A 144,179-nucleotide genomic window follows, 5' to 3' on the forward strand; every position below is an offset into this window, starting at 1 on the left:
TCCAATCCTGGGTAATTGGTATGAATGGGGGGCACAGACGCTTCCTCAACAAATCTGTCTAGTCTTTCCAGCCTAAAGGACTAGGACTAGTTAGGTACTTGGCTATTCATTGAGCCCAGGTGACTGGATTGTTATCAAAAGACATGTTTGTAAGTGTTGCAGTCAGAAAGGTGGTGTTGCCCTTAGCAAGTTATATTGGTGACTAACACTGCTGTGAAGTATGCAGACATTCTGAAGTGGAGCCAAGCTGCTCAGACAAAAAGAATAAAGGTGGTGGGTGAAGAAGTGGTGAAGATTTCTTATTCACGGCATCCAGCTCACACTTGCAGCATGGATCTAGAGGGTATGAAAACAAATTGAAAGTTAAACCAGTGATGACAATGATATAGAAGTCCTTGTTGACAAGAGTGAAGTTACTAGTGAAGGCACCAGCAGTGGTGTCCAGTTTCAAAGTAAGGACCAGAGAGAATAGCTGTTACAATGCCAAAGTCAAAGGCATGAGTTCAGCAAGAAGTAATCTCCGATTCAATCAGTGATAGCATCCAGTTGCAAAAAGAGTCACAAGTACCCCTAGAGGAAGAAAGCAGTTCACAATGAATAGTGCTATGGTGTTGATCAAAGTTCAAGTCCATTTGTGAGTAGAGAAGATTCAGCAGTTTCCACAAGTAAAGACAAAAGGGCTGATGTAAAGAAGTCACTGATAAGAACCTGCAGCAGAACTCACTGGCAGAATGAGAGACTAAAGCCATGCAATGAAGAAACTGAAGTAATTGAAGTTGATTAAGAGAACAGTGAAAGTATATCACCAACTGCTCCAAGACCAGCAAGAAAGAGAACTCCAAATGGAAAGTGTGCTTCATCACAGTGGCTGTATCTAGCATCAATATCTGAAGACGAGGAAGAAGAAACAGAAACAGATCTATAGTGCAATAAATCTTTGCCAATAAATTTTTGATATTGAACCTGAAAGTGATCCCAAAGAAGAAGAACCACCTTAATAAATCTTGAGAGACTGTCAAAAACTGAACAAAAAGTGAGAATTTCAAAACAAAATCTAGAAGGAGAAAAAGTTTTATTTAAGAGCATAAACTGGATGAACAGAAACATGAAAAAAGAGAAAATACCCCTTAGAAGTTTATTTTTGATTATTGTTTTCATGGAAATAAGAAGAAAGGAAGATAGGTTTATTATTGTTTTAAAGAAATGTTTTGAAAACTCTTGAAATCTTATGATACATTTCTGTTCTTAGCTTTAATGGAAACTGGTAAATAGCAAAATTATTTGTTTGATTACCTTTTTTAACGATACTTATGTTTTAGTTGGTTTGTTGTTGCACCTCCTTTCTCCGATGGGATACGGCTTCACAAAGTTGAATTAATGAAAGTACATTATGAACATAAACATAGCACACTTACATGTAGGGAACGTTTTGTTACTGGAATTCATGATATTGTTTCTACTGCAATGTTGAATGAGTATACTTTGATATTATGGATGTTAAACACTGGTATGTGTGTACTTTTCTTCACTCTCCTGCAGGTAAAGGTGCTACATACTTACAACTGCCAACGGTTTACAGTTTATCATGCAATATGTTTGCTAGCATTTTTAAAAACATGAATTTTTGTCTCCTTATCTGTCAGATCTCAATATCTCACTTGAAGATCTACCTATTTTTATTTATATGAAAATACTAATACGGGTCTTAAAGAACAAGTGACTTACCTTCAGTAAAGCCTGATCTGTTAGAGACTCAGATTCCTTAACTTAAATTTAACCTATGGAGCTCTCAATATGCAGTCTATAGTCTCGGATTTGTAAGTGCCATGGTGATAAGCGCCAATGGAACGCAGGGGTCCGCCAGCCCACACTGAGTGGGACTGCCACTGGGGAATGATCGAAGATCCCCACGTGCCAGGACAGAGACATCTGAGACTCTATGTAAATATGAATGCCGAAGAAGACCATAATAAAGGCGGGAGAAAAAGGTGTAGCCTCCCTGAAGTGGATGGTGTGCCCTCCAAACATCAACCAAACCTAAGGCAGTCACGAAAGAAGGGAGATGTGTTCTGCCAGGTCCAGGGAGTGGTACACATGGATGCCACAGATCAATCAACTGGTCCATGACACCATTCCAGTCGCCCCCTAACACCGTGAGCTTCTAGGGAAGTTCACCCCAAACTCTAGTTATCAGGTCTACAAATGACTGACAGAGAGAAAAAGGGGCATATACACAGAAAAACAAGATGGATTTCCCATATAACATTCCGATCACAGCCGTATACAGACCCTGGTGGCCTACCCTCGTTTTAACATACTAAAATGGAACATTATTCCTGATCAAAATACTGGTGCCTCTGGACCCTGTCGTGATCCCCTCGTGATAAACTTGTGTGTAACCGAAACAGGCCAGAAAAGGGACTTTGTTGCGTAATAATTGGGTCGCTTGGGGTAATAGGACATCTGCCCCACCCTCTTAGCGTGCTTCAAAACTGCTCGATCAGGTCAAGCGGGGGGAGAGGGATGTGGAGGCGGCAAACCATTCACATTCGATGATACCACATGAAGCTGATACATGGAGTCATCTACTGTAGGGCCACTCATAACACACTAGGGTGGAATTTTCGGCTGGCAAGGGATTGGCGTATAACAGGTGTGCAACAGTAAAATACAAATAATATGAACAGTGAGAATAACGTAAACGAGTTCCAAACTCCCACCACCCCAATACTTCGAAAGCAGGAAGTATCTGTCACGGGTCAGACCAGAACCAGGCCCCAACAGGGGACCCTACCAGGCCAGTTCCAAAGGATCCCCAAACCCAACTGAGTCAATTAGCTGGGGAAATTAATATACCCTCTCCCAGTCTGATGGTTGCAGCGAATCCTGAAGCCACCCTGAAGATTGGCAGACACCTCAAGGATCTATGGCATACACCAATGTCATGTAGAAGGCGATGAGGTTGCCCTCTGTGTCTCTGAGAGCTCCCCACCATCTGCTGAGACTCCAGCATCCTGCTGGGAGTTTCTCCATGAGGAGCAGGATCTGCTACTCTTCTTTGTCAGGGTTTTGGCATGTCGATTTTGTCCGTCTCCTTGAGACGAGTCAGAATCCATACCCAGGGGAGTGTGCGGCTTCTAAGGAGTTTGCTCATCGATCCGTTGAAAGACCTTCTTAGGTGTCTCAAAGAAGAGTGTCTGCAAACGGTATGACCTTTAACTTAGCTGGATATAATAACATATTGAATGTTGAGACCACAAAGTAATTGTTTCGCTGACAAGGAGAAGTGCCTTTGCTGCTGTACCATCCTGGTGTAATTGGAGAAGATCATGATGATGTGCGATTGGATGGTGAGCTTGTCCTATAGCTGGGCATGTTTGAGAATAGTCTCTGTCCAGGTAATTTAGGAGCTTAGCAATGACCTGGCCCGAGCCCTGGGCAGAGGGCGTTGCACCAAAGTCCTGTGGGCCCACTGTGAGAAGCTGGCCTGGTATATGATGCACACTTTTGTAAGTGGACACCTTGCACCAGTCCAGACAACCCTTATGGTGATTTAGGAGGTCTTAGACAACCTAAGAAAGCTCTCAGTTGTAGCTGTGGAGAGTACCATTCAGGCTTAGTCCAGAAGGCGTGTAAAGCAGCTTGTATTACTAGAAAGCAATCTTCTAGTATAGATTAAATGAAAAAGAACCACACAAGGTATTTATATAAATATGTATTTATTTTATAATACTCTCCAACACATACAAATATCTCCTACCCAGAGATATGCACAATGTACACAATACTTTGCAAAGAAACAGTAAATAACACGTAATACACAGTGGACCGAACCATATACTAAGGAAGTGATATAAGAACCACTACTGTGGTCAAGACTATGTTGAGAGGACGTAGAAGTGTTGGGGACCCATGGAATCGCCCACTGGTTTGGACTGGACTGGTCTGGACTGGACTGGTCTGGACTGAACTTGACTGGTTTGGACTGGTTTGGACTGGACTGGTTTGTACTGGACTGGACTGGTTTGGAATGGACTGGTTTGGACTGGTTTGGACTGGACTGGTTTGGACTGATTTGGTCTGGTTTGAACTGGTTTGGACTGGACTGGTTTGGACTGGACTGGTTTGGACTGGAGTAGACAGGTTTGGACTGGACTGGTTTGGACTGGTTTGGACTAGACTGGTTTGGACTGGTTTGGACTGGTTTGGACTGGACTGGTTTGAACTGGACTGTTTTGGACTAGTTTGGACTGGACTGATTGGGACTGGTTAGAACTGGACTGGTTTTCACTGGACTGGTTTGGACTGGACTAGTTTGGACTGGACTGTTTTGGACTGGTTTGGACTGGACTGGTTTGAACTGGACTGGTTTGAACTGGACTGGTTTGGACTGGACTGGTTTGGAATGGTTTGGACTGGACTGGGCTGGTTTGGACTGGTTTGGACTGGACTGGTCTGGTTTGGACTGGACTGGTTTGGACTGGACTGATTTGGACTGGACTGGACTGGTTTGGACACTGGTTTGGACTGGTTTGGACTGGTTTGGACTGGACTGTTTGAACTGGTTTGAACAGGGCTGATTTGAACTGGACTGGTTTGGACTGGACTGGTTTGAACTTGACTGGTTTGGACTGGACTGGTTTGGACTGGTTTGGACTGGACTGAACTGGTTTGGATTGGTTTGGACTGGTTTGGACTGGACTGGTTGGGACTGGTTTGGACTGGACTGGTTTGGTTTGGACTGGTTTGGACTAGACTGGTTTGGACTGGTTTGAACTGGACTTGTTTGAACTGGACTGGTTTGGACTGGACTGGTTTGGACTGGTTTGGACTGGACTGGTTTGGACTGGACTGGTTTGGACTGGTTTGGACTGGACTGGTGTAGACTGGTTTGGACTGGACTGGACTGGACTGGTTTGGAACGGTTTTGGACTGGACTGGACTGGTTTGGACTGGACTGGTTTGAACTGGACTGGTTTGGACTGGTTTGGACTGGTTTGGACTTGACTAGACTGGTTTGGACTGGACTGGACTGGTTTGGACTGGAATGGTTTGTACTGGTTTGAACTGGACAGGACTGGTTTGGACTTGGCTGGTTTGGACTTGACTAGACTGGTTTGGACTGGACTGGACTGGTTTGGACTGGACTGGGTTGTACTGGTTTGGACTGGACTGGTTTGGACTGGTTTGAACTGGACTGGACTGGTTTGGACTGGACTGGTTTGAACAGGACTGGCTTGGACTGGACTGGTTTGGACTGGACTGGTTTGGACTGGTTTGGACTGGACTGGTTTGGACTGGACTGGTTTGGACTGGTTTGGACTGGACTGGATTGGTATGGACTGGTTTGGACTGGACTGGTTTGGACTGGACTGGTTTGAACTGGACTGGTTTGGACTGGACTGGACTGGTTTGGACTGGACTGGTTTGAACTGGACAGGACTGGTTTGGATTGGTTTGGACTGGACTGGTTTGGACTGGACTGGTTTGGACTGGTTTGGACTGGTCTGGACTGGTTTGGACTGGACTGGTTTGGACTAGTTTGGACTGGTTTGGACTGGTGTGGACTGGACTGGACTGGTTTGGACTGGACTGGTTTGGACTGGTTTGGACTGGTCTGGACTGGACTGGTTTGGACTGGACTGGTTTGGACTGGTCTGCGTTGGACTGGTTTGGACTGGACTGGTTGGACTGGTTTGGACTGGTTTGGACTGGACTGGTTTGAACTGGACTGGTTTGAACTGGACTGGACTGGTTTGGACTGGACTGGTTTGAACAGGACTGGTGAGAACAGGACTGGTTTGAACTGGACTGGACTGGTTTGGACTGGGATGGACTGGTTTGAACTGGACTAGACTGGACTATGCATGGGGACACCAAATGTGCCCCTCATGCACTAGCAAGCACGCACACGCACCCTGCCCCAATACACTAAATCCTGTCTGGGACGTGGTTCTGTGACAGGATGCCTATTCTGCCTTCCCCTGCTTGAGCTTGGCTCAGCAGCAAGAGGGTAGAATCGTGTCTGGTCGGCAGCAACCATTTTTTGCTGTCCGGTCTGGAAGAATGGTATCAGGGACATAGAGAGCCTAACAGAGGGCTCTTTCAGTGCTTGGAATCATACTTCTCACACCGTTTACGGTGTGGGAGGTCTAATTCCAACATGTTTGATACCAAAATGATAGGATTCGTTGCAGCCAGTTTTGAGATGGTCATCGTGTAATTACGTTGTACCCCTCTACATGGTATATAGCTGCTTCACTGACAACCTGGGAGAATGGACTCCCTGACAATGTGGTGCAAAAAATTTACATTTGCAAGTTTTGCTTTACTAAAAATGAAAGCACCTAACAATCTATGTGGTGCATGCTCCAAGAGAGAGCATTTCAATACTATATTTCACAACCAAACGTTAGGTTGGAATTTGACCTCAAACAGCTCACCTTGGGAGAAGAGGGAGCAATATTAAGATACTATTTTGAGCAATGCTAAGGGAAACGCTCCCTATTGGGCTTCTTGATTCGGGAAATGATATCACCAACCCCCAATGTTTGGAAAACAACAATTAGCCATTTTTCTGAAGAAATAGGATTAACCGAAGATAGGCCCTTTTCGATCTCAAACTGTGATGCTTACTAAGGGGTTGCCCCAGGGGACTTGTCTGAGCCCTACTTTGTTTAACATCTATGTGGCCCCCCTTGCTAATGTCATCCGAGAGTACGGCTTTACGCCGTTCTCCTATGCTGACGATACACAATTACTCCTGTCCGATGATAAGGACACGGAGTTAGTCGATCAGCGTTTTGCTAAGGACATGTCAGCCATAGCAGAATGGATGACGGAACACTTTTTGCAGTTAAATGCAGCTAAAACAGAAATTTTGCTGTTTAGTGCTGCACTAACTTCCTGGTCCCCCGAGTGGTGGCCGACAGCGTTAGGCCCTGCCCCCTCTCCAACCTCTGTGGCTAAAAATCTACGGGTCCGGCTGGATGTACGGTTATCCATGAAGGATCAAGTCATGACCACTGCAGGGACCTGCTATCATACTTTGAGCCTTTTGCGCAGAGTGTTCATGTAGCTGCCCCTCACTGTGCGTAGAACGTTAATTCAGGCTTTGATCATTGGTCGCCTGGATTATTGTAATGCTTTATTGGCATCTACGAACGAGTCACTTCTCAGCAGATTGCAGATCGTCCAGAATGTGGCCACACGTCTAGCTCTTAATAAACCACCCTGCACCTTTCCTGGGCCATTACTGAAATTTCTCCATTGGCTCCCAATCCGACAGAGAATTAAGTTCAAGCTCTGTTGTTTCGCTCATAGAGCTCTTTATGGTACAAGCCCGAGCTATATGGCGGATAAGTTCAAAGTGTACTGCCCAAACCGGTGTCTTAGATTGGAAGGCAAAGGGTTGCTGGTGGTCCGTCGCTATGAGAAAATACGATCTGGAGGCAAAACTGTTGTCTACTTGGCTCCGAAATACTGGAATTCTTTGCCAGAGGATTTCCGTAAATGTCCCAGTCTTGCTCGTTTCAGGAAACTCCTGAAGACTGAATTATTCTGGGCTTGAGTTATGGGAGTCCGTGCCTGTCTGACTTGTTTTCTATGTTAGCGCGGGGATACCCCTTTGGGGGGTGATTCCTGCACTTTATAAATTCTCTACATACATAAGTACCAAATGTGTGACTTTCACACACGTTAACCAAATAATGGCAAAATAATGGTACATGCTGTAATTAAAACTCATTTACTGAGGATTGTTAACAATGCAACACCAAAAGAGTTATTCTAGTTATGATAAGCAAGTTGGTGATGGGGCAAGTGCTTACTACTGACAATGATGACGATGTTGTTGATGAGGTAAGGGTTTACTGCTAACAATGATGAGAAAGTAGGTTATGCAGCGAGTGTTTGCTGTTGACAATGATGGGGAGGTTGTTGATGGGGAAAGTTTTTACTGTTGACAATGATGGGGATGTCGGTGATGGGAAAAGGGTTTACTGATAATGATGGGGATTTTGTTGATGGGGCAAGTTTTTACTGCTGACAATGATGGGGATGTTGGTGATGGGAAAAGGGTTTACTGATAATGATGGGGCAAGTGTTTACTAATGATGGGGGGCTGGTGGCCAGGCAAGTGTTTCCTACTGACAATGATCGGAAGGTTGGTGATGGGGTAAGTGTTTGTTGCTGACAATAATGAGGAAGATAGTGATGGTGCACTTCTTACTGCTGACAATAATGAGGAGGTTGGGGATGAAGCAGTAGTTTACTACTTACAATGATGGGACGAATGTGATAGGGAAATATTTCTTTATTGACAATTGCGGGTAGTTAGGCAATGGGACAGCGTTGACAATGATGGGAAGGATGGTAAAGAACGATAATTGTACACATTATAAAAGAGAATTTGACTGTGACAGTTTACAACCAGCGATGATGGAACGGTTGGCAATGGGGCAATCTATTACTAATAACAATGATAGGAAGTTTGGCAAAGATAAAATAGTTTACTACTGACAACGATGGGGCAATTATTTACTGCTGACAATGATGAGGAGGGTGGCCATGGGGCAATTGTTTACTACTGACAATGATGGGGAGATTGGTCATGGGGCAATTGTTGCTGCTGACAATGATGGGGAGGGTGGCCATGGGGCAATTGTTTACTGCTGACAATGATGGGGAGGTTGGTCATGGGGCAATTGTTGCTGCTGACAATGATGGGGAGGGTGGCCATGGGGAAATTGTTTACTACTGACAATGATGGGGAGGTTGGTCATGGGGCAATTGTTGCTGCTGACAATGATGGGGAGGTTGGTCATGGGGCAATTGTTGCTGCTGACAATGATGGGGAGGGTGGCCATGGGGCAATTGTTGCTACTGTCAATGATGGGGAGGTTGGCGATAAGGCAAGTGTTTACTGCTGACAATGATGGTGAGACTGGACATGGGGCAATTGTTGCTGCTGATAATGATGGGGATCTCGCTTCTGAAGTAGTTATTTACTATTGATGAAGATGGGAATGATGTAGATGGGGCAATATTTTAGTATTAACAACGATGGGACGGTTTATATTATAGTTTACACAAATGGCAATGAGAAGGGGTTTGGTGATGTGCTGATTGTTTACCACTGATGATGGGGAGGTTGGCTCACAACTGGTGGTAACAGGGAAGCTGAAGAAGCAGCAATTGTGTATTACTGACAGTGATGGCGAGGTTGACAATAGCACAATATGTAGCTGCTGATAATGATGGAGGGGTTGGTTATGAGGCAATAGTTTGCTACTAATACTGATGGGGAGGGTGACTATCGAGAGATAGTGTACTACTACTAATAATGGGGAGGCTGACAACAGGTGACTACAGATAGTGATGGGAGGCTGGAGATGGAGCAATAGTTTAGCCGGGTCTGGTGGCTCAGTGGAATAATGCATCCACTGCAGGGGCCTGTGTTCTACCTCATTGTCACAGGTTAAAATTCTGGGAGGTTTACTCAGCCTTTCATCCATCTGAGGTCGATAAAAGGAGTACCATTGAGTTGGGTAACAACAAACATCTGTTATTCAGCGCCAAGATGCCTCCAGGCGAACGTGCGCTTTACAAATACACGTTATGTTATTGATAATCACCGGAGGTTGGCGATGGGGCAATGGCTTACTGTTGATAATCACCGGAGGTTGGCGATGGGGCAATGGTTTACTATTGATAATCACCGGAGGTTGGCGATGGGGCATTGGTTTACTATTTATAGTAATGGAAGGTTAATTTGGGCTATAGTTGACTATTGATAAAGGCTATTGTTAGTGATGGGATTTTGGCGATGGGGTGATAGTTAACTATTGATAATCGGAGGCTGAAGATGGGGCGATAGTTAACCATTGATGGGGATGAAAGGTTGGCGATGGGGCGATAGTTAACTATTGATAATCGGAGGCTGACAATGGGGCGATAGTTAACCATTGATGGTGATGGGAGGTTGGTGATGGTGACAATAGTTTTCTGTTAATAATGAAAGGGCCATAGGTGATACAACATATGATGGGGGTACTGCCTGGTAATTTTCTGCTAACCGAGGGGAAGGCTGGTTAATCAGGGTTTACTGTTGAAAATACAGAGACTGGTGATGTCGGCCTCAGTTTCTTCCCACAATAACACCAGGTGCATGCTGGGGCAGAATGCTCAATGGACTCGGAGGGGTGAGTCATGGCAGTGAACTGTTGGCAACTGTAAGCCAGCGTCACGCACGGTACCAGCTGCTACGCCTGGCACGTCATTGTGAAGGTAGCAGTGCTGCTAACATTAGAGGAATGCGTGGTGACGGCGCAGGAAGTTGTGCTGATTTATCGATTGTTGTGAGGTCATGACCCTTCTCACCTAAATAGTCCATGCCATAAACTCTTAATTAGGTGCCAGTCACTCAGAGAAGTCTCAGCGTGGCTGACCACTTGAAAGGCTCACCACACTGCTTTGCGCACGGTTGGGGGGGGGGGTATTTGTATGTTTGATCCCCGTGCTCAGTCCTTCATAAGAGGAGGGGTGGGTTGCCTGTTCTCTGGTACAACACGTTTAACGAGAGTTGGAAAGACGTCTATTATGACAGGCAGTTTCCTGACAGCTCCCGGCACAGTAGGAGATAATTTCGCACCTTTCCTCCCTTGAGCACTGGGCTGCCACTCGCCAGCTCAGTCATCACGGAAATCCCAGGCCCGGATACGAAACCGAAAGCAACGGAGCCGCTGTACGGGGAGCGCGAGGCAGCGGCAGCCATTCCGAGGCAGCGTCGGGGAACGAAGGAGCTGGTCACCTGAGGACGTCTCGCCCCTCAATCCCAGAAGGAAATCATTTATCACACACGGGGCACCCCACACCGTTCTGGATTAAGAGTTTGGAGGTATCCTGGGCTAAGGCTCGCTCCCACCTTTTTGTGATGAAATGTGGAGCCACGAAGCTTCTTTCGGCGTGAAGTCGTAAACCCAGCCCCAGACCGCACCTCCAACCTACGGCATGGATTCTCTCCCCTCAGCCGGTAGCCAGGGGGCTATCCTCGCCTTCCTCTTGTTTCAGCTCATGAACCCCGGTAAGTACTGCATGTGTGTGTAGGGGGCGTGGGGCCAGGGGTTCATTCTTCATAACTTTAACAGCGCCATAGCAATACATGCAGCACAAAACTGTGATTTCACTAAAAAAAAAAAACTACCAGGGTCTTTGTTTCTTTTTAAACAAGGAGCGTAGAACATACTAGTTGGACTTCGCTGTTTGCGACGAGTGTTCGTTTCTGAATTGATTGCTTCTTGTCTGTTCTCTACGGCCATCGCTTGAGTACAGCCTCACACTCAAGTCCGTTGCGGACCTGGGAGACGGGAGTCCTCAGTGCATGAGTCCGGTCTCCCTATTTCATTTTTTTGTCCGGTTTCTGCTCGTCCTGAGGTCGGGGAAAACTTTTCACTGCCAAAATGTAAGCACTGATTACGATTTTGCGTCTAAGCTCAGTCAGACCCGCTCGTAAACAACCCCTGTTTACCAAGGGTCGGCATCTAGTTTGACTTTATTTCAGGCACGGGTACTCGCAAACATTTCCCGGGTGGCGCAACGTCCTATCTGTGGCATGCCCCAGTGCCGCACTGGTGCTTCGAATGCGAGTGTCGGGTGATGAAAGACGGGCGTAGGGGGACGCGAAGCAGATGCATGGCGCGCACAACAAACCGAGCCTTCGGGTGACTCCTGTCTGCCACAGACGCTGTATTCTCATGCACCAAGAATAAAGTCGAAGCATTAACATGCAATATAAAACATGAGAGGGAAAGCGATACTCATCTGGCGGCTGAATTACGAAATGTCAAACCTGAAAACCTGGTCTCAGTCCTGGCGTCCCCACTTGACAAAACTGTGTGATCCTAGGCAACTGGTTAATTTCACTTTTCCTCCTGTTTCTTCATTACCGCATATAAGAGCCCCTTATAACCTACCGAGTTTAGGAGGTGCGCTGTACAAAACCTTTTCTTGTGTTTTATTTAATAACTCATAATGTTCCAATTATATAAAATCCAAGGCTGCACACACGGTGCACCTAACAAGTGACTTGCCGCTTGCTTGGTTCACTGACGACATCGTTTTCAGAATGGGGGCAGCAGGAGTGTTTCCATGATTATGTTTGAACCATCACTGCTAATAAATGCCTCTTAATGCGGCGATAGGATCTGATCTAAGATGAAATGCTCATGCATGTTAATAAAATACACTTTTTTGTAGTTTACATAGAGTTTATCATGTTTTTACATGTCTAGCGCAAGAAGTCTTTAAAACTAAGGGTGTTCCTAAAGATAAGTTGTCTAGGTCACCTTTTCTTAACAAGTAAATAAAGTATACCCATTTGTTACACAGCTCTCTGAACGTACTTGCTCTGTCAAAACAGCAGCCCAGAGCTGCTACTCACCAGCGGCCACAATTAAAGGTCAGAGTTAACGCATCTGATAATTATCGGATGTGTTAAATACCTTCGCTGCTGTTTGATTTCGGTTACATTTCGGCAGGTTAAACCTGCCAAACTTTAACAGGACTTGCAGGGTATTTGTCATACCACACCATACGGATTTTTCTGCATGTTATTCTCCACAATCTCGTGCTAGGTGTTAAACTAGTGCTAGGTGTCAAACTCGTGCTAGGTGTTAAACTCGTGCTAGGTGTTAAACTAGTGCTAGGTGTCAAACTCGTGCTAGGTGTTAAACTCGTGCTAGGTGTTAAACTAGTGCTAGGTGTCAATCTCGTGCTAGGTGTCAAACTCGTGCTAGGTGTTAGGTGTTAAACTCGTGCTAGGTGTCAAACTCGAGCTAGGTGTCAAACTCGTGCTAGGTGTTAAACTCGTGCTAGGTGTTAGGTGTTAGGTGTCAAACTCGTGTTAGGTGTTAAACTCGTGCCAGGTGTTAGGTGTTAAACTCGTGCTAGGTGTTAGGTGTTAAACTCGTGCTAGGTGTTAAACTCGTGCTAGGTGTTAGGTGTTAGGTGTCAAACTCGTGCTAGGTGTTAGGTGTTAAACTCGTGCTAGGTGTTAGGTGTTAAACTCGTGCTAGGTGTTAGGTGTTAAACTCGTGTTAGGTGTTAAACTCGTGCTAGGTGTTAAACTCGTGCTAGGTGTTAGGTGTTAGGTGTCAAACTCGTGCTAGGTGTTAGGTGTTAAACTCGTGCTAGGTGTTAGGTGTTAAACTCGTGCTAGGTGTTAGGTGTTAAACTCGTGCTAGGTGTTAAACTCGTGCTAGGTGTTAGGTGTTAGGTGTCAAACTCGTGCTAGGTGTTAGGTGTTAAACTCGTGCTAGGTGTTAGGTGTTAAACTCGTGCTAGGTGTTAGGTGTTAAACTCGTGCTAGGTGTTAAACTCGTGCTAGGTGTTAGGTGTTAGGTGTCAAACTCGTGCTAGGTGTTAGGTGTTAAACTCGTGCTAGGTGTTAGGTGTTAAACTCGTGCTAGGTGTTAAACTCGTGCTTGGTGTCAAACTCGTGCTAGGTGTTATTTATTGCACATGATAAATATCGTACCCCGTGGTATAGTTATTTATCATTTGCAATAGATAACGCCGAAACTCGTCATTAGGCTCTTATTGGGCCTGATTATGGGTTGTTTGTTATATTCCGATCCCTGGGCAAACCACTGTTTACACACTGCTCTGATTACGAGTTCAAAGATATTTGGTTAGCTAAATACCGCCCAACTCAAACCCCTCCCAGGTAGGCAAGCCCCTTGAGCTCCCCGGTCTACACATGCACCCACTTTCCCTTAATGTCACAGTTAACGCAATTCGGTGATGGTGCAAAAAAGGCTGCAGCTTTTATTTACATATTGCCGTACAGAACATGTAGTCTACTTCCAAACCAGTCATGTCGTTCACGCCTCCTCGCTTGGAGTTCCAGTCCAGTCCTTAAACCTTAACAGCACAGCCCTTGTGACAGCGCCCTGAGCGAATGCCCCTTCTCAGCAGGTCTAGCACTTCTCTTGCGGCCTCTAGGTTTTGCTGCCAAGTGTTGGGGCGGCCCTCATGCCTGGCCCAGGCTGCAAGTGCCGTGCCTGCCCTCTGCGGACCCCATGCTTACCCATAGCCTGCTGCCTGTGCCCCTTCCTTACGGCATCCCAAGGGCACAGGTTTCAGCAGCTCCCCTTTGGCTATTCTGCTGCTCCTGCTGTCCCTCTATGCTTTCCTCGTCTTGCCTGAGCCTGTCCACTGCCTACAGCTGTGACGCCCGCATTAAAAGTGTGGGTGGGTCAACGGCAAAGGCACATGTTCTGGGTGGGGGTCCCCCCACCCCCTTAAATCCTGGTGCGCACCCATGGGGGTCCTGTCTATTGGGCAATTTAAACCATGCTGCCCAATCAGCGCTCAGCAATTTGCCAGCCTAGCTATGCCCGCTCATCATCCTGCCCTCCGGTAGGGGTTTGTGGCGGCCACTCACCAGTCTGGCTTCGCCTCCCTGGCCTACGTGCTTGCATACCCTTGAGCAAACAGGGGTTTACGCAGGAGTCGGAAATTAACAACCCACTCGCAATCAGGCCCTAAGAGACTGTGGCCCTATTTATGAGTTAGGCTTAGTCGCATTTACCAAATGCAGGGGTAAATAGCGCATGACTTTATCGAATCATCTGATCATGAGCAGAAGACAGTGGACCAGATGTACGACCAGCAAAATGGCCCCTCCCAAATTGCGACTCATTTGCGAGTCACAATTTGCGAGGTGCAATTTGCCATGTACAACAGTGTGTTTAACACTGTTTGCGATTCCCAATCGGGTCGCAAATTGCGAGGCTCATTAATATTAATGAGCCTCTCGCAATATGCCAACACATTGGGAATGATAGGCCCTCACAGGTATGGTGGCCTGCTGGGCTCAGCAGACCACCATGTCTGGGACTGCTTTTAAATAAAGCAGTTTTTAGGTCTTGCGACCTGCATTGCACTGCGTAGCAGTGCTCGCACAGGTGAGAGTCCTTTTGTCCTGGGTTCAGAAATGGACCCTGGAATCGCACACGCTCGTGCGTGTGCGTTTCATTTTCAGCTCCCCCATTGGCCTTTGCGTGCGTCTTATTCTAAAAGACTGCACGCAATTGGCCCGAGGCGCGCGCATAGCTCCTCCTATGCCCTATTGGTGTCTATTACGCGCACCAAGCGCATAATAGACACCAATAGGCCGTGGGAGGAGCTCTGATCGTGCCCAGACACAGGCGTGACACGCGCGCCACTTGTTTTTCTTTACTTTTGGTATAAGCGCGGCACCCGTGCTTTACTTTTGATGTTATAAGTAAAGCGCGGGTGCTTCGATTATACCATAGGTAAAGAAATAGAAAAAAGCATCTATTTCTTTACTTTTGGTATAATCGCGGCACCTGCGCTTTACTTATAACATTAAAAGTAAAGCGCGGGTGCCACGATTATACCAAAGGTTAAGAAATAGATTTTTTTTTCTATTTCTTTACTTTTGGTATAATCGCGGCACCCGCGCTTTACTTTTAACATTAAAAGTAAAGCGCGGGTGCCGCGATTATACCAAAGGTAAAGCATTTGGGTTTTTTTTTAGTCGGAAATTAAGTGATCTTTTCTGTATGAAGAAACTCAGGAACCAGCCCTATAGACAGTGATGTTTTGATGAGTCTTGTCTAAGAAGGGATAATAGATGTGATATTTCCTTCATAATGTTGGCACACGATGATGATCACCGTGGCATGAAGCGGTAACATTGTGTCACGTTAGACTGAGATGGCGTGGGTGTATGAGGTATACTTCACTGTGCCTCTAGAATGAGGAATGTGATATTCGGTTTGAGGGGTCATTTAGGAGTTGTCTTGTTATGGCTGTGCTGCGTCTCTGCAACCCCGGATAATTGGATGTAATTTCAAGCTAGTAATCGTATATGTCTAGTAAACCTACACATTTATCAGTCATTCTTGTGACCTCCACAACAATATGAAGAGCTACATAAGCTTCGAGGGCCTGCTGGAGCATTCTTCCTTGAACAAGTACGTATGGTGTCTGCCAGAGCTGGATTTTCCCAGATCTTGCATTCAGTAAATAGATACATTTTTACCTAGAATCTTCTTTTTAGGTCTCGCCTGACCCAGCGCATGCGCTGGTCTGGCAAGACTTATTGAGAGGGCTCCAAAAAGTGCTACCAGGCCAGCCTAGAGCCACGTGCATGAGCGCGGGCGCGCGCAGCGCTTTACCGCGATTACTTTCACTTTCGCGGCCGCACTGCCGCTTTGATGTTTGATCGTGATAGGGATAACTTTAGCGGCCGCATGGCCGCTTTGCATAGCCAATATTTCTCGCTTTTGGGACCTTATAAGTATTTAGTTATGCAACTGTTGCATGGCTAAACACGTATAAGGTCCCAAAGGCGAGACCTATTGGCTATGCCAATGCTTGTTTAACTTCACATCGCTGCAATTCGAATAATGGAGACTATTTTCTAAGATTTGGTACTCTTGTCATTCGTTTTACCTGGTCGACAAAAGTTCTCTGGTCAGCAGCATGCTGATGGGCCCAGTTTTGTAACCACTGTGAAGGAAAGGGTGCTGAAACACGTTGCCTCAATGTTTTGATGAGAGATCGTGTCTTAGCAGTCCAATAGGAATGTGTATTGTGTACCTTCCTGGGGTACAGCATCGGAAGCGTGAGAAACCTTAAGAGACTTTTGCTAGCCTTTCTAGTGTGTAGTTGGCAGAGTCTGTTAAGAGGCTCTTAAGACGTCTTTGGATTCACCAGAGAAACCAAACATTGTGTAGGTGTTAATAGTCTTAAAAAACAGAAAACTGTCTGGCTAGTTTGGCTGAAGTTCAGTACTATGACTGATTTCTCTCAAATTAGGTGATATACTACAGAAATGTAAAATGTTCGAAGGTTTAAAAGCTTTGGACTGTGTTTAGTATGGAAAGAATCTAATTTTGAAGTCGTTTTGTGATGAGTGAACAATTTTGGCTTAATGAGTAAATTTGCCATACCTGATCACACCTACCGTAACACAAGGGCTGTGCTCTGTAAAATCAGCTGGCACGTTACTTAGCACAGGTGTAGCTGGAATGAGCAATGGATTGCTTTTTAGGATATATTCTCACTGTAGTGGAGCATCTCAACTTGAGGTTCTGTCGATAGGATAGTATGGTGTGTGGGTATCCGATGGCTTCTAGTTGGAGAAACCGGATTTCTGGTAGAGATTTCAGGGGCTTAACTTTCTATTTATAGACACCATAACTACTAGCCCTGGGCATTCGCCCCTCATAAAGCGTTCAAGACACAGCATTTTCAGCACACCCGACCTTACTTTCAGGAAACCGACCTCGGAAGACAGTACCAGTCTAGTGCACCTGGTACTTGTGACTCTGAACCTAATTAAGGTTCTTTGTTCTTCTTCTTAGGGTCACTCGTGGCTTGATGCACAGCGACTGGAGCACAAGCCTTGTTCTTATTCAAAACCTCTTCATATGCACACTTCAGCTGTCCGTCGTCGCTTTCACTGCACTCGTTGCAACCTGCCGCTGCGCCACTGCCTGTGAGCGCCTTTACATCGTGGTCTAACAAGGTCCCAGCACTACATGCTGCACATGCGCTAGCTTTGATGCACTGCTAAAGGTCCAGCATGGCCTCCCAGCTGTTACCGAGGTAGCGTATTCTAATCCTATATGGTAAACACCAGCCTCACCCTTCCCTTCCATATATCCAGGCGCATGCATGCCTTGCAAGGTATCTGCTTCATGGAAACACGAGTGGGTGACGAAACCGTCTCATTGGAATTAGAAGGCATGCCATATATCTACACGTTTACATTACTTGTACTTTATATTGCACGTATTTACAAGTACAGGTACAAACAAATTATGTCATTTGCCCAGACTTCTACGACTTTTTATCTCAAGTACTGACTTTGGGACTGGAAATTCGATCTCCAGGTTCCAAGGACAATAATTTAGCCACACACCAACATCTGCCCATTTTGCTTACCACATCCTACTTTTTTTTTCTAGGCTTTGAAAGGGACTCTGCACTCGTAGACTGTTTCAAAGCAACTAAAATACCTTGACAGATTCTAATTCAAAGTAATCTATTGATCAGGTGTCCAATTCCAAATCAGTAAGGTTACGCAGTGTGGTCAAGTCACCGATGCCTTGCTAGGATCTTATAGCGCACAGAAATAGTATTGGTATACCTTAAATTGAGGTAACTTTTGTGGATGTTTCAATTACAATTTCAACAAGCATTTGCAATGCAATAGGTCTCACAGTTACGCGAGTTTAAGCTATTGGCATTGTAAATTACAATGCCTTTTGTTTATGTTTTGAAAAAGAAAACAAAAATAAAATGCATTGCTATTTTCAATGACAATAGCTCCAACTCACTTCAATGCGAGACCTATTGCATTGTAAATGCTTCTGTTTTTATGCAGCCCGTTTTCCTTAAAGGAAAATGGAATGCATTTAAAAAGAAAAAATGAAACGTTTTTGTTTCATTTTATAAGGGCAGGCAGTGGTCCCCTTAAAACATATTTTTAGAGACAGTCACAAAGTGGAAGGGGTCCCCTGGGGACCCCTTCCAAATTGTGACTGCATTACCACCCTCTTGAACAGGGTGGTAATTTGCGAGTGCTTTGCGACCACAATTGCGGTCACAAAACATTTTTACACTGATTTGCGGACGCAATTAGGAAGGGAATGCCCTTTTTTAATTGCGACTCGCAATTCCTAAATAGCGAGTCGTAAATAAATTGCGACTCGCTATTTAGGAATTGTACATGGCCCTGGGCTATTTTGCATGCGCAAACGGGTCGCAAGCAATTTAGGGTCGTAAATCTGGCCCTGTATGTGTTAATTAGCACATGTTCTTAATATTGCATGTCTGTAGTCCTCGTGCTATTTAACACATAAGCTATTTACCACATGTGTAAAGTAACGCGTATGGTAACTAACACCCAGCTACAATAATGCGAGGGAGAAGCAGCTGGTAAAAGTTCATGAAAGTGTAGGAAACAAAAGTTGTAAATCTATAGAAAAATGTATTTAAAGACAAACACAATAATGCAAAAAACACAGTACATGCACTGTTTGAGCTGCAAATAATAGACTTTCACACACACCTGCACACAGGGCCAGACCTACATCAACAGTCCGGGACTGGTGAAGCTCTCACAGGTTGATTGCAGCAGCTCACACTTTCGTTCTGCAGTCACCAAAATGGATGCAGTGCTCTTAGGACACTATATGTGGACGAGGCACCAATCAGTGACGTTGAATGGCGCAGCAACACAGGGTAAAGCCTGGATTGACAGGATGAGGCTGGAACCCATGAGCATGAGTCAGCTTGAGATTTGGGCACTGAACAAAAATATTTTCATCATTACGGCTTCCCTGGAGCTCAGCATAGGATTTCACTGCCATCCCCCCTTCCTGAAAATGTTAGAATCACTGGAAGTCTTTGCAACAGGCACACACAGCAGACAGTAAGGTTGGTGCATGACATTGCTCAGTCAACCTTAGCAAATGACTCTGCTAAGCGATTTCTGCCTATCAGAAAATGAGTGAGCAGCATGTAGAGCTCCTCTTGGACACCCACACACCTAATTCCAGCAAAGCAAACTCCTGAGCGACAGCAGGATTCCCTGTTATCATAGGGTCAATTGGCTGCACTCATGTACAAGTGGTGACCTCCAGTACAGAAGAACAAGTTAGAGGGGGTGTGGCCTAATGGCTAAAGCGGTCGGCCTAGAAGCTAGGGAACTGAGTTCAAGTCCGGACAGGGATGCTCAACATCCTGTGGTTGTGGGCAAATCACTTAATCTCCCCATGCTTAACAAAAAAAATGCATGTTTTTGTCTGAAACGTAACTGGTGCTCATGTAAAATGCTCTGATACCTTCGCGTCAAGTTTGCGCTATATAAAACTACAAACAAAGGAAATGTGCAAATGCAGTGGTATGTGGATCTCTGTATACCGTACAAGTGTGTTAAGTGCTCTGTACAAAACCACAATGTTATGATGCTGACAAGAAGCCACGTTGGTCACACTGTGGTAGCACAACATCCTTAAATTACTGGGCAGACAACTCAACCCTTCATTATCAGGATTACAATGCATTATGATTGTTGGATCCCAATCTCTATACATGTCAGCAGTACCATTATAGAGTTGTTAACACTCATGACATATACATGGATCATTTTGAATATGTGTAACAATTTATATCAGCCACTTTTCACAACAATGATGATTCTCAGCCAAGTCAACTTTTAAACAACCACAAGTACTTCCGTTATGACTTTCATGACTGTTAACCAGGACTCTTCCGATATCAAGACCTTCTTTCATATCTTCCACTCTAGACATGTTGAGGATGGTCATAATTGATTCTTTTCACAGTTTGAGATAGAGCTGATGTGAAGAACTACCACCAGTTGCCATGTTTTGGTGCTTGCGCTTGGTAACTCGCTTACGTACCTAGAACTTCAAGGTTTAGAACCTTTTATTAATGTTCTCAACATCATGCGGATGTGTTGATTTAATTTGGATTTTGGCAATTATCTCCTTCATCAATCATGTTTTTCTTTGTTTTTGGTGGTATCTTCATCATGAGAAGGCACATTACACTGCCATGATGTCTTACCACCTGTGTGGGCAAGACCTCCCTCTCAGGATACGTAAATGTGTACTTTTTTAGGTCTCGGGACCATCCGGTCTGCCGAAGGCAGAACCGGAAGTCCGGAGAATTAATGTTTTGGAGAAGAGGGGCTTGAACCCGCCCCTCTTCTCTCCTCTTCTCCATTGGCTGGCCTCTTAAATGCTGGCCAGCCATTGGAGAAGAGGCTTTGTCTCTCCGAACAGGCCCCGTCCTTTTCGGATTCGGGGGCGTGTTTTTTGCTACCTTTCTCATTTTCTCCTCCAGCCAATGGCAAGAGGAGAGAAAAGAAAAACACGCCCCCGAATCCGAAAACGCCGCTGCCTTTCTCCGAGGCATTTCTGCTTCACCTCGGAGAAAGGCGGTGGTGTCCCGGCGTCTGATTTGAAAAGTGGAACCTGTCCTTATAAAACAGCTTGCTGTGGCTGAGGAAGCCAGATGGAAAATATTACACCCAGGCCTCCTCGAGAGCAGGCAGTATGGCAGCAGCCATTTTGTACAACGCAAACAGTTTCCAGATTTCCAAGTGCTTCATCCTGCGAGGAAGGCTGCCATGCCTCGCTAATTCACGACAGATGTGGGAGCAAGGGCTGGGCTCTGCGTTCCTAAACGCAAGGAAACGGAAGGGTTCTGTAATCTTAATAAAAAGACGAGTTCTCTGCAAGGCGAGCACATTCTGGCTATTGTTATGAAGACTAGTTATGGTAGTCTATTTTGTGAAACCTTTTTCTGGCAAGCCGGGAAGCGAAGCATGATTCCGTTACTTTTAAAATGCAACTAAGCGTAATTTGCACCAATGGGCGGTCCGATACGGAGAGAGGCACAGAGGTTCGTTGGGAGGCACTCTCTTAGGCGCGTGCATTGGTGACCGTGGAACCAAGATCGATGCTTTCTAATCCCAGCTCCCTCAGTTAGCTGTATTGAGTGCTTTTAGTCAAATAATGTCCTCGGCTCTGTGCCTCACCTGCCGCAACTGGTAGCGCATAGTAACAGAAACAATGCTGTCACGTAAAACACTTGCATAAAATAAAATATGTTCTAGTTGATCTCAGCTACCGGTAAGGGGCACATTCCAAACCATAACTTTTTTTTAATCCACTACCCAGATCCAGACAGAACGGCCATATGCAAATTAAACTTGACCATGAGCCAAAAGACGTCCATCCCGAGCCAAAAGGCCAGGTGGACCGTATAGGACCACAAGCAACCACAGACCGGTTTCAGGCCTGTCTGGGCCTCTTGTCACATGCACCATGCATCCAATTATACTGCGAGCACGGGGCCCACGTCGTGGCATACCCTACACCACAGTCCTCTCTCTGGCTGAGATTAACTGAAGCATCACATTGTTGAATTTCTTGTCAACGCCTAGACATGCCCATGTACATAACCAGAGGCGCAACTAGAGCCAAATTTCGGGGGGGGCTAAGCAAAAATTTCGGGGGGGCTGAATCTTTAAACAGTAGGCAGAGTGGCGCTGATTTCGGGGGTGGGGGGGCTGAATCTAGGAAGAGTGGAGCTGCAGGGGCTCTTAGAAGGAGTGAAACAACAGCGAGGCCTCATTAACATGCAAATGGTCTTTTTAAAGACCTGTGAAGTGCTCGGGCGCGGCTTTGTGTCTGCCCGGGAAGCGGTCTCATCCCGGGCTGCCACAACGGGGGGGGGCTGAAGCCCTTTGAGTCCAATGGGTGTTGCGCGCCTGTATATAACTCACTCGAAACGGAGGGACCTTTTACAGCTTACTAACTGTGATTGAACCACAGCACTCAATTTGTGTATCTCCTAGTTAGTCGTGTTCTTGGGCTGAAAACACCGAGCACGCTTACCAAGCTAGGCTCTCGCCCAAGAAACCAAGTACGAGAGCGGACCAGTCTGTGCAATATGTGTGATTACCAGGTGACATCATGTCAGCGAGAAACTATTTTGTAATCCTGAGCATTTTTTTTTTAAGAATCTACTGCATTGTGGGAGTTGCAGTCTTGTCTATGTCATATTAACCAACTAGATTAACACATGCAAATATTGATTTGTAAAACGAAACCACAGGACGGGAAACCTGGTAGTGTTCCCCATCACACAAAGCCATCTGGTCATTTTTCAGTTGATTCCGAAACGCTGATTCTCACCGCCAACAGGGCATAATTTTCACGTCGCGTGTTTTTTTTCGGGCTTTCGCTTCAAGCCTTGTAGTTGGAGATCGATGTTGACGAGTTACGACCTGAACGCCAACTAACCTTTCCCTTCCTGAGCACACTGTTGCATAGCAAACCTGAAGCAATCTGGATTGCTAAATAAATCTGCAGTGAATGTTATATTAAAATATACATTTTAATTGGCTACGAAAGACGAGCATTTCCAGACTCTTTCGACACCTGCCCCGGGCATACGGCGAGTCGGACGCGCTGGGGAGGGAGGATGCGCCGCACCTTTGGAGGAGGAACTCCCAGGCTTGGAGCTTCTGTCGCGTTCACAGCCAGAAGAATGCTTTTTGTTTGTTTTGTATCTACAGGTGCATGGCGGGTGATCATATAGAGAAAAGTACTGATGAGAAAAGTGTCAATAACAATGCCGTTTCTTTAAATGTTTTAAAAACAAAAACATAAACAAAAATAATATCATGAGCAATGCCAATAGCTCTAACTTTAACAATGCCGAGACCGTTGCATTGTAAATGCTTGTTTACCTACCTGGGTTCATGGTGGGAAAGTTTGGCATGTTTCTACTTGCAACGAATGAGTGATATCAGAGGATGGAAGTGGATTCAGTCTTGTTTCAAAGTGCTTTGTCTACACAAAATGATTGTCTGCACATCCCCACACAGGAAGTAGTTGCTGGTGTACTTTTAGGGTGTCCTGAGATCCTTTTGAATGTTGCTCTGGCTGTTTCTGTTCTCTAGGGATTCATTTCCACACTCTAGGAAATTCCAGTGCCTGGAAATGTCCACTTCCTGCTGTTTTGTGGTTGTACAATTCATTTGGTGAGGTTTTTAGCTCATGCGCTAAATAACACATTTGGTATTTACTTCATGCGCTAAATAGCACAAAAACTCAGGTGCTAAATAGCGATTCTACAGCGCACACAGTGGCGGTTGGCAGGGAACGGGGGAACAACAAATAAATAAATACTTATCTTCTTATGGCAGCCTCCGTCTCTCCTCCTTCATGGACGGGTCCCAGAAGCACGCAGTCTCCCCATAGCTAATCACAACGCTGCAAGGCAGCGTTGTGATTGGTCTGAGCGCTGTGGTTCGGTCCTCAGACGGTGACATGCAGCCTGTGCATGTTCTCCACCCAGGCTGTGTATTGCCAGTGGAGAAAATGAAAAGTGTGCATGACTGTTTGGCTGCACGTAAGTGCATAAATTGTTTGGCTGCACGTAAGTGCATAAACTGTTTGGCTGCACGTGAGTGCATAAACTGTTTGGCTGCACGTAAGTGCATGAACCACTCCTCCCCCTGTGGCACCAGCCCCGCCCTAACCCAGCCCCGTAGCTCAGAAAAATAATATGATAACGATGTTTGTTATCGTTTGTGGGGTGACGCTCCCGCCCCACTCATAATCCGTGTTCTTTGACACGTGTTATTTACCAAACCCAATAGTATTGTTAGTCACCCTGTGTGCAAGTTTGGTGGTATTTACCATCAGACTTGTAATCAGGGCCTGTGAATACTGGAACAAAAGACAGGGGGACTGCAGCCCTCTCATTCTCGAAGGGTATTAAAATGAAAGAATTTTTTCATGAGTAGGGTCATGAAATAGTGTCAGATGTTTTGTATAAGAGGGTAATAAATGCGCCTTCTCGCCACATAACATGCCATTGGAAATGGGTTTATTTTTTTGAACCACTCAAAAAACATATGGAGGATATATATATTTTTTTAAGGAAAAAAGTGAAGACGTACCTTGTATTTTTCTCGAAAATCTTGATACATCCACTTGAGCTTAAAAGACGTGAATAAAGCCTAAGAGCAGGGAGAGAGACCTGCAATTGATTGCTGCAAGATTTGTAGAAACATATTTTTTGTATATGCAAGAAAAATATGTTATCAATGCACATGAGGTGTACTGTGACATGGGTAGATAGGTGTGTATAATTATACAAGTAATTGCCATTAATATTGTAAAAATATAAACTGGATTATTGTTGGCACTTAAAAGAAGGTGAACATTATTTCCCAATTGAATGGTACTCGTGGTATGGAATGAAAGTTTGAGTTTGCTCTTTATAGATTCACACTTTCTCCTTAGTGATTACACCCACGGCTCCATCAACCAGGATAGGAACTTGTCACCTGCATGGGACGCAAAAATGTCCTGCAAAATAAACTGCAACTCTCAGCGCCAGGGTAGGACCGATATAAGCTATAGGTGCAGCACTTTTCAGAAAGCATAAACACATCTCGACATCTTATGATAAACCTATGACCAAGGCCACTGTAATTGTGTGGCAATGGAGTGCCACATGATGTGACGAGGAAATAGAAATGACGCTGCTGTTTAAAGTGCTGCTTTTTGAAGCAGAATGTTTTTACTGTTCCAGCACAACGCATAACGTGAAAGTTTCTTAAGGAAGAAAGGTGTGCACCTCGACCATAGCTTCTTGATAACGTCACTCACCAACCAGCAATTGTTGTCATGCATGAGAGCTCAGGAACGTTGATTTGCAGCTCTGTGTGAGGCCATCTCTCCCTACCCCCAGAGTTAAATAGCTTCTTTAAAACATGCAATGTTGCACTTGCCAAAAAACTAGTCTTAACATGCTCACCTCTTCTAATAAAAGGGGTGGGGACTCGTTTATCAAGTTTCTCATTTATGTTGAGAAGTGGCCTTCAGTTTTGTTTTTAATCTGTGTTCACACCACAGGTATCTGCAACATATCTTCTCGCAGACTAAAGCCTGGCTCTGTGTATAAACTCAGATCATTAATGCTATTTTAACTAACTTTTCAACTCATTAGAACGATTTTAATTCCTGAATACAGCAAGCAACAACTGAAGTTTACCTATGAACTTTTGAAAAATACCTGCACCGTGTAGTGTAGTTATTTCAGGAACTTGATCCATTAACATATTGTTTTGCTGAAATCTGCAAATTAACCAGCAGGTGGTAGAACATAAGGCCAACACAGCAAACCCTCTGTGACTGCAGGATGGCATATTTGCAGTAACCCCAATGCTGACCCATTATCATAATAGTTGCTGGATATACCTACATCTCTAATGCCCTAAGAAATTTCACCAGTAGAATCATGTAGTAAGCCCAAATAGCTAAGATATCTCTGTGAGGAATGTCCCTACTGTTGTAGTTTAGTCAGCTGGAAGGTCAGAGTTTGTAATATTGTTTCCTCCCCCTTGTTCCTTGATTCATCTGGGGGGAATCAAATGAGCATAGCTAACGTGGGTAGCAATAGCTATGGTTAACAGTGCCGCTAAAGTGCAACGCTGCATTAAAAAATGACATTGACTAAAATCAGAATAAAAAGTGAGAGAAGACTTATACACAACCCTAGTTCTGCATCAACTGCTGAATTGTTACAATGATCCTCTGCTTGTAAACGTCCATGAACGTAGAAGATGTGTGCATATCTTTGACTTCCTGTGAGTGTTAGACAGGGGGTTGGGTGCAGATTGAAAGGAGTACCCTATGCTGTGGCTCATCCTGTGGGGAGGGGCGTTTATCAGCTGGCCGACCTTCCATGAAAGGGGACTAAGGACGGTGGACCATCCGTGGTAGAAGGCAATGGGCTGACCATCCAAGATGATATTAACAGACAATATTGACACCACACACCATCCATGGGGTGTTCAGGGTAAATGGGTGTGTCCATCCATAGGTGCTATTTTCTGTTTATACCTCATGCCTCCTTAGCCGTCATGCTATCTATACGTCCTTGAGGTTTAGACAGCCAGATATCTACGGGATGCTATAGACTGCCCATCCAGGTGGGTACTGGAAGCTGCCCATCCATGGTGGGACAGGAAACCTTCCAATCCATAGTGAGGAACACTTGCAGTTACTATATTCTTCCAAGGCAGATATGAGATACCCTCTATCATTCACTAATGTGCGTTAAATTGGGTTTAAAAGTCATGCAGAGCAATTTCCGATTGCACCAGTCTTTACCATCCAGTTGAGCACTAGTTTTTAACCATCCAGTTTAGCACCACGTTTTACCATCTAGTTTAGCGCCAGTCTTTATCATCCAGTTTAGTACCAGTCTTTACCATCCAGTTGAGCACTAGTTTTTAACCATCCAGTTTAGCACCACTTTTTACCTTCTAGTTTGGCGCCAGTCTTTACCATCCAGTTGAGCACCAGTCTTTACCATCCAGTTTAGCAGCACTTTTTACCTTCTAGTTTGGAACCCAGTCTTTATCATCCAGTTGAGCACCAGTCTTTACTATCCAGTTTAGCACTAGCTTTTACTATCCAGTTGAGCAACAGTCTTTAGCATCCAGTTTAGCACCAGTCTTTACCATCCATTTTAGAACCAGTCTTTACCATCCAGTTTAGCACCAGTCTTTACCATCCAATTGAGCACCAGTCTTTACCATCCAGTTTAGCACTAGCTTTTACTATCCAGTTTAGTACCAGTCTTTATCATCCAGTTTAGCACCAGTCTTTACCATCCAGTTTAGCACCAGTCTTTACCATCCATTTTAGCACCAGTCTTTAGCATCCAGTTTAGCACCAGTCTTTACCATCCATTTTAGCACCAGTCTTTACCATCCAGTTTAGCACCTATCTTTACCATCCAGTTTAGCACCAGTCTTTACCATCCAGTTTAGCACCAGTCTTTACCATCCAGTTTAGCACCAGTCTTTACCATCCAGTTTAGCACCTGTCTTTACCATCCAGTTTAGCACCAGTCTTTACCATCCAGTTTAGCACCTGTCTTTACCATCCAGTTTAGCACCAGTCTTTACCATCCAATTGAGCACCAGTCTTTACCATCCAGTTTAGCACCAGTCTTTACCATCCAGTTTAGCACCAGTCTTTACCATCCAGTTTAGCACCTGTCTTTACCATCCAGTTTAGCACCAGTCTTTACCATCCAGTTTAGCACCAGTCTTTACCATCCAATTGAGCACCAGTCTTTACCATCCAGTTTAGCACCTGTCTTTACCATCCAGTTTAGCACCAGTCTTTACCATCCAGTTTAGCACCTGTCTTTACCATCCAGTTTAGCACCTGTCTTTACCATCCAGTTTAGCACCAGTCTTTACCATCCAGTTTAGCACCAGTCTTTACCATCCAATTGAGCACCAGTCTTTACCATCCAGTTTAGCACCAGTCTTTACCATCCAGTTTAGCACCAGTCTTTACCATCCAGTTTAGCACCTGTCTTTACCATCCAGTTTAGCACCAGTCTTTACCATCCAATTGAGCACCAGTCTTTACCATCCAGTTTAGCACCAGTCTTTACCATCCAGTTTAGCACCAGTCTTTACCATCCAGTTTAGCACCTGTCTTTACTATCCAGTTTAGCACCAGTCTTTACCATCCAGTTTAGCACCTGTCTTTACCATCCAGTTTAGCACCAGTCTTTACCATCCAGTTTAGCACCTGTCTTTACCATCCAGTTTAGCACCACTCTTTACCATCCAGTTTAGCACCTGTCTTTACCATCCAGTTTAGCACCAGTCTTTACCATCCAGTTTAGCACCAGTCTTTACCATCCAGTTTAGCACCTGTCTTTACCATCCAGTTTAGCACCAGTCTTTACCATCCAATTGAGCACCAGTCTTTACCATCCAGTTTAGCACCTGTCTTTACCATCCAGTTTAGCACCAGTCTTTACCATCCAGTTTAGCACCTGTCTTTACCATCCAGTTTAGCACCTGTCTTTACCATTCAGTTTAGCACCAGTCTTTACCATCCAGTTTAGCACCAGTCTTTACCATCCAGTTTAGCACCAGTCTTTACCATCCAGTTTAGCACCAGTCTTTACCATCCAGTTTAGCACCAGTCTTTACCATCCAGTTTAGCACCAGTCTTTACCATCCAGTTTAGCACCTGTCTTTACCATCCAGTTTAGCACCAGTCTTTACCATCCAATTGAGCACCAGTCTTTACCATCCAGTTTAGCACCAGTCTTTACCATCCAGTTTAGCACCAGTCTTTACCATCCAATTGAGCACCAGTCTTTACCATCCAGTTTAGCACCTGTCTTTACCATCCAGTTTAGCACCAGTCTTTACCATCCAGTTTAGCACCTGTCTTTACCATCCAGTTTAGCACCTGTCTTTACCATCCAGTTTAGCACCTGTCTTTACCATTCAGTTTAGCACCAGTCTTTACCATCCAATTGAGCACCAGTCTTTACCATCCAGTTTAGCACCAGTCTTTACCATCCAGTTTAGCACCTGTCTTTACCATCCAGTTTAGCACCAGTCTTTACCATCCAGTTTAGCACCTGTCTTTACCATCCAGTTTAGCACCAGTCTTTACCATCCAGTTTAGCACCTGTCTTTACCATCCAGTTTAGCACCTGTCTTTACCATCCAGTTTAGCACCAGTCTTTACCATCCAGTTTAGCACCAGTCTTTACCATCCAGTTTAGCACCTGTCTTTACCATCCAGTTTAGCACCAGTCTTTACCATCCAATTGAGCACCAGTCTTTACCATCCAGTTTAGCACCTGTCTTTACCATCCAGTTTAGCACCAGTCTTTACCATCCAGTTTAGCACCTGTCTTTACCATCCAGTTTAGCACCAGTCTTTACCATCCAGTTTAGCACCTGTCTTTACCATCCAGTTTAGCATTGTGCTGAATAACTGGAGCAGTTTTTGTGCTTTATACTGTGCTACTTTATTGTGCTCTGTTTTTAAACCAGATTGTTGCTGGGGAGAATTAAAATTACTATTTTCCCACCTTTGATAAATTAAATGAGTGGTTTTATAAAATTTTGAATTTTAAGGATCAGGACTGCTTTTAAATATCACAATATTTCTAATGGCGCACGAGGGTTTCTTTTCACGCTCAAGTACAGTAACAAAATCCAACAGGATAGATTTTCCTTTTCAAAACAGTTACAATCAAGTATTGTGGTTGGAGACCGCACGTTTAATGCCCATAGACTCGGCCACTTCCACTCTAACATACACACACACACACAAACAATTTGTTCATCCTTTTGACTTCACCTGATAAAGAAATTTAAGGGCAACGTTGCCATGGGGTTATGTCGACCTTCCACCAGTTAAGATGAAAACTTCTGCATCTAAATCCCCGCTTTCCCATTTGACCAAATTGTATTGCTACGGGCACATCAGTTTGTTTCCCTTATTGAGACTAAGGATATGTGATTCATTTGCAGTGTTATGAGAAAGTTTATTAGGAATTTGTTAGTGAAGCAACAGGCAGAAAAACAAAAGAGTCTGCACAAGGAGGAAACACTTAGATAGGTTTGCAGTTGTTCTTATGTACTTCATAGCTAGTCTTGTTTTGATAGTGTTTGTGTTTGACTTTGTTTCTTTAACTTAATAAAATATCTTTATTTTTCTCATCACATTGATCGTAAAGCTACATTGGAGGAGTTATTTTATCTTGTGTATATAAGAGGTATGGTAGTTTTATTTTTTTTAATGAACAACGTTTGCAGTGAGGCACTTTCTGTAATATTGTGACATTGTATTGTTGCTGAAAATCAGTTTGTTATAAGATGAACTGGAGAAGGGGAGTTAGTTTCAAGATGTAACACAGCCTCTGGTTGCAGTTTTTTCCAATCTTTGGTTGAAAAGGGACTTCTCAGAGGCAGTTCTGACAGTTTTAACACACTCCCATGAATTAAGCCATCCTCCCATCGACTTTAGCCAACAATGTCTGGTTCTCTTGGCAGAGGAATGGAAGTTCATGTGCCGGATGGTGGCTAGTTCCACACTGGCACATGGATCCAGACTCAGGCTTACAGTTCTCTCAGGGATATGGCACTGATTAATGAGAATGTCCAAAAAATCAGGGATGATTGGTAATCCCGGTGTAGTACACACTACAAGCCATCTTTGCAGTGAGACAGTACTTGACGGACGTTTGAGGTACTGGGGTTGAGTACCCAGACACTGACAGTGAACTCATTATTTATGGGTAATAGAGGGTGATGTAAAAGGTACTGAGCTTCTCTGGGCACATTTGGGTAAACTCCATTGGGAAGTACCTGGAGTTAACCTTCCAAAGGGGGGGGGGCACTTGGATTTCAATATCTATTAGTAGCGTGCCACACGTGCACCACCTGTGGTGGCAGAGGGGCTGATTCCATGCGGGCTGGTGGCAGCTGACAATCTATTTGAAATACAGAGAGCTGCCTATCCCTTCGGGGAACATAGGTTAACACCCTTAGGATTCAGAGACTGACCATGAATGAGGGGTAGGGTAGAGGGAATGAGAATTAAGGGAGTTCAGGTGTTCACCATGTTTTGAGGTATAGAGCGGTCTGGCTATAGCTCACAAATGCTTCTCTTTAGTCACTTTCTAGAAGCAGCAAACAGGCAATAGTAGATTTTTCGTAATGTTCAGAACCTTACCAACCCTCTGCTGGTCCCTACAATGTCCCCTCCTACCAGGAGTTGCACAATCCTCTAGCTTCCTTCTTTACCAGAAGGTAGTGGACATTAAAGCATTTATTCGAGTGGAAGGCTGAAGTGGTCTTTCCACTGATTCCTTTTCGCTGCTTTCGGGGTGCTCGGTAAATGTCACATTTTGCCCAATTTGACCTTCGAAGTTGAGGTGCTAATTCCACTTGAACCATGTTTTTGTTTCTCATACAAATCTCTCTAAATATTGGGGTTATCTGTGAAAAAAACGTAAAAAGGGTGTGAAATTGTTTACTTGCTGCATGAGTCCCCATACCATAAATCCCCAAGGAGTATAACTGCAATATGTGATCACTGTATTTACACCAAGATGTAGTATCTGTTGATTTCTATGAATAAGGTTTTAGTGTTCCTCAGATCGAACATGGTGTGATCTGTCTTAATCACTATACCCGCTTAATTCCTGCCACGTCAACCTGGCCACATTTTATGGTCTTGCCATTGCTGTTCCAGTCTGCAATATTTGTCGACCCTCATTACAGGCGGCGCAATAATTGTTGATTTGTGATACGAGTTCTGCAGTTTTATAAGAATATAAATGGAGACTATAAGCGGGGAAAAAAGCTAGAAATGTTCCAGGGCATCCAGATGTTGATGCAGAAAGCACCAAAACATGCATGTTTTGCCACATTTTCAAAGAAAACGCTCATAATTGATGCCAATAAATATTATACCTCACTGTATCGTTATATATCAGGTGTGATCTCACCTAAGTCCAGGCCACTCGTACTGAGGACCATCATTCTCTCAGACTTATGGCCGGGTGCTTGCTCAGATCAAAGAAGCAATACCACTGCTGAAAAAGGTCTCCCTTTGGCCCTCACCTGCTAACTATGATTTCACTTCTCATAGCAGTGAACATTCCGTGAAGTCATCTGGTTGTTCAACTGAGCAGCTTCTTGGAATCTAATAATATCTTGGGTGAGGCACAAGGGGGTTTCCATCTCCACACCATGCTTGCAGCTGATGTTGTGGGTTCCCTGATTCTTCATGACTTATCAAGGGCATTTGACAGTCGCCGGCCTCATCATCTTGGGCAGGCTCCAAGAGATTGGCATTAGTAGCTGTGCCAACAATTTATTTAACTCTTGTCTGGTAATACTGAAAAAATCTGGCTTTTGCCTATCCTTTTTGGGTCCCAGGCATTGTCCTGCACGGACCCACAGGGATTTGCTTTGGTGCCCTAGCTTTTCAATGTCATTGGCTAGGCTCATCCGTGATGACGGCCGTCTTTTCTTCAGCTATGTAGATGACACCCAGAAACTCCTCCGTCTTTATGGACAGGATCTGGGCACCTCTTTCTAGGAATGCATCAGAGAGGTCAGAGAGTGCATGGTCTCCAACTGCCTAAGACTCAAACTCTGGAAACACACAACTAATGATTGTTGATGGTCATTTTAACTTATAGTGCACTGACCTTTGGCCAGCCAAGATGGGTACCTTTCCTATACCAGTCTCTATGTCAACAACTTGGGCTTTAAATTTGAATCGGACCCAATGATATTTGCTCAGATCTACTCTCTTTTTGACTTGCTTTTTCATCATAAACAATTCTACTTCACCTTATTATGGAAGGAAGGAAAGTAGCTATTTTTGGGCCAAAACTTAATTACAGGCATGTTCAATAAATTATTTTCACCCAAATTTCTGCAGAAACACCTTTAATCTATATTGAATTAGGTGGCCAGGGTTAGTTTGAAAGCCACCAGCATCTGCTGTGTAAAACCTCTTCCTTGCACTCTTTAATAGCTCCCTGTTGATGGCAAGATTTCCTTCTAGGTGATGTGTATGATTCCGACGTACTGTTCTTGAAAAAATCATTTTGTTAAAAATTCTCTTGTCCACGTCTTGTGCTCTAGTGGGCTGCGGTGAATCAAGGTACCAGGTTCTGCCGGCAGAGACTGGGATTTCATCCATTTCCATTTTTGCCCCAGTACTTTTAACAACCTTCGACCCTCCTTATGGAAAGTACATGCTATGCTTCAATTTCATAAATTGATTAATACTTTGCTCATCTTACAATACTGAGCTGTGAAATCTGCTATCTGTCTGAGAATTCCTCTATTTCTCCTAGAAAAACCCTATGGGTGTGAGCATCATTCACATGTTGCTGGTAACACACAATAACTATCCACGGTGCTGGTGAGTGTTGACTACCCTTGTAAGGGAGAGTAGGCTCACCAGTCATGAGGTACATGGAACTCGGTATCTGTGGAACTGATGGGGTCTGCCCGTTCTTGTAAAGCCTGGGGATGCCCTTAGTTGGGCACAAAGGACTAATACTGATGGGATGTTTGCTTGTAATTGGGACGATGCAAAGATCGATAGCCACGGTGGCCAGGGTGGTACACTCAAATAAGTCGCAAATTCTTTGAGAATGCCCTTAGTTGGGCACAAAGGACTAATACTGATGGGATGTTTGCTTGTAATTGGGACGATGCAAAGATCGAAAGCCATGGTGGCAAACTCAAATAAGTCGCAAATTCTTTGAGAGGAGAATACTCATCATAAGACAAAAAATCAATTAGTTATTACCAACTATGATGAAATAAACTGTTTATATATGCAGTCTCTCCCAAGCATACGCGAAACAAGTTAACAGTTATACTAAAAATAGTAGTGGACAGAAAAGAACAGCAGAACCATTAGATCAAACCTTAATCCCTGCTAAATGATCTAAGATATCTGGGAGTAAGTTAAAAATAATGCTATTAAGCTTCTGTGCTATTTTTGAGAAATAAAAAAACTAAGAAAGAAATGGCATAAAATATAAAAAGTAAGTTCCGGATAAGACATATTGAAATATCAAACATTAAAGGAAAGGGCATACAGCCCTTCAAAACTGATATTTGACAACCGGAACAAACATGACACCCAATGTGATGTGATATCAATTTCTGTATTAGATTGAAAACACACATTTGGAGAATAATTTGTTCCTTAAGCCATCTATATCAGAATATATTTTTGGCAATCAAAAAAACAATGTCATTTATTAAAAAAAATTGAATGAAAAAGCAAAAGAAAATATTTGTATAAGTCTATACCGGCAAATCCAATCATTACAGCAAAAGAATATGTTACAATTGTCATCATCCTATATTGCTCTCTGGCTTGTAACTACCACAACACCACTCACTGTGTGTACACAAATTGACAGTTATTATATGTTGTGCTCAAGTGTATTCAAGTTAAGCAAAGTATCATAATGTGAATAACTTTTCCAATAGCTTACTTTATGATGGTTGGATTGCGAAGGACTATGATCAATCTAGGCTCCAAAAACTGTCCGAAACATGCACTAGTGGAAACAAGCAGCTAACTACTTACCAAATACTATAAGGGAATATGACTAGTCTGGTTCCCCTAAATAAACACATGTATTTTCCCTTATTCCTCTCTAACTGCATGTACCTCATTAAAACTTGGTGCCCCAGTTTCCACAGCCTCAGAGGGGTGCCCTGTAAATTAACTATTCTCTCCACTTTTAAAGTGCAACAATCTTCACTAATCTTGACATTACCACACAGAGTCGCCCAGCAGCAAGATTCCTGATTTTTAGAGTCTTGAACGTGTTTGTGTTAAGAATTGACACAGTGGAGGCATGTCATAAGACCACGTATGGAACAGAATAATTGTAGTGGGCTTGTTATGTTTTAAGTGAAAAAATATAAACATTAGGGATCTCAGTATGCCGCACGGCAAGTCCAACGACGCCAGCCAGAGAATGAGCTTCTCAACCTAGTCTCTGCAGAGAAGATTCAGAAAACCAGTCGGAAGGACCAGTTTCTGCCCTCTGCCAACTTATTTATCTCCAGACATTTTGCACTGGTTGTAGCCCCTCAGTCTGTTTTAAGATTAGTGTACTAGTGTACAAGGAGGACGGAGAGCAATGAAGAGGAAAACAGAAAGGGAAAAAGAGGAGTAAGAAGGTTCAAGTGTTTTCTCTACTCTTCATGTGTGTCTCCCAAGCGCTCTTCTCAGGGAACCCCTATATTATAAAGGGTACACATGACCCCTGACCTGCCTCTTAATTGACTAATAGCATTGCCATCAGGGCAGGGGCAAGAATCTTTCTTGGATCATCTTTAAAAAACGTACTTTTAATAAATATATTACTAAAGCATGAGTTGGTGGTAGTGCATGTCTCACAGGCTAAACCAGATTGGTCGCACACTGCTACACCTACCCGGCGTGTTCCCCCAATGAAAATGGTCCCTGAAGGTCAGCGTCGGCGGATACACCTATGCTCGAGTGTGAATGCAAGTATGCGTGGCGTGTGCCATCCCTGGACACGTGTTTCGAGGTAGTTGCCTCTCGTCAGCAGGGAGTAGGAAAATGTGTGGGGTTGCTGTGTAAGCTGCTAAAATCGTTATCAGGTCTAGTACCTCTCGTAGCGCGCAGGTGCGTAACCATGAGTCCGTCGACTCCACCGGCTCAAGGGAGCCTGAATATAAAGTTAAACCAGATTGGTCGCACACTGCTACACCTACCCGGCGTGTTCCCCCAATGAAAATGGTCCCTGAAGGTCAGCGTCGGCGGATACACCTATGCTCGAGTGTGAATGCAAGTATGCGTGGCGTGTGCCATCCCTGGACACGTGTTTCGAGGTAGTTGCCTCTCGTCAGCAGGGAGTAGGAAAATGTGTGGGGTTGCTGTGTAAGCTGCTAAAATCGTTATCAGGTCTAGTACCTCTCGTAGCGCGCAGGTGCGTAACCATGAGTCCGTCGACTCCACCGGCTCAAGGGAGCCTGAATATAAAGTTAAACCAGATTGGTCGCACACTGCTACACCTACCCGGCGTGTTCCCCCAATGAAAATGGTCCCTGAAGGTCAGCGTCGGCGGATACACCTATGCTCGAGTGTGAATGCAAGTATGCGTGGCGTGTGCCATCCCTGGACACGTGTTTCGAGGTAGTTGCCTCTCGTCAGCAGGGAGTAGGAAAATGTGTGGGGTTGCTGTGTAAGCTGCTAAAATCGTTATCAGGTCTAGTACCTCTCGTAGCGCGCAGGTGCGTAACCATGAGTCCGTCGACTCCACCGGCTCAAGGGAGCCTGAATATAAAGTTAAACCAGATTGGTCACACACTGCTACACCTACCCGGCGTGTTCCCCCAATGAAAATGGTCCCTGAAGGTCAGCGTCGGCGGATACACCTATGCTCGAGTGTGAATGCAAGTATGCGTGGCGTGTGCCATCCCTGGACACGTGTTTCGAGGTAGTTGCCTCTCGTCAGCAGGGAGTAGGAAAATGTGTGGGGTTGCTGTGTAAGCTGCTAAAATCGTTATCAGGTCTAGTACCTCTCGTAGCGCGCAGGTGCGTAACCATGAGTCCGTCGACTCCACCGGCTCAAGGGAGCCTGAATATAAAGTTAAACCAGATTGGTCGCACACTGCTACACCTACCCGGCGTGTTCCCCCAATGAAAATGGTCCCTGAAGGTCAGCGTCGGCGGATACACCTATGCTCGAGTGTGAATGCAAGTATGCGTGGCGTGTGCCATCCCTGGACACGTGTTTCGAGGTAGTTGCCTCTCGTCAGCAGGGAGTAGGAAAATGTGTGGGGTTGCTGTGTAAGCTGCTAAAATCGTTATCAGGTCTAGTACCTCTCGTAGCGCGCAGGTGCGTAACCATGAGTCCGTCGACTCCACCGGCTCAAGGGAGCCTGAATATAAAGTTAAACCAGATTGGTCGCACACTGCTACACCTACCCGGCGTGTTCCCCCAATGAAAATGGTCCCTGAAGGTCAGCGTCGGCGGATACACCTATGCTCGAGTGTGAATGCAAGTATGCGTGGCGTGTGCCATCCCTGGACACGTGTTTCGAGGTAGTTGCCTCTCGTCAGCAGGGAGTAGGAAAATGTGTGGGGTTGCTGTGTAAGCTGCTAAAATCGTTATCAGGTCTAGTACCTCTCGTAGCGCGCAGGTGCGTAACCATGAGTCCGTCGACTCCACCGGCTCAAGGGAGCCTGAATATAAAGTTAAACCAGATTGGTCGCACACTGCTACACCTACCCGGCGTGTTCCCCCAATGAAAATGGTCCCTGAAGGTCAGCGTCGGCGGATACACCTATGCTCGAGTGTGAATGCAAGTATGCGTGGCGTGTGCCATCCCTGGACACGTGTTTCGAGGTAGTTGCCTCTCGTCAGCAGGGAGTAGGAAAATGTGTGGGGTTGCTGTGTAAGCTGCTAAAATCGTTATCAGGTCTAGTACCTCTCGTAGCGCGCAGGTGCGTAACCATGAGTCCGTCGACTCCACCGGCTCAAGGGAGCCTGAATATAAAGTTAAACCAGATTGGTCGCACACTGCTACACCTACCCGGCGTGTTCCCCCAATGAAAATGGTCCCTGAAGGTCAGCGTCGGCGGATACACCTATGCTCGAGTGTGAATGCAAGTATGCGTGGCGTGTGCCATCCCTGGACACGTGTTTCGAGGTAGTTGCCTCTCGTCAGCAGGGAGTAGGAAAATGTGTGGGGTTGCTGTGTAAGCTGCTAAAATCGTTATCAGGTCTAGTACCTCTCGTAGCGCGCAGGTGCGTAACCATGAGTCCGTCGACTCCACCGGCTCAAGGGAGCCTGAATATAAAGTTAAACCAGATTGGTCGCACACTGCTACACCTACCCGGCGTGTTCCCCCAATGAAAATGGTCCCTGAAGGTCAGCGTCGGCGGATACACCTATGCTCGAGTGTGAATGCAAGTATGCGTGGCGTGTGCCATCCCTGGACACGTGTTTCGAGGTAGTTGCCTCTCGTCAGCAGGGAGTAGGAAAATGTGTGGGGTTGCTGTGTAAGCTGCTAAAATCGTTATCAGGTCTAGTACCTCTCGTAGCGCGCAGGTGCGTAACCATGAGTCCGTCGACTCCACCGGCTCAAGGGAGCCTGAATATAAAGTTAAACCAGATTGGTCGCACACTGCTACACCTACCCGGCGTGTTCCCCCAATGAAAATGGTCCCTGAAGGTCAGCGTCGGCGGATACACCTATGCTCGAGTGTGAATGCAAGTATGCGTGGCGTGTGCCATCCCTGGACACGTGTTTCGAGGTAGTTGCCTCTCGTCAGCAGGGAGTAGGAAAATGTGTGGGGTTGCTGTGTAAGCTGCTAAAATCGTTATCAGGTCTAGTACCTCTCGTAGCGCGCAGGTGCGTAACCATGAGTCCGTCGACTCCACCGGCTCAAGGGAGCCTGAATATAAAGTTAAACCAGATTGGTCGCACACTGCTACACCTACCCGGCGTGTTCCCCCAATGAAAATGGTCCCTGAAGGTCAGCGTCGGCGGATACACCTATGCTCGAGTGTGAATGCAAGTATGTGTGGCGTGTGCCATCCCTGGACACGTGTTTCGAGGTAGTTGCCTCTCGTCAGCAGGGAGTAGGAAAATGTGTGGGGTTGCTGTGTAAGCTGCTAAAATCGTTATCAGGTCTAGTACCTCTCGTAGCGCGCAGGTGCGTAACCATGAGTCCGTCGACTCCACCGGCTCAAGGGAGCCTGAATATAAAGTTAAACCAGATTGGTCGCACACTGCTACACCTACCCGGCGTGTTCCCCCAATGAAAATGGTCCCTGAAGGTCAGCGTCGGCGGATACACCTATGCTCGAGTGTGAATGCAAGTATGCGTGGCGTGTGCCATCCCTGGACACGTGTTTCGAGGTAGTTGCCTCTCGTCAGCAGGGAGTAGGAAAATGTGTGGGGTTGCTGTGTAAGCTGCTAAAATCGTTATCAGGTCTAGTACCTCTCGTAGCGCGCAGGTGCGTAACCATGAGTCCGTCGACTCCACCGGCTCAAGGGAGCCTGAATATAAAGTTAAACCAGATTGGTCGCACACTGCTACACCTACCCGGCGTGTTCCCCCAATGAAAATGGTCCCTGAAGGTCAGCGTCGGCGGATACACCTATGCTCGAGTGTGAATGCAAGTATGCGTGGCGTGTGCCATCCCTGGACACGTGTTTCGAGGTAGTTGCCTCTCGTCAGCAGGGAGTAGGAAAATGTGTGGGGTTGCTGTGTAAGCTGTCTCACAGGCTCTCTTCTCAGGGAACCCCTGTATATCACCTTCGTTACCTCTCCATGGATGGTTAGTCCTGAGGGCCTCTCTTCGATAGTTGACCTACTGCAGGCCTCAAAAAATCATACAATTGGTACTAGAGCTGCGGGTATAGTAACTTGAATAATCTATTCGACCGAACTGTAATGAAATTGACCCATAAACTGGTCTCATTATGTCATCCTAAGCATATATTCTATTTTGCAGAGCCACCTTTTTCTTCATAATCACATACGAGAGCACCTTCCAATATGTGGGTTCAGCATTCCTGTTGTAAAAAAAAATATTTTTGGTTTGTTTAATAGGCGAAATGTTTGTTCATTATAAGAATTTAGCCCAAATATAGGGTATCCATGACCCACGACCTGCCTCTTAGTTGACTAATAGCGTTGCCATCAGGGCAGGGGCAGGAATGTTTCTTCGATCATCTTTAAAAATGTACTTTTAATAAATATATTACTAAAGCATGAGGTGGTAGTGCACTGTCATTTACAAACAGCACATTTTCCATTGAAATGCTCAAAAAGTATCCCACTAAAGTGCAGTTTTATCTATAAAACTATATCCTGCAAAAGTGCGCCAGTCAATTAGAACACCAAAAACACAAACCCGTGTGGGTGTTGCAGGTGATTTACTTAGCTGCAGCCCGGATCGGCATCTTGACTGCAGCTAAATAAATCTCCTGCAACACCCACACCGGTTGGTGTTTTTGGTGTTCAAAGTGACTGGAACACATTGTTTGCTGGATATGGTTTACAGGCTTTTCCATGCCCGTAACACAAGCTGCCACACCAGTGGCCAGAAGTATCAGTGAAAACGTGGTTCTTGCTCTATAAAACTATATAGTGTATAAACAATAACCTGTGGAAATTGGGTTTCAGCAAACATATTTATCATTTTCACATCACCAAATAAAGTGTTCTGATTTATTTTCATCCTATTAAAATTGTGTTTTTCATCACACAGTATTGCAAAACAAGGGCTTTCATAACTATTGACATATATTTTGAAATGTTGGTACAGTTCAGTTTTTAGCTATTTAAATGTGTGTGAGAATAAAACATGGCATCCTACAGCCTTTCATTTCACTCTTTTTGTATAGCACGTTTGTCAGACAGTTCACTTTACAAAATTCTCGAATTTTGCAGTCCAAAAGAAAATATGTAAACTAGCTTTTAACCTCTGTATCTATACACAGACAAAATGTGACAAGATAAAAGCAAGATTTAAAGGCATCTTTAATGCTCCTTCACTTTGTGAGTGAACAGAACACCTGTTGTTTGTCACACACTAAATATAGCTCGCCCTGATAAAATCTGACTCGCCATACCGAGTGGGCGAGTAGATTTGCCGAGGCCTGTCCTGTACGCCATTCAACCAGCCCCCTCCTATGGCGGTTTCACTGTTTACTTCTTCTTCGTTATGGATGGCCAAGGTCCAGTCCCTTTCTCCTCATATGAAAAGGCGACCGCCAGTGTCCTTAACCCTGCACCTTATGGATACTCAGACCTTGTACACCCCAAGAAAAGTCAGCCCACTGAGTGTTGCCTATGAATGGTCTACTTGCTCTCCCTCAAAACAATGCACAGCCTCCTTTACTACTATAACCACAAGATGACCGACCCTCTTACTCTATGGATTGCTTCCCCGTTGTGAACTATGGGGTCAGCACAAGATGGTCAATGCTTTCCACACCATGAATGGCCCCCCTTTTCGATTAAAGTTCCTTTATTGTTAAAATAAACAGTGCTAATTTGTATACACTCAATGTGAGTGTATACAAATTAAAATTCTAGATTCTAGATTTTAGAAGTCATTTTTGGGACTTTGCTAAATGTACATATCGTTCTCCCAGAAATTATGTAGATGCTTTCAGCCCTCAAGTACATGAGAAATCACACCCCTACTACTTTCCCAGCATCAAGCTTTCGGTCTCTTACCATCAATAGCATAGAGGCAAGTTTGTGCGAGATGCCACTTAGCAGAATCTTTAGACTTGTTTTCACCCTTGGTCATGGGTGGTCCTCGTAAAAGAATCTGCCTCCATTGCTCCCTTTCAAATGCTCTTTTCAGTTCCTGCTCACAGGCCCCCTAAAAGCACCGACTCTGCACCATCTTCACTTATTTCCAAGGATCTTGATGTTCAATCTGCCACTCACTGTAGCAGTTTTTCAAATTAAGTTTTCACTCCTATATCCCTTCCTCCTTTTAATTGACAGGTGGAGGATCCAATGGGAAAACTCTTTTCCTCCTCCAGGCCATGATCTTTCTAATCTTCAGAACTAGTTTGATTGTCCTCTTTGAAAACATATCTCCAACCTTTAGACAACTGCCCTCGCTCCAGCAACAAGCCTCTTTATCTAGATCTTCTCAGAATTCCTTCTTTCCAAACAATGGATTGAACAGAGATGGAAAGCAAGCACCCCCTTTCATTGGCCCGATGGCATAACAGATACTCCTGCTGGTATAATTTTCAAACTTTATATTTATACAAGGCCACCCACCAAACTCTAAATAGTGCCTAAATACCATCCACCCCCCCACACACACATAATCTCAAGGTTCGTGGTAAATAAAATGATTTTTTGAAGAGTCATCCTTAGGGACGCTTCTGGCCCTTACTTTGGAGTCTGGGCCGGCTTCAGCGCAGTGCAACTGGTGCGGCCGCACTGGGCACTGACCTGTGTAGGGGGGGCTAACCTCAGGGGCTGGGGGCACTGTGTTGAGTACTAACTTATGATTGGTGAGATGAGGAACACTTTTGCCCGGTGGTAGTGAGAGAATCAAAGGATGGGGTCAGAGGGTGTGGGGGCGCCAAAAAGTATTGTCACACTGGGCACCACCCGCACTAAAGCCAGCCCTGTTTGGATTAGAGACTGGTGCCACCTCGAAGCTTCCAGTTAAAGATCAGCCATGTTCCTTCTTTATCTTACTCAGACTCCTGGAAGGAAAATTCAGCATGAGTAGCAAAGATATTTTGCAATTTCTGCCTTCTTTCATTTGAAGGATATAAAAGTGTTGTGTGAGGATCGAAGTGGTCTGCATCCGGCAAGTACCTTGTTGGGTTGTCATTTGTAGGAAACATCTCCTTACATCTGTTTAAATAACTGAAGCACACCACATCCTGTTGGAGGGGCCACCAAGGTGTATTAATTTTAAAAGAGCAGAATTTACGGCAGTTACCCATTTGGGCCCAGAATTTGTTGCATTAGGACCACTGCACATCCATAAATGGTCTCTTCCACAACCCACGGTCCAAATGGGCATCGCATCCATAGCCCCCACCAAATTGTCACAACAAAAACTAGTGACTATCTCTACCAATGACCAATAAAACCCTTGTTGACTCTCTTCTCGGTTTATCCTCTCCTGGCATCCCCATGAGAAGCCAATTGAAAGAAGCAATAAACCATTCGGGTTCTGAGCAAGAGCGCCCTAACCTGCCAGATACGCTCATCTGTGGTAGAGCTGGTAACATGGCGGACCGTTCATATGGCAAGAGTGTTGACCTTTCATAACTGTTGTATTACTTCATTGTGGTCGTTATCCTTAATTTTTGCAGTTGACTTGTTAGCTGTCTTCCCTTTCTTCACCTTTTCCCATTTGCTACCAAAAGCAGTTATGGGACTCTTTCTTTGACATTTTAGTGTGGCATTCTTTCTCAGCCCCTTCGTCATTTAAATACAATATCTTTTTAGCTTTTCCAACGTGCGTCACCATAAACAACCGGTCCTCCCAGCAAAATATCGACTAGAACGAGTCACTCAGATAGTAAAACACATTGTTGGCTCCCAGAAATTCAATGATCGACCAGAAAGCTTTTATTTTCTGTAACTGTAAAGTCACTACAGAGAGATCCTGATGCAGGTTGATTTCCATCCCCCCAAATTAATTTCCCCTCTTTTCCTTGCATGAGTCATGATCTTCTCTTTCAGTGAACATGTTATACCCTGGTTAGGATGTCAAATAGCAGGTTCTTAGTTGTGTGTTGTTATTACATGCTACCTAGTTCAACCATTATATGTCCTCTAACACTAGAAAGAAGTGGTGAAGTATTGGGATGACGTCCTCAGTGTGGTGGTCCTCTGCTCCCAGTGGGACCTCCTTAATCCTTACATTGTTTCGGCTGGATTGTTTTGTTAAGTCTTCAAATTATTTTTGCAGTATGACATGTACCTCTAAGTTGACCACACTTTGTCTAGGGATCTCTTATTTCATTGATATGCTATCTATTGATTCTTTCTATGAAAAGGCTCACTGCCTAAGGTCATCTGCATCTTTTTTTAGCTCTTGAAGATCCTTTTGAGATCTGACCTCAGTGAAGAGCAGTCTTCTTTTAAGCGTTTGAAGAAAGACTGTGAATTCCTTCATGAGTTTACTACCACCTTACATACTCAGTTGCTGTGGAGGATTCGCCTTCTCTCCAATGTCACCCTTAGGCTGTCAGACAGCATGGACTCAGCATAGTATCCTATGCCGACGATACCCAGCTCATCCTCTCCCTCACGAAGGACCCCGAAACCACCAGACTCGGCTTCCAAGAAGGAAGGAAGGAAAGACGTTGCAGCTTGGATGAACAGCAGCTGTCTGAAACTCAGCACAGAGGAGACCTTGTTCTTAGACCCACCCCCTCAGCTTGGGGCAACTCCTGGTGGCTCACCACCCTCAGCAACCCCCCACCCCCATAGACCACACCCGGAACCTCCGCATAATACTCGACTCCTCCCTCACCATGACCCGACAGATCAATGCCATCGCCTCCACATGCTTCAACACCCTCCGCAACCTCTGCAAGATCTTCAAGTGGATCCCCCCAGAAGCCAGTAAAACCATCACCCACGCACTCATAACAAGCAGGCTGGACTACGGAAATGCACTCTACACTAGAATCAACAAATCCCTGCTACACAAACTCCACACTATCCAGAACACTGAGGCCAGACTCGTCCTCGGCATCCCACAACATGAGCACATCACACAACACCTGCGAGACCTCCACTAGCTCCCAATTGAGAAGAGAGTAAACTTCAAGCTACTCACCCATGCCTACAACTCCCTCCACAACACCGGACCCAAATACCTCAACAAAGTGTCTCCTTCCACTTACCCAAAAGGAACCTCCACTCCACCAACCTTGCCCTAGCAGAAACCCCGCGCATCCGCAGAACCAGAGTGGGTGGAAGAGCCTTCTCGTACATCACAGCCAAAGCGTGGAACAAACTCCCAGTCAACATCAGACACTCCCCTACTCTGCACACCTTTAGGAAGAGCCTCAAGACCTGGCTTTTCAGTTGAATCGGAGCTGCGTCGCCACGCGCCTTTGGACCCTCACGGGTGAGTAGCGCACTTTAAACTCCCTGATTGCTTGAGGTTTCTTGCTTAAGGGAAATTGAGGGGATTGTCCAAAAAGGACCAGCTCTTATCCCTACGTTTGCCATACTGTAGGAATTGGTCTGTGGGAAGCTTATCCCACCTGTGTAGTCAGTTACGGGAATCACACCTTTTGTAATACCTGTTTTCCCATAGATTGTCGCTCACTGTCCCAGCAGTGAGCACAGGGTTTTTTTTCCATGTGAACCTATACTTTAAACTCCAAGAACGTCTAGGTTTGCTGCCCCTGCTTATTGATTCTCAGTCAGCCCCACTCTTATTAGCTTTGCACGTGCTTTTTTTGTTTACTAAAAGGAGACCCAGCTTCCAGGGGTGTTTTGCGAGCCGCTTCACTCCCAGGACTCAGCCTACTGTCCATCAAGCTACTACCATGCACACCTCCGATTTTCTTTTTTGGGGCTCTTGGTAGTACTGTGGTTCACGCTCTCTCTTGAACCTCAACGATCCCAGCACCAAATTGCTGTAGGGATTCTATTTCAGCTCCAGTGCTTTTTTACCCTATAATTAGGGATACTTTCTTTTGGTTTGTGGTGTAATCCCTGGTGCCAGGCCTCTTTTGCCAGCCTCCACCTTCTTAGGGCTTGCCAACTGTGTCCTTCATCCATTGTGAGAGTGACCTCTCTCATAGTGCTGCTCCCCACTTACTGCAGAGCCTCCAAAAGTTTGATCCTCAGGAGACCCAGTCTGCTTTTGCCGATATTCTCCTCTATGGGTCACTAGTCTGCTCGGGAAACATCCATTACAATGCAGTCATTACATCACACTGCTTTTACAACGCAACTGTTACAACACAACTGCCTTTACATCGCATGCCATTACAACGCATGCCATTACAACGCATACCATTACAACGCATGCCATTACAATGTATTATAAGGTAAGTAATGGAGATTTTTTACTTTTAGGGTGGGTATGGGTTTTGGGGTAGATTGAAATAGTAGTTTTTACCTCTACGCTATCCAACACTTTCCCTACTGTTGCACTCACTGGAGTTGGAATAGTAATTTTTACCTCTACACTAACCAACACTTACCCTACTGTTGCCCTAAAAGTATTATGCGTTGTAATGATATGCGTTGTAATGGTATGCGTTGTAATGGTGCTTTTTAGGTCTCGCCTACGCAGCGCGTATGCACTGCAAAGGAAAAAATACCTTTTCTGATCGCTTTGGCTTTTCAGCCAAACACGTGCACGCGTTCCATTGCCTTCAATGGCCACGCGGGCACGTGTGGCGATTCACTTGCGGGAGCGAGCGCCGCCATATGGTAGCAATTATCGCTCCCGCAAGTGAATCGCGCTCGCCCCCCCGCGCGAGGCGCGCGCACTTTTGCTTCTTTTTGCGCGCTCGCGCGCACACAACTCCCGGTCACGGCCGAACTTCTCGCGCGCACCATTTGCTTGTTATGTTCTATCACCAGCATTTGTATATTGCACTTCTTCCGTTTCTGCAGCCTCAAAGCACTCTCGGGATTATATGTGTCCCGTCTGCATGTCGGTGGCTTTTCCCTCTAACTCAGGCTTTCATTCTTCCAAAGTCAGTAAAAAAACGAACCATTGAGTTGGGTAACAGTAAACACGCATTATATATTGTTAGTGCCCGTAGACTCATGGGGGGTGAATGCCCGCTCTACAAATACATCCCTGTTCAAGTCTAGTTCTCACTCCTTTCTCTTCATCTAGCCATGCTGAAGGAAACCGGAAGCCATTGTGGTACAGTAACTGAAAGCTGTGCTATCAGTGCGGTGGTGAGGATGGTGCAGTGTCCGAGGGTGCATGGCCGCACTTCACCTACCCCGGGCGCTCTGGTGGCCCAACACCATTACATAGAGTTAAGCATGCAGTAGCAGATAGTTGTGGTCATGTCTGGAATGGGCGATACACTTTCTGTTCGGTAAAGACAAAGTGCAGGCAGGGACGCGCCCCAGGAGCTGGTAGGGCACGTGGATGAGTGCGCCCGTCAACTTCACTCTGGAATCCTTTCGGTTGCTCAGTGCTGATGCTTTCTTTTGGTCACTATTAAATCCTCGCCTTACCTTTGCGCACCCTTATGCCGGCCCCATATAATCCAATTTTGGCCCAGTTTATTTAGTGACATTTTAAACAAATAAATAGAACTGGGAACAAGGCGCTATACTGCGTAGAAAAGCTTCTCGGTAAGTGGAGCCTGCCAGAAGCCGACGGCCTAAACAAGCAGCAACTGTCCCTGGATAAACACTGGGGGACCTGAGGCCCATCTCTGCCTGTGCGCAGGACTCGGTTCTTAAAATAGTAAATATAATCCTAGTTTTGCGCCTAACACCTTCTCCACTTGTATCCTTGTTTTCTGTGCTTGTATGAAACTCTTACTCTGTAGCGTCGAGATGCTTGTGAGCTGAAAAATAGTTTGCAATTTAAATGTAATGTTATTTTTGTGGATGTCCTCGTTGCCGGAAGTGATTAAACAGTTAATTCATAAGATTCTTGTGGCTGGAAAAGTGACTGCTGCATTTAGGGATCTGCAAAGGTCATATAATGTCGGGACATACCATTCACTTTGTAGAGCATCTTGGCGCTGAATAACAGATGTTTGTTACCCAACAGTACTCGTTTTATCAGCCTCGGCAGAATGAAAGGCTGAGTAGACCTATCGTGATTCAGACCTACGACCATGAGGTCGAACACCGATTCCTCAACAGGATGCATCATTCCATTGAGCCACCACACTCTGCTAGTAGCAAACTGAGCCCAGAGCCAAATTAAACTGCACAAGTTCACAGATCTGATGTATCCATTCACTATGGTTTACGATTTCACGCCTTTGTGGCATTTAGATGTGCACATAGCAGCATGTATGAGTGCAAGTCAGATTTGCACTCCTACATGAGTTTACTCATGTAAAGTAACATCAGGACGATGTTATGATGTGTGTCAGTAAATGTACTCATGGTTGTGGGCACAGCAAAGGTCGGGGCACCTGCAAATGTACTTGGACGTTTGTGGGAGTGCGCAAACCTTTTTGCAGCAGAAAACAATTTTGGCATTTATTTCATCATATGCATCCGTTTTCAGAGTGGAAAAGGGTTGAAACACTTCCAAATTACGGATAAATGGTAAATGTTTACATTTATATGACCCTCGAAAAACGATCCCCACCAGAGAAGAGGACTATAACCTTCAACTCAGTGCATAATTTGCAGAAGCATAAATGCCAGAGCCCAAAGTTTTTCCAGAAGTCTGCCGCTGCCAAATGTTGGGGTTGCTGAATTCCAAGGCTGTCTAGTCCTGTCTCCCCTTTTATCCATCGCCACACACTCTCGGCCCCCACATCTCAATCTTGCATGTTTTATACCCCCCTGCTCTCTGCCTTTGTGACTGTTTTCCTTTCACTTTCTTCTACTTCTTTTCCACTTCTCTGCGTTTCTCTCTTGTTGTGAGTCAGTCCGATGATGAAAAGTAAGCCCGTGTCCCGAAAAATGAGCGCCGGTGGGTCCCTCCTGCAGCCAGCGGAGCACATTAAGCGCTACAGTAACATCCATCAAAACATGCATGGAACTTCAAGAACTATAATGCACAAAATTGTCAGCAAATCTTCAGAACCAAAAATAAGCACGTAGAACGAATTCCTGGTCTCTCGGTTCATCTCACAGGTGTTCCACCGCTTCCCCTATGATTGGACTTTCTTTTCACATTTCTCCAGTATTTGGAACAACATGCGACATAGTTCAAGCGTTACAACAAACAATTGATGGACGGAATGCTGACAATGCAGACATTCTCCCCCAGTCAAGAGATCTGGGTTAAATCCATCGTTCTTTTGCCCACTACACCACCCCAGTTTAGACATGGCCATATGCAAATCAGTCTTGACCCTGTGCCTCATGGGAACAGTCCAGCCCGAACTGCCAAGCCATGTCTTCCCTGGACCGGAATCAAGCATCCTAGGACCGGTTTCTGGCTATCGGCCATCATCAGCCAGGATAGCTTGACTCCAGTGGCGTAGTGAGCACGGGTCCCACGTCTGGGAATACCCATCCCACTTAGGGCGTAAAGCGTTACAACAAACAATTGATGGACGGAATGCTGACAATGCAGACATTCTCCCCCAGTCAAGAGATCTGGGTTAAATCCATCGTTCTTTTGCCCACTACACCACCCCAGTTTAGACATGGCCATATGCAAATCAGTCTTGACCCTGTGCCTCATGGGAACAGTCCAGCCCGAACTGCCAAGCCATGTCTTCCCTGGACCGGAATCAAGCATCCTAGGACCGGTTTCTGGCATTTCAGACGTCTTCAGCCAGGCTTGCTTGAATCCAGTGGCAAAGTGAGCAAGGGACTCACGTCTGAGCATACCCTGCCAACTTATGGCGAACAAAGCGGTACAAAAGGGGGTGGTGATGGACGGAGCATCAGAACCAATCAAACACTCACACCCAGTCAACAGATCTGGGTTTGATCCATCACCGTTCTTTAGCCCACTCTGCCACCCCAGTTCAGACATGGCCAGATCTCTGTACTGGGGTGAATGTATGACATTGTTCTGCATTCTGTCCGTCAATTGTTATTTTTGCGTTAATTATCGAGCAACAGCTGTTCTTGACTGGTGCTAAGTGGCGCATTTTCAGAGAATATAATATATTTTCAAACTATTCTAGACTTGTGAGCACACTCTAAACGATGGCATCTCTGATCCTATTGGGGTACTGCGGCCAGGCAGACATTTTGAAAGTTGGGATAAGATAATCCTTTCAGCGTGTTTCTTGAGACACCACCTATGTTATTAAAGGACCCGTACTCCAGTACAGGAGCCGCTGTCTGGGTGGCGAAAGGCCGCATCAGTACCAGTGTTCATGCAGACACATCTTCCACAAAACTGCAGGAGTGTGGAGTAGATGCTGGTGTCGGAGCACACACGTCTGTTCAAATGTGTGCAGAATTGCACAAACCGTTGATATTGCAGAAATGTTCCATTTCTCATCACCATTTGTACACTTGATTCGGTAGGGAGCTGTGTAGTTCATCCTCAACAGTGCCGACCCCTAAATGAATCGGTCAGCAGTCGCGCAGCCGGCTCTATGATCGGCCATTTAAATGCCAGACTGAATATCTTTAGGTTCTTTTTAGGTCAGGCTTGACAACACAGCTGTCGATTGTGATCAAAACTACCAGGAGAGGGAGTTTGGCTCCTCCCACATGTTGGCAGCAGTGTTTACACGATTTGATCGGGCAGAAATTGTTTGCTCATCAAAGAGTGATTGTATTGTATTAATGATTTGACAAAAGTGCTTTGAAACAGCCACTAGGAATGTGAAGCACATTAAACTAAACTAAGTAGAAGGTTAGGCTATAAGCAGCATTTTGTTGTTAAAGGACCGTCATTGTATCTTTGAAACGATATTTAAAAGGAGCACAATGTGAACAAAGCGACCTCCGTTAATAACAAACCCACTGCGAGTCCTTGACTCAGTGATGAGTGTGTTAGTGATTGTATTATGACAAGTCGTTTTGGCTTCAGCTTGTGATGCTCTCCAGTAGCAATGAGATTAGCGAAGAAGACGCGGAGGAGACCGCGGTGACTGCCAATCCCTCTGTTTAATAATACCCGGCAGGGCGGCTAAGGTTGGATTACCCTTCAATGAATGCGTTAATGATGAACGTGTTCTGAGGCTCCTCTCTAAATAAAATGTCCTCCAGCGTGCAGAAACTCATTGCTCATGTGGCCTTCGATTGGAGGCGCACACCAACAAAGAGAGCTAAAAGGCAGGGAAGTGGTTAGGCTGGTGGACTTCCAGCGATAAGCACGGCCTGTCGTATGAGTATTCAGCAGGTCAGTTTCCTCAATTTGGGAATGACCGCTTGGCAGAAGACTCCAGGAATTCTTTGGGAGCCTTCCCGTCCGTCTGAAATTCAAGTTGACAAAGATTTCTATTGGAAAGACTTCCTGGCAGAAAGGTTTTTGGAATTAAGGGCCAATTCACTAGTCTGAGGTTTGTCCCTGGTAAAACCCACCCACCAATTCCAACCCCTTGTTCTCTCCTACATACTCACTTCCTCTGCCACCTCGCCCCAAGGTAAATCTTAAAAGCTTCCTAATTTCTAATTATTCCAATGAATTCCAGGAATACTCAGAGGAACAATTTCTAACAGCCACAGAAAAGGACAATACTGCACTGCGCTGCTAGTTAATTGGCCTCCTCGCTGTCATGGGATTGGAAAAAGGCCACAACATGAGTAGAAAGGATTATTAATAGTCGTCATTTTCAAGCAGCATATGAACACAAGGCCTTAGTGTCCTCAGTAACATGGCCATCATTGCTGCCAGAAGGTACGCTTGCCCAATACTGTACCTCCTTCATGTTGCTGTGCCTAATCTTTAAGACAAATCAGAAAGGCTACAATGTGGACAAGCATTGGCATAGCCAATAGGTCTCACCTTGGGGTCCTTGTAAGTGTTTAGCCATGCAACGGTTGATGTTGTTGCACCAAGGATATTGTGCCGCATAACTAAATACTTGTAAGGTCCCAAAAGCGAGGCCTATTGGCTATGCCAATGCTTGCTATAAATGCGCTGTAATGGCATTAGTTGTAAAATCGTACGAGGTAATGGTAGTTGCGATGTAAAAACCGCATTGTGAAACATGCGTTGTAAATGTTTGCATTGTAACGTCATATATTCGTCTGCTCTATAGTGTCCCCCTTCTTTATCTCTCTAACTTTGAATGTAGAGATCCGCTCTCTGTGCTCTTTTCGTTTACAGCCTTGGCCCCTCTGTCAGCTCTTCAGTACATTCCTCACAGCCAGCTTCCCCACTAGGCCTTTCCCTTAAGTACCACCACAGTGCAATTAAACTGCCATCCTTTTGTCACTGCTTCCAGCACTTCCAGGGCACAAGGGGGCTGTAAAGAGCTTTAAAACGCATTAGAAATGGTTGGCCAGGATGGTGGGACAGGTAGGTGAACCCTATCTACCTGATTCACATACCTTACAAGGGAGGACTCCTAGTTAGGCAAGGGGCCGAGAGGAACTCAATAAGGGAGTACACCCTCCCGTGGGTAAACACTAAGTCACTATAAGTACTCCCGTGGTTGACCAGTCAGCAGACAATATCTGTAGCTAACTAAAACGAAACAGAGTGTTGGTATGCCCTTTCTGAAGTGTCTAACACCACCTAAGTGTGGGGAAGGAGGCAAGTCCTTTTTGTTATTATATTCCCTCACACACCCTAGTAGTGTCATGCTTCATCATCGGGACACCCCTAAGCCTAAATGTCAGGGTGGGCTCAACCAATATTTCAGTGGACACTTATTGAAATGATATTTGGCCAGGGGGTTAAAGATTAAGAATCGGTGTCAGACCCCAGTTTCCTTTTATTCTTGGGTCTGGCACTGATAGTAAAAACAACAATTAGAGGGTTTCCAGGGATATTATGGTCCTAGGACCCTGTTGCCAAACCCTATCTACCTCCACTGCCCTGGCCATGCCCCTCTGCCACTTTTGAGTTGATGTGCATAGTCCTCTCTTGAGGAGGGTATGCTGTTTATGTTATGAGCTTTGCCAGGATACTCCAGAAGCTTATAAACATTGGCTCTGCTTTATGAGTAGTCAGAGCCAATAAATTCCTACCCACTCAGTCATTTATGGCTTTCATCTGAGCCTTTGATTTGCCTGTATGTTTGTCCTATATTCTGGGAAGTGATCATAAATAACTGTGCCATCCATATGTAGAACCCTGCGTTTGGTTTCACCATGGCCTCATGTCATCATAGCGTCATGTAAATATAAAAAGCAATTGGTGACGGTGAGGCACCCTAAAATGAGATGTTAAGCGGGGTGCTGCATATTCAGCTTTCTTGATGTGTGATATCCTGCTCTTTAGAAAGAATGAATCTATCCAGCTGTGCTGACCATTATACCATCAACTTAGCCTTTGTATCAGTTGGAGTGGCCTAATTTTCACTTTGTAGAAAAATGGATAGGAAACCTCACATACATTTCAGTTAATCATTCAACTTTCGAAAAAAATATGAAAACTTTGAAATTTATTGTATTTAAAACATAATTTATGAGTAACCATCTCTAGCAGTGATCCCAATGAATATTTGCTGGACTGTTGAAGATATTATAAGTGCTTTGTTAGAGAAGTAGCAAATCTTTTTTCGTTTTTGAACTTCATCGCTTATAGTCTGTTAATGTCCTGGCTTCTGTTAAGTTTTTGGGCCAGACAGATTAATACACAGCTCAGCACTGTTTTCTGTTCGGTTATGCTGCATGTCTTAAAGGTGATGCTTACTGGATGAGAGAGTAAACAATTTGCAACTGTCAGGATGGGAGAGGTGATATGAATTCCCTCTTTCCTCTGAGTCATGTTGAGTTATGGACAGTCAGTCGCGGCCGGCAAGACTCGCGGGTGGGGGCGGGGGGTCGCGCAGGGAGGGGATTGCGCGGGAAAGAGGGGTGATAATAAAAAAAACAATTACCTTCACCTCCAGTCCTGCGTCGTGTCTCGTTCTCTCTCTGCTCCGAGTCCAAGGAAGCAGGCAGCCTTCCTCTACTTCCCAAAGCCAATCACAACGCTGCAATGGCAGCATTGTGATTGGCTGGGACGCCGACCGCACATGGGGAGGCCGTTTTCTTCATGCAGGCTGCATGCAGCCTACTTGGTGAAAACAGGCGAGTGCTATGACTGGTTTGGGGCCGATCAAACAGTCAGCGCCCACAACAGTGGGCAAACCACTCCTCCCCGGCCCTGCAGCAGGACCGCACACGCCCACCCCTAACCAAACCCTTCTTTCTGCTTTCTGTGGTGCGAGAAGCAGAAAAATAAAATGGTATTCATAATACCATTTTATTTTTCGGCTTCTCACACTGCGAGGAAGCAGTGGGGTGATGTTCTTCCACCCACATAGAGGAGCCGCCCCTCTGGGCAATGCTCTTTAGTATGGTTAAAGTGGAATCAGCAAAGTAACGTATAGTTCCCAACGAAGCGTGAGGGGATCAAGGTATGATCGGTGATTTTGAAGTCTTCTTTGGGAAAGTAAGGTACAACATCCTGTAGGACTGAGGACAGAATTGACATTTGTGTGAATTCTTCCAAGCTTCTATTGGAGAGCCACTAGTCAAGTTAATCTTTCTTAATGTCATTAGTGACAAGGGTGTACTCTGTTCTGTCATGGTTTGCTGTGAGGTTGGCGCTTCGATCGAGTTTTCCATATATTAAAACATTCCCGGAGGAATTAATTGATGGACGTGAAGTTGCTCTCTGGGTATCTAATCATAGTAAGAAGAAATACACAGGACAGCCAAGATAAAGTGAGTTGTCGTAGTCTAAGCATGTCAAAATTAACCCTTGTATTACTATTCTACGAGTTTAAATAGGAAGTCATTTGAATGTCTATGCGAGAGCTCTTAAAACACTTAAATATTTCCCGCCTATTTCCTGGCCTGTTATGCCATGGTATAGTCCTTATCAAGGAATACTCCCAGCGTCTTGATTTCCTCTTTTGGAGCGGGACACTCACCAAGGCATGGGGGCCAGGAGAAATTATCTTAAAGGGAGGGATTATTCCAAACCAACATGACCTCTGTCTTGTCGCCCTTCAGTATAAGGTGACTATTGTACATCCAAGTATTTACCTGTTCCATACAGTCTGCTAAATTGGCCTCAGTTTGACAGATGTTAGAGGCAAGAGAGACGACAATCTGTGTCCTCAGAGTATGATACCATCGTAAAACCTGCTGAGCAAATGTCAGCTAAGGTGTCCATATATACATTGAAAAAGAGTAGGCCCTGGGGTACTCCACATTTGAGCTGATGGACCTCCAACAGGCAGAGTCCCTTTCTAACCTGGAAGCTTCCATTTTCCAGAAAGGAGGTCAGCCAATTTAGTACTTTGTCCCTAATTCCTAGCGCGTCCAGCCTACTTCACAGAATAAGGTGGGAGACGGTGTCGAAGGCTACACTCAGATCCAAAAGGATGAGCGCAGCTGAACCAACTTGATCTGGTACTCTTCTAAGATCTTCTGTAACTACTAGAAGAGCCACCTCAATGGCATACCCTGGTCTAAATCCAGTTTGAGTTGGATGTAAGAGATTATGTGATTCCAGGAAACTGGTCAGATTGCCATTGATCACCTTCTTTAGGATCTTGCTTGCACCAGGGAGCAGAGATTTGGCCTGTAATTCACTGTCTTGTCGGGATACAAGGAGGATTTCTTCAGCAATGGGCTAACAACCGTGTGTTTCCAGCGGTCAGGGACTTGTCCTTTTTCCAAAGAGAAATTATGTAGGTTGTTCAAGGATGATAAAATGGGATCGCCCCCGTCCAGCTAAATATCGATGGGGGCAGGGTGTAAGGGGAATCCAGATTTAACTGTCTTTGCTACTTCCCCAATAGCTCTTTATAATTCTTCATCGTGAGACTTACTCTTAAATTGGCCTTAATGTTGATATTTACATGGCCACACATCAACTTGTGTTAATGAGTAGTGCTATTTTTAAGAGGCCACTAAATCAGGACAAACTTTTTTGGAGAGGTCTGGAATTTCCATTACACCAGAGGATTCCTACTCGAGTGCACACCTTCACATTGTTTTTTTTAAATTTTTTTTTTTTATTAGAAACCGTTGGTACACAGTAAAATACAGACAAGGGCCTACAACCACCAGGGCCGGCCGCTATAGAGCCCGAGGGCCCGCAGTGCAACGCCACACATTCCAATGAACCAGAGGCAAAGCGCCCGGCAGTTCGTGGGCACATGTAACAGGCCGTGGCCATAGGCCAGTAGCAATCGGAATAAACAGTTTCATTTTTTAATAAAAATAAAACACACTCAAGGCAATGAGAGTCCGAAATAGCAACGTGCTCTTCCCAGGACGGGGAACAACGTACAGTGTCCAAAGCAGTTCTTGTCTGGAAGCGGTAGAGGGGGGCAACGGGAGAACAAAGCATGGAACACACCTCACACCATCCCGCAGAATGCGTGGCTAGGGGGACAAAGCAATATCGACCTCTAATGGCAGAGGCGGGGTGCAGATACGTCCTCGATATAAATTCCATGGGCCCCATACCTTAGACCATTTCCCTGGCTTGCCTCTCGCCACATACACCGTCTTTTCCCTAAACATACACCAGTCCATATTCTCCTTCCATACCTCGATCGTGGGCGGCCTCGGGGAGCCCCACAGCTGTGCAATGTTACGCTTAGCCACCATGTACCCCAAGGTCACCCACTGCGTATGTGCCGCATTACAATCATTCGGTTCCCAGACATTCAACAAACACCTCCTAGCCTCTGGCAACAGAGCAACGTGCGTGACCTCCTCCATTACGGTGTGGATACCGTTCCAAAATCGCACAACCTCCGAACATTCCCATAAGATATGGAGAAAGGAACCCGACAGGCCACATCCACGCTTACACAGTCCATCCATCGAGTAACCCATACGCAGCAAACCGGGCCCCGTGACATACACTCTATGAAGGATCTTCAGCTGTACGAATCGTAAGCGGGCCGGGATCGCCACCTCTTTCGGGGAGGCCACCGCCGATACCCAGTCCTCATCGTCCAGTTCCAAGCCATCGCCCGTCCATGCCTCCCGCAGACGGAGCAGCAAGTCCGCGCGATCATTAATGAGTTTCTTGTAAATCAGAGAAATAGTGCTGTCGGGCACGTAGCCATCCAACACTCTATCCTCCAGTGGGGAATACTCGGGGATAGCAGCAACGTCTGGAAAAACCGAACACAGCGCATGGTAAACTTGAGCATACCGGAAGTACTCTCTATCGTTTAAGTTATATTCAGTTTTAAGCATTTCAAACGTTTTGAAAGACCCCTTCGCCCAAAGATCACCCACCTTACATATACCAATCATATCCCATTTCTCAAAGCCTTTCGATCTCCACAAACAGCCCAACCGCCCAGAGGCATACAACGGCGTCGCCCGAGTCAAGCGATCCCTCCACCCCATCGCAGCATTCGCCGCGTGCCACACACGTACCGCAACCTGCGTGGGTCCTGTCAACCGCGTGTCCGGGGTCACCGAGTACAGCGCCCTATTATAGTCCCCACCCGGGAGCAGAAATTTATCCATCTCGAAGGCCGGATTCAAGGCAGGACCGTATATCCCGTGGTTCACCGCCGCCAACTGAGACGCCCAATAGTATCGTTTAATATCGGGGAGGGCGACCCCCCCCATCGTACCAAGGGAGCGTCAACTTGGCGAGAGCGATCCGCGGCCGCCCGTCCCAAAACAGTTGGCGCTGAAGACCCTCCACCTCCCGGAAATAACGAGCCGGCACGACATCTAGAGTATTTTGCAAAGCGTACAAGAAGCGAGGTAGCGACATCATTTTAAACAATGCCGCCCGTCCGAGTGGCGAGAGCGGAAGTCGTCGCCACCTCGCGACGTCGGCCTTCAATCGCTGGAGGGGAGGGAGAAGGTTTCGCTCATAGCGGACCGCGGGATCCAGTGAGATAAAGATTCCCAAATATTTGAACCCCGGGGTAGCAATCTGGATAGGGCAATCCCGTGGCAGGAGGGGGGCCTCACCCGAGAGGACGTAAACACACGATTTGGCCCAGTTGATGACCAGGCCGGAATTGCGACCAAAGGAATTCAGGACGTCCACCAATACAATTAGCGACTGTCGGGGAGAGGTGAGATACAGAAGGATGTCATCCGCGTAAAGGGAGACACGGTCCTCAAACTCCGGCGTCCATCTAATGCCTCGCAACGACGGCTCCCAACGCAACCAGGCGGCGAGAGGCTCCAGAGAAAGTGCAAAGAGAAGGGGTGATAACGGACATCCCTGCCGCGTACCTCTCCCCAGTGCGAAGGGAGCCGATACCCCACCATTCACCACCACCTGAGCCAGAGGGTCAGCATATAGTAATTTTACCCAACCGATAAACTCAGGGCCGAACCCAAATTTCGCCAACACGGCCCAAATATATGGCCACTCCAAAGTGTCGAACGCCATCGTAGCATCTAAAGACGCCAGGATGGCCGGCTCACGTATAAATTCCGCTCTAGCAAGCACGCCGTGCAACCGCCTCAAATTTAGAGCGGTATTCCGATGAGGTATGAAACCGGACTGATCCTGATGAATCAAGTCGCTCACGACCCGAACCAGTCGATTAGCCAAAACCTTGGCCAGAATTTTGGGTTCTGCATTCAACAGCGAAATGGGCCTATAGGAGGCACAGCGATCTCGCGGCTTCCCCTCTTTGTGTATCACAACTATGTTGGCGAGGCGTTGGTCAGGGGGGAGGAAGCCCGCCGCACGTTCCGCGAAAAACATGTCCCGAAGATGCGGCGCTATCTTATCGGGACGCAACTTATATAGTTCGATAGGAAGACCATTAGGACCCACAGCTTTACCCGATGCGATCGAGCGAGTGGTCAGAGCGATCTCATCTGACGACAACTTCGCCTCCATCAATACTGCATCAGCCTCCGATAGAGTTGGCAATGCAATGTCTCTAAGCAACAGATGAGAATCCTCCTCCGAGCACACAGAAACCGGAGAGTAGACCCCGCGGAAATGAGCCGCGAAGCAGTCAATGATCTCCACCGGGTCAGTCACACGCACTCCATCCATTCTCTCCACAACGGGCACCACCCTGCTCGCTCTCTCCTTCTTATCCAACCAAGCAATCAACTTTCCGGCCTTATCCCCCACATCATACAGTCGTCCTTGCTGCTCTCTACTCATCCCTTTAGCGGCTTCCCTGACTAGCGCTCTATAATCTGATTGTTTGAGGCTGAGAACATGCACTTTCTCATCAGTAACTCCCCGCTCCAAGTCCTCCTCCATTTCAGCTATTTCAGTTTCCAGGCGAACCACCTCTGCTCTCTCGTACCTCTTAGCATGGGAGATAAGGGACAAGGCCTGCCCCCTGATCACCACCTTATAAGCCTCCCATAGGGAGACGGCCGACGGCACCGACCCCACATTATCATTAAAGTAGTGATCAGTGGATTTGAGCAGTTCCGCGCGGATCTTAGGGTTACGTAGATACCAGGGGCTAATGGGTGCCACTCTCCCCTCTGCCCCAGGGACAACATTCAGTTGCAACCATATAGGGGAATGATCAGAAATACCTCGGGCTAAATGATGCACCTCCCCAATCATCCCAACTTGGGTCGCCGGCATAAGCATGTAATCAAGTCTCGAGAGACTCCCATGGGCCCCCGAGTGAAAGGTATATTGCGTCTGACCCAGGTGCATCAATCTCCAGCAATCTACAAGTCCCAAGGTGTCCAAAAAGCCACCCAACCAGGCCTGAGCCCTAGGGAGATCCCTGGGGGGGTGACGGTCCTCCAACCCGGAGACAACGGCATTAAAGTCACCCCCCAACACCAGAACCCCCCCCGGGAGTCCCAGGACCAAACGCCCCAAATCAGCAAATGTAGCCGTCTGTAACCCCGGAGGCACATACACAGCGACGAGCGAGATAGTCCTACCCTCCCATCTCCCCACCAGTGCCACATAGCGCCCCCTATCATCATGAAGCACCTCATCAACTTCCAGTGGGAGAGAGGCCCTAACCAAAATGCCCACTCCCCTAGAGCCAGAAGTGAAACCAGAGTGAGCGGCAAGGCGGTAGCCCCTCCTATTTAGGGCATGGAAGGAGTTCCCAATCACGTGAGTCTCCTGCAGGAAAACAATGTCGGGCGAAATCCGCTTCAAAAATTGCAGCACCACCCCGCGCTTGATCCTGTCCCCAAGTCCATTCACATTCCACGAAAGGATTCTCAATCCCCTACCCCCCATCCCACTCCCGTGCATGACACCCACATCCCGGAAAGCACAACCCGGATAAGTCAGCAGAGAACTTCACATTGCCTTGCGAAACAAACAAACAATCCCCAACAACCCCCCTCCCCCACAATCCCCAAACCACAACTCCCCCCTCCCTGCACCCCTGCCTGAGCCCGAACAGCCCCCCCAACTCGCAGTGTGCCTGTCGCCCTAACATATACCACAAAAAGAACCCCAGAAGGAGGAAAGGACCCCAATAAGCTCCCACAACCCCCGGGCATTTGAAGGACATATTGTGCCAATCTAGGGTCCAGTTGAGCCAAGGTACAAAACGTCACCAGTTCAGTCCATCACCAGGAACCAAGTTCTAGTCCTGCTTCACCAAATCCCGTCCGCTCTCCGCCATCCGACTGTCTCGATCTTGTCCCCGAGGCAGGGCATCCAACCAGTCTCCAGCCGCCTCCGGCAGGTCGAAAAAGTGGGAACGACCCTGGAACTCAACCCGCAGCCTCGCCGGGAATAACATCGCATATTTCAGCTCCATGTCCCTCAAGCACCGTTTGATACCCAAAAATCCCAGCCGTTGTTTCTGGACCGCTTGCGTAAAGTCCGGGTAAAAGCTGACATTGGAGTTCTCAAACTTCAGCGGTCCGGCAACCCTCGACGCCTGAAGGATAGCATCCCTATCCCGAAAGTTAAAGAGTCGGGCGATTATAGGCCGCGGGGGAGCACCCACCTTGGGCGCACCACCCGGAATCCTGTGGGCCCGCTCCACCGCAAAGAACTTGCTCAGTCCCTTGGGCGCGAGATGATTGGTCGCCAGATCCTCAACAAAAAGATCCGCAGCAGATTCCTCCGATCTTTCCGGAACTCCAATGATACGGACATTGTTCCGTCTAGCCCTGCTTTCAGAGTCCTCAAGTCGACGGTCCGTCAGATCACTGGCTAGCCGCAACCTACGGACCTCCGTCTGCAGGGCGGCCACGTCCACAGTTAGACTCGACGCCGCTTGACTCAAGGAGTCGACCCGCTCGTTAGTTTTGGACAGGTCTGCCCTGACCAAATTCACATTGATCAGGACCGCGTCCAGTTTATGAGCCAGGGTATCAAACTGCTGACCCACAGCGGTCTTCATCTCCTCAATGGCGCCCATGACGTCCAGCAGGGTCAATTCCGACGATGGGCCGGAGACCTCCTTAGACCTCTCAGGCGATTTATGCGAGCCACCAGGGGATCCCTTTGCCTGCGCATATCGATCCATGTTATTGACCTGGGTATAGGCACCACTCCGGGTTGACTTGGGTTTCGACTTGTCTCCGTCTAGTCTCGCCGCCATCATCCGGAGGCCACCAAGGCCGGTACTCGTCCGCACCAGAAGGGACCAAGTAGCTAATTCAATTGAGCACAGCCGTCGCCGACAGTCAGCCCATGTATAATCCGAGAGTCAGGCCAGACACTTCGCCCCTCTGAAACACCAGAGTCTCTCGGCCGATAGTAGAGAGCAGCTTGAAAACGAAAGTGAAAGTGCGGGGTCCGTGGCAGGGTAAGCCCAGCCAGCCGCTGTTGTTCACTTCGTACCCGGGCACTTCACCAGCTCGAGATCGGGACCAAGGCAAGAGCAGGCCGCAAACTTCGGAGTGCAACCATTCCGGGTCCCGGCGTCCGATCTGAAATTGGAAAACGGGTGGCACCTCAGCGCAAGTTCATCTGCAAAAGCCCGTCAAGTAAACCAGGATTAAGTCAGGATAGACGTGGGAGGTTGCGGAGGCCCTCGAGAGCCGTAAGCCTACGCGGCCATCTTGGTTGCGTGCTAGGCTCCTCCCCCCTCCACCTTCACATTGTTGAAAGAAAAAATGTATACCATTTTTTTTCTACTGAATCTATTACAACTGTTAAAAATTTACATTCCATAAATCAAAAGTATTTTGACATGTTCCTTAAAAATATAGGTCCACAATGCTTCATTTTACCTCTGTAACCCATTCAAACTTCAGCAATTAAAAGTCAGACTTCTAACCAGGGTTTGCTTCCCAACCCCCTCAATGATGGTCTCCTCAAATACCCTGACCAGGAACTATAGTGCTGTTCAGCTGTGCCTCCCAGTAGCGTGGGCTGATGGGCACGCGGGTGAAAGAGAAGAAAGCTATATGTCAAATAGTGAGCCTGTCCTCATTGACCCCTACTTCTCTTCTGTTGTAACCCAAAAAGTCCTTGCCCAACTAAATTCACTTTAAGATCATTTGTCCCCAGAGTTTAGGTTTTCCATGTGCTGTTTTCACCCTTCACCAGTGGTCCATCATTCTACATATCATCTTCCCCAGAGATGGTACTTACATCTAGAACCGCTTCCAATAGAATGTACTATGAGTTGCTTAATTCGCCACATCTTACTTTGAATGCTTAAAACCTCCTTCGCTTCCATCGTTCGCCTTTCCCCATTATGTAAATTTTCCCACCAAGCCAACCTATAAGTTGCTCAGCAGATGGTGAAAACAACTGTAACCATATCAACACCCTCTTTCAAGTAGCATTCACAGGTCCTTGGGCATTTTTTGTTGGCCCTGTGCTTCTGGAGAAAACCCACGTAATCCCTTATCCCTCCATATATGAGACCAAGCAGCTGTAGTTTATTGTCCACCCTGGGACATACCTCCCATGTAATGACAATGAGCATCATACACCCAATCAAAAGGATATTCATGAAATTAACAGCATTAACAGTTTGTCATTTGCTGCACCTCTGTCAAACACAAACATTGTTCAAAAGCACTTTCGAATTTCCAACCAATTCTCCCCACACATTTTCTGTGACAATAGAATTTAGAACCTCTTAACATTAGTGTAGGAGAATAAATTTACCCATCCCATTATTATCGGACCCATGAACTCATATTAACCATGGAGTTTTCTTTTTTCCCCTTTCAGTCAATATCTTATTTTGGGTGTGGGTGGTCACATAGGCTCTGCACAGTGCCATCTACACCCTTCTGCATAAACCCTTCCTTTCGCTGACCACTTAGCTGCTCAATGCTTTATCCAGTGGTTGTGGCAGTGGTACTACCATCTCTTTAGGTAACCTAAGCTCATTTGTTGTGGAATGCAACTCTTGTATATGATTTGATATCCTCAGCCTTCTGCATTCTCTTTTGCAAAGGCACTCCATATTCCAAATATCATGCCTACCTTCTACTTCCTTCCTGCCCACAAACAAAAAGGCATCTGGGTAATGCATAACCTTTTGTGATCCTCCTGACATATGGAGCACCTTTATATCAGACAACCGATGCATGATAAGCCGTACAAAACTGAACATACCACACACCTGTTTTTGTATGATTCCTTTTTTATTTGGGAAATCATAACAGGCATATAATTCGAATATGTTGATTAAGTGAACCTAAAACCAAAATTGTTGATTTTTAGTACACAGATACAGTTGCTGAAGAAGAAATGCTTGTCAACATATATTAGTAATTAAACATTGAATAACCATGTTTGGAACTTCAAGTCCCAAAAGTCCCATATGTGATTAAATTTCTTCCTATCGTGTAAGCTTTCATTACAAATTCTTTAACGTTCTTGAACTTTAGTCATTGTGGTTACCCATTATTCAAATGTAGGTGGTTTTCTGATTTTCCAATTTTCTATTATTATTGACCTTGCTACCAGCATTGCAATAAAGCCTTGTCATATCTGGTTCTTAAATAAATTAATTGCCTCAGTAGCACAGCCTAATAATGCAAATCCTGAATCAAAGGGAAGACTGTTTTTGATTAAGTGACTCAGGGCCATATTATCAAGCGGCAGGAAACTGCTGCTAAAGCGGCGATAAGGGGCTTGATAATATGCCCTAGAGAACTCCAATAGAAGCCCAGGTTTGTGGTCCTTCACACCAGAACCTGGGCTTCTATTGGGATTCTCTAGGGCATATTATCAAGCCCCTTATCGCCGCTTTAGCGGCAGTTTCCTGCCGCTAAAGCAGCGATAATTGTATCGCCGTTCTTGATAATATGGCCCTCAATGTGCAGAATATCTTTCCTCAGTACACATAGAAAAAGAAAGCCAGTTTCCTTAAACCTGTTCTTCACCTTGGACAGCCAAAACTCTTGCTATTTTGGATAAGATGCTTTGGGTTATATATATTAGCAATTTGCTACAAATTTCCTCTAAGCGAAAATTATCTCCTTTAATTGTAAAACTTTGTATATTGGTGATTTCCCATAGTTTTCTCGTTAAGGCAATGCCTGTCTTTTTTCCCCATTTACTGGCAATTTTCCATATTCTTTGCTATGTTGAGTAGACAGTAATAATATTCAGCGGATATTGGATCTCATCGAGGAATTTACAGAGATAGTGAGCTATAGAATAAATCCTCAGAAAACTAAAAATATTTTTTTTATTGAATTTTTCAAGTAGGAAGTACTCCTGAATATATTGAAGTTTAGACACTCTTTGCACCCTAAAAGAGATCTTGATATTTACAGGACTGAGGATCTTCAAGATCGTTATTCCCTGAATTACCAAGCTTGATAAGCAAATTCACTCATAAAGATGAAGCATGCTTCCATTAACGATCACGGGACAAACATCTCTGTTTAAGATGGCTATTCTACCCCTGTTTATCTTTTTCTTCATGAGCCTACCCGTAACTCTCCATGCCAAATTTTTCATCATGATAAACTCACATAATGCCACTTTAATATGGGTATAAAAAGCATATAAGACATCTAGAACTATTTTGTACCTACTGGCGGAGTCACCTTAGCTGATTTACGGCTCTTACTTTGTTTCATTTGCTAGTTACTGCTCCAGATGGCTCATTTATGAGGTCCCCCCTATGTATGATAACACCATCATTAAAATAATGTACAACAGCTCGGTTCCAAATATACCCTGTCCGCTGAGGTGTCCCAATGTTCTAACGAAAGTCAGACATAGAACTCTTTCAGTGTTATTCAAAAGAAAATCGAGGGTTTATTCCCCATAATAATTTCCATTCGAGACTTAAAGATTGTGCTCAGATCTTGTGATTTCTGTGCCAGGGGTCATTGAAACTTGCTAAACAAACAGCTTTTACCTAATGAGTTACTTTCCATTGAACAAAAATTGAAAACCCTCACGGTGATTTTAACACCAAACCATCGCTCAAATAGGATGTTTTTGGATTATCTTACCACACTTGAAGAATGCTATGGATAATTCAATACTGTCCAAAATAGATGATACTGCAGATATTTAGGTCTCGCCTATGCAGCGCGCATGCATTGCATAGGAGACCTATAGCCGTCGTCAGCTCTTTTCAAAGCACATACTCGTGCTTGTGGCGGCATACGCCTTGAGGGAGTACGCAGCGGCGCGCCACAAGCAAGAGTATGTGCTTTGAAAAAGAGCAGACTGCTCTCCCCAGCATGCGCGCACCACTCGGGGGTGCACCCCTCCGCCTCTCTCTCCCGATTCAGCCTGCAAGTACAAGCAACTTGCTCATAGTGTCAATCAAGTTACCTGTCTTTCCCACGCCACATCACGGCACCCAATGAAACAACCGTTAATTCCCTTAGCCCGCCTACCCATCGGCCAACAGCCTCTGCTGAAAGACTACGCGCAGTGCCCTTCAACAGAAAGAAAAGTCATGGGGTCACTCGTTTTCAGGATGGGACTTGCAAGCCGCAGGAGCTTCTCGTGAGTTTTCATATTTGACTGACAATTGTGGGCGGAAGTGGTGCTTTACTTTGCCCCTGGTATTGGCCTCGCCTCTTATACTGTTAAATCCGTGAAATACTTTTGAAGTGCGCAGGGTCGCAGTGTAAAACGCAGTTTACGACAATCTGTTTACACTATACAGTGTTTCAAGGGGCATGGTTCTAGTTCGCACTGCTCTACCCTAAAGGCGGGGCTACAGCTCACGCAGGCTTCGTCAAAAGGCCAACAGAATAGCTTTAAATGTAGATGACATGAAGTTGGTGTAATTTGCAGCAGCATCACTCAGCACCACCACAGCATCACTCGGGGCCACCACAACATCACGCAGCACCACCACAGCATCACGCAGCACCACCACAGCATCACGCAGCACCACCACAGCATCACGCAGCACCACAACAGCATCACTAAGCACTGCCACAGCATCACTCAGCGCCACCACAGCATCACTCAGCACCACCACAGCATCACTCAGCACCACCACAGCATCACTCAGCACCACCACAGCATCACTCAGGGCCACCACAGCATCACTTAGCACTACCACAGCATCACTTAGGGCCACCACAGCATTACTCAGGGCCACCACATCATCACTCAGCCCCACCACACCATAACTCAGCACCACCACAGCATCTCTCAGCGCCACCAATGCATCACTCAGCAGCACCACAGCATCACTCAGCAGCACCACAGCATCACTCAGAATTACCACAGCATCACTCAGCAGTACCACAGCATCATTCAGGGCCACCACAGCATATCTCAGCACTATCACAGCATCACTCAGCAACACTACAGCATCACTCAATGCCACCACAGCATCACTCAGCAGCACCACTGCATCACTCAGCTGCAACACTGCATCACTCAGCTGCAACACTGCATCACTCAACTGCAACACAGCATCACTCAGCAGCACCATAGCATCACTCAGCAGCACCACAGCATCACCCAGGGCCACCACAGCATCACTCAGCAGCACCACAGCATCACTCAGCGCCACCACAGCATCACTCGATGCCACAACAATATCACTCAATGCCACAACAATATCACTATCACTCAGCACCGGCCAAGCATCACTCAGCACCACCACAGCATAACTCAGCACCACCACAGCATCACTCAGCACCACCACAGCATCACTCAGCACCACCACAGCATCACTCAGCGCCACCACAGCATCACTCAGCGCCACCACAGCATCACTCAGTGCCACAACAATATCACTCAGCACCACAACAGCATTACTCAGCGCCACAACAGCATCACTCAGCGCCACTACAGCATCACTCAGAACCACCACAGCATCACTCAGCACCACCACAGCATCACTCAGCACCACCACAGCATCACTCAACACCACCACAGCATCACTCAGCACCACCACATCATCACTCAGGGTTACCACAGCATCACTCAGCGCCACCACAGCATCACTCAGTGCCACCACAGCATCACTCAGTGCCACAAAATATCACTCAGCACCACCACAGCATCACTCAGCACCACATCAGTATCGCTCAGCATCGCCTTTGCACTAGTACACCACCACATCATCATCCCTCAGCAAGACCTGAGTATCATTCAGCATCACCTCAGCATCGTCTCCGCACCAGTCACTACCACCACTACCACCTCAGCATCACTCAGCACCACCTCAGCCTGCTCTCGGAATCTGGCATCTGTTAATTCTCCCCTAGCGTCTGGCCGCTGCTAGTGTTATAATACAGGTACTAGTTCCCAAGCTTCACCCTCCGATTGTTTATGCCCCCCTCATAAAAAAGCTTTAACAAACAACCATTGGAATAGGCAGAAACAAGTTGCCAGCATTGCAAGAACAAAAGAAAACTGAGGATATTTTTTATTGTAAATACTTTTTTTAATATGGTCGTTCAGTTGTACATAATGCCTTCTTGGTCATATATAAGGTAACAAAAATGCTCCTGACACTTTTGTATTAGAACTTTTCAGCATGCTGCACAGCAGCCACACTTCTCTACAGCACAGCTTGAAGACATTGGCAAAGTCAATAGCTCTGGCTAAACACTTATAAGGTCCCAAAGGCGAGACCTATTGGCTATGCCAGTGCTTGTTTTGATAATGTATTCATCACATGGAGAAAACATTTCAGCTTCTGGTACCAACATGGCTTTGTCTAAGTAAATTCTTTTGTTGAACAGCTTAGAAAACTTAAGATTCTCCACATGAACTATGAGCAACTGGATAGCACGCTGCAATTCACATTTTGCAGGGTTTGTCCCTTTCAGTACTTCCAAGAAGACCTGCTCGACACATATATATGAAATAGTATTAATCAGCGCACTTGCATCTGCTACTGTACAGTCACCATGGCCGAAATATAAATTCACTGACTGTCCTTTGTACTAGGATGAATGATCATTTTGAAATTGTTGTCCACTTTCATCTGGACTCCTCAATGTTGGTAGTCAGTCCATTGCCCCTGCCGCCCCACAAATAGCCTAGCTTATGTCCCCAAGGCCCCATTCTATGCCATATGACTGGACTACATGCTTCTTCAGGCATTTCATCTGTTGACCTCACATTCTTTGCCCAGTGGTGCTTCTTGGCTCTTTGTAACTTAGTCGAACACCCTATTTGAAGTCCATCTAAAACTGTCTCCAGCACTGCACTGAATATCGTGTATGTGTAGGAGAACATATGAAAGAGGGATCTCCACATTGGATAGGGCTGCTTCCATCAGCTGAGGCCTTCCACAAAGTGCTTGCTTTGTCGATTGAGATTCCACTCACCAGAAATGCACGTTCTATAGCTTGAATACCCAGAATAGTGCTGCATAACCCACATCGTGGACTGCGGACCAGCAAGGGCAATGCAACAAACAAACTGTCACAGCATCCCGCGCAGGCCAGCATTCAACCTTGCCCCCCTCATTCAAATTGACTATTCAGCACACACACCATCCCATGACATACCAATTGCAAAGCTCCCCTGCGATGCAGAGAGGACATCATTCTATGGCGACCAGCCAGGTAAACAAAGACAGCTAACAAACCAAACTCAGAGCTACCATCTGCTTGCAACCAGGACTGTTTGACTTTTAGAAGGTGCCCTTTTCACCCACAGCTTGGTCAACTTTCCCTCCCCATGAAAGATAGCATGTGAAGAGGCATACTTAAGGGATTGAAAAGCTTCCAAGGCTGAAGCTTCCACCTTGTGCCCCAGACACGCAGAAAGTCTTCTGAAGACCACATGCCAGAAGAAGAGGGAGGAATCTCCTTCTCCCACGCTATTGGAGCGTTGAAGAACCGACTCCACTTGTACTGAGCATAGTAAAGCCCATATAGAGACCAGAGGCCATTTACTACCTCATCAGCTAATAGGGAGGCCAAGAACACTTGTAGAGGGCATCCTTCCCTAGAGGGTGAGTGATAGTCTGCCCTAAAGATGAGGATGTGAGACGATCAAAAGCCAACTATACAATGATCATGATGGTATGTCGAGGAGGGGGTTATATTGTCTGCGCCCATAACACTTTCTTTTTTACAGGTTGGTGCCAATCATCAGGTGGGGCAGGACTATGCCTTGATTGTAGATTTCCGACAACTGACAGTATCCCGCAGAACATGTCGTCTTTTGCTAAAGACAACACACAAGTCACATCGTGCAATACAATTATCAGGTAAAGACCCTCCACAGTAATGCTGCCCCTTAACTGTTCCTCTAGCCCTCTTTAGTTAACCTGTGATATACATATGAGTGAAGTACAGAGAAAACTAAAACTACAGATAGAACTAGTTTGGATGCATTTGTTTTTCATTTAGTTTTTTGAGCAGTGCTTTAATTGGTGCACGCTTTTATTTTTTAACCAGTGCGAGTGGAGATTCCATCTGTACTCCGCTTTCTTTAACTTTTTTCTACGACATTATTTATAGTTTTGCCTGAGTTCTGTCTATGCTTCCTATCTGTAACTTGCTACTTTTCTTTTCTTTTGAATTCAGGGCTTGTGTTCTGTATCTGCCTGTGTCTACAAACCAGGCCAGGTTGTTAAAAGCGTCTTGTGGGAGAGTTCTGCCACTCTTTTGGTTTATACAACTAAATTTGTTTTTTGATTTTTAAAAAAAACTTTTCTTTGTTTTTTCAGTTTGTTTCCAATGTTTCAGTATGATCCTTTAACAGTATCCTTAGCACAGCACCCTACACCTGAATGTCATTCCTAAATCTCACCATATCTCGGCCACCGTCCTTCTTTAACTTAATCAACTGCCCTTAATCTCCACCCTTACACCTAGTCCTATGAAAAGGCCTTGCTCTACCCCTACACTCATGCCCCAGCCTCTGGATCTTAACACTTGGTTGAAGCATTGTGCTGATAAACACCTTTTACCTAAGTATGCCTCCTGTTGTATCTCTATTACAGGTTTAATATGGGAAATCAAGTAATCTGTGGAAAATACGAGGAAGAATGGGTGAAAAAACTCAGGGATTGTATAAAAAAAAAAGGTATGTACTCTGTTAGCCCACATATAGCAAATAATTGATATCAGAGACACTATGCCCCACTGAACCAATGTCAAACCTCAGTGAACAGCAACTAATAAAACCCAACGGATGTCAGACATTTAGTGAAAAGCTCTAGTACAGCTATGATCCTGTCATGGGTGATGTCACTAAAAACTTCATGTCCAAAACACATTTGTTTGCAAGCTGCATGTCAGAACAAATAATTCTGAATCTAAATAATTAAGAGGCGAGATCCGCACCTTGAGTCCTCCCAGGCCGTACTATATTCCTCCTTCCTCCTCAAATCCTCCTTATGGTAGGGCGTAATCACCATCGATTTGTGACCACTGATGTTAGTTCAGAAGTTTTTGGACACTAATGCATTTACACAGTTCAGCATCTGCCGTTCAATGGTGGCTTCACCTGAAATCTGAAGGTGGCCATTTTGGTTTATTGGTATTTTAACTTTTTTTGTCTTTATAGCAAACTTAGGAATGCTCTTGTGATAACACATTGAACAGGTGATAAAAATCACTTGCAGGGGAAAAAAGTGAATAAGAACCATCTCTACAAAAAGAATTGTCAATAAGGGAAAAAGCCAAGTACGGCAAAAAGAATGCTGGGATAAAAATCTGTCTTATGTTTTTCTTGCAATGAACCTGACAGTATGTGCATGCACTGGAGGTGCCCCACTCTTCGATATGCTCTTAATCAACAGGGACGAGTTCTTCTAGCAGTGTCTACCACGACTGCGGTGAGTGGAGTCTGAACAGTCATTGAGGGCATCCTTACTGAAGTGGCATGCTTCATCATCGGGTCATGCTCTTCGCTGAGTGAGCACTGCAATACCCATCAGGACCTCTGGGGGGCTTTTTGCCAGAAATCTTATAATTTTTGTGCCCGGTGTTAGCCAAACAATAGGATGGTACCCTTCTCTGATTTCTGGAGAGGATATGCAAAATTGGTAATGTGCTTGTAACTAAATTTGGCTGTGGGCTGCCGGATGCCAAATTTTTTACCAGAGGTTATCCATGCCAAAATTAAAATATCATGTAAACCTATATGGCAGAAAATGAGCCCTAGGCTCTAGTGACAGTCAACATGTTTCTTGCCTGAGGTGCCCAAACTAGTCAGCGGCAATTCTTCAGGACCGAGAGTTAGTGCCCTAATCTACTGAGGGTTGGATGTATTAAAATGTGTTGCCATTTACCCTCCAAATCAAAGGAACACAAAGGGGCCGATTATGATGTCGGTCGGAAAGGCTCCGAACGGGCTTCGGATTTTCCAAACCCGTGTTGAAACCTATGTTTCCGACCGACCGATCACAATAGACCGGTAACCTTTTGGTCTTTCCGAATCGGTTCCGACCGGCATTCGGAGACTCCGAGTTGGTCGGAGCGGAATCATGCAGGTCTATGGACCACGTTTCTGACCAACGTATTACGATGTCTGATTTGGACAAGTTTCCGAATCTATCCATCTCACACAAAACAGCTGTCGGAGACTGACTTTGGGGGCCTGTAGCAGGCCCCCCTTCACCCAGAGGCCTCCAGTTGGGGCCCATGGGGGTACAACCATGCACAGTGTGGCAGACACCATGGGGTGCCCTGCCACAGGGTGCAAGTTTTTCTGCACCCATCCCTTTTTTCAATGGGAGCTTGTGTTGCCGGTCGGAACACAGGCATCCTTTGAAGTCAATGGGAGTCCGACCGACGGTGTTCAGAAACATCGTAATTGGTCTGTCGGACTCCCCGAACCCGAGTCGGTCGGAATCGATTTGGACAAGGAGTCAGTCGTAACATCGTAATGAGGCCCATAAAGTGAAAATCAGAATCATGAGCCTAGGAGCCGTAGGTCTCCCTTATGATGGTCCTTCCAGTCCTCCATAACTAAGTTCTTTTTCCTGTCCATTTGGGCATCATGTACATGGGTACAATGAGGTGTTGTGGCTGGTGGATTACCTTTCGCAAATTGGGCAAGGCAATCTTCCCATCCCTTTGCTCAGAAATCAGTCTTCACCTGTTGGGTTTGGTAGTCCTTCCCTTAATTTATTTAGTGCATAATATATTTTCTCCGCAAAAACTCTCTCCGCTCACTGTTTTGATGGTTGTTGCCTAGCAATGGTGATTTTGTGTTCGATTTTGTCTGAGGGTAATCTACATTTACACCTAGACCAGTTTAAAGTGACCTGTCCTGGGACAGTGCCGTAGTGCAAGCCAAGAAAGTGAGACATGCATTAATTCGCCAGTTCTGGAAATGGTAGCACTTCAGTTGACTAGACTACCCACTCCCCAACTACTAATGTAAAATAAGCATGGCCTCCCTTGAGGTAATAGATTGTAAATTTCTGGTAATGCAGGGATTTTAGCACACAGGCTCAGAGCATATGTGGTGTTTTACCTAAAAACAGAATTAAAACGTTTGTGTTATAATATTGTTGCATTTATATTGTGATAACCCAAATATCGTTGTTTTAAATATTGCAGGTAAGAATATTGCTTTTAAGTGTTATTTAATATTGTTAAAAATATTGCATATAATATTGATGTATATATTATTGTTTTGTCTGTGCTTTGGTATATTTTTGTTTTGTTTATTTTTTATTTCTATTGTTTATTTAAAATGGTTTAATGTTTTAGGATTGGGATGTTGTTTTCAAAGGGGCATGGGGCAGGTAGTTTTTTAAAGTTGTTGTTTAATTTGATATTTTATTTTCAATTTGGTAATAGCATTTTTAAGTACTGTTATTTTGTTGTGTTTTAAAAAAATTTTTTTGATTCATCCACACTTTTTCAACATCGATGCAAGAGTGGTAACATCACATTATACAAATTAGAGAACCAAAGTCGCAGTATCAAAATAACAGTATAACAGAAGAGAGGTGAGTGACCTAAATAAGTAAGGAAGGATAAAAAAAAGGGGGTGGGTGGTACCAGCTTATGGATGATCTATGGACTCCCAAACCTCCCGGCCACAGCATCTAAATCCACCCCAGCCCACATTTAGCTTAAATGTTTCTTTCCTGGATCCCTTTTGACAAGGGTCTGCTCTAAGCCGTAAATATCCAAGAACTGCTTAACCCAGATAATAGCCAATGGAGGGTTAGGGTCAAAACGAAAACTCTCAGACAAAATCCTAGCCATAAGAATCATGAAGAAAACAATACCCTTCAACTTTAATGGTACTTAATACGATATACCAAAGATAATCAGCCAGAGGGACGGGTAAATGCGACTTAGAGTAACCCTGGAGATTTCGTCACAGACCCCCCTGCCAATATTCCTTCAATACACAACACAAATAGAAGATATGCACAGTGTCTGCTCGCCAATACCACACCTTAAAGCATTCTGAAATAGACAGGCAACCCAAGTTGAACAGGCAGCTCAAAGTATAATATGTATCCAGTAGTACCTTGAAATTATGTATTTTTAAACTGGAGACATTCACGAAACGACTACTCAACTGGATTGATTCACTAATAGCATCAGCAGGCGTATATAGTGATAATTTACGAGTCCTTTCAGAGGCTATGGTGGATATATTGTCGCAATGATCTGAATTTAGTAATTCATGGAATTGACTTATCCTGCCTCTTCCTTTGGTTAGGGGCAACAATTCAATACAACATGTATGCTTCAACTGTCCTGAATCTTTACCTTGTTTGTTTAAAAAAAAAATCCTAATCTGCATGTACTTCAAAAAAACAGTGCTCAGAACCACAAATTGCCTGACTGAAAAGGATAAGACCTGATGCCCTGCAAACAGCTGGCCAACGGATTGAAGGGGCGACCTGGACCAGTCCACTGCATACAATTCATTAGAAAAAGAAGGGAAATCTGGGTTAAACCATATAGATGTATAAAAAGTGAGAGAGGGAATTGAAAATTTGGTCCTTTAACTTCGGCACACCTGGTAAAACACCCGAAGGGTCTTAAACAGAGTACGCTTAAAATAAGATGGGTCATGGAACTGTACCCTTGGGCCGACTTCGCAACAAAGAGACCGCAAGTACCAGGATTCATGGTCGATCATTACTTTAGACATGCACTCCGAGATAGCAGTCCAATAATAGTACTTCACGAAGTGATCACCCGCCATTATCCTTCTGTAATTGTAAATGTAGGATCCGTATTGAGCAGTGAGAGACTGGGCCCAAGACCATTCAACCCGAGAGAAGAAAACAACTGTTAAATATGAAGGAATAGCTCTGAATAAATATATACATTTCGGGAGAATCGCCATTTTGTTCAGGTACAACGTTCCATAACTGGTAGCTTATTCCATTGCTCAAACAAATGCCTTGATTTAGCCTATACAGGTTTTATAGTTCAAAGACGCAATGTCCTTGACAAATCAAGAGAGCTGGACTCCCGGATATTGTGCTGTATCCACTTCTCTTATCACCTTCAGGACTGGGCTTATTGAAAAGAATTTGCGTCTTTGAGCTATTAAGCTTAGAGTGACCTGAATGTCTGAGCTTCCTGCTCAATTACTTCAATGGATACTGATGAATCAGGGGTGAATACTGCCATGTCATCTGCATATGCAGCTATGAAGTACGATGAAGCTTTAATCCTCAAAGTAGCCAATTGCCCTGTATTTTTTAAAGGGTGCAAATATGGCTCAAGATATAGCGCAAATAATAGTGGGGACAGAGGACATCACTGGCGTGTTTCCCTTTTTATTTCTAAAAACCTAGCGATAAAGACCACCACTAACTACCAGCTTTGACAACTTGTGATACTGTGCCGGAATTCTACCCAGCATTCGGGAACCAAAGTCCATTGCTACCAATATTGACCATAAGAAGGGCCATGATACCCAATCCAAAGCTTTTTGTGCAACGAGCAGGATCATGCCAGCTGGTACATGTAATGCCCCTGCCACATCAAAGATAGCAACTACAAGATTAGACTGAGCAGTAGTGTCTCGGTGTGGAACAAACCCATGCTATATACTATCCACCCAACCTGCAATTCTGGGAGCAATACCATTCACCAGAATTTTGCTGCAGGATTTAGCATCACAGTTTATCAATGAAATTGCCCGTTATGCTGAGCAGTTTAGCTTTAGTTTTCCCTTCTTCAAAACAATTGTTGTGAAGGTCTCACCCCAAGACCTCAGGACATCCTGGATCCACTCAACACAATTAACCAATGACAACAAAAAATTAAAGAAGATGCTCAAAAATGTTTTATAAAACTCTTAGGGTATAGCATCTGGCCTAACGGCTTTCCCAGTCACAAGTTGTTTAACTGCTCTCAAATCCTCCGACCCCATAATAGTCAAATCCAAATAGCCCGATCACTGTCAAAAACTAGGCCTGTTACTGTGGCAGCAACATGATGATTGATATCATCCAGGGACACCGCAGATGCTTCACCATAAAGCGATTCATAGTATGCCTGGGAGACCCTCGAAACCTTATTGGGGATCCGCTGGATTATGTTATTCACATCTCATATGGAATCAATAGCGTTCTTATTTGCCCACCCCTCGACTTGTTGTGCTAGCATGCTCCCCATTTCATCACTATTTTCAAAGGTATGCTTTCGCTACATTCACCCACACTATGACCTGAATCTTAGTTTTGGCACTCAAAAGTTTCTGATAAACCTGCCTCACCTCTACCTCTGATCGTTAAGCTTTTAGAGCCTTTGCATATTCGTATTCCTGATGAAGAAGCTTTTGCCATAGTAATGCCTCCTGCACGTGCATAGCCTTGTTCTGGTGAGACAAAACTGATGGTGGTCCCTCGCACCACTGCTTTAATGGTATCCCAGTCCACCGCTGGGGTAGTAGACCCTTGATTTTCCTGAAAAAAATTAGTCAAGGTCTCTCTCCTATGCTCGCAAAAGCCACTGTCAGTTAGCAATGAGCGATCAAACGTCCACCTTTTAGCCCCCCACATACAGGCATCAGTGTCCCCGAGATAGCAAACCTAGCCAGCAGTGGATTATGATCTGAAAGTATGTGAGGGAACAAAGAGGATAAGCTATCCCTGACCAATTCCTGCCTTGCAAATATCATATCCAACCTAGAAGAATGCCAGTGGGGAGACAAGTAGTATGTATACCCTGGTAATGTCATGTGTGTACCGCCAACTATCGACTAACCCATATGTTCTCACCAGGTGATGCAGTGGCTTTCTTCCTAGATGCCCAATTGCTATTGTAACTATCAAACTTGGGGAACATGGTCACAATAAAGTCCCACATATAATTTTGGGATTTTCCCACATGGCTAGCTCTACCAGCAGCTGCTGAACAGGTGCAGGGTCATCCTCATTAGCGCCTTGTAAACAGCATATTGTTTGTTGCAACTGAACTGATCTTAGATTGACAATAACCCAACGACCAATTATGTCTCTTTTTAGCTTTAAGCATGTCCATGAGGCACTACTAGCTAATATTGCTACCCCTATTGTGGTCTTTTTGTAATTTCCAGATGTACCCATTATCTGGTATCCTACGCCCTCCAGCTTATTTGCCTCCATCTGCATTAAGTGAGTTTCTTGAAGGCAGGTCAGTGACGGACTCATCATTCGTAGCTCTTGTCGGATCTTTTGAATTTTAGAAGAATAACATAGGCTGATATCATTCCAGGTTAGTATGCTCACCTCCTGCACAGATAATGTTTTAATTAATTTGGTAATTCCAAAACATATGTGGACCACTCTTAGCATCACATATCAAATATAATATAAAGAACTTGGGATACCCAAACCCCCCACCTCCTCCCTGCCCCCACTGTCCACCCCTTCTGCCCACCCCACTTCCATCTTCCCCGACTTCGAGACAGGCCACTTCTCTGGAGCCCAACCCAGCCTATGGCCTACTTGGTAGACCACCCGTGTACACCACCTACACTCCCTTCCCTCTTGACACAAATAGCTATAACCGGTGAAGTACTGCATGACCACCCAGATGCCCATACCCCAGTACAGTCTTTACCAGTAAGTGCCCCTTAATACGTTAAAGACTACAGGTCAAGCAAGACCCTCCCATGTAGACCAAATCATGCATTGCCTTAGCCTATGCATCCTTCTAATCCTTATTTGTAGAAGCATTTCGATTAGCATTTGGGACCACAGTTCAATGAGACCCTTAGCATGCTGTTCTGAGTTGGAGAAGAAACCCTAATGCTTGCAGATGATCTTGAGCTTAGCCGACTCCTGCAGGAAGGCCTGGGCCCTCAGGGACTGAAAGCGAGGAATCATACTCTGTAGCTTCCAACGCCGAGTTACTGTTGCTGGACAAAAGTCAGATTGAACGAATAACCTAATATTTCCAACTTCAGCTGGTTTGCAAGGGCACGCTGCATTATAGAGGAGCTGATGCAAAATGAAGTTCCTGCATTTGTTAGAATTGCACTAGGCTTGTTGATGAAGTTAGCATGTTGTGATCGACAGAATGGAAATCGATGGGCCATCTCAACTTGACAGTTAATTCCTAATCTGGGAAAGGCCAGTATGAGTAACTGAGCAATATATCTAAGAGGATCATCTCCCTCTACATTCTCTGGAATGCCAAGGGCCCTGAGATTGTTCTGTTGCATCCTATTTTCCAAATCTTCAACCTTCCATTTGAGATCATTTGTGATATTCTCATGGTCCTCCAAATGCTCCTCGACCACTTTGGCCTCATCCTTGAGCTCTGAGATCCTTTGTTCAGCTTCGGTCTCTCTTGCATCCATCATACTCAGCTGCTTCGATAGACGCCGCAGTGAAGCTTGAGTCTTCAAATGAGATATCTTTAGTGAGACTGAGTCCTTTTTATATTCCTCCCTATCAGTACTTAAGAGATCGTAGATAGCCACCAGTCAGGGTGTCATGTGGAGGAAGTTGGCGCTGCAGCACCTCTCCTAAATGAGGGAAGCGGTCAATGCCTCCTGACAGTGAAGAACGGTGTCCACTGCAAACTTGTTAGCAGACATTTCCCAATGCAGATGTCTTTCTAGCTAATTGCTCCCAATCTCAGTCTCAGCCCAGCTTTTAGCGGCCTGTGTACAGGTAAGTGTCTACTCCTGGGGTTCACCCAGTGATGTAGACCCACTGTCTTCAGCCTGTAATTCCTGCCTGTCCTTGTGCTTATCCATCTCGAGATCTGATAGATCGTTTTCTGAATAGTCGGAAAGGGAAAAGAAAACTTCGGGGTTATCCTAAATTTCTACAGTTTGCTCACATCGCGTGTCTGCTATTGGACCGGGCCTCTCCAACTGGGTGATATCTACCATTGATACCTTTGATTCCATGTTTGAGTTAGTCAATAGTTCTGCCATCCTGTCCTCTGCGTCACTTGGCAGACTCCTAAGGGCGATATGTATGTGCAGACCTTTGAGTAGAGCGCCTTCGCATGGGCCTATATGGCCTGGCTCCTGCAAAGTCAAAGTAGGTTGTGTAGACCTGCATGGGCTATCCTGGAGGGCATCTATATTAGGTAGAATAGGAGCAAGGGCCATACAGAAGACTGAGCTAGATTCTGAGGCAACAATCTGTGGAAGTATTTTAGGTCTAACACCCAGCGTTTTTGACTTAGAATTGAGAGCTGGAAAAGCTTCACTTACAGGTTGCCCTCCATCTCCAGTTTCTGTATTTTTTTCAGAATCCACAGTCAATTCAGTAACAATCACCTCTTCCAGACAGTGCTGCTGTTGCGAGTCAACCACATCTGTGAAATTGTATTTTTACAGACGCCAGCCATGGCACTAACAACCTTAACATTAGGCCTGGGCGGTAAATTCCGTTCCGTTCGCGGAATTTGCGTAATTTGGGTAATTTCGCGTTCCGCGGAAAATGCGAAATTGCCCAAAAATCTGCGTTCCGCGACTTCGCGTAATTTTTGCTTGTTCGCGGTCTCAATATGCGTGTTCGCGAGATATTTCACCCCGAGCACGCAAACAGCGATCGCGAACAGGAAAAAAGTATCGCGAACAAGCAATTCCGCGTGTTAGCGGAATTTCTGCGTGTTCGCGGAGATTTTTTACCGTTTCGCGGAGATTTGCGTAACGCGATTACGCAAATTCCGCCCACCCCTACTTAACATCGGCATTCTCCTTGTGAACTTGGACCACGGTATGCAGAATGCATCTAGATGTTGGTATCTCCTCAGTAATGGAGTCAGACATTGCAGGAGAAGGCTCAAACTGCTGATCTTGTGCCAAGAATCGGGCTGGCCATGCTTGGATTCCACGTTGTTACTGGGGGCCCTCCTGGTGCTTTAGGGGGTGCCCTCCAGATTTAGGAGCCTTTTCCCGACCGCTTTCCCCTCGCGGCTTGTGGCAACCAATACTTTGCCTCTCCCAGCACGGCCGTGCACATGATGACTCATTGCATCAGTTGTTGGTACTGCTGCCTACTGATCCAGAAAGCACTCCCTGAGTGTTCCAGGGAATCTGGGCAGGTTCGGGCACTCAGGCACGCCAGTAACCTTTAGGACGGGGCACCGGAATTGCACAACTAATCGATGGCCATCTTTCTTTGTTCTGTTTTTAATGTGGGGCGTAGTAGTTGTATGGCAAAAAGGTGGAGAGTGGTATCATTAGTTAGATTTTGTTTTAAAAAATTACGTATATATTTAAAAACAAATTGTCTCCTCCATGGAAACTTGGAGAAGAGGAAGCTAGGGCCCCCTGTGTCTCCTCTCTTTGTGCATGCACACAGGGGGGCATAACATGTGCCCCCTGTGTGCATGCACAAAGGTTCCTGCACAGCATGGACTTTCGAGTCCAAGCTTGTGAGGCGTTCCCATTGTGGTGCCTAAAGGCACCGCAGACTTAAAAAGAGGCACCATCATAGGAATGCCACACTGCCCACCTGCCAGACTACAAATAATTTGTAATCTGACAGGCGGGCATCAGCAAGTCTTGGCAGTGCTAGGGTGCTGTGGTTGAGTACCACCTGCACTGCCGAAACTCGGAATCGGCCCCATAGTGTAATGTGGTTTACATTTTACAGCTTATTAAATCATGAATGTAGTCTATTTTAATTTAATTACACTTTTTTAATTTATTGGTAGCAATATTACGGTTGAAGATAATTTATTTTTCGGTGGTTATATTTCATGTTTAAAGTAGTTGCAATGTTGTGTATTTCTATATTTTTAGTTTCGATGCATAGTTAATTTAGATAATTTTAAAGGCTATATTTTTGTTTATATTTTTGTATTTGTTGTTAAAGCATATTTTGCAAATTAGTTTTTTTGCTGGTTTCGATATTGTTTTCCTCAGACTTCTGTCATAACAAGAACAGACCATCTGATAGGTTGAAGTGCTCTTGCAAGGCTGATGTTAAGCCTGGACTCTTAGAAGATGTTTTGCTTATGGAGAAAAGATGTACTCGCTTACCCTCCATAGAAAGGAGTTGGATTGTACCTGCAAGGAGAGAATCTCAGCAAGAATGGCACAAACCCCAGGTGGCTGGAGAATCTGCTAGGTTGCCAAAAGGATCCAAGATCCACCATGAGCCTAATTTGCCTAGAGAAGCACAGACAAAACACCATTAAGCATGAGGAACTACAAAGACATATATCCTATGCCTTCCCTTTACCTATAGTATGCACAATCCTGTACTCTCCCCTGTCCCAGACAAACCAGAGGGCCTTGTCATCACATCCCTACCATGTGTGGGGAGGTCACCCTGATTCCAGAGCCTTTTTAACCATTTTTGTAGGCCATGTGGCTCAAGAGATTTCATTGTTTAGTCATTAGTTCTGAATGGAATCTGACAAGGCCTTAGAGTCCAGTCTGTGGCTGGTGGTCTCATTGGTGCTTCTGACACAGGAAGATGTTACTTGTACTTTTCAGGATACAGTTCACTGAAGAGAGAGGTTAGTATGAAGGAATTCAAAGTAGGTGCCAATCCACTATTGCTTCTGCCCTTAAAACTATTTGGAACCTTAACTGTATTTTCAACAGTGAACTGTGTCCTGCTCAGGCACATGAAACTGAATATCTTGTCAGCAGTGCCTTGATGCAAAGCCTCTGAAAGAAAGCTGAGATACGATATTTACTGCGTTTGTTGTGTGAATGATGAGTTTTTGGGTTCAGGGACCTTTTACGTATTTTTATTTTTATAACCTTGACAGCTGGGCATTCATCTCACTGTGATGTCGATCTTTTCATCCAGAATCAGTGCCACTGAAAAACCATCATTGGCAAAGCCAAAATGTCTGGTGTTGGCTGCCATCATTTTGGCTTTATCAATGCCTTTTGTTGTCATGGTTTTTTATAAAAACCTTATTTTTGAGAGATTTGTTTGGCCTTTACCAATATAACAAAATGGCAAAAAGCAAAAATAATTTTGGTTTTGAAAAACACAGATTGTCATATTAGTTCCTGGCACTGAAAGGAACTACTTTGTGTATGGGAGTGCTCCTTGTCCTGATTTTTATTAAATGTTACGTCTTCTGCAGCTATTTCTAAAAACCAACCCCTGGACTACATCTAGTGATGGGCTTGAGAGGGTGGTGTCTGCACACATTAGTAAGTTTCCTGCCTTGTTAAGAATTCTGTCAAAGATTTTCTACAACTCCACTCACTTAATTGAGTCTTTTCCCAAGTGCTCCTAATGCTTGCATTTAAGGGAATAAAAAGCCCAAAAGAGGGTATGTAATTTTCTCAGGATCTGTGAGCAGTAGGGGGTGAAGGTGCAGCATCCATGGTGTCCCACATTTATTTCAATCCAATTACATATTCAAGGCGCTCCCAATGTACACTTGACGTTAGTGATAGCACACATTCAAGCCAAACTCAAGGGCATGGTAAAGGAATTGTCACTCACATATAGTATGACACAGTATTCACATCTAACACACTAAGGGCCTCATTACCATGTCTATCGGTAAACCTCCGACCGCTCGTCGGAGGCTTACTGACCGACATCATAGGTTTACACTCCCACTGCAAAATTTCAATGTCAGCAGGGGAGTGTAAACTAGCCGGTCAATCTGACAGGGTTCCGACGGGCTCAATGAGTCCATCGGCCAGTCGGAAACTGCCTATAATCCCTTCAGGACGGCGTTTCCGTTGGGATTATGATGTCGGCTTCTGATAGCCTTTCCATGTCGGGCTTTCCGATGTGAAAAGGCTGGCGGAAAGTGACTTTGGGGGCCACTACCAGGGCCTCCATCCCTCTGTGGCCTACGGTTGTGGCAGTGGAGGGCACCTATGGTGCCCCCCTGAAAATTCCTGCAGCATGTGGCAGGCACCTTATGGTTCCACAAACTCTCATTTCTCAATTGGAGCTTGTGCTGCGAGCGGTTTCCGCCCACCGCACCACCTCCCATTGAGAAATGGGAGTTTTTGCGGTTGCATCGTAATAGGGTGTGTGGAACCTCCGACCAGTTGTCGGTCGGCTCTCACACAGAAACCGTGTCAGTCGGAGGCAACTCCAATCGACATTGTTATGGGGTCTTAATGTCTGGTCAGATTCATCTGTCTTAAAAGTTCTAATTTAGAGATGGGGTTTGAAATAAAACTTCAAAACATTTACCACATAACTTGCATTATATTCTGACCTCCAGCCTTTGACACATCAGTGCAGCCCGCAGTCACATATCATACCATACTATATGGCCCCTGAGATAATGTTTGTCAGTACCTATGTTCAAACCATTGCACAACCAGGCCAGTGCAGTTAAGTGGCGGCAGCACTAGGGAATGGCATCAAACAATAAATGTACTTCAATGCTGGTGAAGGGTTTTCATGACTAACGACCGGATCTGGTGTTGCTTTGCCTCGGTCATACTCTATTACAATATCTATTCACTGGCATTGGATGTTAAGGTCTCATTCTAAATAAATTATCATGTAGTACATGTAGCTTGTTCTTAACAGACCTGCTGTTGTGATCATGCCGAATCCCTTCCAGTCATTTGGGATGGAGGGATGTCTGGCAAAATACACAGTCATAATGGTAGACAATATGAGGAGGCAATTAGGCCTTGTGCTCTCTCTGCCATGATGGAAAGCCCCACCTCAGTGGGAAAGGACATGTGCAGTCATGGGTTCACATATTCTTTAAAGGACCTGGGAAGAGAACATAAAAGTTCCTGGATTACAGAGGTACCCCTATGACACAGCAGGCATTTGCACCTATTCCTTTGCACCTTAGGGTACCACCATATTACTGTAAGATCCCACAAAGGTTTGAGTGGCACATTCTGTGATGCACATTGTGCAGATGCACCTTTCTCTTCTGCCCAATATCAGGATGGAGTTCCTTCATTGGCATTGGGGAATTCCCCATGAAGGTGAGGGAATATGTTAGCCTTTACACCAGCTCCATATTATCGGCATGGGCACTGGGGCAAGGAAGGTCACCAGAGGCACACAAACTGCTTGCCACATAGGAAGTGGCACACAGTTAGTGCTCACTCAGTGCACCTCTTCAGAGGTGTCCTTGGGTTCATGAGAGCATCAAGACCATTTGTATGCTTCACCCTCCTGTGGGGAGGAGAGATCCCTGACTGCTAGTCAGTGTTTGGCTGATCCACCTTCAGTTAAAGACCACACAGTGGTTTGAAATCATTGATTTGTATTTTGGTTTTGCCTGCACAGCGCTTGCGATGTGCTTGCGATACCTCTTGAATTAAAAAAACAAATCTTAAAAGGGGCTTAGTGCCCGTCTAATACTTACCTGAACTTACCATTAGTTGATTCCAACGAAGCTCTAATTTACATGCTTCTGATTGGTCAGCACGTTGTCTGCTTTCACATTGCACGTCTTTCTGCTCTGCTTTGCCTTTCCAATCCAAGCCGTGGAGCTTGGCCCAAGTACAGCAACCTATCAGTGGCTTTTTACTACGTACTCTGAAGGTACTTATTTTTTCATTTCCTATAGAGCACTCCATGCGAGTGTATCTGCAGGCCATCTTCTCTCCCAGTTTGTTGCCACTGGTCCTTCACCCTTTCGCCCTCCTCCCCTTGTTGCTGTTCCTCCTTTGCCCTCCTGATTGCTGTTGTTTGTCATTTTTATTTTTTTCCGTCTATTTCACTGGTTCTGTGAAAATGGCTGGAGGTGACTTAGCCTCTTGAGCCTCGGGTGCATATGTTTGAATTTACACATTTGAATAAACAAGCTGTGCCCTGTTGCCATTCCTGAGCGGACAGGGGAGAATTGTATGTATACCCTGTCAAACCTCCCAGTAAAAATCCACAGTTCTGTATGTGGGATATTTTTGGAGCTGTCGCAGAACAAATAAGCATTAGCAAAGCAAATAGGTTTCGCCTCTGCGAAATCTATTGGTTTTGTCAATGTATTTTTAAGACATGGTGCACAGCGGCGCTAGCTGCTGTACAACATGGCTTCAAGTTTCCAAAAAAGTGCTATAACGCTTTGTTGACCATGTTATAATGCTTTTTTTAACTTTAAGTCATGCTGCTGTGTTACATGTCTACAAAACATTGACAAAACCAATAGATCTCGTAGAGGCGAACCCTGTTGGCTTTGCCAATGTTTCTTAAATGCTGCACTCACCCAAGTGCATATGCAAACTCCTAGTTTACACTTCCACAAGATACTTTTTAGGTTGAATCTAAGACAGCGCTCGCACTGTCTGCAAGACATGTTGTAATCTCTTCTGTGGGCTTTTGGCATGTCCATCTATTGCCATTTGCTCTTTCTTGTGCTTGTCTTAAATGCTTCCTTATTATTGGTGTATTTTGGTAAATGTCCCTCCCTTTCTCTTTTAGTTCCCTCCCAGGCGATTTCACTCAGTGAACATGTTTGTTGCCCATCACATATCGCACAGTGTTCAGTGCATTCATGCTTCCTTTTGTGTGATGGCCCCTCCTCCCTGTGTTCCTAGTGGGTGTCCATAGCAATGTGTTTACACAACACCAGTGAAAACACAGTATTCAAAATAGAGCGTTACATCACAGTTTATATTCGCAAAGCTGTGTTAATAATGGCAAATATCTTAGATTATTGTTATTATTTTTCATGGACACTGGTCACGTTTCTCCATGCATGCACAGTGCAGCTTAGCGGTAACACGGCTAGCTTTAAAGTGTGTGTGTGGGGTGGAATCATTTGTGTCTGAGAGGGGCGCGCTGTGCGACTATGGTGACTGCCATCTTATTCTTTGAGTGCATATTGACCGCTGACATATTCACACGCACAACGACTTTTGAAAGATCCTTCCATTGGACGGCACTGCCATGAGAGGTCCTGTCTCCGTTGTACAGCACAGCGCTGCAGCGGCTTCTCAAGAGCAATGCAGGAGCAGGAAGCCATCTGGTCTGAGCCGCAAATGACATGCGCATCCTGTGCATTTGCCCCCAAGCTTGAGGAGGAGCCGAGAGCTCCAAGACCTTATACTGACATAGTGGCAGTCGGGCACCAGTGAGCTCGGCAGTGCAGTAGAGGGGCAGCTCACTTTACAGGGCTCCTAAGGTTTTGTTCTGAGATTGCGGTGATCAGTCCCACAAGTTTCACTGCCAAGCACCTATTTAGCCCTGCGTGAAAAAAGGCAAAAGTTCGCAAAACAGGAAGGAGCTTGTTAAGTTAAACTTACGGATCAATGCCGGAAACACTGCTGCCTCTGACACCCTCTGCCCTGTTGTGGGGCAGCAGGGCAGAGGGCATCAAGGTATACACGCATCCTTGTTGTGGGGTACCTAGCTTCCTTTTGTGGTATGACGGGGAGTCTGAGTGTGGGGCACTTTGTAGCACTTCCTGTGGCAAAAGCATGCAGTTAGTGCGAAAGATGGCACCCGAGAAAACTTTCTGCTGAGCAGTTGGAGGAAATTGAGCAGGCTCTGTTTTCTGTGCCTGGGCCTCCCACCTTCTGAAAGTTATCCGTACACTCGGGGTGGCAGTGTGCACCAGGGCACTTCTCCAGCTGCGTATATTCCCCAGGCCACCCGTCGGCAAAGCTCTCTGGCCCGTACATAGCAGTATATCTGTTCCCAGTGCTTTAAATGGGGGGGAAATAGTGCAGGTACTCATTTAAAATAAATATAGCGAGTTGGCGGGGCTTGGGGGCGGGGCTTAGGGCAAGACATGTCGATACTTATTGACCTCGATAGTACTTGCAGCACATACCAAAACACATGAGAAATGTCTTTCAATAAACAAAGAAGGTTTGTTTACTCATTACACAACGAAAGCCAAACGCAGTGATATTTTAACATTTCCTTGTTTTGTAATATGTGCAACATCCATACTGTTAATTGCTGTTGCTTGGCACAATACTATATATTCTCGAGTGTCACAGAAAGAAACAAGCAGACGTGCACACACATAGCATTCCAATTTCCTTTAATATACCTTCCAAGAGTGTCTCTATTCTCTCCCCCTTTCTCTCGTTTTTCTCTCACACAAAAACAATCACAGGCAAGCACACAGGCAAGCAGACACACATAAGCAGACAGTTAATAAAAGAATCAGGTGGGATTAAAGCCATTTGATCCTGGTTACCTCCCACGGCTTTCTTAATTACGCTCTATGTCTGTGTTTGCAACACAGCATGATGGTGAACACCCAAATACCATTCAAATGAGCCCACGCTGAATTGTTCAGCTGGGCTGGGCTCAGGTCTACAGAAGTGCCTTGGCTGTCAACGAAAGGCCCCCAGCTCCTAGGTAGAAGGTGGCTGGAGCAGGAAACAAATCTGTTGTATTTGCTCTTTTGACATCCAACTCCGATTTCTTCATTGAGGATACTCACATTGTAAACTCTGTGTGTCCACTCATCATTAAGTTTATCCATCTCTCATTACATAGGAAACAATTGTTTTACCTCAGTCGTTTGACATTTCACTAAAGCCGATCCCACCTGTAGTTAACGTGTTTTGTTTAAATTCATCGCTCTCATCGCACCCCCTTGACTCTCGCCCCAGAGTTTTGTGTAAGAAGAAGGAATGCGCCCTACTAAACAAAGTGAGAGTTGTCATGTTGCAAGTACACCAGCTTACACATGAAGGGCAGCCCCCGACACTGACGCTGCACTTTAATGAAGACACAGGGTAGCAGACAATCAAAAAAGCAGCTAAGTGTATACTTTACATGTATGTATGGTCCACCAACAACATTACAAATGTATTCGACCTACGTGTGTGCTAAGGTACTGCCTGTGCTGAGCTCATGTGCTTGCTGTCTTTGTAAGTTCTCCACTGGGACCTGTTTTTCTAAGCCTTCATGTTTGTAATGTACGTGGTGTATATAGTGCCCATGCTTCGCCTTTGGACTTGGACATGATATATATATATCCACTTAAAAAACCATAGGTTTCACACATGTTATAGTTAGCTGGACATTTAACTCGTAAAAAACCAATGAAATTCCCCCGTTATAGTTAGTTCAGGTAACTATAACTCACGCGACCGCAATCCACTGCTGATGACGTCAGATATTACATCACTGTATTTAGACACTTATTTACCCATTTATTCTTCCATTAACCTTTATCTATACATATATTACAAATATTTATTTTACAGAAAGACACATATGTCATCAGTAATGTAATATCTGACGTCATCAGCAGTGGATTGCGGTCGCGTGAGTTATAGTTACCTGAACTAACTATAACGGGGGAATTTCATTGGTTTTTTACGAGTGAAATGTCCAGCTAACTATAACATGTGTGAAACCTATGGTTTTTTAAGTGAATTTGCAAGGTTTTTTAAATGCTAATTCCTAACTATAACGTGTGTGAAACCTATGGGTTTTTCAGTGAATTTCAAAGGTTTTTAAATGCTAATTCCTAACTATAACGTGTGTGAAACCTATGTTTTTTTAGTGAATTTCAAAGGTTTTTTAAATGCTAATTTATGTATGTATTTTTTTTTTTTTTTAAATTTTTTATGGGATTTTCACCGTGCGCGCACCTCGCGATTTTTTGGTAAAAAATTTTTTAAAAAATTCTCACCCTTCAGGGACCCCCTGACAAAGGCTAGGGGGTCAGAAACTCTCTACCCTGCACCCTTTTCACGTTCTTATATATTTTTTTTTTTAAGGGTTTTTCACCATGCGCGCACGGTGCGCGCTTATAGATATTTATGTACTTTTAAATGCAATTTTCTCAGGAAATACTGAACAGATTGACACCAGACCTGCAAAAGGCACTTCCCTGACCTGAGGACTACCTCTCTGCCAAATTTCAAGTAATTCTGTTCAGCCGTTCGGGCTGTACCTTCGACTAAAGGTCCCTATGGAAAAATGCATGGGGAAAACGCGTTTTGGGACCCCCCTTTTTTCTCGGCCCCCGCTTGACGAATCACCCCGAGACTTTCAGGGTAGGCTATGGAAACACGATCCTAACTATAACTATCTACTGGCGACCGCCAGTAGATAATATATACATATACATATATACTTCACGGTTTCCTTTTGCCAATAGAGTAGCCCTCTTTCAAAATCTATTTGTATATGCATTTTAGAGTCAATAGGCCCTCATTACGAGATTGTTGGATTTAGGTGCATGTGGGGGGCCAGAATCTCCGACTCCAGTCAATGTCCATCAACCAGAATCTGGCAATTTTGCATTTTGTCCCCAGGATGGGGAATACCCAGTTCGACCCAGGAATACTGGGTTCTTTTTGCTGGTTTTCTCATGATTCTGGGGACAAACAGGTGGATGCATTTTACCACGTGGATTACTGACACTCTCATAATTATTTCTGTTTGCTTGAGTAATAGATGGATGGGTTTGTTTCTATTGGTATTTTCTGTTCCTCTGGCTGGGAGAGGCGCATAATTGTGAACCTGTCCCTGTTTCATAGCTGTATACATGAAGGTATTTACCTTTTTGTTTATGGTAGGAGGCAGAGATTGACAGAGTCGGACTAGGACAGAAATTAGACCCGAGCACCGAAAAAAAAGGAGCCTCCATTAGGCAATCAAAAATAAAAGTCCCACACATTTGCAAATCGGAGCAGTTCTAACTTGTAAACATAAGCTGTATAGATGTTTTGCAACGTGGGGGAGAGCGCATGCCTTTGTGCTTGCTGCAGGCAGTGTTTGTAGCGATGTCAGGGAAATCAATAGAAAATACCGCAGTGCGGCCCTAAAGCAGGCACACAAACAGCCAAAAACCAGCCCACACACTTACCTGTCAGACCAGCCCATCAGGCACTGCCTGATTGTCCTATTCTCCAGTCCAACACTGGGGGTTTACAAATTCGGATAATATAGTAGTAATGTAATGTGGATCAAAGTAAGCAGAGTACAGACTAGCCATATGGACCAAGAGAGATAAATATCAGAGTGCAGAAGAAGTAGGGGATTTTTTTATTTATATATATATATATATCTAGCCATGGGGTCATGCGAGACCTGATACAATAAAGAAAGCCATACCTTACATCTTCGAGGACGTGCCTTCTTCTTTGCCGGAGTGTGTATATATACACACACATGATATATATTTTTTCTTATACAACATGCATATTTTGTAGTACTGTATGTTTCAATACACATTTGTGCAGCAGTGGGCGTGATTTGCAGCAGCATACAATAGGTGTTGTCTGCAGCCGTGTCTGTGAGCTGCAGATCATGGTTATAGTACATTGTTTCTCTTTCACGCAGCAAACATGTATTCCTAAATCAGACTGCATGACCCAGTGTGTAGTAATTTTATAGCTCTTCAATCCCTGGTGGCACAGCACCCAGGATAATGTGATGCATGGCTAAACACTTATAAGGTCCTAAAGGCGAGACCTCTTGGCTATGCCAATGCTTGTTTTGGTATGCATGTGGCAACAATAGGGGTTCTGGCTGCAACGCAGTAAGGCTGCGCCAATACAAGAGTCAACAAAAAAATGCCAGTACTGCACTTCAATTCAATAGTTTCTGCTAATTGAGTAACAATCCTCAATTCGGAAAGACCAATCTTTTAGTACGGTTTCTTATGAACATTTCTTTTTATTTTGGATTTTATTCCTAAAGTTTTTTTCTATTTTTTGTTGGACCTTCTTTAAACAAAAATTATTTCACAACAAATAGAGACTTGAAAGGTATATACAAAAACATCCAATATATACAAAGACATCAAAAAATGTCACGACTCACATATAATGTATATCACTTTGCAAAATATTTAGTGGACACATTAAACATTCAAAGGACAACATTAAGTGCACTTAGAGACATGAACATACAAAACTGGACAAATTGACGACACATTAACAAATATAGCCTGTTCAGAAACTAGTGTAAACGCCCTGTGTTAAATAAAGTTTTTTGAGAACAGGTGCGGATACTAGTGATTAGTATAAGATTTGTTTGTTCATATTTTCATATAATAGACCATCAGATAATTCAATTTTTAAGTTGTAATCCTGGGGAGATTGGTCTATTTGAGAGAACGGAGGTAAAGAGAACAGGGGTCGACGCGTTTCGAATCCCTTATGTAGCAGGGATTCTCATCAGGACCGTGAAGATTCAATCTGTATTTATGATTCAGTGGTCGGTCTCCCAACAAAGTGTCTAATCGTGTAGATAGAGATGCGGTATGACCGCGTGGTCAGTTACTTGTTGTCAGTTTCTTCAAACAATTCGGTATTAGTTTCTCAAGTCTCCTCCATACGCGTCCACGTCCATCACTGAGGCGCGTTTGTCAATAGAAAAAAACTTTAGGAATAAAATCCAAAATAAAAAGAAATGTTCATAAGAAACCGTACTAAAAGATTGGTCTTTCCGAATTGAGGATTGTTACTCAATTAGCAGAAACTATTGTTTTGGTATGCAAGCATAGACTTGGACTGGGGGCCAGGTAGGGAATGCACCGCTAGATGTCCTCTACATATCTATGTATATTTTCTACACTTTGAAAACCATAGTTGTATATATACTAACAAAGTCAGAGCAGAGCACATTGTTTCATATCTGTATTTTTTACAAATAGTTTTTTCATCCTGTTTTCAACTGATTTTCTGCACTCTGTATATTTACACACGTTATCTTGGCACTCAATACTTCTACACTTTGTTCTCGCACTTGGTACTCCTTCACCTTATGATCCACCCCATTTTTTAACCTAGTCTGTATTTTTTAAGTCAGTATTTCGCATTTTGTTTTTATTAGGTTGCTGCACCTTCCATTTGTGGACCATTGTTAGCACCGTTTTATGTGGATCCTTCTGTTTTCACTCTTCTTCTGACACTTGCTTTTAGTTCAAATTCTTTTTGTGCTTTGTATTTTATTCCAAGTGTTTGCTTCCTGTGTTTTTCAACCCATACATATCCTGGTATCGCCTTCTTTAACCCTGTAATTTGCGTTGTTTTGTGCTCTCTATGTTGTGCTCTGTGTTTCTACATGTTGGTGTAGACATCATATGCTATTTTCCACTCCATCAGCCATACTTGCTAAGCGCTGTGTTTTTTTTGCGTACGAGGTGTCTACATTTTCAATATATATCTCGCAATTTCTCAGAATTACTTTTTGAACTTTAAACAGAACAAGCCAGAAGCAGTGAGCAGACATTGCCTCTGTTTCCAATTTGTTCTATCTAAAGTTCATACATTAACTCAGCTAAATTCCGAGTTATATATTTAAACACGCGTGCAAAAAAACAGGCGCTCAGCTCTGCGCTGAGCCAGCACACCCCATCATTGTTCGGGCTCCTATGCTCTACTCTGTTATTGCTCTCTATTTTACTCTGTTATTTATTGAAATATACTGCTTTAAAATACTTATTTAATCTTTTCCCACAGAACACATGCTATGCAGAAGAAAAGCAAAAAAACCAACCCCCGCCCATGTCCAGGTCACCACCACAAGGGCCTCCACTGCTCCAGCAGTTGTTCTCCCCACCACCAAAGTATCAGAATTGACTACTCATCCAACATCAACTCCCAAGAACCCTCAATTCACCGAGAAAGATGAGAACCAGATACTCATAGAGCCAAAGACTGATGCAACCAACGAGACCAATAATGATGCATTAGCGGGTGAGTTTTGGGCACAGAGGTCCAATGTGGGGAAAAGGAGGGGATAGAACTCAACATAAGGAAGGGAATTAGTGTCCCTGCTTATTAAGGAGATATCTAGGCTGTAGCAAAAATTAATGACCAGTCAACAGGATACCTTCTTGGCGTCAGTGTTATGTCTGTTTTTTATCATGGATCATCTCTTTGTCAGAGCAATATGTATTCCCATGTCCACAGTCAACTTTGACAGCACCTCTTATCTGCAGATATCTTTGTTCACATCTCTTGTTTTCATATTTTTTCAATGCCATTTCTTAATAACAGATTTCTTCCATAGCATCTCATCTGTACTAGTTGTAAAATAGTTCTGGCTAAAAGCAATACTGTATCAAAAATAGATATAAAAACATATACATTTAAGATTGCAGCATAAGATTAAAAGTTATAGCAGAAACAATACAAATAGGGAGCCAGTAGGTTAAAGTAATCATGCAGAGAGCCCTGCTCGCTCTAGGTTGGTTGGATCTCAAGGTGCCACACCCAACCCCATCAAGGGTATAAGAAACATAAGTCTCTTGATGCCCATCACCTGTTCCCAACTGTCCTGATGAACAACTATGCCCCTCAGACACTTAGCATCTGAGATGAGCATGGCACCACAATTACTACCACCGTCATCCACCTCATAAGTTGTTTGGCCATTGAGACTTCCTCTTCGATACAAAGCGACTCTGTGCCTGTTGCATCTCTCTGCAACTTTACATAATCCCCTCTTTGGGCAATAACTTTGTATGGGTCTTTAAACTTAAACAAACCAACGCCCACACATCTAGGCTTCACTTTTACTCAATCCTCTTCATTGGCCCACTTGCTACTGCCACTTGCTCCTGCTATACTGTTTTATCTTATCAACCTCACACATGCCATCATGCTCGGTAACCTCCTTCAACCAACCTGGATTCAATTTGGTCTGACCAACAAGTCCTCTCATCATAAAAAAAAGCATTTGAACTTGGGCTTTGTTCCCAGAACCGATGTGTGTCCATACGACTTTCAGCACGATTCCATCCACATCCAAACTATCTTTCAAGGTCATCTCAAAAACGACTTTAGCCATATGGTTCAGCTATAGCGAACCTGTTCACCTCCTCCATAGCAGACAAGGATCTTGTATGTGCTAATCCACACCCCCTTCCACCTTCACATTTTTCTCTCCTTACTTACATATATCACACTCACGCAGCCATTGAATAACCTCTTCATACATCTTTGGCTACCAACACTGCTCCTCAACATGATTTACACTCACAGTCTGCCCTAGGTGACCTTCTGTTGAGACTGAAAAGTCCTCTGCATGGTAAAGACGTGTACCCTTGCCCTGAGTGCCCAACTGTACTGTTGTCTACATCCCTAATGCTGATTTTTTTTGTCTTAGGCAAACACGGATCATGGGTGTGAGCCATGACACAAGCCTTTCTCATGGTTTGCAATCTGTTTGACCGAGAGGGTCGCCTAAAGCGCTACTCTCATAGCGTTGGAAGGCTACCGTCTTCACCAGGAATTAAGCTGCATAAGCGCTGTGCTGCCAGCATACCATGCAGTGATCAGTAGTAGTGAACAGGACCATTTTACCCTGTGTCACTAGAGTGAGGCCTACAGGCTCAGTTAAGTTTTTAAAAGTGCCGCTGCCGTGTGCTTAACTCACCCTTGGCTTACATCAGGTAACTGTGGAGTGCTGCATAGTGAAGGACTAGTGACTCTGTGCTGGTTGAAGGGGAGCCTGGGAAGGGTACCATGCTGGGATAGAGCAATAGTGTGCAGTACATGGAAGATTAGTGCATATGCTGAATATATGTGTACCCGGAAAGAATACATGACATGAATGATGTAATACTGTGCAGTGCGTGTACGATGAAAGCATATGCTGGGTGTATGTGTGCTTGTGTGAAGTACAATACATGAAGAGTGAAGTATTGTGCAGCACACATGGTGAGTGTGTCTTCTGGCAGTGTGTGTATTTGTAAATAACACACCTTGGTTAAAGATAGAAAAGCTTCAGTGCAGAACAGTGTGCGCAGGCTGAGTGTGTGTGTGTGCACGGAACGCATGTGTACAAGTAATGGTACAGTACATGGAGATACTATTGCTAGACAGTAAGTGTGCTGTGAATGGACACTAAACAAGTGTGCCTGCACTTGTACATTATATGGTGGACCCTGGATTCCATTTTGGGAAGCCCAGGACTGCATTGTAAAGACTTGAGGAAGAGAGGGATCGCCCCAAACAGATTTGTATATTGCTGCATTTCTATGATTAACCTTCTGATGTACATATAACTGTTGCTGACATTCAGGTGTGAACTCTGGTCACTCCCATGACAATGAGCTTCAGAGTCTTGCCTGCTGTGACAAACATCTTTCATGAGTAAAGAAGAAAGAGAAAATTGTTCACCTGCAAAGAAGCAGAGCTCCAACATAAAACTTCAAAGTCTTAGACCGTAAATCACATATGATGTCTAGAAAAGGACTATAAGAAAGGGAGGTTGAGTCCTCCAAAATTTGTCATCAGCCAAGCAGCCAGATGGGCAGTGTGAGAAGGGGAAGCACAAGACTTCTGCCTGTGACCAGGACTGGGGACCAAAGCCTGCTAGTCTCCCTGCTGGGTGAGGGATCATCACGGAGGACACTATTGCCGGCCTGCTTGCCAAGACCAGTGTGCCCAATGTGGGAGATGTTGGCATTTATAGGGAGCAAGGTCCAGTGTGGAGCCCTGCACGAGGATTCCCTGAGTGAGGCTGTGCATTGATCGGTCCGTTGTCTGTGTGCAGTATCAACTCTGCGACCACCGTATGCCAGAAAAGGACTGCCTTGTTCTGAGCTGTATCGGAAGTGCTGTGTGGGAAGCACCAGGCTGCGCTGCCTTAGTGAACCTGTATGCTGGAGGGGGTCTCAGGTGAACTGATTTCGGGCGAGGAGCGCAGACTTGTGACTGCTGAAATCAGAGACCTCGTATGCCAGGAAGGGCCAGCGTACTGGGAGCACATAAGGATGGTCTGTTCCCAGATCGTGAGTACCGCTGCAACCCCGAATGCTATGAGGGCCTATCGATACCAACTTGGCCAAGGATTCAGGACATTGCCCCGACCGAAGGAATACTGCTGTGACCAGAGGGTGAAGCCCGCACACTGTGATCTGCACCTGATGGATTCCCTGAGGATCAGCAGGACACCACTGAGGACATTGTAACCTTGTTATCTTTGTGTCTGCCAAGCAGGAGAAGCTTTGATCATTGGCACTAACTGCCAGTGCTGGTTAACAGAGAGCGACTGCACCTCTGGGTGCTGCCTCGTACACAGTGAGTGTCACTACTTTGCTGTACAGTATCCTGACTCTTGAGCGCCCGAGGAGAGGACACTTGCTGCACTGCTAAATACTGCCATACTGCCGGAGCAGGTAAGACTGGAACTTTGGCTTTCAGGCCCCGGGGGACTTTCTGCTAATGGTGCGTCGGCATAGACACTTTTGACTAATTCTTGAAGAGTCAAGGGAGGAACTCCCGAATACAGCCTAATAGTCTGCATTCCCTGGACGCAGCCACCAGTGATAACCTGAACATGTTACACAGCGGAGGGTGGGACAGGAATTTGCCTGACAACTAGTAGAGCCCCGACCTCAAGGGGGACTGTGTTATTGCTTTTGAATGATGTGTACCTTTGCATATGTAGAGTTAGAAATCAAATACTTTTTTTCTATAAAAGCAAACATTGGACAGGACATTGATTTATTTCTTGTACTTTGTGCAATTTGAGTTATAAGTCGTCTCCGATTTCACTGACCTGTATCTACACCCCCCACCCCCCAACTACCACTGAGAGGCAAGTGCAGACAGTGTACTCAGCCCAGATGGTCAGGATCTTTAGTAGGTCGGGCCCTGGGACATCAGGAGTAAAAGGCCTCTACCACCACATTTGGGCCCAGTGGCTCCTGCGTGTCCTGTGGCCCTCTGAAAGGGGTTCTTACACCTTCATGAAGAAGTTTACATAATTCCTTCCTTAACTATGAAGTGGTATGAACCTTTCTCCATCACATTTCAATGTCGCACCCTTCCAAGGGACAGCTGATTCAACATCTTAAAGGAAATATTCTCTCCAATATTCACACCTCTCTCCCCAGGTCACTCCTTCCTCAACAAGCTCCACACTTCCTCCAAAATGTCCTCTTTTTCCTGCGCGGCGGCCCACTCATCCTTAGTGATGGACACCAAAACCTCATCCACACTACCCAGCACCTCTTCAGTCTTCGTCTCTCTCAGCCAGCACAAATGGTAAAGGCGATCTAGCTAGACAGTCAGCCTGCTTGTTGTTCCACCCTGGGACATACTCCAACTAGTACTTCTAGTTTTTCAGGCGAGCTGCCGGCTTAGCCAAACATGTGGGCACATTGCATGTACCCCTAGGCTGCAATGCTTTCAATAAAGGTCTGTGATCAGTGTGTAAAACAAATCAAATCAAATCAGATGTTTGTTAAGGGTGACTACTCACCCGTAAGGGTCTCAAGGCGCTGGGAGGTGTGGGGGGGTTTCGCAGGTTCCAGTCCATCAAGGAGGGGGTCTGTCGAAGAGCCAGGTTTTGAGGTTTCTTGCAAAGATGGGGAGCGATGTTATCTGTCTGAGGTGGAGCGGAAGGTCGTTCCAGGCTCTGGCCGTGCAGAAGGAGCAGCCTCCCGATCTGGTCTTCCTGGTGTGGGGGACCACAGCGTAGGAGGGCTGGGCTGATCGTAGGGTCCTTTGGGGTGCGTGGAATTTGAGTAGGCTATTCTGGTATGCTGATCCGGTGTCGTGGAGGGCCTTGTGAGCGTGGGTTAGCAAAACCATATTGACACCCCACCCATAGCTTGAGAAGTGATCCCATGCCAAAGTCTCCCGTTCTATAATGGAGTGATTATACTCCTCTTCCTTTAAAGAGCATGGTTTAAAATCAAGAGTTCTCTCAAAACTACTTTGAACATCAGACCAAACAGCCCAAGTGTCCACTCCTGCTGCATCCACGGTTGCACTTGTTCTTCTCCTAACATCAAAACTTGTGAGGATCTTAGAATTCACAATTTCAAACGCTTTGACCTGATAAATTTGCCAATCCAACTTTCTTCCCTTCCTCTGCAATACTCTAAGCGGTCCGTTTTATCCCAGAAATTCTTGACACATTTCACATAATACTCCCAAAGGACCATAAAGGATCTTGACTCATCTTTATTCCTTGTTTCCGGAGCATCTTTTATGGCCTTGACAAGGTCAGATTCTGCCTTCAAACCCTGTGCACAATGGTGTATCCTCGCTATTCAACCTATACTTTAAGGAACTGGCAGTTTTACTCATAGGTCATTCCAGCTCTACTCAACTTGTCCAACACTTGTTTCAGAATCAAATTGTACTCATTGACCAAAGATCAGAATGTCAACCTGGAAGAAAACAACTTGTGCTTGTCCCTTAAAGATATCAGACATCATGCTCTGAAAAATACCCATAGTCGAAGCAAGACCAAAAGGGATGCGGTTTAATTTGTAGACACCTTCAGTTGTTACAAAAGCTTTGAGCATGTTGAAAATCTGGGTGCAACTTAATTTGATGGTAGGTGCTCCGAAAGTCCAGAATTGAAAAATAGTTCCCTCCCTTAAACATGAAAACCATCTCTCACTGATGTTAGGCAGAGGGAAGCTGTAGACAAAATGTTTTGATTCAGGCTTCAAAGGCCGATGCAGAACCTTAATTTACCATTCTATTTTTTGGAGTTATGACCAGGGGACATCCATCAATCATCCTTTGCCATATCCTCCACCGTTTGCTTGACGTCCTCCCTGATAGCAACCGGAATTCTCATTGGACGATGATTCACATGTTTTGCCTATCCGTTCACTACAATTTTATGTACATAAAATCTAACTTTCCCTCAGACATCCCTGGCATTATTCTCTATAACCACAACATTGGTGTCCTCCACCTCAATTATCTGATCTTACCCCTGGGATTGATAAGGATATTGAGGTCATATTGAAGAACCCAGCCTAGAATATCGGGCACGGCCTCGGTCATATAAACACTATATAAGCCCACGCATATACCAAAACTGACATTGCTTTCTAGATAGCAGTGGGGTTAATATCTTTAGGCTCCAAAATGGCTCTTCCTCACGTCTGAACATCGAATCAGAGTCAACTCATAAGGGCCACTCACTCGTTCTTGACCACAAACTTTGCCTTGGGTTTAAACTTCCTTCCCTGCTCCTTTTCAACATCCCCTAAACTCTACACCCTCTTAGTGTACGTGCCCCCCCCCCGTCAATAAACAACATTGCCTTTGACCCTAGTCCTACACATCCTTGCAAAATGGCTTCACCATCCAAGTGGAAGTTGGGTGAGGTTGGCAAAACCCAGTAGGCAAATTTTTCTAACTTTGCCCGGGTCGGTTGCCGCTGACATTTCTATATTTAAAACGTTTTTGCACGGCAGCTTTCTTGATGAACATTTTTTTGTGTGTTTTGAATTCTGCAAGCAGTATTCTTAGAAAACGTCTTCACTCGCTGTTTGTTTCTTTAAAAAAAAAATCTTTCTGACTTGCTTGAATATTAGTATGTTTTAAACTTTATGCAGTTGAGGAGGAAAGACCTTGGAAACTAGACCTCGGATGTCTATTGGAGAGCACTGAGTCCCTAGACTGGGGGCCGGCATAAACATGACTACAGCATGCTGGTCTCTATGGTCTCTAGTAGGACCCTAAGTCTGCCTTTGCCCCCAGCACCATGGCTTCCATTGGGTGTCTCCCCTCCTACAATGGTGAAGTAACTGGACCAAGAAGATTCCTCCTTGGGATGTAAAACAGCAAAGCGGGCACACACAGACTCATCTATGACACCACTCCTAAGGCCTTCGGGATTGCTGGTGCCTCACACACACATCCTCACGCTCCCTGTTGCTGGTGCTGAGCTACTAGAGCTGGTGCAGAGACTCGAACAGCGCTTAGTGCTTTTACCTTTTTACCTTTTACCTTCCGCCGGGACACCTCTGCTTGAGGTAGCTGTTGCGCTCTACAAATGCTGGTATTATTATTATTTTCTCAGACCTCTTGTTCGCCTTGTGTGCTGCCTGTATACATATTTGTACTGTAGGGAGCTATAGTCGGTACCTCCACATTCTTTCCATTTATTATGAAAAATATGAAATCAAGTTGCCAGCTCAAGCACATTTTGTCTATAAGATTATCTTAATGAATAAGAACACAGGTGCAAGATTTTCTCGTCTCCGGCGCACACGTGCCAAAATTCTCCGCCTTTTGACTAAAGGGATTTCTCAGCAAGTATCCGCTTGAATACGAGCAGCACTTTCTATCGCGCGAGCTTCGTGATTACTGTGGAATTCTGGGGTATTTATTTTCAATTGAATGCTGACAGTGTGCGTTTGTATGGCAGCAGGATTAAGATCAAGCTCAACCTGAATCTTACGATAAACAAGAAGATTTATGATTGGAAACTAGCAGTACACAGCGTGCGCTGGAAGTGCGTTCTCTTGAGGACCCAGCCGCCCCCTGCCTTCACAGGAAGCTAAATGCAGCTTAGAAACTCGTTCTTGTGGGGCCACAAATGATGGGAGGCGGGCCTTTGTTTCCATCATGCATAGCATATCTCCCTGTCGCACAGCCAGTCACCCCGCCCCCAACTAGCCGTTACTACAGGGCGGACCTGATTGGTGGTTTATACAAGAGAGTCATCATGAGAGGTGGAAAGCACATTTTTGGGTCTAACTAGATGAAAAGTCCTCATGTGCGTACGCAGCATACAATATGCAAGAACCTGTTGTGTCCACTCAGGTATGATAACACGACAAAGCTTGCACCCTGGTCACAGGCTGCTCGCCAGCTGCTGTTGTACACACCGCTTCCGTTGAACTAATCAATGTTTCATTGTGCAGAAGAACTCCCCCCCCCCCCCAAACATCCTTTCTGTTGGTTGGGTTTGTGCATTTTGCATGCTTGCGACAAAACACTTTTACCCAACTTTTACTCCCCATCACTTTCAAATGTCACCCGACGCGACTGCTTTTTATCACGATTTACTTTCTGTTTTAACGGAATCCTTGATCAATTATTAAAACACTTATTAATTTTCAAACTACTCCACTCATTCAGTTGAGGGTGGACCAGGATTGGGTAAAAGACTTGGAGGTTGGAGCATGGCCTGGTTCTATTCCAAACTGGTTGAAACACTCAAATGTACAGTGTATAGAAAGTTGTTGGATACAGTTGCGATGCGGATCCAAGTATACCCTGCGCTTATAATATTGGCCAGAAGAAGACGATGCAAATTACAATAAGATCAGATTGGAGCTCATCCTTCTTTTGTTTGGATGAATAACAATGGAGGGTCTGGTTACAGCTAGCAGAGGTCCCATGCACGTTGGGGAGGAACAACTGCGGTGATCGGGCTGATAATCCCAGTCTTTGATGCAGAGCTACCAAGGTCACGTATAGGAGGTTAGATGCTCCAGACTTAGCCGACATATGTCAGTATCATCACGCTTGTAGACAACAGAGCGCTCTAGCAGGTGGCACAAAGTCAAGTTAGGCAACACGTTTTGAGCTCCTTGCACTCATTGGTGGCCATTGGAGCACTACATTAAAGCAAGGATGATTGAAAGTTCACTCCCACCAGAAAATCCACCAAGCTGCGTCAGCATATGGGTGATGATGAATCAGTGCTAAATATCTCTCTGCATGTGAGGTTCCTTTTCCTCCTGTGTGAGCATGGTCTGGGGGCTGCTGGTCGGTGCTAAATTGTAGTTGTAAACACACACAGACAACAGTAGGTTCAACTGCTTATACTACACACACAGGAAATCTTTACAGACAGCCATCAGGGCCTCAACCACCAGAAGACTCATGGCAACCAGGGAAATATTGATGTCATAAGGTTAAATTAAGAGGCAGACTACAACAGTTTAACTCTTCCTAATACCAGCATAGAGCATCTGGCCAATGCTCACATTATACGTTAAGTTTAATACACTTCATTTAGCTACCAGTGTTATAATCACAAAAAACACATTTATAATGATTTCCATAATAGGTGAACTTGATGAACTCCCTCACTTTCAGAGGGGAAATGGAGGGGTGGAATGTTGAATGTCCCACTTGTTGTCGTCCATATTGACATTTCCACCACTTCAATAAAGTGTTGTTAAGCAGGGAATAGTATATTCTATTGGTATCTCAGTCTTGTCTTTCTTAGGTCTGGCATGAACGTAGAGCTGTCTCAATACCTATTGTTACCAATTCTTTAAGCATAACCTGTATGGGCTTTGGCTCCACCTAGAGGAGTATAACTCTCCCACCACGTGCTACTTTCTGTTTGATATATCAATTTATTTCCCATGGAGTGCTTGCATTGCCATGCATGAGGGACTAATTTCAAAGTACACTGAAGCCTTGCGCATTAAATTGATTATCTCATAGAGGTACTTTATACAGAATTTCTTTTATTTTTGCAGCCTGACATTGGCTCAGCAAGTAAGTGCTGTCTCTGGAAATGTCACTTACAGTTAACTAACTGGTACTGTCTTGTGGTGCCGAAAGTGTGTAAGAGTGACAGAAGAGAAAAGATGAATTGTATGCAAGGTACGAGTGAAGTGTGAATAAAGAAGCTGACCAGCAGTGAATGGTCTGGGGTAGGAACAGTGGTCAGGGTCAGTAGGTGGGACTTAAACTGTAGCTCTTTAAAAGACAATTCACATGCATGCAGTGTTGGTTGTATGGCCCAAGGGAACAATAAATCCACACAGCTAAAGGCTTGCAATTTGCTTATTAATGACCAAAACAATTGCAAATGTAGATGGAGTTCTTGAGAGTTGAATGCTTTATTACTATACTTTTTATATTGATAGCAGGTGGAGGACTTAACGATGAGCTGAAGAACTCAACACCAGCACCCGAAACAAATAGAATGAAACAATTGACGGTAGCTGTGCTCTCACTGCTTGCTGTGGTCTTTGTGCTTGTCACTGTGATCACCTACCTAATCTGCAGGAGAAAAGGTAAGATCTCCCTTCTAGGTCTACAAGTTGATACCTTTGGCAGAGTCCCACCAAACCTCATCGAGGATAACTATAGAGTCACACTTAGTCACTGTCCTGGGAGTGATCTTGACGTTTACCATGGTGCTAGCTCAGTGTTAACATTAAAGTCTAGAACTGCCCTTCCATAGGCATGACCCTGAAATGTATACCATTCTGACTGAGAGGTGCCACTGAGGTCTGCCACTAGTCCATGCGTGACATACATGGGGACTTCTCCCACCTGTAAAGTGAAAATGGCATCTCTCTCTCTCTCTCTCTCTCTCTCTTTCTCTCTTTCTCTCTTTCTCTCTCTCTCTTTCTCTTTCCCTCTCTTTCTTTCTTTCTTTCTTTCTTTCTTTCTTTCTTTCTTTCTTTCTTTCTTTCCTTCCTTTGAGCTTTGACATTAGAAATGGGACCTGAATGCTAGGGTTATGAAGGTTGATCCTTAGGGCTAGGGCTGCAGAAATCGATAAATGCTGGAGGCTAGGGCTTTTGGAGTGGATCATGAAAATAAGGGTTTTGTAGATAAATCGTTCGAGCAAGGAGTGTAGATGTGGAGCATCTGAGCTTCAAATGTGGAGATAGATCCTGTGAGCTATGGCAACAGCAATAGGAAGGGATTCTGAGGGCAGGAGCAAAGGAAGAGAATCCTCAGCGTGAGATTCAGATACCACTATTTGCAAGATGGATCCCTAGAGCCAAGGTTGTAGAGGTGGAAATGAGAGATAGGGATGTGAAGCTTGGTACAGTCCTACTCATTTATGTCTCAAACCCGTCTTTTGTGTTTTCAGCTAATCAGAAGAAATATGAGCAGGTGGAGCAGAATCTGGAGACAGAGTCCACAATCGATGAATCTTGCTCTGGGATTAAAGGCATCTAACAGTCTAACACAGCACGCCCCGTGATGGCTACTGCACAGCTAAGAAAAAGCCTGCTCCAGAACATATGAAAGCCTTGTCCAGTTTTGCAAATGCATCCCAGCAGTGCTCCTTATTACGCAAGACTACGAGAAGATGCCCTGAGTCGGCTGACCACAGTTACAGACAGATTAAGTATGCTGTCCATGTGAGCTCTAGATTACATCAGACTACACAAAGATGACTTGAGTGTGCTCACCACAGTTATAGGCTGTACGTCTATGCTGTTTTTGTGAGCTCTTGATTTCATCAGACTACAAGAAGATGGCCCGAGCATGCTCCCCACTGCAGCAACCTCTCCATGAGGCAGCTTGACTTGAGGCTCCTGTTACATTAGACAGCGACTTGGGAAGATCACCTCTGTGCTGATTTATACAGTATGACCCCACACTGTATGAAACTGAATTTCAAGGCCCGCCAAAGTACATACCTATACAGTTTTGTCCAGCCTTGCTTCAGACTTGACAGCTGGACTGTTTATTGTACTGTTGGAAACATCACTGCTCCAGACTATGCAACGGAGTCCACCTCTGCTCCAGACTTGTGGCTGGACTGGCCAGTGCAGCGTATAGTGTTAACTCACTGCAGCACCAGACTGTCCATCTCAGCCCAAGTCTACTTGCTATTCACGAAACACAGTGACATTTCCCACATAATCTCAGTGGGCGAAAAGTTGTGTGCATTGTCCAAAATGAGGATGAACTTGATCCTAAAGAGCATAGCATAAACCTGATAGGAATATCCATTGCGCTTGCATTCCCAAAGCCCATCTTGTGCAAATAGTGTTCCGGAGTGTCTCATAAGGTCATAGGGGAGTCCGTGGCATTTGTCAACAACACTGTGGAGCATTTGTTGCTTTTCCTGTTGAATGAGCCCATAGCTTCTCGTTTGTATATATTGCTGCAGAGGGCCTTCCTTAGTGTGTTCACTCACTGCTATGGTACAAGAATATAATTATACTGCGAATTTAACATAAAAACGTTGATGAATACTTGTAACTGTAATCTAGATTTATCTTTAGAAATCTATGAATCAGACATGAAGTACATTGGGTTCATGAAACGTAATCTACATTGAACTTATCTGAGACAACCTATTTCCCTCACTTTAAAGGCCAGAGTCCAGGGTTCTAGTTAATATTTTTGAGAGGAAATTTAGGTTCCATTGCTGCCTTGCTGGTCAAAGAGAGTGACTGAATAATCTGGTTAGTTGCAAACCAGTATTGCAAACCAGTATGATCATTCCTGGCTGCACCCAGTTTGGGAGGTAAACATGCCCACGCTCATTTGTCAGCCATATTGGGAACTAAGAGTATGCCTGTCCTCTGGATCAATAAATGCCAAGTATCTCCCTACTTTGAAAGAAGTAGCAGTCTCTGGCTCTCCATGAGGTCAGGAGTCCGCCTCATCCTGGCATTAAGAGCACCACGTGCCACGAGATATCTTTGAGATCTGTGGTACCCACTCCATGAACAAACTGCCATTGAACTAAGAGTGCAACACTCATTGAGGTAAATGCAACACCTGTTGAGGTAAGGACACTCTCTTTGCTCTCTACCCTGAAAGTAAGAGTCCCATAATTCTCTTAGCCCTTAGATATAAATGACCCCTCTCCCAAAGAGTCCTCTTCAGTAGCACAGCTAGGATCTGGCATACTGGGGCCGTGCCATCTCCAACTTACCACACATCCACATCCTAGAATTTTCCAAGCTTGATGCTTGGTCACTTCAGAGAAGACACAGAAGTGGAGGTCAAGAAAAGAGAGTGGGAAGCATATCTGCATTCTGTTCATTGTCCTGGCAGATTAACTTCTCACTTCTAAACTGCATGTATGTTATTTCTTACTGGTGTATCACATTGAAAATGTCAGTCCTTTGATCTGCATATGTCATTACTCCTCACTGCTGACAACTCTCCCTGAATGCATTGCTTGTTTCTGTGTGTGTTTGACCTTACCTGGACAGGAAGGAAGGGCAGAGAGCAGACCACCCATTCCAGGGAGGTTTGAAGTTAAACACAGGATGAGTTATAGCAGTCACTGCAAGTACCACCACAGATTTCTAATTTCAGGTGTTTTGCAATCACCTCCTTCTTTCCTTCCCTGCTGTGTATTTTCATGAAAAAGGGGAACAAGCAATTCAGCGCAAGGCAATTTAGTTTCTTTTTCAGTGACGTAGATTACTGCAAGTTGACTGAGAATTATCTGCTCTGGTGAAATTTGAGCACCAGAAAAGTTCAACAACAATAATACACATTAATTTAGCATTCGCATGAGTGAAACAATTGTGGATTTTGTGTCCCATCTGTATATAATGTTAAAAGGTCCTCAATGTATTGTGTAATGCTGGTGGTATAGCACTATATCAATAACATCAACCCATAATAATAGCTCTTCCACTACATCATCAAAATAAGAATAAAATACACAGAAGCCTACAATCCCAGTATAAAAGCCTGTTTCTAATTTCCTCATTGTAGTTAAGTTCTGATGTTTCTAGTCAACTGTAATAAGAAAATGATGTTGCTGCTCTACTGTAATAACTTATTACAGTTGAGTTAAGACATCATAATGTCCACTGCTTGAACCAGCAGCTAAGGTGGAAGGCAGGTCATGGAACATCTTTAAAGCTGCAGTTTAAACATTTTATGATGACTAAACTGACCACTGATCAACAGAAAGGACATTTCCAGCAACCTTATTTTTTCCACACTGTTCATTACAGGACAGAAATAATCTCTCTGCATGTTACTGCTCATTCTTAACAGCCCTATTTTATTCTGATTTACATTAAACTGATTCTAATATGATTTCCCAACAAATTACTAACTGCTTTTTGATGTGTTTCATTGCATACTACAGATTCTGCTTTCATTCTTGGTGTCTCCAACCATATTATCTCTTTCATACGAAGGAGCAAGACACCAAAGATTTAAGCAGTTTGTGGGAGGGTGATGGTGTGATCATGTATTATAGGGAACAGTACCATCTGCTCTATGTTAAAAGGATGTGCAAGTCACCTGTGAGTTCCATGACTTTATAAAGGAACATGCCCTTCATTCCTGCTCCTCTGTATAGTAACAGAACCCCTCAGCGACTTGCAATATCTTTATACTGTACTGCAGCGGATACGTTCTCCCATGTATAATCTTTATCTTCACCAGCATAACTACTTACCCAGACGTAGCTTCAATAAAGGTGTGAGGTCAATGTAGTGGAAGCAATACAGTGGCCATGCAATATATTGCATATCATTGTACTATACCAGACTGGTAAATCAAAATTCTCAGTTGCAGTGCTGCAGCTGCCAAGTGACCCAAGCACCTGTCATGTTTGACATCACTAACACCTTCAGCCAGACAGCTGATTTTTTTTTTTTAACACACTTTATTGATGACTTTGACATTCCGTACAATGCAATGAGTATCTTACGGAGGCAGTCTTTTGTAATTGTAATAGTTACATCATATATGTTACATGCAAATTCTGTATATTTCACTCTATGCAATATATAGAAATGAAGGACAATGATCTCCAATGACATCGTTGGACAGCTGATTTTATAATGCTGAAAACTAAAGGACAGTCATTGGCATCATATAGAGTCAATTTTAGAGCGAGGGCTCTTTGAACATATGAGGTGTGGGGAACGATGACAGGCAATGGCCAGGCCGTCTTTTCTGCCTTCCCAGGAGACATGCCCACAAGTGCTGTCAGTAGAAGGGGCTTTCATCTGTGAATCTACTGCAGAACTCGAGGATGTAATAATGAAACTGGATGGAACAAGTAAAGGTGCAGCAGACACCCAACAACCATTGGACGGAATGTGCTTTACAAACTCTCTCGCCAGGTTCCGTGGGCTGGACTGAGTCTGGGCTGAGTCTAAGAGCCAGGTTGAGAAGTCCCATGCCATGTATCTAAATCTCTGTCCTCTCCCGTAAAGGCAATTAACGGCTTGTCAAGCCTCCATTGTTTCTTTACACGGCTCCCCAGCTCCCTGCAGCCCCTGATCTAAGAGGCCGTAAAGCCTGCCTAGAATTGTCAGACGAACAAAAGTAAGTACTTGCAATGTTAGGGGTAATGAGCAAAGAGGTGTCTATATATCCAGATAGGCTCCAGACACATATGCCTCTTTTATAGCAGGGTATTTTCATACCTTGTTTCTGTACTAACGGCAATATATTTATATGAATATATATTTTTAGGTACGAGTCTTGCCCAGGTTTTCCAGTGCTTTGACTGAATGGATGGATTTTACGGGGATTTCTATCTTTTTTCCAAGGATCTAGATGCCCCTATTTAAGGAAGACTGATCATGCTGTTTCTCACTCTTTGTAGCTCCTGCGGTGAAGATGGGCAGCCATTCTCATACGAGGAACCATCCCTTTCCGTCTTCTCCTGGCGAAGATTCTCTCCAAGGCCAGAGCAGAGATTCTAGGTGGAGGTTGCAGACATCTCCTATTGCTGAGAGGAGGCGGCTCTGCCTATGAGTGGCTTATGACAGGCACAGAAGACTGTGTCAGTCTCCTTTCCAATCTCCCGATGTTCCTGATGACTCTCCTTTATCAGCCTCCTCTCCTTCTTTAAGCTCCTCCTGGGAGACATCTGCTTTTGATGAAGAGGGTGTATGTGTTCCTGGCAGTCCTGCTTCTCCCCGGAGAAAATACATACAAAAGGAAAATGTAAGGCTTGTGATTTCCTACCCGTCGTCCAACCAATAGTAACTAGCTTAAGAGAAACAACCCAGCGAGGAGATGGGGGGGATCTAGTGCGCCGTCCATCACCGTGTTGGCAAAGGAAATGGACAGGTGCATGTTGGCAGAGACCGAGGTGTTTGTGGCCAGGGGATGCCCCCAAAATGGGATCAGAAGTGGTCTATGTGGAACAGATATCGTGGTGCTCTTTGTGTATCCCCTGTGGTGGAATTGGAGATGCGGAGAAATGTTGAAAAAGATGTTGCTCTGTAATGACAAATTTAGATTAATGCTGGCCCGAATATTCTCTTGCTTGATTTGAAGATGTTGTGTGCTTCTAACTGTAAGGATGTAAGTAACCAATAAACAAATTTATAAAATAAAAATAAAAAATGTAAAAAGAGAAACAACCCAGGACAGGCAGAGAATGGTTTCAACAGTTTCAGAGGACTGCCTTTCCTAAGGTTCATGTCATTCCAACTACAGAGGGACTGTTGAACAGGCACAGGAAGGGCCCAGACAGGGTTTCTGCTCCAAGGTGTATGGGCAGGTTGTATACTCTGGAATTGGAGATTCCTCAATTACTGATAACAGATTCTCTCCTATGTAATCTGTTGTGTTGAGCTTGTTGATGTCTGAAATGTATGTGGCCTGCACTTCAGAGTTCTTGGTTAAGGATTTTCAACCCGTCTCTCCAAACATCCCGAAAGGGGAAGAATGTCCACAGTTCTTGGTGCGCATGGAGAGTCAGGCTAAATTCCTATCTGATGTTGTTTTTGATAACTTGAGGGCACCAGCAATGGCTTATGGGGGTGTGGAGGCTGCCCGTCATCATCTTCATCTCAGGGGATGCAAAGCAGAAGGCGTTCAAAAGAACTGTTGGTTAAGGATGCAATTTCATGGAAAACCTTTTGGAAAAGAGGCTCTGCATAAGTCCTTTCAACATCAAAAACACATCTTGGCATACCATCACAAGCACAAATATTTTGGAAAATATAAAAGGGATTTTCAGAGAAACAGACATAGAAAGCAGGACTTTTCTTTTAACAGGTCTAATATTCAATCACCAAATGCTCAGAGTAATCATTCTTCTTGTCAGACCTCAGGGGCCGAAGGAATCTATGCCAGGCTGGAGGTAGATTCAAGTTGTCTTCTTTAGCTCCTGGACCAGTGGAGGTCCTCGGCTGCCGACAAATTTGTACTGGAGGTGATTTCATAAGGGTACATGATGGACGTTGATTCAACCCCTCCGCATTCTCATTTTGCTCTGAATCTTTGGCTCAAAGATTCTGCCTAAAAGGAGCTCTTGCAGGACAATGTTCTTTCATTATTCAAGAAGAGAGCTATCCAGTCGTTCCCTGCTAAAGAGGTGACATTGGGGTGGTATTCCATAGTTGCCTTGATTAAAAAAATCCTCAAGACAATACAGAAAGATAATAGATCTCAAGTCATTCAACAGATATATTCCACTTGTCATTTAAGGATGAGATCGCTCCACCAGGTAATTTCCTTGCTATCCAAGGGGGATTTCTTGATGAAGGTCGACCTCCAGAATGCTTACCTGCGGGTATCCGTTGCAATGGCCCATCAACTATTCCTCCGGTTTGCAGTCGGGGAACAACACTGACAGTTTCAGGTTCTCCTATTTGGACTAAAAACTGCTGAGTATATTTACAAAGGTTTTGGCTCTTGTACCTTTCCTGCTTCACAGTCAGGGCATCCGTGTACATCTCCATTTGGACAGCTCTCTGATTCATTCTCCTTCATAGGTGCAGACCGCAAAGGATACCAGGGTGGGGTGATTCATTCCCTCCAAGACAGTTTTTTTATAAATTGGAGAAATCTCAACTGTCTCCAACACACATCCTGGAATAGATTCGAACTTGTGTTTTTCTACCAATAACCCGGAGGTAGAACTTGAAAGACTGCCTGTGCATGCTGTTATTGAAGAACCGGGTACCAGTAATTGAAGGATGTCCTGTCTTGCGAGACATGGTCATTAAGGAATCGTTGGAGTTCTCAATGATTTCTTTGATCTGGGGTTGTGGGTTTTTGTGTTTTCTCACATCTTCCTTCTTTTCTTTTTGTGCAGGTTTCCCTTCTGTCAGTCCTGTATGCAAAGTAGGCACCCTTGCACCATGGTGCAAGGGTACTTGCATTGGCATCAGGCAGCCAAAAGGGTGCCAGCGCAGGGGAAAAGCAGAAATGTTCAGAAGTGCATTAAATACCCCACATTCCTGCCCTTTGTCTGTCACGCAGCAGAGCAAGGTCACTTTCCTGACACTGCTTTCGTAATCCTGGGGCTGGAGGCAAGAAGGGCTGTGGAAGGGGTACCAAAGGGAAAACAAGCATTGGCAAAGCCTATTGGCTTTGCCGTTGTGTTTTAGCCATGTTGTACACCGGCTTTTCAGCATGGCTAAACATTAGTGGCATAGAGGATAGTGGTGTGGAGTGGAGTGTCAAATAGTGGATTGGCGTATGCTGGAGTGTGGTGGCGTGGTGTTGAGTATGGGGAAGTGGTGTAGAGTGGAGTGGCGTTGAGTGTTGTGGAAGGAGTAGAGTGGAGTTAGAGTGGAAGGGCATAGAGTTAAGGGGGTGTAGAGTGGAGTGCCGTAGAGTGGAGTAGAGTGTTGTAAGGTGAAGTAGAGTGGAGTGACATAGTGTGACGTAGAGTGGAGTTAATTGTCATACATTAAAGTGGAGTGGAGTAAAGTGGGATGGAGTGGTGTAGAGAGAGTTGCATACAGTGGAGAAGACTGTTTTTGCTTAAGAGTAGACTAGGTTGTCGTAGAGTGGAGAAGAGTGGCATATAATGGAGTGTCATTGAGGGAGCAGAGAGGAGTAGAATGGAGGGGCTTAGAGTGCTGTAGAATGCAGTGTCAGAGAGGAGCAAAGTGGCATAGAGGAAGTTACACAGAGTGGAGTAGAGTGGCATAGTGCAGAGTGTTGTAGAGCAGAGTGGCGTAGAAAGGAGTAGATTGTTGTAGAGTGGAGTGGCATACTCCACTTTAACAGAGCGGAGTAGAGTGTAGTGTAGTATCATAGAGTGGAGTGTCGTTGAGTAGAGTGTCGTCGAATAGAGAGGAGTGGCATAGAGTGGTGTACATTGAGGTGAAGTGGACAAGAGTGAAGTGCATAGTGCAGAATGGAGTAAAGTGTCATAGTGCAGTGGAGTAGAGTGTCCGAGTGGTGTAGATTTTCATGTTGTGTCATAGAGCACAGGGGTGTAGAGTACATGGGTGTGTCATGGAGTAGAGTGGCATAAAGTAGAGTGGTGTAGTGTAGAGAAAAGTAGAGTGGAGTGGTGTGTCATACAGTGGAGGGGAATGGCGTGTTGTAGAGTATCTTAGAGTGGAGGGGCGTGGAGTGGAGTGGTATGTCGTAGAGCAGAGTGGTGTAGAGTGGAGTGTCGGAGAGTGGAGTTTTGTGTTGTAGAATAGATTGATGCGTCGTAAAATGAAGTGGCATGTCGTAGAGTAGAGTGGACCTAGAGTGTTGTAGAGTGGAGTGGCATAGTGAGGAGTATGAAGTACACATTTTCAGTTGAAATGGCCCTTACATTTGCACAGACATAAAGTTTTACTGATACAAGTATACAGCACACAAACAATGTGTGGAAATGTCATCACCTAGTGTATTAATTTGTTTTCATCATATTAAATTTTTTGTTTCAACCACACTTCTAAATTACAAGAAAAGTGTTTCATTGCATTTGTGTAATATAATCTGAAATATCTGCACAGTTCATTTACAGACAATTACATGTAGTTGTGTGCTAGAAAAAAAGCCCTTCCTTTCATATCAAGATTGTCACATAGATCCTTTCACTTTGAAGTCAGAGAAGCCAAGCTCCCTCAATAGACAAAGCCTAACATTTGACCTCTGTCTATGTGACAAGATAAGAACAAGATATAATTCTCTGTTTACAGAAAGCTTGTACTCATGAAAAATACAGTAATTATGGCATGCTACACAGGAGGGGCTAACTCAAACTGGACAGCCTAGCACAAATAAATTCAGCAGCTAGAAAGCAGGCATCCGTGAATTACAATGAACAAAAACAATGGTAAGCAGTGGGTGGAATGCATTTCCAGGGAACCTTCCAGACTGTACCTATAAAGCTGCACTGTCTGGTAGGTTTTGACCTGAACGGGGGTAGCAGCTACCACGCTTGGCTATATCTACTTGTTGTCTATGCTTTGCAGGTTCATTGAACTGTATTCTTCTACATTAAAGGAGTCCAAATTCTTGTGCAAATATGAGTTCCAGTGTGCCCGAGTTCCTGTAAACATGCTTATCTTTATTGGCACTAAGATTACATTCCTGCCACGGTGAAGCAATCTGTCATTAATTCCACAGCTCGAAGGGCAGGATTCTACTCTGCCCTGGTTTAAGTAGTTTTTTTTATTTGATATATATATGTTCTGCTGTACCCAACGTGAAGTTGCAAGTGCAGCATATAGTGCTTCACAGCACTGCTAGACACATAGGCCCAGATTTACTCATCTTTCACGCAACTCAATGCAGCAACGCAAGTTGCTGTGTTGCATTGTATGAAGGGAAGAGAGCGGAACTGTGCAATATTTACAAGAATATGGCTTTGTTCAGCTCGCTCCCTAGGCTGGCGTACTTGTGGCTGTCTAGTGCCAATGCAGGCACCCTTGCACCATAGAGCAAGAGTGTCTATGTTGTGAGCATGATTATGTTTGTGCAGGAAGGAATACCTTTCTGCGCAAGAAAAATCCTTAGCGGCTTATCCCTCTTTGCATGCATAGAGGAAGTAATGATGGGAAAAAAAGGTATTTCTGCTTTTTACACATGGACGGATAGGAGCAGCGTTTTGGCACAAATCCAGGTTTACTGACTATAGTAAATCTGGGTTTGCGTCAAAATACATCGGTGGATGTACGAGGATGCCCGTGCTCCACCCATGTAATGGCTACCTGACGCAGAGTAACACAAGTCAGCTCAAGGAGCTACCTGGCTTTACTTTGCTGGTGAAAAGTGTTAGAAGGTCACTCAAATATCGATTTGTGTGGCCTGGTAAATGCCATTTAAGCACTTGCAGTGTCTTGCATCAACTTGCATGATACAAGGGCAATGCAAGTGCTGAGTAAATCTGGACTACAGCATTTACAGAAGCACATCAGCATGCACTGTTACCCTCTAAAGCATTGGTGGCCACAGTAGGGTCTACTATAAAATTAGACATGGCCAAGGCCTAAAGTACTACCAGTAGGGTGGAACAGGTTGGCACTAGAAACATCATGGGCAGCCCCGTTGCCTAGCTAGAAGATGTCAATATGTTATTCCATGTTGCATCACAAAGATCCATGCATTGGGACTGATGTGGTGAGAGGTGTCTTGTTGGAGTGTGGTTGAGTTTGGGTGTCCCTTGGTTAACCTGGTATATAGCGCCGTCGGGTTTGTGGGAGGGTAATAGGTCGGTACCAACAGATTGCTTTGAGATTGTTTGCTAGTCCTTAAAGCTTAGGTATCTTTCCTTTGTTGTAGGCAGGTTATGTTTTTCAGTAAACTGTATCACTGCCTACGACATACGGAATAGTGGTGCCCTGATTGGCGAGAGGTCGGTTCTGCTGCAGAAGAAGAAAGGTCCAGAGGCAGGGGCAGGTTCTGTCATTGGACAGGAGTGAGTTAGCTGGGGGTAGGTTGATAGTTAATTCACTTGTTAGAACTACTGTTTTTGGTGTGTGGCTGACTGTGTTAATAATGCATAATAATTATCATTTTATTTCGGAAATGTTATCTAGTTGCAAAACTGCTCACTTTTGGAGCTCAGAGACCTGGAATATAATCCAGTCCTTTTAACACCTCTGCCTCAAATCGCATTTCAGACTATCTCCTGTTAGGAAAGAACAGAAGAATGCTTGGCTTCCATAATCAAATCTCTAACCCCTCAAGTTAAACTTCCAGCTCGCCAGGACTAAATGACCCCTGCTGCCCCCTCCTTATGACTGCACCTCAAGTCCCTTCCACAGAAGATTGATTCTATTTACTTGGGGCAGTGCTGGAAATGGAAACAAATATATTCTGTGAACCCATAAATTTATGGTCAAGATGTGGCCGAGGTAAGGGGATGGGTCATGAGGGGCAATTGATCACAAAAAGGCTGCATTTTAAATTATTTTATGGGGGTAAGACATGCTGCAGAGATCTGTGTGCCCAGCAATTTGTAGGGGATGATAACAATAATATTAGGCTACCTCTGGTGGTTAATGCACATCCTTGAAAGATTTGAGCTTTGTCTAGTCACAGCTTTGACTCCTAACGTGACACATACGGTTAATGTGACTGGTGCAAAGCACATTGTGTAACATGTAGGGCACAGATTTGAATTTTATGTTTATAGGCAAGTGAGTTGCAGTTTTTGACCCAGATTGTTTTGTTACTTGCAGTTCATAAGTGCAATCCTTTTAATATTGCACCATGAGCTATGAATGAGCATCAAGTAGCTTCACGCAAGCTGCAGCTCATGAGCTTAGAATCGTATTACTTTTTACTTCAATCTATTGTTATTCTAAAATTATTAAAAAGGTATTTGTGGGTAGTCATATAGTCTTATTTGTGTAGACAACACCAGCCACTGCATTATTTTTTAAATTCTTTACTTTGTGCTTCTCCCAACCAGGCACTCTTAACATGTACTGCCTGAGGTGTGACTCCTACACCTTGAAACCCTCATTGTCTTATGTAATGTATCCTGTACATTGATTTTATACACATGTATGATTTATTGACTCTGTATAATGTGTGAGTGATGTAAAAGGCTTTAACACTCTGCATTGTGATGAGTAACATTATAAAATAATTAAACAAAAAATAAATCAGTTCTATAAAAGTGTTATTTGTGTATTTATACAGATATGTCTGACATTTTTACAGTATATGCATATCTCTTACAGTCAGGGGTTGAATAAAGTCAAAAGCCTTCTTCCAAATCCTAGTTTCTTTAAAATACTTGTGAAGTGATAGCAAGCTCCATGCCTTTATTTCCTTCCATTGTATTGTCATCTAGGTGTTAAGTTCTAGGCAGCTTCCAGTGAGGATGATACTTGAACAAAAGGGCGGTGTCCCTTTAAATTAGGCCTTTGTTTTGTGCCCATCTGCAATTGAAAGTAAGGAAGCTTGCCCCTCCCCCACTGCATGCTGCTGCTCCCAATGGAAAGCAGGATAGCAGACAACTTGTGGGTGATGCTGAATGCATACCTACCAATAGATCCAATTTAGGTGTGAGACTTGTGATTTTTTAAGCTTCAAATGGCTGTATTATATGTATCTCCGACCTAAAATTGCCTCTGCTTCAATAAAAGCCAAGGGGGAAAATATATTCCACTGATTTTCGTTTCTTAATCTCCCACTTCCCGGTTTTGAAATATTAGTATGCATGTGAATATGTTCTGTTTTTCTGCAAATTAGACAGGAAGAAGTTCAACATATTTCACTTGGTCCAGCCTGCATCCCAGATCTGGCTCAACAATAACTGTCTGATCTGGGATCTGACTGGACCCCCTTCATTACCTGCTCACTGAACTCTTGGAGTTTTAATCAATTTTCACGCTATTAAATTAAAGCTTCAGAACCCAATGCTGCGTCACAGCAATAACTGGACTCGCATGCGGAGTCCAGTGAAATCAGTGGCATAACGCAAAATGATGGAGTCCCCCCCTGCAGATTATAAGGAGGAGACCCAGAGTCTCCCATATCTCACAGATATTCATTGACTTGGACCTGAATGGGTGCCACTCTGAAGGGTTGAGGGGGGCGAGGGTCCCCCCCCCTGCGCCGGAGGGGCTGGTGTTATGGCTTTGGGTGACTTGGAGTCGACTGTTAATGGTGACCTTAATCCAGCCGGCCCCAAAAAAAGTAATCTGAGATGAACTGATTTTTGGGAGTGGCAAATGTTGTTTATTTATTTTTTCAGTTTCATATAGCACCAACTGGACACGAGCACCCGTTAAATTACGCAAGGTCATATTCATCTTTTTTAGGCACAGGGAGATTAAGTGATTTGCCCCAAATCACAGGATGATTATCTACTATGAGACTCAAACCTGGTTCCCCAGTCCCAAAGTCAGCAGCTCTGGTCATAACGCCATATCCTCTACATGCCTGTGCATTTAAATAGCGCTGTGCACCCATGAGGAGGCGCTAAAGTGCATTTACCCTCAGTATACTTCTCTTGGGAGTCTTCTGGTGGGAAGAGTGTGAGTCTGTCATGTGGCCCATATGTGGTAGACCTCTTTGCTCATCGCTTCAACTACAGCTCACGGTACCGAGAACCAAAAAGAAGAAATGGGGTGATAGAGCATTTCCTTCGGAAGCGATCAAACTTTGGAACATCCATGCACATCCCTCAGCTCCTGCCCTTTAAGACCTGTCTATGCTCCTTGTAGTTTCCTTCTGACCCTGGAGTACTAGTGGACTTCTTCCGGACGGTGATCTATAGCACCTTGATGCTTTTGGGTAATTGCTGCGCTCTATGAATTTTAAATCAAATCAATTCAAATGGTCAGTGTTTTAATGTTGTGGTTGAAGACTCCAGTTGTGCTCTTACTGTGGTCTGGCACTGCACCTTAGGCAGTGCTTTAAATGAGCAGGTACTGTCCGGTGTTGAGTACCTGCACTTCCCACACTTTTCAGCATTGACATTAAATCGAAGGGTAAAGAGTGTGCAAGTTCATTGTGTATATACTTATTAAAAGAGTCAAGTAGAAGAAGCCTAGCAGAAGAAATGAACAGCCTTGAAATTGGATTGCTGTCTACATACCTACTGCCAGAATTGCAGTAGTTAATGGTTTCTCAAAGGGAATTTTAAACAATTGGCTGGATTGGCCAGGAGGGTGGGAGGAGGGTTTTGTTCAACAATGTGGGCCTATCAAAAGGCGTCTGTATTCTGTTGTAAATACTTGTTTTGCTGTGCATGGTGCTTTTGTAAACACCTTTGCGACTATCAATACGCCAGAAATCGGTCCCCTCATGGAGGAACATATTGCCTCTAATTAGTCAGCCGCCATCAATGCGGCACACTACAATTTAATTTTAATGTGAATTGCTACGAACCCATTATCAGATTGTTTGTCCGGCATTGTTTTTATTTTATCCAATGTTCACACACAAGTAATAACAGATGATTAGAGGGGGTTACTACGGCGCCATACCTCTTCTATAGTTGCGACATATTTTAAGGTCTTATTCTCCAGAAGAAAATACTCGGGGACAGCTCTAACAGTGAATCCTTATATATCGTTCCTTACATACATACAATTTTGTGTGGCTATTCCTGACGAAGGCATGTTTTACGCCGAAACGCACGTCGAAGACTCATTGTTAATTTGCCACAACATTGTTTTTTTACATTGTATTTTTATAAGATTGAATGTTCACTATAGGTTTGGACAAAATACCTTTTATGTCAATAAATTTGTGTTTTTAATCTTCTAATGTGATTATGTGATCACAATATTGAAATTTGTCATTAAATTTTGTACTTTTATAGTTTGGTCATTACACTGTTGTCTATTTTTAGTACATCTAGAATGTTGAATAAGGTATAAGAGTATTGCCTAAGAATTCATTTTTCATTGTACATTACCCTGTCCTAGGAATTCTATTCTTGATTTAACAGGGGGTCCTTGCTACTCACATGAGCTCTTGTAAACACACCCATCTGTTTTGACACTTGAGATCACAATCCTGCCCTGCTGATGCAATCAGGAAAACAAGCACTGGCATATTGGAATTTTGTTTGCGGACAGGAAAGCTTAGTTCCCACATGTTGTGCCATCTATAGAGTTCTGCTGTCAATCGTTGTCTGTGTGTCTCACAATTAGCACCCATCATGTGCACCCACGCTGAATGAGATCACACACACTGATCCTCCATTTCAGCCTGAGGCCTATCACTTCACACGCCCTTCTATTTTCTTCGCTTAGAGCGCCCACACAGGTGCGTGCATATGGCATGCTGGCATGCGGCCTCGCCCTTCCGATGGGCATGTCTGTTTGGTAAACATAAAACCTCACGCAGAATTTATTTTACCTCTTCAGTGGTTGAAGTGCTAAAACAAGCATTGGTAAATGCAGTAGGTTTTGCCTATGTGATTAATCGTAACCTGTTTTTCGTTGTAAGTTGTAGCTTTCTGAGTAGTTGTACAATATAAGTTACAGAAAGTCTGTTAAAGTGTTATGACTTGTTTATGTACATAAAGGCAATATATTGTGCTGTTACTAGTAGTATAGTGCGGGAAAATAATACCAACATTCTGAAAAATTAAATGAAAGAGGGAAATAGGAGAGGAGCCTAGCGCGCAACCAAGATGGCCGCGTAGGTGCGAGGCTCCCGAGGACCTCCGCAGCCTCCTACGTTTATCCTGACTTCATCCTGCATCGGTTGAGGGAACTGTGTCGGTGAGCCTGAGCCGAGGTGGTACCCGTTTCCCGTTTTCGAATCGGACCTCGGGTGCCGGAGTGAGCACCGATTGAAGTTTGCGGCCTACCTCTCTCCTGACCCCGGATTTGCGTTTGGGGGCGACCCGGTGACAAAGTGAACAACAGCGGCGGGCTGGGCCTGGCGAGTCGCGTACCCCGCACTTTCACTTTCACTTTCGCGCCCCCTTGCTGCCTTCGCAAGTGGGATCGCGGCGCTCTTGGTGTTGGGGTGGCCTCGCTGGGAGACCCTGCCTGCCTGCTGTGGCCCGCTCCCCAGTCCTGGGGTGGCCCCCCGGAGCCTGTGGCCTTGATTGCTCGCTTTTTACTGCGTGGCTGGTGAGGGTGTGAGACCCGCGACGATGGCCACTAAACAAGATGGAGATCGGTTGAAGGCCAAATGGACCCGGCGTGGCGCCGCACATCAGGCCAACATCATGGACCGCTACACCCTCCCAAAGGGATCTCCCGGTGGACCGCACAAGTCCTCTGAGTGCCCCCCGGATGCCCCGGACTTGCCCACAGATCTGACTCTGCAAGACGTCATGGGCGCCATTGCTGAGATGAAGGCCTCGGTGGGCCAGCGGTTTGACACGTTAGCGTATAAAATCGACGCGGTCTTCGTTGATGTCAACCTGGTGAGAGCTGATCTCTCGAAGACCAACGACCGGGTCGATTCTTTGGCCCACACCGCGTCGGGCCTCACGACTGAGGTGGCGGCCCTTCAGACGGAGGTACACCGGCTTCGTCAGGCGAGTGCGCTCATGGATCGGCGCCTGGAGGATTCCGAAAGCCGGGCCCGGAGGAATAATATCCGCATCATCGGAGTACCTGAGGGACGGGAGGAGTCGGCGGCGGATCTTTTTGTGGAGGACCTGATCACTACCCATCTCCAGCCTCGGGGACTGAGTAAATTTTTTGCGGTGGAGAGGGCTCATAGAGTTCCCGGGGGAAGGCTGAAGGTCGGAGCCCCTCCGCGGCCTCTTATTGCCCGTATCTTTAATTTTCGGGACAGGGATGCGATTCTGCAAGCCTCCAGACTGCAAGGGCCGATCAAGTTGGAGAACATGGAGGTGAACTTTTATCCTGACTTCACCCAAGCGGTCCAGAAGCTGAGACTGAGCTTCTTGGGCGTCAAGCGGCTGCTTCGGGACATGAACTTAAAATACGCCATGCTCTTCCCGGCCAGGCTGCGGGTGGAGGTGGATGGTCGCACTCACTTTTTTGACCGTCCTGAAGCGGCCGGGGACTGGCTGGACACTTTGTCTGGGGGTCGGGATCGGGATGGCGGGGGGGGGGCTGCGGGAGGAGAAGGCCCACTGGACCGGGACTGAGGTGCTGATACTGGGACTCACTCTGGACGAAGATGCTGCCGCTTTCGGCCAAGCTTAGGGTCTCTCGTTTTTTGTACTCGTTCTCCCTCCTTTTGTAGGTGGTGCGGGGTCTCGAAGGGGTACTCTTTCCTCCTCTAGGGGGTTTACCTAGTTTCAACTATATAGGGGCGACAGGCACACTGCAAGTTGGGGGGGCTGTTTGGGCTCATGCAGGGGTGCAGGGAGGGGGGAGTTTTGTTGGGGCGGTTGGGTTGGGGTGGGGTGTTGTTCATTTGTACCACAAGGCAAAAGTATTGTTGTGCTATTTTCAAAGTGCTCTCGGGGGGACGAGTGATTGCTTTCGCTTATGATGGGGGGTAGGGGACTGAGTCTTTTGTCCTGGAACGTTAATGGACTGGGGGACAGGATAAAACGAGGTGTGGTCCTGCAGTTCCTGAAACGAATTTCACCTGACATAGTTTTTCTGCAGGAGACGCACCTCATTGGCAACTCCTTTCGTGCTATGAACCGGCGGGGCTACCGCCTTCTGGCCCATTCGGGCTTCACGTCGGCTTCAAGGGGTGTGGGCATCATGGCCAAGACCTCGCTCCCGTTGGAGGTTGATGAGGTACTCCATGATGACAGGGGACGTTACACGGTTCTGGTGGGTAGAATGGAGGGCAGAGTGATTATTTTTGTTTCTGTCTATGTCCCGCCAGGGTTGCAGACGACCACCTTTGCGGATCTGGGGCGCCTCCTCCTTGGCCTTCCGGAGGGGATCCTGGTGGTTGGGGGGGATTTTAACGCTGTGGTTTCCGGAATTGAGGACCGTCACCCCCCTAGGGATCTCCCCCGTGCCCAAGCGTGGTTGTCTGGCCTATTGGATGCCTTGGGGCTGGTGGATTGTTGGCGGTTGAAACATCCTACACAGAAACAGTACACTTTTCATTCCGGGGCCCATGGCAGTCTATCAAGACTAGACTATGTCCTGGTGCCGGCGGCGCATGCGGGGAGGATCGGGGAGGTGCGCCATTTAGCGCGGGGTATTTCTGACCACTCCCCGCTCTTATTGCACTTCGATATTCTCCCGAGGGGAGAGGGTAGGGTGGCCCCGATTAATCCCTGGTACCTGCGTGACCCCACCATTCGCGCAGAGTTGGTTAAGTCCCTTCAGCGATATTTTGATGATAATGTGGGGTCGGTGTCATCTGCGGTCTCGCTATGGGAGGCATTTAAGACGGTGATTCGGGGGATGCCCTGTCCCTTATTTCCCATTCCCGGAGGCGCGAGTGGGAGGAGGTGATACGTGTTGAAACTGAAATAACTGAGTTGGAGGATGACCTCGAATGTGGGGTGACGGATGACAAATTACATGTCCTCCGACTCAAGCAGGCGGCCTATAAGGCCCTCGTCACGGAGGCGGCCAGGGGCCTCAGTAGAGAGCAACAGGGGAGACTGTATGATGTGGGTGATAAGGCTGGGAAATTGATTGCGTGGCTGGATAAAAAGGAGAGGGCGAGTCGAGTTGTCTCGTCGATTGAGAAACTGGATGGTGTGTGTGTCACGGAACCGGAAGAAATAGTCGATTGCTTTGCAGAATATCTCCGTGGGGTCTATTCCCCGGTGTCCTCCCGCTCGGAAGAGGATTCCCATGCCCTGCTCAGGGATATAGCGCTGCCTTCCCTTTCGGAGGAGGACAGAGTGTCGTTGGACGCCGCCCCAACCTCTGAAGAAATTGCTCTCGCCATACGCTAGGTTGCTTCCGGCAAGGCCATGGGTCCCAATGGTCTTCCCATCGAATTGTACAAGCTGCGACCGGATACGCTGGCGCCGCATCTCCGTGCGATGTTCCTCGCGGCCCGTTCGGCGGGTTCCCTCCCGCTAGACCAGCGTCTGGCTACTATCGTGGTCATCCACAAGGAGGGGAGGCCGCGGGACCGGGTCACGTCCTACCGGCCTATTTCGCTGCTGAATGCGGAGCCCAAAATTCTCACCAAGGTGTTGGCCAATCGGCTGGTTGGCGTGGTGTGCGATTTGATTCACCAGGATCAGTCCGGCTTTATCCCCCATCGCAACACTGCGCTTAACCTGCGGCGCTTGCATGGGGTGCTCGCGCGTGTCCCGTTCATACGGGAACCGGCCATCTTGGCATCCCTGGACGCCACTATGGCGTTTGACACACTTGAGTGGCCATATATTTGGGCGACTCTGGCGAAGTTTGGGTTTGGCCCGGGATTCATCGGTTGGGTGAAATTGTTGTACTCGGGACCGCTAGCGCAGGTGGTTGTGAACGGTAGAGTGTCGGCTCCGTTTGAGCTGGGCAGGGTCACGCGGCAGGGCTGCCCATTATCACCGCTCCTCTTCGCGCTTGCCCTGGAGCCCCTGGCGGAGTGGCTGCGGTGGGAACCTTCTATTCGTGGTCTCCGATGGACCCCCGAGTATGAGGACCGCGTATCTCTTTACGCTGATGATATTCTTATGTACCTGGCCTCCCCACGTAAATCACTGATAGTACTGGTTGATGTATTGCACTCATTTGGCCTCAACTCCGGCCTGGTCATCAACTGGGCTAAATCGTGTGTATATGTCCTCTCTGGGGAGGATCCTATCCTTCCGCGGGGTTGTCCTATTCAGATCGCCCCGCGGGGATTTAGGTACCTGGGTGTCTTCATTACACTGGACGCGGAGGCCCGATATAGCCAGAACTTGCTTCCCCCCCTCCAGCGCCTGAAGGAGGACGTCGCGCGTTGGAAGCACTTGCTGCTCTCGCCGCTCGGCCGGGCGGCATTGTTTAAGATGATGTCGCTGCCACGTTTCCTGTATGCTTTGCAGAATACAATGGACGTTGTCCCGGCGCGCTACTTTCGCGAGGTGGAGAGTTTGCAGCGCCGACTGTTCTGGGAGGGTCGGCCGCGTATTGCCCTGGCGAAGCTGACGCTCCCGTGGTACGACGGGGGGGTTGCCCTCCCAGATATCAAGCGATATTACTGGGCCTCCCAGCTGGCTGCGATCAATCACGGCCTTTACGGGCCGGCCCTAAACCCGGCCTTTGAGATGGATAAAATGTTACTGCCGGGCGGTGACTATCATCGGGCGCTTTATTCTAGCTCGCATGACGCGCGGCTGACGGACCCCACGGGGGTCATGGTACGGGTGTGGCACACGGCTAATGTGGCGATGGGGTGGAAGGACCGCTTGACCCGGGCGACGCCACTATACGCATCTGAGCGGCTGGGCTCCCTGTGGACCTCGAAGGGCTTTGAGAAGTGGGACATGATAGGCATCAGCAGGGTGGGCGATCTCTGGACGAGGGGGGGATTTAAAACGTTCGATGTGTTACAGACAGAATTCCAGCTGCAGGACAGGGAGTACTTTCGTTATATGCAGATCCGTCATGCGTTGTGCTCCGTATTTCCGGACGTTGCCTCCATCCCGGAGTGCTCCCCCATGGAGGATAGAGTGCTAGATGGGCATGTCCCGGACGGCACGATTTCATTGATTTACAAAAAGCTCATCAATGACCGTTCGGGACTGCTGACCGGCCTTCGTGAGGTGTGGGGGGCTGATGGATTGGAGCTGGATGACGAGGACTGGGTGTCTGCGGTGGCCTCCCCGAAAGAGGTGGCCATACCGGCTCGCCTTCGCTTCGTCCAGCTCAAGATACTCCACAGGGTCTATGTTACGGGGCCGAGTCTGATGCGTATGGGCTATGCTGTGGACGGGTTGTGTAAGCGTGGGTGTGGTTCTTTGGGGACCTTTCCCCATATTCTGTGGGAATGCCCGGAGGTGGTGCGATTCTGGCGTGGTGTGCATGAGGTTTTGCAGGTAGTTACGCATGTGCCGCTGTTGCCTGAGGCGAGGAGATGTCTTTTGAATGTATGGGAGCCAACCGACTGCTCAGTGCCGCAGACGTGGTGGGCGACTCTGGGTTATATGGTGGCCAAACGTGACATTGCGCAACTGTGGGGTTCCCAGAGGTCGCCGACTGTCTCGGCGTGGAAGGACAACATGGATTGGTGTATGTTTCGGGAAAAGGTGGTGTATGTTGCGAGAGGTAAGCCTGGGACGTGGGTGAAAGTATGGGGCCCCTGGAACGCTTACCGTGGGGGAATCTGTACCCCGCCGCTACTGCCGGATCCGTCACCGGCCCCGTCTCCTTAGCCTGTTTGTCTTCCCGGTTCTGGGCAATGAGATTACTTAGTCCCCGTCCTGACCTATTCCCCCCCTCGATATTCCTATGAATCAGTGGGGTCCCCTCCCTAGGGGAGCACATGCTGTTGTTTCTGACTGTGGGTTGCCTTGTGGACTTGCTTTTTTTGTTGTTATTTATATAAAAATGAAACCGTTATGTGGGGTCCGGAAGGTGTGGCTGCCAACGCCTCTTACAACTCCTGTGAATTCCCTTTTGCCGCAGCGTGCATTCTATTCTCTGTATTACATGCTCCTCCTGTTTGCTAGCGGCCGGCCTGAAGGTTGTAGGCCCATCTTTGTATATTTTTGGGAGTCTGTAATAAACGGTTTCAAAAAAAAAAAAAAAAAAAAAAAAAGAAAGAGGGAAATAATAGAATTAATTGATGTAAAAGCAATATTATGTGTTAAGAGGAGTTCTGACAACTTTTGGGCCTAGTGCCTGCATTTGTGACTGCCTGTTTACTAGTAAAATATAGTACTATTCGGTGTTTAGAGGAGTTATGACAACTTTTGACACCGTTGCCGCTGCACCATTCAAATCTATTTTGCCTGTAAGGTAACTGTACTTGAGAATGCTTATTTAGTAATTAAATATAGCAATATTTGGTGCTTTATAGGAGTTCTGACAACTTTTAGCCCCAGTGCCACTGCACCTGCAGCACCGTGAAATCATGGCCCTTGTGCCTGCTAGATAACTGTACTTGTGACTGCCTGTTAAAAAGTTGTAAAATGTAGCAATATTCTGCATTTTGTGGGATCCCTAGAGCTTTGAGCCCCGGTGCCAATGCACCTGCTGCATCATTCATGCCCTTTGTAACTGCAAGGTAACTGCACTGTTGACTGCCTGTTTCCTAGTAAATATATAGCAATATTGGGTGTTTAGTGGGGTGCCTAGAGCTTTTGGTCCTGGTGTGGCTGCCCCTGCTGCACCATTCAATTCATGACCCTACTGCCTGCTAGATAAATGCACTTGTGACTGTCTTGTTTAGTAGTAAAATTGAGCAATAATCTGGGTTTATTGGGGTCCCTAGAGCTTTTGACTCCAGTGCCACTGCACCTGCTGCACCATTCAAATAATGACCTTGTTTTTTGTTAAATAATTTTTATTGAAAGTGTAGACACAGAATTAAAACAGTACATAGCTGAAGAAAGATGTAAAAACTAGCAAATATGATAAAATTGGATAAACAAACTAGCATTGAAAATGCAATACGTCTCGCCTTTGATTAAGTTAAAGCCATTTGCTTTGCTATACAATGCCATTATCTTGTGTCAAAAGTGCTGCACAGCGGTGCGACTGCGATCATATACAGAGAGGCAACTTATAAGCAAGTTCTGAATTAATAGGTAGGTCATGTTCCCAGAAGAGATGGCTCTTCAGCACCAGCATGTAGACAGGTGACCAGGATCTGGTCCTTAAGCCTAGTAGTCAGCTGGCCCAATAGGTGGTAGCCTAGGTATAAAATACAACAACAGTATATAAGGCAACATGCTCTCTTGGGGGGGTGAGTCAGATAGTCTAGCCAAAGAGAGGGAAGGGGTAGGTAAAGGGAACTATAAATAATTTTTTTAATAATGCTTTTCCTGCTGTTACAAGTGAAATTTTATTCAACAATATTCCACAAAATAAGCGCTTTGCAGCCTCTTCACTGGGATAAAGTTGTATTAAAAGTTAACAATACTATGTACCAGCCCTTGACACGTTACCTGTGTTAGACAGAGGCGTCAACAAACACAAACTACAGTAAGAACATCACACCAACTCTATTTTTCACATAAACAGTAAGAGGAAAATGCCATAAGTGCTGAGATATTCATGTGGAGCCCAAGAGTCACAGGCCTGATTCTTAACAAGGCCAGTACAGTCTTTCATCCTTCAGAGGTTGATGAAATAAGTGCACGAGTTGTGTAGTAAAAGCCTTTGCTGCATACTGTATGTACCAGGTAAAGGGCAGGACACACTAGGATGTTGGTGTAACTGTGGCCTCTTTACCTCGAGCGAGAATTACACCACTTTGCAATAAGTCATGGTTTTTAGCCACCCATTCAATACCATTCATCTGAGATATATTAACACCTTGACCTCAATGAGGACATATGACACCTTATCTCATAATGTACCTGCTGTAGTACCGGCATGCATCTAGCTGCCAAGGTTTCAGATTTGCAATGTGTGACATGTTCATAATTTCTGTGTAATTATGAGTTACACTTCAACAACTATGAGTGATGTTTTCTCATGAGAAAAATCAAGCAATGAAGACGCGAGAAACATATAAATAAAAAAAAATACACCAATTCAATTCTTGGCAGGACACAATAAAATAGTATAACTTACCGACAGGGAGAAAAGGGTACTGTAAATAACTGGATGGAAATGAACACTGTACCCCTCACGCACATAATCTGTTCACCCCAGAAACAAGCAATGGCAAAGGCACAAGAGTGGCCTAATTATTTCACGTGTAAGGGTTCTTTCTAGTAAATATCTTATGTTGTGTGAAATACCTGGACTCGCAACCAGAAAACATACGTGCATGCAGCCATATAGACAAAGACCATACCAAGAGGCACGTTAAAAGGCGGGCAGTGGATTCCTTGGTGAGTCTAGATGATGGCTGTATTGGGTGATTAATGCACAGCAGAGGCTAAATGTGTGTGAATGCACATCACTGGATGGAAAGAATGAGTTCTGCCTATAAGGAAACAGACTATATATTAGCATTAGCAATGTAACTAGCCTAGGAGATTATAGCTGTCACTCAGGCACTTACTCTTTGGCAATTGGCGGGATGTGACTGCAAAGACTTGTGGACTCCTGCGACAACGCCGCATGATTCTGGCTGAGCTACATGCGTTCTGTGCTCCTGAGGAACACTCTGGCGGGCGCCTGTTCATCCACAGATTCACTCTGCCATCAGCGTCGGTGTGGTCAGGTCCAGTCGCAGGATTATTTACTGCAGTGCGAGCACCTGCACTGCCACTACCAGCACTAGTCTGAGCAGGTTCAAGTCAGGTGGGGCCGGGTCCGGTCGCGGGACAGATCTCCCAAGTAACTGCTGCAATGTGAGAGGCGGCGAGCTGTGCTGCTATTGCCACCAGCAGTCAAACGTTTATTCTATCATGAACTGATCCTATTAAAGTGTGTTTCACAGGTCCTAACCTCACCGGGTTCTATCGGTAGTGGCATGGACACCTGATGTTATTAAATGTAATGCCGTTGGGGCACCGCGGTGTCCTATGTTACACTGTAGCATGCTCAAAGGCCAGGAGCGGCCTGCTGGGGTCTTCCACAGCCACGGACGATCTTTAGATCACTAGTGCCAGTACTCAACGCTGGCGCATCTTCAATGTCCCCTTGGTTAAGTCTCAGAGGTTTTCCGATCTCTTGCTTTAGGGCAGGCAGTGAGGGCTGTGATGCAATATCTGCCCATCGTGAAAATAAACAAGGTCAGATGCCACGAGGTCCCCCTGCCCAGACTCCACTACCACAGGCATGGCCCTATCACCTGTGCGCATCTGCACATCTTGTCCCAAGAGCTGCATGTGCCATGGCTGGGCACAGGGTGGGGGCGCCACCGTGCCACGGGCCTTGTAACCCCCCTATCTCTCTGCGCTCAAGGTCCCCCACAACTTTTTTTACAAATGGCTGTGAGATATTTCCAGCTTATCAGCTCCAGTGCAGATACGAGGAATGCGCCGGGAAGTTGTGAGTAATGGCACCTCCTGGAGGCTACACTGTCAGCTGCCACCTCCCACAGACTGCAGGTTTAAGCCCCCCCTCCTAGAGTGGGGGTCGGGAACGGGGTGGGGGTGCCCTCCCATGCCAGACTTCTTCAGCGGTGAAAACATACCTTGGCGCACCTGGGAGAGCAGGCAATTAATTAAAAGAAAACTGGTACTGAGTACGCTTCTCTGCAAACGAGGTTGGGAACGTGACATGAGTACCTCGATGGTGCTGTCTCCCAAACTGCAGCCGAGAGGGAGAGAGTGTGGGGACCAGGGGGAGGGAGCGATGGGAGACAGGAGGAGGGCGCGAGGGGAGACAGGAGGAGGTGGCGAGGGTGGGAGTGAAGCAGAGGAGAGGGAGCAAGAGGAAGGAAAGGGTGGAAAAAGGCAGGGAAAGAGCGTGACAACCTAGGGAGCTCGAACAGGGGAAAGAAAGGCGACGGGGGTGGGAAGGACGGGTGTTAGACAGGTGAGCAGAACAGGGGACAGATTTAAAAGGGATGATGAAAAGGCGGTCCGTGAGGATCTCTTGTCTTTATGGGGCCATGTGTTTAAACACATGGCCCCAGAAAGATAAGAAATCTTTATGCCAGAAGGACGGCAGGAGAGCCAGTCCAAGTGGGCCGGCACAAAAAGCCAAAGGGAGACAACATAGATAGCTCATTTCCAATGGCTGGCCACCATTTAGCATAAACGGTGACGCCAGCCAATGGAAATGAGGGGCGGGGCTTAAATCCCTTTTGTAAAAGTACTCATTTACATTAAATCTCACCGAGCGAGCTACGCATGTGCGCAGCAATGCTAGCCGAGACCTAAAAACTGTTAGAACAAGCATAATGCTTAGTAACATTGGCAAATATTATTAAAAGAGAAAGTATTGTAAGAAAAGGTGAGAAATAAAGGTAAAGAGTTACATCTATATAGTAAGAAAATGTGTGTCATACGAAAAGAAAATGTGCCATGTGTTTATTATGTGATTGAGAAGGAAAGAGAAAAGAAAGAGAGCAGAAAAAGTTAGAAAAAGCAAGAGAGAGGACGAGGGGAAAGGGAGGGAAAGGAAAGTAGGGGAAAAGAAATAGTTAAAAATTGGTGTTATGAGAGTGAAGAGTGTGAGGATAGAAAAATAGTAAAAGGTAGCCATAATAAATCAGATTTAATCTTTTGAGAAAGAGAGAAGTGAGAAACAGTAGCAATTCTATGTTCATCACAAATTAAATTCCACCAGAGTAAAAAGGATAATTTAGAATTGTCTTTCCAACAGGTTAATATAACTTTAAAAGCAATAGCAATAAAAAGATCAAATAAAATAGTCTTGGAGGTGAGGTGATCAAAATCATCAGATATGGTACCTAAAAAGATATTGTGAATAGCAAATGGAACAGTACATGATAAAATTAATAAACATTTCGACCATATAGCTTTCCAAAAGCCATGTACCTTGGGACAATAATAAAATAATAAAGTAAATGTATCAACGAACCTTCAGAGGAAAGACATGACCAGCATATAGGAGAGGAAGAGTGATCAATTTTATGTAGAAATTGGGGAGTAACTACAACTCTGTTGTAGATAAAATACAGGGATTGTGTAATATTTGCAGCTTTAGATGTTTTACATTTTTTTTGCCACATTCTATCCCATTGACGTACAGAGAGCGAGTGAGATAAATCCTGTTCCCAAAGTAATTCAGTCGGAGATTTACTCCGAGTAGAAATAGGTAGGGATAAAGTTTTATATATGAAAGAGGCACTGGGAGTGATGTCAATGGGAACATTAAATAAAGGTGTAACAGCAGTAATTGATGTAGGAGTAGAATTAGAAGTAAAGTTTAACATAAAGGTTTGGAGAATGGGGAGTAGTGTATTATATTGAGACAGACAAGAATCAGGAAGGCCAAATTTCACTTGTAATTGGGAAAAGGTTCAAATCAAATCGTTAACTATCAGCTGATGTACAAAAGAGATACCCTTCTCCTTCCAGTGCTCGTAGAAAGAAGATTTGTGGCGAAATTTAATATATTTATTAAACCATAAAGAAGAGGACAAAAAGGATTGAAAAGAATCAAATACTTGGGTGAAGATGGAATGTAGTAAATATTGAGAATATTTTAAAATAGAAAGGAAAGTACAATTGGACATGAACACAATATCCTGAAATGAAAAATCATTTAACAATAAGCGTTCAACAACAACCCATGTTGGTAAAGACAAATCTTGATACTCTCCAAACAAAGCATAAAATTGACGAATCAAAAAGGCAGTACGGTACAAATAAAAATCAGGAAAAGGGACACCACCCTCTGATTTTGGACGAATTAATTTGGATATAGCAATACGAGAACATTTGTTATTCCACAAAAAATTGGTACAAATGGAAATAATCTGAGAAAAATAATACCTAGGAATTTTAAAAGGTAACATTGAGAGTGTGAAAAGAACCTGAGGGACAATCATCATTTTAATGGTGTCAAGCCTGCCCCACCAAGATGAAAATAATAGGGACCAGGAGGACATTACATTGGTGAGTTTAAGTTTTAAGGCAGAGAAATTATGGGCTAAGGTATCAGGAATATTGGAGGAAAACAATATTCCTAAGTACTTAATCTTTTGGGGACACCAAGTGAAGTTAATGGTATCAAACATGTAACGATAACAGGATGAATTTAGAGGTAAAATTTCAGTTTTGGAAAAATTAAGCTTGTAACCAGATACCTTAGAAAAGGAAGCAATCTCTTGTACAAAATGGGGAAGGGAGTTACAAGGATTAGACATATAAATTAGGACATCATCTGCATAGGCAGAAAGTTTAATTTCTTGAGAATTAAGTTTAACACCAGTAATATCAGGATTATGTCTAATACATTCAAGGAAGGGTTCTAAACAAAGGAGAAAAAGCAATGGGGAAAGGAGGCAGCCCTGATGGGTACCTCTTTGTAATTGAAAATATGAAGAGAAATGACCGTTGGCAAATACACAAGCAAGTGGGTCAGTATATAATAATTTGTTATAAGAAATAAATCTTTGACCAAAACCAAACCAAATAAGAGTGTAGAGCATATATTGCCAATTTATGCGGTCAAAAGCTTTTTCAGCGTCAAGTGAGAGGGCAGCTAAGTGGGAAGAGTACTTTTTTCCAAGGGCACGGATATTAGAAAACATTCTAGCATTATCGGAACAAGGCGGCCTTTAATAAAACCGGCCTGATCTGGTTTTATAAGGTAAGGGATCATTTTTTTCCAAGCGGGAAGCTAAAATCTTTGCAAAAACTTTACAATCATAATTAATCAGTGAGATGGGTTGAAAATGTTTACAAAAGGAGGGATCTTTATCTGGTTTGGGGATGACAACAATAAGGGCTTCTAAAAAAGAACCGCATGCTTTAGATTTGGAGAGGAATGAATTAAAAAGATTGTGGAGAAGGACGAAAGGAGTTTGACTGAAAAACCATCCGGTCCTGGAGCCAAAAATATGTGAATCAGAGAAAAGAAGTTTGTTTGTTGTTTCGGAGTGAATAGGTCCAATAGTTTTGCGTTCTGATTTGATTTTCAAATAGGTAGCTAGCATCTTCCCTGCTTTATTTTGGCCTCCATGAAATTTAGATTTAGTCTTGAGAAGAATGTTACAAGCATCAACAGTGGCAAGTTTTTTCAGAGTAGAATTGGCTTTAATTAAGTTGTGCAGGGTAGAGGAGGACTTAGAGGAAAAGTATTGGTGTTCTAACATCTTAATTTGTTGAAGGAGTTCCTGATTTTCAGCGTTAAGTAATGTCTTTTTCTTTGCAGAATAAGCAATAGTAAAAGCTCTAAAAGAGGCTTTAAAAGCATCCCAATTGCTATGTACCGAAGTATCTGAAGGCTTGTTAAATTGAAAAAATTCATTAATAAAGGAGGTCGCTTCTAAAATGAAGTGTTGGTCTGAGAGTAGGTGATTGTTAAATCGCCAACGGCCTTGTTTGGAAGTGGTAAGGGACATATCAAAAGAAGAAGACACAGGGGCATGATCATAAATAAAGATAAGGTCAATTTCAGAAGATTGGATACAAGGGAGTAGTGATTTAGAAACCAAAATATAGTCAATACGGGACATGGTATGGTGAACCGGTGAAAAGAAGGTAAATTCACTATTATCTGGATTACGTGTTTTCCATACATCATATAAAGGGCGAGAGGCGATGGCAGATTGAAAGGATTTGTGGGTTTTGTTAGGTATAAATTTGCATTTAGATTTTCTGTCAGAGAAAGGGTCCAAGCAATTATTAAAATCACATCCAAAAATTATATTGGGGTTAGAAATAGAGGATAATTTCAATTTAATACAAAGCCAAAGTTCTGGATCGGGTTTGACAGGGCCATAAATATTAAGAAAAGTTGCTTGTGTTTTACAGATAATAGTGTCAACCAAAGCCCATCGCCCTTTGGAGTCACATTCAGTAGATAATATTTGTACATTTAATGATTTATGAAATGAAATAGCAACACCACCATGGTGATCAACTACAGGAGAGAAAACAATTTGATTAACCCACTGACGTTTAAGTTTAAGAGATTCCAATGGGTCTCCTGTAAAAAGGCAACATGAGCATCAAGTTTAGATAAATGAGACAATACCTTTTGACGTTTGACAGGATGACCTAGACCACGGACATTCCCCGAGACTACATTAAACACGTTGAGGGATGAGGGGGAACATATGGAGACAGGAACAACAAGCTGCAGGACCAATAAAAAAAGAAAGTAAAACAACATTTTGCAATTGTCAAACAATATACATAGAAGGTGTTTAAATTGGAGAAAAAATAAAGAAAAAGATATAGAATAAATGACCAAGATACAGAAAGAGAGGAAAAGGGAAGGGGAAGGAAGAAAAGACAGAAAAACAGAATAAGTAAACAGATCAAGGACAAGAATCCAGATCTGAAGAGCGATAAGCAACAGGTATGAGAGGAGCAAGGTAACGCCGAAAAAACAAGGACAGCCGTAGGAGTAAATAGGTAATGAAAAGCCTCTTGAAAAATAAAGAAAGAATAAATAATAGAAAATAATTAGTAAAGGAGCAGAATAAAGAGATAAAAAATAGTTTAAGTAAACTAACACTAAAAGAAGAAAGGAAAGAAGTGAATTAGAAAATGGAAATGAGAATAAATAAATAATTAGATAAGATAGATGAAAGGTTAGCAGAGCAATATCAACCAATTAACTGAGAAAAGAAAATTAAGCATTGGTGTCCATGTTAAGAGAAGAGATGTGTAGAAAATGTTTCAGTTTCTTAGGATCATCAAAAGAACGTGAGCTTCCTTCATGAGTGATTTTGCAAAGACAAGGATGGAGAATGCCATATTGAATGTTCAAATGTCTCAGCTGAGGGCGAAGAGCCAAGAATTATTTACGATGAGCATTTGTTGCATTGGAGACATCTTGTGAAATTAATATATTGTGACCCGACCAGGTGAGACGTCGTTTGAGTATGTCGGCCTTCAAGACTTGCATCAGTTCAGTAAATTCCAAGAAGAGCATTATAATACCACGTGGCTTATTTGAATTAGGGTGAAGATGACCCAAGCGATGTGCACACTGTATATTGAGAGGTGAGGAAGATTGAAGGTCTAAGAGATCCGGGAGGAACTTCTTCAAGAAGGATAGCATATCCGGGCCCTCAATATTTTCCGTAAGCCCATAAAAGCGAAGGTTAGTCTTCCGATTTCGATTTTCACGGTCTTTGGTGTGTATTTTAAGTTTGTGGATCTCTTGCTCTAAAAAAGGAATTTTTGTAGAAAGATCTTGAAGGTCTCCCACACGATTTTCAAGTTCCGACACCGTTCCCTCCATGACAATCCAGCGGTCTTCAATTTGTTGGAATTTCTTATTAGTAGTTCACATAAAGGGTTGAAGACCGCGTACTTCATCTAGAATAGAATCAAGAACCGGATTTTGTGAGGAGAGAATGGGAGAAGGTGGGTCATTCTTGTGCCTTTTTGGTTTTGCGACTGAAGATGATGGTTTAGAAGTAGCGTGGGGATCACTGATCATCTTGGTTTGGTGAGTAGAGCGATGAGTAGTAATTAAAAAAGGACGACTCCAACCCATATACCAACAGAGAAGAAGATAAGAACAACAGTTCTCCCCCCCCCCCCCCCCAAAAAAAAAGTGGGTGAACAGAATGTAAATAGAACAGGGGCAAGAGCAAAATATGTTAGTCACTGAGAAATGTCACTAATACGCGCCCCAATGTGAATAAGGACCGCCACAGCAGAAAATGATGAAAAACTGCAGAAGTGCGTCGTAATAAGCCATCCAGAGCAGGGAGAAGGAAAGTATCCTCCAGCGCACAGTAGTAAAGGTGAAAGCACTCTGCGATGTTGATAATTCACAGCAATTTAATCAGCCAAAAAGAGTAGCATCTTGAAGAAAAGTCATAGCAATAATTCCCATGCAATGTAAGCAGAGAGTGCCGGTATAAATACAAATTCATCACCTGGTGACAAGAAATAGTGAAAAATACTGCAAAGCATCATGGAAATAATCCGCATCAATTGAGCCAACCAAAATAATGTCCTGGAAAGCACAGCCACAATAACCAGTTCGTGTAAGCATAGTGTGCTGGCACAGATAAGAGTCCATAAGAAAGATCATGTATTTGGTGGCAAAAAAGGCACAGGAACACTGCAAAACCTATTTAAGGAACGAGGTTAGCTCAGCTGAGAGGAAAAATCGGAGCGCGAGCGCCGCTACTCCAGATGGTGGACGCCCGTACTTCCGTAAGGTGGAAAAACACCACCGCGGCTCCCGGGTTACAAAACAACGCTGGGTAAGTAAAATTGCAGTACGGAGACTCACCGCCACTGCATACTAGCGGGACCGCAATCAGGACTCGGAAGCTCAACGTCTAAGAGGCACTTTAGAAGAATAAGCGCCGCGTCCGGATGGAACTCACCAGAGGACCGCCATGTTATCTCGGCATCCAAGCCACGCCCCCCAAATAATGACCTTGTTGACTGCAAGATAACTGCACTTGTGACTGCCTGTTTAGTAGTAAAATATAGCAATATTTGATGTTCAGTATAGTCATGACAACTTTTGGCCCCAGTGCCACTGCACCTGTTGCACCATTCAAATCATGACCCTGTTGTGTGCAAGGTAACTGCACTTGTGACTGCCTGTTTATTTTTACATTTTAGCAATTATCTGGGTTTAGTGGAGTCCCTAGAGCTTATGGCCACGGTGCCACTGAGCCTGCTGCACCATTTAACTCAAGTCCATTTTAACTGAAAGGTAACTGCAATTGTGACTGCCTGGTAAGCAGTCAAATATAGTAATATTATGTGTTCAGAAGAGTTTTCACAACGTTTTGGCCTGGTGCAACTGCACGTGTTGCACCATTGAAATCATGACCCTGTTGTCTGCAAGGTAACTGCACTTGTGGCTGCCTGTTTGGTAGTGAAATATAGCATTTATATATTAACTTTATTTTTAACGTGCAGTGTTTATTACAACATTTAGAATTTGATCATAATGACCAAATAGATGAAGTTGAAAATATCAATCCGATAATGCCTACAAAGTTCAAAGAAAGGTACTGAGGCATAAATAGAAAATCTCACAAAAGTTCTAAGGCTAAAGCATATGCTTTCCACGACTAAGTAATAAAAAGCAAGCAGTCCAGAATACTGTTAGAAGCTGTCTGCTTTTTCCGTGGGAATAGATCTTATCTTGACAGTGAATAGGCTTTAACAGTGTGAGCAACTTTAGTAGAAGTATCGTAAATGCGTGCAGCCAGGGGAAGTTAACAAAAAAAAAAGTTCCACACAAAAGCGAATGAACACAGTAATTCGCCCATGAGAACTGATAAGAGCCCCCTTTTAAGATATATTAAATACAACAGATTTCACAAGCACAGTGCAAGCTCTGTGCAGGCGAAACCTAAAAACTTATGTGAACTGTGAGCCTGACGGAAATAGGGGCAGGCTCTCTGTGAGAGCAGGGCCGGAGATGTGGCTAAAAAGGGCACAATATTCTGCAACACTTTTTTTTGGCCTTTCACCTTCAGGTAAATAGTACGTATAATATATAACGCACACACAATAAATGAACAGTAAATACAAGTTAAAGTAACCAGTGGGAACCACACTCATCTATGTTATGAGGCAGTAGAGAAAAGTGATGTGTATTTATAGAGCTAAGATGTCCCCCCCTGTGGCCGATCGCACAGTGAATATGCAAGTCACTATTCGTAAACTATGATACATTACCAAATAACTCACATCAAATAAGCCTTTTACTGACTCCCAAGCTGTCTTTAGATTTGCTGATTAATACTTTGCACACATTTACACCTCACTGGTAGCAGGAGCCCTAGAGAGAAGGCAGGACCGGCTTTAGTGCAGTGCGACCAGTGCAGCCATACTGGGCGCTGACCTGGAGGGGGCGCTGACATCAGTTGGAGGCGCTGTGTTTAGTAATAACTTATGATTTAAAAGCAGCTCATACAGAGTTCCTTGTGTGTCCAGATTTCATGCAGGAATAAAAATGTCTAGATAACTCTTGTGATTAGTGTTCCTGCTAGAAAGAGAGGTAGCAGTTGTGCCTAGTGTCAGTTTTGACTCACCATAAAGTAGCGCAGAGGGTTAATATGCCTGCTGCAAAGAACAGATCTGTATTTAAAGTGGATTCGTAAAGCCAGCCATTACCAGTGCTTTAAAACAAATGAAATGTATGCGCTAGGGAGCTATGGAGAGATAAGGGGCCCTTTTGCCGGGAGGTAGTGAGGAAATCTGAGGAGGAGGTCATGAGAATAGGGGCACCAAAAAAGATTGTCACACAGGGCGCTACCAGTGCCAAAGCCGGCCCTGAGAGTAGGTTTGCTGATTTTTTCACTGTTTGCCTCTCCCTTGGCTGCAGAGAACGGGACACCCTTTTAAGAAGAGGCGCCGGGACTTCGACATTAAGGGGCATATGTACAAGCCCCTATCGCCACCAGAACGTCACTTTTACGGACATTGTTTGTGGTGATAGGGGCTGCGCCTTATGTACAAGGCAGCGTTAAGCCACTTAATGTGGCTTAACGCTGCCTTGTACATAAGGCACCCTTTCACGCTATGGTTAGCAGTGGGTTTTGTGGTTGGCGTTCTACCACTACATCCATTATTTTTGACACTACCCCCATGTAGAAGGGTGGCGTACTCAGGAGGCAGCGCCAAAATTAAGACCAGGAAAATCCTGGTCTTATGTTGGCGAAACGATGAGAAATGCATTATTTCTCCTCGTTTTTAGGTCTCGCCTACGCAGCGTGCACGCGCTGCCTAGGAGGAGACCTTTAGTAATCGATTCCCTTTTTCTGCCAAAAACGTGCACGCATTGCATTGCTTTCAATGGCAATGCGTGCACGTTTGGCGATTCCCTTGCGGGAGCGAGCTTTGAAACCATCTGTTTGTAATTAACAGATGGTTCCTGCTCGCTCCCGCAAGGGAAACATGCGCAGGCCCCCTCCTCTCTCCCCTTCCCCTGCTGCCTCCTCCTCTCCTCGTCAAACTTGTTTTTTTTTTTACTTTCAGCGCGAGTCGTGCACGCTTGTTTGTTAGCTATCCTTGGAGAGTACTCTCTGGGTGTTCTAGATTCATACGTGTAACTGGAATCTTCAGGAGTCGCTTGGAGAAAAGACTGGTCGTTGTCTGCCCCGCAATGTATATCGGTGTTACAATAGATCTTGATGACCTTTCATCTTGAGGATTTATGCTTTACACCTGTCCTGTGACATTCTATATCTGATGATCAGCACCCAATGTCCTGTCCTAGACACGCTTTCCATCCGACCTGTAACCGCGGTTTCCTAACCCCTGTTGTAATGCTGCGCCCTGCTACGATTCATGAGTTCCATAATTTGGGTAGCTAGAGAGCCTATGAAGGCTGGACGTCCTGTCTCCTGCCCTCAGCTGACACTTAACAATACACTGCAGTCTGGGAGTTGTAGTGACTGTTTCAGTTGAAGCAACTGCATCACATAGCAAAGCATGTAAATAGAACGCCCGAGTTGTAAATAAGGTCTCTAATAACGATAAGCTGTCCTGAGGCCAGTATTGTTAAAGGCTTTGGTTTATACTCTCTGTCACATGCCCTGCCAGCTGAATCTGCACTCGCCTCTCCAAACTGCAGGGCCGACACGATCATGAGCACGAGCACCGCGAAGTCAACGTAGAGCCCGTGCCTGTGGGATAGACATGTGTTGGTCTGTCTCTGCAGCAGCTTGAGCAGCGCGCTCAGCACCATGGCTGGACATCAATGAAGCTGGTGTTCTCATCCGTGAAACAGGACCGTAGGGTGGGATGGAACGCGCCATCTTAGTGTAGCGTAACACGACAAATCACCCTGTAGGCTACTGCTGAGGTTCTCCTCACCCAACATGACTGCCGCTCGGATTTGGTAATTATCGTGCTCGGTCTAGTGTTAAATGGATCTCTAGTACAGTCACCAGTCACATGCCTCATGTATGTATGTATGTAATAATAGATTTCTAAAGCGCCGGAATCACCCCCATAGAGGTATCTCCGCGCTAGCATAGAAAACAACGCAGACTGACATGGCTTTACAAACTCAGATCTTAAACAATTCCGTCTTAAGAAGTTTTCTGAAACGCATGAAGTTAGAGCATTGCCGTAAAACCTCTGGTAGGGAGTTCCAGTGTTTAGCGGCCAGGAAGGCAACTGTTTTGCCTCCAGTTCGACTTTTCATAAAGCGAGGAACCACCAAAAAACCTCTATTTTCTGACCTCAGATTCCGGTTCGGGCAATACAACTTAAACTTATCCGCCATATAGCTCGGACATTTGCCAAAGACTGCATTGTGTGCAAAGCAACAGAGCTTAAACTTAATTCGCTGGCGAATTGGAAGCCAATGAAGTGACTTCAGAAGTGGCCCGGCGGTGGTGCGCGAAGAATTACTAAGAACTAAGCGTGCGGCCACGTTTTGGACAACCTGTAGTCTACTTAAAAGAGCCTCATTTGCAGGTACCAACAAAGCATTACAGTAGTCAAGGCGACCGATTATCAGAGCCTGAACTAAAGTTTTGCGTACTGTCAGAGGCAGCCAAATGAACACTCTACGCAGCATACTCAGAATGCGATAACAGGTCCCAGCAGTGGTCATAACTTGATCTTTCATTGACAACCGTATGTCCAACTGAACTCCTAAATTTTTTGCCACCGGAGTAGGAGAAGGAGCAGGGCCCAACACCGTCGGCCACCATCCAGGTGCCCATGAAGTGAGTGCAGGACCAAATAACAAAATTTCAGTTTTAGCAGCATTTAGCTGCAAAAAGTGGTCCATCATCCATTCTGCTATGGCAGTCATGCCTTCCGCAAAACGTTGATCCACTAACTCCTTATCTTTATCAAAAGATAGGAGTAGTTGTGTCGTCTGCATAAGAAAATGGCTCAAAGCCAAACTTTCTAATAATTTTGGCAAGGGGGGCCACATAAATATTAAACAAGGTTGGGCTCAGGCAAGATCCCTGGGGCACCCCCTTACTGAGCTTCATAGTACTTGAGCGAAATGGGCCTAGATTAATAGCTTGTGTACGTTGGTCCAAGAAACTCATAAGCCATTTATGCGCCAACTCCTGCAGCCCGATTTCTTTTAGCCGAGATATCAATTTCTGATGACAGACCGTGTCAAAAGCTGCTGTTAAATCCAATAGGACCAACATTACTCCTTTATTCTCATCTAAGGCCATTTTAATATAATCCGTCACTCCAATAAGGGTTGTCTCTGTAGAGTGATTTGATCGAAATCCAGACTGTGATGAGTCAAGAGCACCATTACTTTCCAGGTATTTCGTTAGTTGCGTATTAACATGGCTCTCTACCATTTTGCCCATTAAAGGAAGAAGTGAAATGGGATGGTAGTGGGAGAGCACATCATTCGCCACCTGATCTTTCTTCTTGATGGGAATTATTTGGGCTGCTTTCCAATCTAAAGGCACGCTACCTTCAAGTAGAGAGGAATTCAAAATCTCAGCAATAGGAGCGGCCAGAGATGAAGCCAGAAGAGCGAATTTATGTGCGGGCATAATATCCAAAGGTGAACCAGATTTCGCCTTTTTTAGCATAGCTTCTACATGTGCAGTGTCCAAAGATCCAAATAGTTTCAACCCCTCTCCTGGGTCCGATCGCGGAACAGAGTCCGAGTTAACCAAAGACCCTTGATCCCTCCCTAGAGGGAATTGTTTGTATATCAAGGTGATTTTATCATCAAAATATGACGCAAGGTTGTCACACAGCCTCTGCGAGTAATCAATCACCTGCATACCTGCCTTCGGATGAGTGAGAGCTTTTAGAATTTTATAAAGATCTTTTGAGGTATTGCCTGCCTGATCCAATTTGGATATAAAATAAACTTTACGTGCCTTTTTAATATTTTTATGATAACTGGCAAGGGCTGATTTAAAATTTAATTTGTCAGCCTCCAACTGAGATTTGCGCCAAGACTTTTCCATGTTTGCATCTGGACTTCTCACAGCGCAATGCTTCCGTGTACCATTCTTAATTTTTCTTCTTTTTCCTCCTAGTAATACCAAGATGGTTTGTCCTAGGTGCCAAAGTATTAATCACCTCACTTAAGGAAGAATTAAAAGTCCTAAGTATAGTAGAACTATCCATATACTCCCTAAACATAGGGGGAGTGTAGATTTTATTGAAAGATTCCAGAGTGATCTTCGGCCATTGTCTTTGGGGAACTATCGCATCATGTTCCCTCAATAGAGATCTAGATTTACTAAACATTTTAAAAGGGATCATAAAATGATCTGACCATAATAATGAATAGGAAGGATCGGCAACAATATAGGGAGATGAAGAAAAGTTGACATCAAGTGTGTGACCCGCTGAATGTGTGGGCCCAGAGTTAATTTTGTTTAGGCCTAAAGAGGCCATGTCAGCTAAAAAAGTCGACGCCTCTAGATTTTCTTTTTCCTCGCAGTGGACGTTAAAATCTCCAAGTAACAAAAATTGCGTGGACGCAATTATATAAGGACTAATTTTTTCCATTATTTTTAAACTGAAGTCTTTTAGAGGCCCCGGAGGGCGGAAAACAAGAGCACCTTTAATAGTCTATTGGGGCGTGATCTCAATTTTAAATATGCACATTTCCATTGAGTAATCTTGAAAAGAGTCAATCAGAATTATTTTTATCGCCTCATTATAAATAATTACCACCCCCCCCCTCCTCTTTTTTCTACTCTGTCCACTCTAAGGATACGATAACCCTGTGGCAAAGCAAGGGCAATATCCGGCATAGAACTTGATTTAAGCCATGTTTCAGTAACAAAGCCAAAATCAAACGAGGTCGAGCTCAGCAAATCCCAAATTTCAGTTGTATGTATAGGTAAGGACCGCACATTTGTCAGAAACCCTTTCCAGGAACTAGCCAGTTTAGGAGAATGGGGCTTTACATAGTTCTTAGCAATTACAACTCTATCTGCTACATCAATAGAGCACGAAAAAAAACAATAAGGGCAAGAGAAAGGCCCTTCCAGATTCTCTGCACCATGGGCGCGAAGACAGGGTGCTAAGGCTTGTCTCACCTGGAACAACTGCGCAGACGTAAAGTGGAGTCTAAGGGCATTAGCATTCAACACTCCCGCAGAGGATCTGGCATCTGGCATCGTCCTGGCGCGGACGGGCGCAGACGGACTTGCCTCAAGCGCGCCTTAGGCGCGCCATCGGCACGGCCGTGCAGGCATCCGATTGAAATATCCCGCCAGAACTACCAGTCCAGGGGGAGGAGCCGCGTCCCTCCACACGATCGGCACCAAAAGCCGGGGTGGACCAGGGAGCGGTGAGCAGTGCAGAATAAACAAATACAGGCAAGATCTTTCCCCCAGCCTTCTCCCTCCTTCACCAATCCCAGCTTTCAGAAGTATTTGTTTTCGTAAGTTTTAAAAAAGCTGGTGCTGTCATCGCAGACCAACGGCCGTTTTGCGGTTAATAATAAGCACTGGAGACTGAAACTATCTTTGAGCCTACTCGCTGCTCAGTAATGGTATCGGTAATGTTATCAGCGGATTTGAAAATAGTTGTTTCCTCTATATTCAAACCGAAATCTATTTAAAAGAGAAAAGCCTAAGTATGCACTGCAATTGGCCAATATTATAGCACCTTCATATTTGTTTTTACAGCGAAAACTTATAAGAATTATGATGACAATTTTTGTTACATTTACATTTATTTTGCCAAAAAATAATGTGGACTCACTATTGCTTGGATAATCTGCATGATACTGGTGTGTAATTGTGAATAAATTAATGAAGTACTGTTCTCTAGAAGGAAGATCATGATATGGCAGCAATTTTATAAAATGCGGTATAGTTTAGTCTAAGTCAGAAATAAACACATTAAAACACATTTAGTATATAAATTCTAACCAACCACAAAAACAAATGAACAGAAAAAATAACAATGCAGATTATTTAAATATAAAATAAAGCTATAAAATTAATGAGTAAATGAAAACACAAACAAAATATAATTATGTAATACCCAACAAAAAAAATACAATAACTAAAACAATAATCCAATTAATCAATTAACAAGAACATATATTGCCATATTATTAAAATATTGACTACATTGCGAAAATATTTCATCATTATCTAACTAAATAAAACTTATAACAAATTATAACCAATTAAAAAATAATATTTAAAATACTTTCCAACCTATTCCCTCATTTACCAACCCAGCTAAAAAATAACATTTTCATAAAACAAAAAAAGTACACATTATTATCAAATCAAAAAAATCAAACAACACTGAAAAATAATTAAATATACTTAACATGATTACATGCTGTAACACAGAAACAAACCTCAACTATATATTTTAAAATAAATATTATGTAAAACTGCATTAACAAAATATATAAAATACCTAAATAAACGATATTCTTACGTTTTTATAGTCTGTCCCACAATATTCTTATCATCACAATATTTTTGACACAATATTTATGTCTCTCGATGTGTTTTAACCCTTTCGCCGCGGCGGGAATTCCGCCGCGGCGCGGGGGGGTGCGGGGGGGCAGCGCGGTGGCGCTGTGCTCATGACGGAGCCGCTCCGTCAGGAGCCACGGTTGAGCTGTGCTCATGACGGAACGGTTCCGTCATGACTCCGCCCATTTGCATTGTCCCCCCGCACAGGCGGGGAAACAGCGCCGCGTAGGCGGAGCGGCCGCCAACGGCCGTGACATGACGGAACCGTTCCGTCATGAGCACACGGCAACCGTGGCTCATGACGGAGCGGCTCCGTCATGAGCTGGGAAGGGGTTAAACATTTTGTCAATATAGGGAAGATCATGAGCATAGTGGTAACTGCATCACATTACTGGGACCTTTGAAAGCAAATGAGTAATGAACGTAGGGCCACTGGAGGATGGAACAATGGAGCATCAAATAATGAAGCAGGTTTGACTAAACTACTTTGCAAATCACGGCAGATCGTGCAGCATTTTGAAACACTTTCTGTAGCATTATGTTGTCATTTTAACTGGCATTAATACTGCCTGGGCCAAGGTTTCACCCAAATAATACCTGTTTTACACCTGAATACAACAGTCACCTACTAAAAGGCGGTGACTGATTAAGCTAAGGTTTGCCTCTCTAGGGATCCCCTGTGAAATTTCTTCAGTAACCTTTGATCTATTTGAGGTAGAGACATTTCTTAAAAAACTGCAAAGTATGCAGCAGATGGTGGAATCTACAGCAAGTGTAGTAAATCTCTAGTTATGCAAAACAAGCATTGGCATAGCCAATAGGTCTCGCCTTTGGGACTTTATAAGTGTTTAGTTATCCAGCACAATATCCTTGGTGCAACAACATCAACTGTTGCATGGCTAAACACTTATAAGGTCCCAAAGGCGAGACCTATTGGCTATGCCAATGCTTGTTGCTTTTTCCATGTGTCTTGCCTAGTGCAGCACACATGGAAAAAGCTAAATGCCATGGTTTGTTTATGTACAGGAAGGTGTCCCTTCCTGTACTTAAACAAACCTTTTAGAAAAATTCAATTTTGTCACTTTCATGTGTGCTGCATGAAGCAGCACACAAGAAAGTGACAGAATTGCATTTTAGGATTGTTTATGTGCAGGAAGGGACACCTTCCTACACATAAACAATCCTCCCCTGCACGCAGACACTCTGCACTCTGGTGCAAGGGTGCCTGCGTTGGCGTTAAATTGTTAAACTTAGCGCCATCGCAGGGGGAAACGCAAGGCTGCACCACATTCTTGTAAATATGGTGCAGCCTTGCGTTTCCGAAGTGGCGGAGTGTGTCGTTAAGCCAAGGAGGCTAACGACACGCTCTGCCACTTCCTAGTACATATGGCCCTAAGCGTCTAAAAATGTTTCTTTTAACAATAAGTAGGGAACTGTTTTTATAAAATACTAATGGAAACATTGTTCTCAATAGATCCTGCCCACTTCGCCCACCGTACTTGTTCCAAATATGTGCACGAGGAAGCATATACTGTTGCCCAATATACTGTGACTTGTCTTAGTATTTGGGGAGGCTTGCACTGCTGTTTTCCCATGCTGTACCTACTTTACTCTTTAATGTAGTTTAGTGGGCACATTTTCACGGATAGAAAAGCCAAGATGACTGCCTCTATCATGTGGAGAGTGCATTAGGAGAGAGCATAGGTACCAGTGGTGGGAGTGCAGGGTTCAAGAAGTGCAGTGTGAGTGCAGGGTACAATGAGGGATTACTGTGAGCAGACAAGAAGCATAAGGTACAAGATGTATATGCACGTACAGAAGAGCTACATTATAAGGCGCAATAGTAGATTGTACCCTTCAACATACACAGAAGACAGGTACACCGAGAAGCTCTGGTCACCCAATCGGAACAGGGGTAGTGCAAAATGCAAAAGGGACAAGCTTCATACACACACAAAAACAAATAACAGATATCTACTTGGAATCAGGAATGCAAGCTTCCTATACACACACAGAATACATACTACATGGGCATCAACAGTTCAAGTGTCCCTTTTGCACATAAAGCATGCATCACATGGGCATCAGCAGTGCAAGCTTTGCTTGCGATCAAAGAGAACAGAATGTTATCCTTCCTAGTACGATAAAATGCTCCCCTTTGAATTGGTTAGTACTCCTACCTATTATGTAAGCAGTAAGGGGTCCTTTAGAGTTTGGCAGAGCAGGCCCATAGTGGTAAATTGATGGTTTCCCTGCTTTGAGTCTGTTGTATGTCAGAATAGCGATAGCAAACATATTATTTAACATATTTCTTACCAGAGCTTCAGCTGGCACTGCCAAGGTAAAC

At 44.9% G+C, this 144,179-nt stretch overlaps 1 protein-coding gene across 3 annotated transcripts; it reads left to right on the top strand.

The window, feature by feature from the left end:
• The first annotated feature begins 10,059 nt into the window (after positions 1 to 10,059).
• On the top strand, positions 10,060 to 114,038 carry CXCL16 (C-X-C motif chemokine ligand 16). 3 transcript variants are annotated; one of them, XM_085637929.1, is made up of 6 exons: positions 10,060 to 10,202; positions 68,645 to 68,777; positions 69,516 to 69,598; positions 91,259 to 91,495; positions 101,401 to 101,550; positions 102,363 to 114,038. In XM_085637929.1, the coding sequence occupies exons 1-6, from the start codon at positions 10,130 to 10,132 to the stop codon at positions 102,449 to 102,451; spliced, it is 765 nt and encodes a 254-aa protein (XP_085494055.1). In that variant the 5' UTR covers positions 10,060 to 10,129; the 3' UTR covers positions 102,452 to 114,038. The 3 variants fall into 3 exon arrangements, with proteins under 3 accessions (XP_085494055.1, XP_085494056.1, XP_085494054.1); XM_085637930.1 differs by lacking the exon at positions 10,060 to 10,202 and adding an exon at positions 10,251 to 11,083 and having other exon boundaries at positions 101,404 to 101,550; XM_085637928.1 differs by lacking the exon at positions 10,060 to 10,202 and adding an exon at positions 10,274 to 11,083.
• Positions 114,039 to 144,179: the final 30,141 nt, after the last annotated feature.

Source organism: Triturus cristatus, chromosome 12 (assembly GCF_964204655.1).
Source record: "Triturus cristatus chromosome 12, aTriCri1.1, whole genome shotgun sequence".
In the NCBI taxonomy this organism is placed as follows: Eukaryota; Metazoa; Chordata; class Amphibia; order Caudata; family Salamandridae; genus Triturus; species Triturus cristatus.

What these genes read in the sequence shown, in the direction of transcription:
- CXCL16 (XM_085637929.1), top strand. Translation starts at nt 10,130, where the DNA reads ATGTCGGCCTCAGTTTCTTCCCACAATAACACCAGGTGCATGCTGGGG. An exon ending in TCGTGCAATACAATTATCAG is followed by an intron (nt 68,778 to 69,515) that starts GTAAAGACCCTC and finishes TCTCTATTACAG; the next exon opens with GTTTAATATGGGAAATCAAG. An exon ending in GGATTGTATAAAAAAAAAAG is followed by an intron (nt 69,599 to 91,258) that starts GTATGTACTCTG and finishes CTTTTCCCACAG; the next exon opens with AACACATGCTATGCAGAAGA.